Source organism: Oryzias latipes, chromosome 6 (assembly GCF_002234675.1).
Source record: "Oryzias latipes chromosome 6, ASM223467v1".
Classification (NCBI taxonomy): Eukaryota; Metazoa; Chordata; class Actinopteri; order Beloniformes; family Adrianichthyidae; genus Oryzias; species Oryzias latipes.
The window spans coordinates 5,623,745-5,726,447 of NC_019864.2; the positions used below are offsets into that span (position 1 = coordinate 5,623,745).

Sequence of the window (102,703 nt, forward strand, 5' to 3'; positions counted from 1 at the left end):
CTGCCTGGATAAGTAAGATCCTTCAACATCTGGTCTGAAGACTTGAAGGAATAATGGGAGATCCAGAGGAATGTGACCAGAGGACTCTATTGTGACCACAGACTGACCTTTGACCTCTGCGACGCGGACTACAGAAAGCGGGTGATGAGAATTTGCCTGCTGTCACAACACCATACAGTATGATGGTGGTGGATAAAAGTCAGCTTTGCCAAGCTTGGGACCTCATGTGCACCCCCAAGACCTCTTTTGCCCCCCGCAGGGCCTCAATGACTACATGACAATTCTTGCTGGTAAAAGGAAAACAACTCATCACCTCCAACACACAAGTTTCAAATCTGCGAACAATCGGATCACAATTCAAACAGGGAAAAATTTTTTAGAGTATATTAAAAAAAATATAAATAAAATAGGAATGCTTTTATGCAGTATATACATAAATACATACTATAGTTCATTCAAACCGTAGATCACTACAAAAAAATATTTAATAACTTAAACAAGTATTTATTATCGCTTTTTATTTTTTTACACTTTTGTGATTTGCATATCAAAGTCCTCCAATGGATCAGGTGACCTTCTAGTTCTTTATGTCCCCTTAAAGTCCCGTCCTCTGTTGTCCATCTGTCAGCAGAGGACAGGAATACCTCACATCCACTGATGTGAAATCAGGTGATGCAACAGCAAAATCCTGTTTGTGGACACTAAATAGCTGGATGAACATTAACATGATGCTTTGTTATCTTTGCATTTCCCAGTAGTACAGAAAAGCGGTCCTGCCCGTACTTCTATTACTGATATCCATTTAGGTTCATTGCCATCGTTTCTGAAAAAAACTTCCTGTTCCAAAGAGGAGTTGTTTGGTTTGTAGTTTCCTTTTGTATCTTGCCACTCTGTTTTTAAACTAGGGGTAAATGAAATCCAGTGCCCATCTCAACATCTTACCTATAATCTTATTTATCAGACAGCATGTCTAGTTATAACTAAAGGACTCTTTTTAACTTGTTCTTGGAGCATCAACTGTGCTCATTTTTAAAAGTTCTTCAATCTTTGTGTAGTTTTCTCCGCTAAAGCATTAGATGAGAGGTGATATGAAGCTGAGCACACGGATTATAGAATACAGAGTTCTGGCTGACACCACTATCTGGAAATCTACGAGTGCTAAAATTGCATCTCAGTCTCATCTCATCTTAAAGATATACAATGATTGTGATCATTTTCCTCCTTAAATTGCCAGAAATTGCTTCAACTGGTCCCAGACGTGGTCTATGGGGTTCAGGTCTGGGGTCATTGCAGGGGGAACCATTTGAGGCCCTCCCACTTCCTGGAGACCAGTTATGACTAGTTTGGCACAATTCTGTGGTGGAGCATTATAATCAATGAACAGAAAGTTGGGGGTGTTCTGATGGAATTGGGGGAGGACAATGGTTCTATGATGTCTCTGAGGTAAGAATCTGCAGTGACTGAACCATCTACAATAACAAATGGGTTTTGCAATGACTGGTGATGCTTGTCCAGACTGTTGCCCCTCCTCCACCGAAGCCAACCGAGCCGACCATGATGACCTCAGCGTATCGCTCACCTCGTCTTCTCCAGCAACGCTGACGACCATCATTTGTGTGCAAGGTGGCCCAACACTCATCAGTGAACAGGACGGTAGACTGCTGCTGCATTGGCCAGGTCACATGGTCTTGTTCCTTCATTCATCTTCTAATCCATTTTGTCCCTTTCGGGGTGACTGGGCTGCTGGAGCCTATCCCGGCTTCTAGCGGGCGAAGCCTGGGGACATCCTGGACAGGTCGCTAGTCTGTCGCAGGGCCACAATCGCACACTAATGCACCCTCACATTCACACCTAGGGACAACTGAAACCAATGAACTTATGAAGCATGTTTTTGGACAGTGGGGGGAAGCTGGAGAAAACCCACGCATGCCTTCTTGTTGTGAGGCAAGGGCGCTAACCACTGCGCCACCATGCAGCCTAAAGGGTCTGGTGTCCACTGCAAACGTTCATGGTGGTGTCAATGGAGTCACCTGCAACGGTCGCCTCTCATCAAGTCAAATCTGTGGAGTTGGTTGTGAGTGGTTTGTCCCTCACACCTTTGGTTCTGGTCAAGGTTGTGGTTTGTCACTTATGGCACTCCACTGCTGGGTCTGTCCCAAACTCTGCCAGTAGTTCTGGCAATGAGGTGGTCACAGTCTCTGATGTCACAGTGTTGTCTGAATTACAGTTAAATATTGATATAAGCACTGGACAGTTTCGATCTGGTTGAAGATGCAACACTTGGTAGAGTTTTCTCCCAAGTTAATCCAACGACCTGTTTTTTTTATCCCATCCCTACATCACTTTTTATATCCTTTTCCGCGTCTTTTGAGAGTGAGATTTTAAATATCATGAACTCCTCTCTACAGACGGCTATTTTTCCTGCTGCCTTTAAAACGGAAATGGTGAAACTATTACTCATGAAAACTAATTTAGACCCTTTAGTTTTTAATAAATACAGACCTGTGTCCAACTTGCCATTTTTTTTTTTGAACTCTTTATTTTTGTTTTCTCATCACAACACAAAACAAACATAACAACTCCCTGAAACAAGTTTGACCTTAAGTCCACATTCAGTATAGTGTAAAGCAGGTAAAACAAAAATTACAATTAAAAAAAAAAACACTGATGCAAGATGGGACAAGCAGTTCAGTTAAACATATATTCATACAACCACAATCAAAGGTACAAGGAACAGTCACAACCCCAAATAGATTTTAACTGCGTGCCATCGACGTTCAAAGATATCTGATTTTAGTTGTAGCAATGCTGTCATTTTTTCCATCAAATAAACGTGTTTGATTCTTTGTTTCCATTCAGTTACAGAAGGTGATGTTACATTTTTCCAATTACCCGTTATGGTTTTATTTGCGACCAGTAATAAAATGCGCATTAAATATTTTTGATCAGCATCAAAGTCTTTTGGAAATACACCAAGCAGATACGACAGAGTACTTAAAGGAATGTCATGATTTACAATAGTTTCAATCTCCCTCTTAATATCTTTCCAAAATCAACTTGCCATTTTTAAGGAAGATTTTAGAAAAACTTTTTCTTCAGCTGAATGAGTTTCTCTTACAAAAAACATTGTTGAGATAAAGCAGTCTGTCTTTAGAACGAACCACAGTACTGAGACAGCCTTGTTAAAAATAATTAATGATGTCAGGTGTGCCTTGGATTCAGGTCAGATCTCAGTACTAGTTCTGTTAGACCAGTGTTTTTCAACCAGTGTGCCGCGGCACACTAGTGTGCCGTGGGAGATGGTCAAGTGTGCCGTGAGAAATTGCCCTCATTAACTGATCTAAAAGCAATTACCATCTCCAGGAAATCAGCTCTTTGTTCATCCAAACAGGCCCTGATAAAACACTAAGAAGTTAAGAATATGAAATATCATAAAATTATTTTTTCTTTGTGTTTATATGATTCTATTAAAGACATTTTGATAAGAATAACGGGATACCGCGATTTAGCTGAAAAGTCCCGCCCCTTTAACTGTCTCCACCAATCATTCTTGAAGGCTTAATCACATGTCATCAGTCTGACCAATCAGAAGTGCTTAAAGTATTCACTTCCTTGTTTCGATTTAGCGCAAAAAAGTCTCTCTGTTCTAACAAAAATACCAGCTAAAGCTCGTCTTTAGCGGTGTAGCTTTCCACAGAATCTGGTATCAGACTGGAACAAGTGAACAAAACCATGAAGCTCAAAGACGCTGGTCTTTCTGCGGTCGGCGGATTACGGGCACTACTTCTCCCATGATGCAGTAAAGTGACTGTCTTGGCGCACAATGAGTGTCTCCTCTTAACGTCTTAAAACAACGAACACAAATCAAACAGTTTTTGAATCTTTTGAATGAATTTTTCATACATCTTTTAGAAAAAACAGCTGCAGCTTCCAGGGTTTTCTGCAACTATTATCACAAAAATGCATGTGAGATTGCAGAGCGGCTGTAGATCAATACAGACTGAGCTTTTTCTTTTCTTTTTTATTTATCTTTTTTTTTGGATGGTGGTGTGCCGCGGGATTTTTGTCAAGGTTAAAGTGTGCCGTGGCTCAAAAAAGGTTGAAAAACACTGTGTTAGATCTAAGTGCAGCTTTTGATACTGTTGATCACCTGATCCTTGTAAACAGACTTAAAAGTCTTGGCCTTTCAGGGACTGTTCTCAAGTGGTTCGAGTCGTATCTCATGGAGAGAAACTTTATGATTAACATGGACACAAACTTTTCTGGGGTCCATGAAATTAATTGTGGTGTGCCTCAAGGTTCCATCCTTGGCCCCTTGCTTTTTAACATTTACATGCTTCCTCTGGGGAATGTCATCAGAAGCCACAAAATCAGTTTTCATAGCTATGCTGATGATACCCAGCTGTACATAGCTATGTCTCCTGATGACACAAGACCAATAGAAGCACTTTTAACTGTATTTTAGATATGAAATTATGGATGGCAAATAATTTTCTGCGGCTCAACCAGGTAAAAACTGAAATTTTAGTTATCTGTCCTGAAGCCAAGAGAAAGAAACAGTTTCTGAAGTTAAAAGAACAGTCAGAAACCTGGGTGTTATCTTCGACTCTAAGATAACTTTTATCCCACATATAAAACAGGTGGTTGAAACTGTTTTTTATCATCTTAGAAATCTGGCTAGGGTCTGCCCACTGCTCTCTCTTGCTAATATGGAGATGCTAATGCATGTTTTTATCATGAGTAAAATTGATTATTGTATCGCCCTGCTTGCTGATCTTCCAAAAACAAACATTAGGAACCTTCAGCTTCTCCAGAACTCTGCTGCACGAGTTCTCACAAAGACCAGGAGGCGGGCTCACATCACCCCAATTTTAAAATTCCTGCATTGGCTCCCCATATGCTTCAGGATTGATTTTAAGATACTTTTAACCGTTTTTAAATGTCTTTACGGTCCTGCGCCTTCTTATTTATCAGATCTTTTAGTAAAGTATGAACCCTCGCGGACCCTGAGATCCTGTGGCACTGGTCTGGTAACCATTCCGATTAGAAAAACCAAAACCTACGGAGAAGCATCTTTTCAGCAATATGGCCCCCATTTATGGAGAGAGAGGACCTGAGAGCTGCAGAGAGCATTAATGCTTTTAAGAAAAGGCTCAGGACCCATCTTTTTAACCTGGCTTTAAGCTAATTTTTTACTACCATTATTTATTTATTTTATTTATTTATTTATTTATTTTTATTTATCCATTTTATCTTGTTTTATGAACTTACACTAGATTTTAATGTGTTATTTCAATTTACCTCATTTCAGTGTTTTATTGTTTATTGCTTTTATCACTGTTTACTTTTTCATTCTTTTTTATTTATTTTCCGGTGCTTCTTCAGTTGGGACCTCTCCTCTGGGTCAGCTGCTGTTCAGCCACTGTGCCTCTGGATGGGAACCTGCATCACCTCTTTGCTGTGGTGGAGCGGTCCCCGCCTGTGATGCTGCATTTGGCTGGTCATGCAGCTGTTCACATAGGGGGAGGTTCCAATTATCAGCGTTTCTAACATCTTCTTTTTGTGCTCAGGTAATTTCTTATTTCTCTTTTCTCATTGTCTTTCCGCATCAGTAAGGGGGGGGCGGAAGAAGTGGGGGGTTGTTGTGTGTTTTTATTGATTTATTTTTGTGCTTGTTTATTTTAATTTTCATGCTTGTTTTTATATTATTGATTTTGTTTTGTTTTAATGTAAAGCACTTTGTGTTATACTTTTATATGAAAAATGCTTTATAAATAAAATTTGATTGATTGATTGATTCTATAATTGAAAGACATTTTACGTTCCACCCATCATGTTATATATTCCATACACAACATACGTAAACACGTAGGTTCTGACAAAATGTTTTTTGTCTGGAGACCAAATCTACAAAAACTATGACAAAAGAATTCTTGAAAATAGTTTTAAAAATAGACTTGTTAGTTTTTTTATTTTGTGTTTTTCTCTAGAAGTCTTTTTTAAATTAGGCTTAATTTAAAGTAAAATAAAACGTGTTTGAGTTGCGTTATGTCCTTTTTTATTCTGCTTGAATCTTTGTTGTCATATTTAACCGGAAACTGATGTGCTGTTAACCGGAAGCTGATCTGGCGCTGTTGTTTTGGTCCGTATCAGTCACGTGAGCTTCTTCGTCACAGGACAGAGCAGCGACATGGCGGCGGAGTTCGCGCCGAAGGTAACCGTGCTCACAACCGGGCAAGATCGCACCCGAGTCACCGTTTGGCACTACGCGAGTCGGGTTCCGGATCCGCCGTGTGTTGTTAGCTTTCCGCGGCGGAGTCACGTCGTAGGTGGGCGTTCCTGTCAGACCCGATCCAGCTGTCCGCCTCGGTCCTAGACCCGCAAGTGACAGAACCGAGCTTTCAGCGGACACCAGATTCGCCAGACAAAACCCGATCTAAAAAGTTTAAGGTACAAAGAAGTGACTGCTACCAGCTCTGTCGAACCGGAACTCGATGTGAAGTTTTGTTAAAGTTCTACTTTAGTTGTTCTGGTCAGCCGCTCGCTGGGTTTGCGCGTCTAAAACCTGCTTCGTTCCGTTTACGTCACCAGTGACTAACCGTTGTGTCACTGCCATCAGGACCAAAAGTCACGCGGGAGAGCAGAACACGCACGCTCTTCCCTCCACCTGCGCCAAACTGCTCAGATTCTGGTTCTGTTCCAGCCCTGATGAGTCTGCTGTTCCTCAGGTCCAGAACACGTGATCCAGCTGTCAGGATGACAGAACATCTGCAGAACAAACTGTCACACAGCTGTCCACTGTTGTGTAGTTTGAGAGGCGTGTTGTGCACAGGCAGGACATTACAATGAACCGCAAGCACACAAATGTTTAGCATCTGTACAAAAATAGAAGTGCAGAATGCATCAATGGTGACCTTTTGCATAACAATTGCTGTTGTTTTGCAAATGTATCACAAACTTTTGTCTTTCGAAAATTATTTATGGGACCTCACTACAGCCCATCAACACAAAACTCTACACACACAAATGGCAGTCACAAGTATTCTGTCTGATCTCATCAACGACTATAACCTTTCCCCTGTCAGCAGCCAGCAGCTGTTGAACTGAGGAACTGCATTTAATAGCATGTTTTTGTTTAACGTAACTCGTTCACCTTTCGGCATATCCCTTCAGGGGTCGCCACTCGCCACAGCAAATCCGCTTTCACTGATTGGCACATTTGGTGTGGCACGGCACTCAGGGCTAGGGACCTGCACAGGGAAACCCAGAGTAGGCCCCCTTGTGGCAGGGCAAAGGCCCAAGGACCCACACTGGATAAGCTCCTTGACACCCCCCTGATTTCCCTTGTGCCAGTCCTACATGCAGCCGACTGGGTTATTGAGACACCTTATTTAACATCACATGTTGCAAAAATGATTTAAAGTCCTCAAATAAATGTGAAGTATTGCCAGCGATACATGCCCACTTTTAGACCTTCTGTTATTGCAGAAAGAAAGGAAGTTGAGAGCTGACTGTAATTATGCAAAAATGTGAATGTTTTGTTCTTTAGAATTATTCAGCACATTTGGAAGTTTTTCTCTGGAAATGTTTTGATTCCATTGCTGTCGGTTCAGGAGAGAGGAAAGACAGCACGCTCTTTACGTATATTTTTCTTTAAGTATTTTTGAAAAGAGGATTTACACTTCAGTAGTTTCCACAGAGGCGTGTTCCACAGCTTTGTGGTTTTATACACAAGTGTAGGGTTTTCACTCAGATATAATGCTGTGCAGTTTCACGTAGACTGTGCATTATAAAAGGGTAGTTTTCACAAAGAGCTGTTATACTGGTGTGTACTTTTACACAGATGTGGTATACAAGTGTGTAGTTTTTACACAGATGTTACTAGTATGTCGTTTTTAAACAGGTGTGTTGTATTAGTGTGTAGATTTACACTGGTGTGGTATATTGGTATGTATTTTTACACAGGTGCCTTTTAAAGTGTGTATTTTTCACACAGGTGGTTTATACTGGTGTCTAGATTTACACAGGTGTTACTAGTATGTAGTTTTTAAACAGGTGCGTTATTTTAGTGAGTAGATTTACACTGGTGTCTTTTAAAGTGTAGTTTTTACTCAGGTGTGTTATACTGGTGTGTATTTTTACACAGGTGTGGTATACTGGTGTGTAGTTTTACACAGGTGTGGTATACTGGTGTGTAGTTTTACACAGATGTTACTAGTATGTAGTTTTTAAACGGGTTTGTTATATTAGTGTGTAGATTTACACTGGTGTGGTATATTGGTATGTACTTTTACACAGGTGCCTTTTAAAGTGTGTATTTTTCAAACAGGTGTTTTATACTGGTGTCTAGTTTTACACAGGTGTTACTAGTATGTAGTTTTTAAACAGGTGCGTTATTTTAGTGTGTAGATTTACACTGGTGTCTTTTAAAGTGTGTAGTTTTTACACAGGTGTTATACTGGTGTGTAGTTTTACACAGGTGTGGTATACTGGTGTGTGGTTTTCACACAGGTGTGGTATACTGGTGTGTAGTTTTCACACAGGTGTGGTATACTGGTGTGTAGTTTTACACAGGTGTGCTATACTGGTGTGTAGTTTTACACAGGTGTTTTATACTGCTGTGTAGTTTTACACAGGCGTGTACACTTGTTTCTGTACTTTTCACAGGTGATCTTTGAACATGACGGCGTTTTCATCCATCCAAGCGCCGAAGACGGAGAGCAGGATCTTCTGATCTCAGGTTCCCTCAGGATCCTTGACAAGGTCAGTAATGAGATGGTCGGCTGCATCATTGCCATGGAAATGCTGTTTTACTTTGTGTTTTGGAGGGGGGTTCTGGTAACTGTGACGGTATCTCGGTAACAGGAGGCTGACTGCAAAAAGTGTAGAGGCTGGCTCTAAGGGGGACAGACATGATAATGATAAGGATGATAATAAACATGTACAACAACTATCGTTACTTCAGGCTGAAGCTTTTGCGCCTTGTTTGAAAACATTGTCATCATCGTTTTATTTCCTATTTTCGCCCACAGGGGGCGAGGTTCTCTGATAACAGATGACCTCAAAGCCGTGTTCTCTTTCCAGGATGCCGAGATGGTGGTGGAGTTCAGGCCTCTGGAGGACGCCGTTGATCCATCCAACATGCTTTGTGCTGGAAAGGTCTGTTTGATCCATTTGCTGCTCACTGAGCTTAAGTGCTTTGAAGCTTGAATTAGATGTGCAGGCCTTTGTTTTGTTCACAAACAGACAAATATCCAGCAGGTAAGCAGGTAGAATAACACTACGCAGGTCGAAACGCTGGTCCAGTGCTGACCCATGCTGGTTAAAAAAAACCCTCATACCCGACATCATCCATCACGTCCAGCTCCAGCCAAATGAAGTCAATTCATAGGCCATTTTTTCACGATGCTGACACCACCATGTTGGAGCCAGACGACATCAGTGAGCAGTGATTGGTCAGTCTGAGTCAACATTTATAAGGCAACCGCTCTTATTCGTCAGGACTGACGAAGGCCACACCCCTACCACTTGCACTACCACAAAATCTGTCAAACATTTTGGATATTGGACCTGTGGGCCACCAGGCACCACCTCCTTTTTATTGAAGCATCTGATTGGTTAGTTTATAACTTCAATAACTTGCAAAGTTATATAACATAAAAATATATTCAAAAAAAGAGGATTATCAAGATCATGTTAAAAAAGGTATCAGATGAAGAATGTTTATTCTGACCAATAGAATGACTGAGGAACAGCTGTTTATTTTTCTATAGACGTCTATGGGATTTTGGCCTCTTGGAGCCAGCGGGTACTTCCTGTTCAGATCTAGAGAGGGAGGAGCCACTCAGTCCAGTTCTTTAGAACAGTCAATGGTTTGTCGATTTACTCATTTTGCCACCAGTCTCGCAGATATAGTTGTCCTTTGACCACGATGTCCATGAATGCATCAGTGTGACAGAACAATGCTTCAAAACATCACGCCACACTGTGAAGACACACCCCTAAATCACCCCCCACACACACACACACACATACACTGCTCCAACACCCACTCATCCCGGTGCTCAGACGACTTCATGCCCTCAGCGAGGCCGGGGCGTACAAATCTTTTACGGTTTAGGAGTTGGAGAGGTGCTAAAGAATGCAGGCCGGCTATCTAGCTAGACATTTAAATCACCTGACAAAAGATCACTTCTTCAAATAAAAACAAAACTTTAAAAAAACAACATTTAAAATAACTTATAGACCTTATGCTGGAGGCAATGTGGAAAAATTGGTGATCATACACATATTTTCTTTGATTGCCCAGTTATCTGTGAATTTTGGAAAGATATTAATAGGGAGATTGAATCTATTGTAAAACATGACATTCCTTTAAGTACTCTGTTGTATCTGCTTGGTGTATTTCCAAAAGACTTTGATGCTGATCAAACATATATAATGCGCATTTTACCACTGGTCGCAAAAAAAAACACATAACAGGAAATTGGAAAAATGTAACATCACCTTCTGTAACTGAATGGAAACAAAGAATCAAACACGTTTATTTGATGGAAAAAATGACAGCATCCCTTCAACTAAAAACAGAAATCTTTGAACGTTGATGGCACGCGATTACATTTTATTTGTTGTGACTGTTCTTTGTACCTTTGTTTATGGTTGTATTAATATATGGTTAACTGAATTGCTTGTCACGTCTTGCATGAATGCATTTTTTATTTTATTGTTTTGTTTTATCTGCTGTACACTATATTGAATGTGGACTTACGGTCAAACTTGTTTCAGGGAATTGTTATGTTTGTTTTGTGTTGTGATGAGAAAACAAAAACAAAATGTTAAAAAAAAAATATTGATAACCTTTAGAAATAAGTTCAGTTATTACAGATATTTTTAACATTTCTTTTAATAGAGTATCAATCCATAGATTTTTTTCCTGGCATTGCTGTAGACTATGTTAACTAAAAGAACAGCAGTTTTAAAAAAACTTAAAGCTAAGTTTATATTTATTTTAACCCAAACTTTAAGGCAGTAATACCTGAATGTCTGTTAGTGCATTGGAACGCTGGTTGTTTTTCCTCATCGTGGGGGGTATTCCAGGAAGCAGGTAATGCTAGTTACCACAGTAAGTTTCAGGCTAAGGAAGTTGATAACCTCAGCTTTCGGTTCCAGAAATGGAGGTATGTTTTCAGGGTAGGTCAAGTTGCCATAGCAACTCATGCTCTGAACATAACCTGGTCTGGAGCAGGTTTAGTTGAAGCTTAGTTTGTTTTCAGAGAGGTGAAGCAGCATGGCGTGTCCATTTGAAGATGATTTAGTGGATGAAGAAGCTCAGATAATACTTTTTCCACCATGAGAGGGTGATAAGACCACATATGGATGTTGAAAGATAAACTTTTTTACTTTGATCTAAATTAATTATTTGCTTCAGTTAAGATAATTAAATTATTTTGAGTTCAGTCAGCTTAAAAATAACACGTAGTTATCAGAAATTTATTTTACTTTCATTTAAATTAATTCAATTAAGTAGGTGTAACTTTGGTGCTGCTGTTAGAGCGGCACCGCAAGGGATTCTGGGATATCATTCCCTTTGGCTGTTTGGACGGATTTGGGTTTAAGTGTGAGTTTTTGTCCAAATGTGTTTAGTTGTTTAGCTGTTTTACTGTGTTTTATCCAGTTATTTGTCCTGTTATGTTTAATTCTTTCTGCACCATGAGTGAGAGGGAGGGAGAGGAGGATGAGGACATTTAGCGGCCCTGCTGGTGAGTGGTGTAATGATAAAGTCGGAGAAATCTATATTGTTTCTTTTCTTTATCGTTATAAAAATTAGTATATCTGCAGCCTCAAACTTAGAAATATGAGTTCAAGAAGTAAAATAAATCAAGATGGAAAAACATTGACATTTAGATAAATATGTAAATCTGAGGTGTGTGTGGGTGTGTTTGTGGGTGTGTGTGTATTTATATGTGTGTATATATATATATATATATATATATATATATATATATATATATATATATATATACACGTGTCGCAATGAAAATAGAAATAAGATCAGAAACTCTTGCGTTTACTTTGTCCGTTCTTTTTCTCCAAGCAGAAACTCTTTCTTTTACTGATGCAGCCGTATTACTTTTTTGATGGGCATATAATCTTCATACGCCGTCATGAAAATGTCAGACTCCGTCTCACTGAAGTATAGCGCTGTCTTTTTTTCTCCACGTGTTTCCATGGTGACTCTGGAAATCAGCGATCCATTAAGAATGTACTTGCCGTGAACGTGCATTCACCCAGGGTTACCAAGTCGAGCATAATTACGCTAACTCATATCCGGTCTTTTGGAACCGGTAGTTTAAACATGCTTTCTGGAATACCCCCCTGTTTTGACAGTGTTAGATCTTCCATCATAAAACAACACTCATTTCAAGGTGACGGTTGCAGGGCTCTGATGGAGTCTGGTTTTGTTCTCCAGGATTCCAGCTCAGTGGTGGAGTGGGTTCAGAGTCCTCAGGAGCGGAACCAGCACCTGGAGAGCCAGCAGAGTTATGAAACTGAGTGGGACATGGTGAACGCTGTGTCCTTCAAGAAGAAGCCCTGCCCCAACGGAGACGGTGAGACTTGAAACTCTTTCAAAAGATAAAGATAAAGAGAGGCTCATGACCCAGTTCTGCTGAGATGGCTGGGAAAGAGGTATAAATGGAATCATGCAGGTGTCACAAGGTCCACAGCTGCATTACCTTTCCTCTGTCTTAGAATTCAAAATAAAAGTCAATACCCCAAATGGTTTTTATTTTCACAATAAAGCTGCGTTTGCTACACATTTTACGTGGTGCATGTGAAAACGAAAATGCAATCCCCTCTTTGCTTCATCGCTTTAATTACGTCAGAGAACGAGCATTGTTGAAGAAGATGAAAATGAAAAAGCACTTTGGAGGATTAATTTTTAATTTTATTTTTGAGTCATTTGATGCAGTTATTTGTGAAAATGAAAAAGCAATTCTGTTCATCCATTTTAATTGTCAAATTAGACATTTCATATTGAAAATGCTACATATTTACCAGAGAACTTTTTGAAAATGAAATGTCAAATACCATTTTCTTGATCCTTTTAATTAAGTGACAGAATAAGCAGTGTTGAAGAAGAAAAAACGGTTTTGCGGATAGATTTATGTTTTTATTTTTTTGACTCAACCGACGCAGCTTTATTGTGAAAATGAAAAAGCATTTTGGGTATTGACTTTTATTTTGAATTATGAAACGGATATGCTTCCATAGAATCCGGTGTCCGGTTGATGTGACTGTTTTCATTACTATTGAGTTCATAAACCCTGCATCTCGTCTGTCAGGCTCTCTGAACCACAGTCATGAGAGGAGCCGTTGGGCGTTCTCAGTCAGCATCAGTGACCTCAGGTCCATCACCGTGAAGGACGAAGGGTGGACCTTCCTCATCCTCCAGCTGAAGGAGTCCTCCACGCCCCTGCCACCCCTGCACTTCCACCAGGGCGGCAGTAGAGAGTTCCTGGACAACCTCAGGAGGTTTGCCCTGCTCACAGAGTGAGTCCCATCACGGTTCAGCAGCTCTCTAAAGATAAACTCACACATAACTCAAATGGAAGTTCTCCAACTCACGTCTCCAGGACTTACTTTACTTTACTTTACCGTGGTTTACTTTATTTTAGTTTTTAGTTTAGATTAGCTTGGCTTACTTTACTTCCCTCTAGCTACCTTAGTTTACTTTACTTTACTTTGGTGCATTTTCTTTTCTTTATTTTAGTTCACTTTGATTTATTTTACTTTGGTACAGCTTAGTTTACTTTAGTTTTCGTTACTTCACTATAGTGTACTTTATTTTTTTTTTACTCTACTTTATCGTACCTTACTTGATTTTACTTTAGTGTATTATACTAGTTTAGTTTTTTTTTTTTTACTTTGGTTTAATTATTTTACATTAGTTTTTTTAGTTTCTCTCACACTCGTAGTAAAAATACAATTCAATGCTTCAAATATGTATTAAGAAGCAGAATCCAGTCTGAGCAGCGACCAGCAGCTGCTGCTGTTCCCAGACTGCTCAGTCTTTAGTTCTACCTCTTTATAGAAGTACATGTTCATGTCATAGTACATGTGAGAGTATTCAAGTGTCGGATTTTCACGAAATACAGCTCAAGTAGAAGCTCAGTTCTTTGGGAAGCATTATGTCATGGTTGATATTGCTGTGTGTCATAATAGTGTTCAGAGTTGACTAAAGTGCTTCTCACCTTAAAAGTAGAATTCAGAGAATTTCATCAAAATAGAGGAACGCAACAGCTATAGAGATGCAGAAAGCTGCTGCTGCTTGTCCAGCATGCGTTCCAGAGTCTGATGTTAACTCTGGTCCGGATGCAGACCTTCAGGCTGATGCAGATGTCTGCTGCAAAGCAAACCTGAACTCATTAATATGCTCAGGCGCTGAATCTGCAGCACCGACGGATCTTATTAAAGTTCTTATCAGCAGCTGGTGACGCATGCAGGCCTCGCACAGACCCCCCCCACTGATGCTTGAATGGTCTCCCCCCCCCCAGGTCTGCAGATGATGGCTCATGTCTGCTGGTTAGCACCCCAAACAAAGCTTTGTCGCAGTCCTTTGAGAATCTCCTGGAAGACAACCTTGGAGTCATTCATGTAAGAGTCCGGCTGGTTCAGGGGTTGATGGGAATGTTTGGTTTGGGGAACTGGGGGGGTCGTTGTGCATCAGGCTTCCTCCGGTGGTTTAGGTACACCTTTTTCGGCTGAAGCTGCTGCATAACAGAAGCTGAACTCTGCTCTGTCGTCATACTGCAGAAGTTTAGGCAAGATCCATACGTGGCCACGCTTGGCAGCTTCTCCAAAGTTACCAACTACATTTATGATGCTCTGCGAGGTGCGGAAGAGCAGCAACAGCGGCCCCCAGAGGAGGTGGCAGAACTGCTGGGTGAGGTCATCCCTGGCCTGGAGATCAACCAGCAGGAGGAGCCAGGCTTCGAGGTCATCACCAGGGTAAGAGGAGCACACGGCCCCGTCTGCAGAAACACACAAAGGAGGCTCCGAAGAGGGCAACACAACCGCTGATTGAACACCTTTAAATGGAGACTGCAGGTCAGAGGTCGAGACAAATGCAGAAGGGACAGTGACACCCATTTAGATTTTTTCATGACTTTGTGGGCTCAAATACAAATGCACTTAAACTGGTTTCAGTAGTTTAGCTTCAACACGCTCCCTGCTCTGCTCCATTCTGATGCATCCATTCACAGACAGACAGATCCATGGACGTCTTTGTTTTCCTCGTCTGAGCTGGAATCTGGATCAGACCTGTACAGCTGGATAGATCTGATAGTGCGGCCGTTTTTGTTGGACCAGTAATGTTAGGCTGGGATTGTGAGGGGCTGTAAGCTAATGGGAGGGAGTGTAAACAGAGATCTCTCAGCAACAGGAAAGGTAAAGGGGGCGGGGTTGCTCTGAAAGACAACAGGTGTTTTTATTTTGGCTAAAAACAGCATACTCCTAATCAAAAATCCTTTGATCAATTAAAATGGATGAAAAGGTTTTCGGGAAGAGATTAGAACAACGAAAACTGCCATTTTTGACTTTCAGTGCTGTTAAAAAACAGCACTGAAAGTCAAGGAGTCTTAGAAATTCATCTGAGAAAGCACTGATGAACAGAATGACATGACAGCTGAGCAGTCATGAAAGTGTGTGCTTTGTTTTTGTTACCACACTCGGGTGTTAGGCACTCTGGGACGCCGCTGTTTGTTTCCCCTTCATACTGGGGGAGGGACACGTCTCCAAACAGTCAGCAGCAGTGACGTTTGTGTCATTGTCAGACCGATCTAGGACAGCGGCCTCAGGTGAGCCGCTGGGAACCGCTGAGTGCAGAAGACTGGACCAATCAGCTGGACGCAGAGGGGCGGGTCTTGGACGTTGCACATGTCAAACACGCCGTCTTCAAAGGAGTGAGTTTCCCGGCCGATTTCGCTGAAACAAATACAACACAAAGCAAAATACACACCAAACACACAATCCCAGTCCTGCTCGGAGAGCTGAGTCTTAGACTCACAAATGTCTTTGGTTCACAAAGTATGACTGCAATGCAAATGCACAGGTCACTCAGTCTGACCTCTGTGTGACCTGCAGAGTCACTCAGTCTGACCTCTGTGTGACCTGCAGAGTCACTCAGTTTGACCTCTGTGTGACCTGCAGAATCACTCAGTCTGACCTCTGTGTGACCTGCAGAGTCACTCAGTCTGACCTCTGTGTGACCTGCAGAGTCACTCAGTCTGACCTCTGTGTGACCTGCAGAGTCACTCAGTTTGACCTCTGTGTGACCTGCAGAGTCACTCAGTTTGACCTCTGTGTGACCTGCAGAGTCACTCAGTCTGACCTCTGTGTGAACTGCAGGGTCACTCAGTCTGACCTCTGTGTGACCTACAGGGTCACTCAGTCTGACCTCAGGTCACACAGTCTGACCTCTGTGTGACCTGCAGGGTCACTCAGTCTGACCTCTGTGTGACCTGCAGGGTCACTCAGTTTGACCTTTGTGTGACCTGCAGGGTCACTCAGTCTGACCTCTGTGTGACCTACAGGGTCACTCAGTCTGACCTCAGGTCACACAGTCTGACCTCTGTGTGACCTGCAGGGTCACTCAGTCTGACCTCTGTGTGACCTGCAGGGTCACTCAGTTTGACCTTTGTGTGACCTGCAGGGTCACTCAGTCTGACCTCTGTGTGACCTGCAGAGTCACTCAGTCTGACCTCTGTGTGACCTGCAGGGTCACTCAGTTTGACCTTTGTGTGACCTGCAGAGTCACTCAGTCTGACCTCTGTGTGACCTGCAGAGTCACTCAGTCTGACCTCTGTGTGACCTGCAGAGTCACTCAGTCTGACCTCTGTGTGACCTGCAGAGTCACTCAGTCTGACCTCTGTGTGACCTGCAGAGTCACTCAGTTTGACCTCTGTGTGACCTGCAGAGTCACTCAGTCTGACCTCTGTGTGACCTGCAGGGTCACTCAGTCTGACCTCTGTGTGACCTGCAGAGTCACTCAGTTTGACCTCTGTGTGACCTGCAGAGTCACTCAGTCTGACCTCTGTGTGAACTGCAGGGTCACTCAGTCTGACCTCTGTGTGACCTACAGGGTCACTCAGTCTGACCTCAGGTCACACAGTCTGACCTCTGTGTGACCTGCAGGGTCACTCAGTCTGACCTCTGTGTGACCTGCAGGGTCTGTGTCACGCCGTCAGGAAGGAGGTGTGGAAGTGTCTGCTGGGATATTCACCATGGAGCAGCACGCTGGAGGAGAGGAAGCTCCTGCAGAGGAACAAAACGTATACTGGTGACCTTACCACTGTCAGCTGACTGCATCTGCAGCAGATGCTGTTCCCATGGAAACGTGGTTGTTTGTGTCCGCCGCAGAGACGAGTACTTCAGGATGAAGCTGCAGTGGAAGTCCGTGAGTGAGGAGCAGGAGAGGAGAAACTCCAGGTTGAGAGACTACAGGAGTCTGATTGGTGAGGAAGACGCTCTGTGTCTGTGTCCTAATCTTCATCCTCCACCTCTTTTCCAATGTTTCTCCTGCTTTTTGTCGATCTGCTCTATTCACGCTAGCATTCCCCTGGTCTCTTCAGTAATCTTTTCATTGTCGTTCACCTTTTTGTTCTGCTTGCTGTGGAACTCTTCTCCTTATGGAGGAGGAAGCCGGATAAAACCCACGCATGCCTGAGGTGAACATGCAAACGCCACACAGAAAGGTCCTCCATTGGTGTTCTGGTTCAGGTCCCCCAGCCGGGACTTGAACCGGGACTTGAGCCTTCTTGCTGTGTGGCGAGAGCGCTAAACACTGCACATTAAAAAAAAACTGGTAGAAACATAAAAAAGTATTTAGAAAAATTAATTACCTTTTAGAAAGAATGTCATTTTATTTGGTTTTTGTGAGGTTTACGTAAAATTACATAAAATTTCAAACTTGAAGGAAAAACAAAAACCTGGGCACATCTTTAACTAATTTAGTTAAAAATTATTATTGAAAACTATCACAACATCAAGGAAAACAGCTGAATCTTCACATTTTTTGTTTCTCAATCATTACAAGAAATTTTCGTGAGATCGTAGAGAAACTAAACATCAATACCGACGATTGAGTTTCTCTTTTTTTTACATTTTTGGTTTCTGGTGTGCGGCGGGATTTTTGTCGAGGAAAAAGTGTACCTCGGCTTGAAAAAGGTTGAAAAACGCTGTTCTAGAGCACACTGGTCCTGGGGGAGACGCAAAAAAACCAAAACAACCCAAGCTCAGAAATGAACTCCGTTACTTCCTAAAAGGTCTAAAAGTTTGGAGAGGGCAGTCTTTCTGAGACTGAAGCCCCCAACCCAAGCATCAGATGATCTTAAGTCAACATCACAGTACTTTAAGTACTTTTTGATTTAAAGAGGATGGAGAATGTGGAGACTGCTGAGTCTTGTGCCTGTTCTGTTGGCGCTGCAGCTTCTTTATGGTTATCTGTCTCTGTTTCCAGAGAAAGATGTGAATCGGACCGACAGAACCAACCGGTTCTACGAAGGGATCGACAACCCTGGCCTGGCTCTGCTGCACGACATCCTGATGACCTACTGCATGTACGACTTCGACCTGGGTGAGAGCTGGCGGAAGACTGTTGCCCCCACCTCATGTTTTTCAACCTCATTCATTCCCGTTCTGAATGAGGAGACCACTGAGTGACCCCCACGTTATAAACCTTTAGACCAACAGTGGAATTCAGCATGAGGAGGAACTTCTCATGTAAATCTCCACGATCCAATAAAAAGCAGCGTGAACCAGAAGTAAATCTGAATACTGCCGATTGAATCTTCTACCTGTAATCCAGAGGAGCAGCAGTCTAAGCAGAGATCCGAGGACCTCCCTCCCCACAGGAACTTCTTCCAGTTTTTTGGGAGAACCACATGGTCCTCCCAGACCAGCCAATCAACAAAGTCCCTCCAGCGCAAGATCTGGTCTTATTAGTGATGGATCAGCTTCACTGCAGCCGCTACACCTATCGATCCAAAGCTCGATCCTTCACCTGTGAGCAAGATCCCAGATACTAAAACTCTCTGTCTGCCTACCCAAAGAGGGTGCACCCTCATTCTGATCGAGAACCATGGCATCCAACTTTTAAGTGCTAATTCCTGCTTCAGTTGTTTCGAACTTGGCGGTAAACTGTCCCAGAACACACTGAAAGAGCTGGTTTTACAGAAACCACCAGAACAACATCATCACAATATAGATGTCCTGGTCGTGCTCAAACATAGTGTTCATTATGGACTAACTGTGACTGACACAGAAGTCTAATAACAAAGCACCACTCTGGTTCAGATCAGGCAAACCATTCTTCTTGATCACGCCCCTCCAGCTATTGCTGTCATTGCCCATGTGTCTGGTGATGTCTCTCAGTAGAACACTGAAGTCCCCTTCAAAGCACTTTTTGGTACATTTCCTAGAGACTCTGAGAAGCTTGGGTTTGGCCCATAAGCCAACACCACAGTGAGAGACCTGTCTCTGTCCTGGAGACATGGGGACTTCACCCATATGCCCATCAGGGTACATGGCAGCTGAACTGGGGTGCTTCTCAGTACGGACAAGTCCAGACTGGAAAAAGGTCCATCTCCTCTTGAAAGCGTTGTGTCTCCGTTGACGCTTGGGGTCCTTCCCGCTCAATAAGGTGACGTTCCATGTCCCAGTGGTTAGAACCCATTTCTAATGGATTTGGTCTTCAAGGCAGCAGCTTTTGACCACTGCCAGAATCACATGACACCTGGGATGGTGAATGGATGGGGAGGGGAGGTGATCCAACAGGGCTCCAAGTAGGAGCCCTGTTGGAAAGTCTGGGTTGTCACCCGAGACCTGTCAGCCAAAGGAGACCCAGGAGAATTTACCCCAAACATGAAAACCCCGGAGTCACTCAAGCCTCCCCATCATGATATGCTGGCAGTTAATGGAGGAGTCCATTAAAATAATTCAAAGCCTGATCCGCTTTCCAGCCTGAGGACACCCTTCTGGCGTTATACATTTAGCTGGCAGATGGGGTGAGTCACCTGGTGCAGGAGCTTCATTCGTTTCTAACTGTGTGCCCATTCTCCAGGTTATGTCCAGGGCATGAGCGATCTGCTCTCCCCCATCCTCTATGTCATGGAGAATGAGGTGGATGCATTCTGGTGCTTTGTTTCCGTCATGGACCAGATGGTGAGTTCTGTGAGAGTCAGCAGCAGGCCAAGGTAGACTAACCTCGCTGAGGGTTCCTCTTGTGTGTCACAGCACCAGAACTTTGAGGAGCAGATGCAGGGCATGAAGACACAGCTGATCCAGCTCGGCACACTGCTCAGACTACTGGACCCCACCTTCTGGAACTACCTGGGTATTTGGTGTGGATGTTGGAGATTGGAGCTTCTGCTGTTTGGCCGTACTCACTGTTGGTTCTTGTCCCCTCCAGAGGTTCAGGAGTCGGGTTACCTGTACTTCTGCTTTCGCTGGCTGCTTATCCGCTTTAAGAGAGAGTTCAGCTTTCAGGACGTTCTGCGGCTCTGGGAGGTGAGTGTGGTTCTAAAAAGGTTCTAATTGGACGGCTCGTGCAGAATCGTCAAACCATGACCCAAGAGTTCTCCTCAAAGACACGATAAGTCGACCTCAGAGGGCAAAGAACGACCATCCAGACCAACATTTTTACAGACCCACCCCAGTGAAAATTGTGTTTTGAGCATGTTCTTGTAGCATTTTTGTCATGATGGAGGACATAGACACAAAAATCGAGTTTAAAACCTCATTTATGAGTATTACTTTTTTTAAATTGTGAAGTCTTCAGGATTTTCATTATGTCTAAAAACGGCATCATCATAATGACATGACCAGTGGGAATACTTTTACAATAGATACAAATGTAGTTGGAGTGGGTCTTAAACCTATTACAATCAAAGTTACTTAATTATGAGTAAAGTGCCTTTCATTTCTTTACATAGAACATAAATAAATCTTCATAAGTCTTCCCAAATATTCTCTGGATTTCATATTTGAAGTCTCTGTTGAATAAAAAAGAATGTAGCTTAAACAGAGTTTTAGGTTAAGTTATTTTTTACCTTACAGTGAATGCAGTTTTAAATTAAAACCATATGAACAGTATAAATAATACCAAGTATTCATTTATTCAGAGTCATTGTTGTCTATATCTTCAGCTGTGTATCAAACTAAATATCAAACACTCACAGCATCAGTGAGATTGTTGTCCAGGCGAACCTTTGCGGTCTCCAAGCTGTGACTCACTCTGGGTGCTTGTTATTGTTGAGCATGGATTGTTGTGTATAGCTGTGTTTAATGACGGTTTTTAGAAGATACAGAACTTGATGGATCAGGGCTCGGATCCTCCTGAGGTCTGACATGCCGTCTGCTCTCTGCTCTCACTCAGGTGTTGTGGACCGGGCTTCCCTGCCAGAACTTTCACCTGCTGGTGTGCTGTGCCATCCTGGATTCAGAAAAACAGAAGATCATGGAGGAGAACTTTGGCTTCAACGAGATTCTGAAGGTGAGTCCAGCCTGAAGGCCTCCAAGTAGGTCAGAAGGTTAGGAGTCAGGATTAAGAAGCAAGCAAGGAGTGAAAGACACACTCCCATGAAAATGATGTTTTTGTGGCATTTTTCTCATGATGGTGGACACGTATAAAGAAAGCTACGCTTAAAAGTGCACTTCTGAGTATTTCTTTTAAATCATAGTGAATCAGAAGCAGACAAAAAAAGCAGTTAGAAAAAGCTTCTTGCTGTTATGCACAAACTACAACCGGCAGGCCCAAGTCTCCCTGCTCCACTCATTTCTGATGCATCCACCTGCAGACCAAAAGATCCATGAACGTCTGAGCTGAAAAATCTATTGGTCACATCCGGACCACCTGTGACATCCATGCACGAGTCATTAATGTGTGCACGTGTTTGTTTCAGCACATCAATGAGCTCTCCATGAAGCTGGACATTGAGGAGATTCTGCAGAAGGCGGAAGGACTCTTCCTGCAGATGAAGAGCTGCAAGGTGAGCCTGGCACCTGCATGCCTGTGTCTGTGCATGCATACGTGTGCCTGTGCGTGCATGCGTGTGTCTGTGCGTGCATGCGTGTGTCTGTGCGTGCATGCGTGTGTCTGTGTGTACATGCTTGTGTCTGTGCTTACATGCGTGTGTCTGTGCGTGCCTGTGTGTAACTGTGCGTGCATGCATGTGTCTGTGCTTACATGCGTGTGTCTGTGCGTGCATGCGTGTGTCTGTGCGTGCATGCATGTGTCTGTGTGTACATGCTTGTGTCTGTGCGTGCATGCGTGTGTCTGTGCGTGCATGCATGTGTCTGTGTGTACATGCTTGTGTCTGTGCGTGCATGCATGTGTCTGTGTGTACATGCTTGTGTCTGTGCGGGCCTGTGTGTGTGTATGCGTGCCTGTGTGTGTCTGTGCGTGCATGCGTGTGTCTGTGCTTACATGCGTGTGTCTGTGCGTGCATGCATGTGTCTGTGTGTACATGCTTGTGTCTGTGCTTACATGCGTGTGTCTGTGCGTGCATGCGTGTGTCTGTGCGTGCATGCATGTGTCTGTGTGTACATGCTTGTGTCTGTGCTTACATGCGTGTGTCTGTGCTTACATGCGTGTGTCTGTGCGTGCATGCATGTGTCTGTGCGTGCATGCATGTGTCTGTGTGTACATGCTTGTGTCTGTGCTTACATGCGTGTGTCTGTGCGTGCATGCGTGTGTCTGTGCGTGCATGCATGTGTCTGTGCGTGCATGCGTGTGTCTGTGTGTACATGCTTGCGTCTGTGCTTACATGCGTGTGTCTGTGCGTGCATGCGTGTGTCTGTGCGTGCATGCATGTGTCTGTGCGTGCATGCGTGTGTCTGTGTGTACATGCTTGTGTCTGTGCTTACATGCGTGTGTCTGTGCGTGCATGCGTGTGTCTGTGCGTGCATGCGTGTGTCTGTGCGTGCATGCGTGTGTCTGTGCGTGCATGCATGTGTCTGTGCGTGCATGCATGTGTCTGTGCGTGCATGCAAGTGTCTGTGCGTGCATGCATGTGTCTGTGTGTACATGCTTGTGTCTGTGCTTACATGCGTGTGTCTGTGCGTGCATGCATGTGTCTGTGCGTGCATGCATGTGTCTGTGTGTACATGCTTGTGTCTGTGCTTACATGCGTGTGTCTGTGCGTGCATGCGTGTGTCTGTGCGTGCATGCGTGTGTCTGTGCGTGCATGCGTGTGTCTGTGCGTGCCTGTGTGTGTCTGTGCGTGCATGCGTGTGTCTGTGCTTACATGCGTGTGTCTGTGCGTGCATGCGTGTGTCTGTGCGTGCATGCATGTGTCTGTGCGTGCATGCGTGTGTCTGTGTGTACATGCTTGTGTCTGTGCTTACATGCGTGTGTCTGTGCGTGCATGCGTGTGTCTGTGCGTGCATGCGTGTGTCTGTGCGTGCATGCATGTGTCTGTGTGTACATGCTTGTGTCTGTGCTTACATGCGTGTGTCTGTGCGTGCCTGTGTGTGTCTGTGCGTGCATGCGTGTGTCTGTGCTTACATGCGTGTGTCTGTGCGTGCATGCATGTGTCTGTGCGTGCATGCGTGTGTCTGTGTGTACATGCTTGTGTCTGTGCTTACATGCGTGTGTCTGTGCGTGCATGCGTGTGTCTGTGCGTGCCTGTGTGTGTCTGTGCGTGCATGCATGTGTCTGTGCGTGCCTGTGTGTGTCTGTGCGTGCATGCATGCGTCTGTGCTTACATGCGTGTGTCTGTGCGTGCCTGTGTGTGTCTGTGCGTGCATGCATGTGTCTGTGCGTGCCTGTGTGTGTCTGTGCGTGCATGCATGTGTCTGTGTGTACATGCTTGTGTCTGTGCTTACATGCGTGTGTCTGTGCGTGCCTGTGTGTGTCTGTGCGTGCATGCGTGTGTCTGTGCTTACATGCGTGTGTCTGCGCGTGCATGCGTGTGTCTGTGCGTGCATGCATGTGTCTGTGCGTGCATGCGTGTGTCTGTGTGTACATGCTTGTGTCTGTGCTTACATGCGTGTGTCTGTGCGTGCCTGTGTGTGTCTGTGCGTGCATGCATGTGTCTGTGCTTACATGCGTGTGTCTGTGCGTGCATGCGTGTGTCTGTGCGTGCATGCATGTGTCTGTGTGTACATGCTTGTGTCTGTGCTTACATGCGTCTGTCTGTGCGTGCCTGTGTGTGTCTGTGCGTGCATGCATGTGTCTGTGCTTACATGCGTGTGTCTGTGCGTGCATGCGTGTGTCTGTGCGTGCATGCGTGTGTCTGTGCGTGCATGCGTGTGTCTGTGCGTGCATGCGTGTGTCTGTGCGTGCATGCATGTGTCTGTGCGTGCATGCGTGTGTCTGTGTGTACATGCTTGTGTCTGTGCTTACATGCGTGTGTCTGTGCGTGCATGCGCGTGTCTGTGCGTGCATGCGCGTGTCTTTGTGTACCTATGCGTGCATGTGTGTGCGAGTCTGACCTGGTTCTTCTCCTCAGGACCTACCTCGTTCTGTCAACACCATCCTTGGTCTTCAGGAGCAGTGCAGAGAGTCCGACAGCTCAGATTCTGGCTCCGCCGTGGCCCATCGGCCGGCTGACCGGCGGGAAGCCTGTTCCAATGGACACACAGGACACTCGTCACAGTGACGTCCCACGAGCTGGCGTCGTCCTTGGGGGGAGGAGGAGGGGAGCTGAATGAAAATCCTATTTTTGTAAATTGCTGCACATCTGTCCAGCTGCTGGATTTTTTTGGCCATATTTTATAAAAACTCTACAAGTTGGACAGGAACAGGAAGTGCTTTCTGACACGACGTACCTCTGCAGCCAGTCAGAGCCAGAGGGCCCAGTTCAGGAGCTGCCCGACTCACAGGCTGGCAGGCTACCCTGAAGAAAGCCGGCACCGTGTGCAGTCAGCTGGTTCTGGATCAGACCTCCTGCTGGATCGGGTCAACATGTGCTGCCTGATTGGCAGATGAGTTAAACACCAGAAGGAGCCCGGCAGTCTCCACCCTCGGAGTTCTGATTGGAACAGAGTTCTGGTTCTAAACTGATCCAGTGGGTCAGAACAGATCTGTCAAATGTAACTATGTAATAAAAGACCAATGTTTTCTTCAGCTCGAGTTCACTCATTTCAGACGTTTCTCACCTGTCGTGGGGGCGGAGCCTGAGTGGGAACAGGGCAGGATGCACGGGTTTATGGCTGTGTGTTGTCATCAGATGGCAGGAGGTTGTGATCAGAACCTGACCTAGACTCAGTGATTGGCTGCTGCTGTCTGCCCTCTGATGACATCATCAAATCAGCTTGACTGATCTCCTCCTTGGGAAACACTAAACCAGAATCTTCCTCTGGTTCTGAGGGATCCTGGTTGTAGTGGTGCTCACAGACCTTCAGGGTTGATTTGGAGGACGAGGAATGGCCTTGGAGTCTGGTGCTGCAGAACCAGTTCATGCAGCTCTGTATGAGATATATGACCAGAATGATCTCCTTCGTGGGACATCAGATAATAAAGCACCAGAACAGAACAGTGAGTTGTTTGTCCGCTCTGCCTGCAGGACGGTCCAGATCAGTTTGTTCTTCTTTATGCAGAGAAATAAGCCGGCCCCATTCGACCCGGTGATGAAGATGCTGAGGTACGGCAATGGTTCTGACTCCAGGAAGGAGCACCCTCTTTCATTTTTGAAATGTGCCGGCTGCTGCAAATGTCAGCTGCTTTCATGTGAGTGATGGACGTCCCCTCTTCCTCCTCACAGGCGTTAAGCTGAAGACAGAGGAAGAGGAGGGTATCTTCTGCCATCTGCTCATAAAGCTGCATCACATCCACAACAAAGCTCTTGCTTTCATTTCCTGTCTGGCAGGAAATTGGCTGCTGCTTCTTATCAGCTCCTCACCTTCAGAGCAGGCGAGCTGCGCTCCTCATCCTCGCTGAGGAGGAAGAGGCTCAGACAAGGACAAAACTGGAGCTCCAAACATCTGCTGAAAGGTCCTTTTTGGACACGAGAGATCAGAACAGAACTGCTACATGCTCAAGCAGTCCAGCTCGCAGTACTTAGGTTCTGACCCAAACTGTCAGAACTGGAGTCTGGACGGGACCAGAGGCAGAAAGGAGGTGGAAGATGGTCCCATCTATTTCTATGAAACTCAGTCGGGTCAGCACTGACCCGGTTTAGGTCTAAGTACGTAAAACTGCACAAACGTGCAGAACTGATGTAGAGTGGACCTGCTGAGACGCTTCAGTCATGAATGGATCTTCAGGATCTGCTTCTCTCCAATCTCCAGGAAGGTCTTCGGCAGCTTTGGATCACTCAGACGACTCGGGACCAGTCCAGATGGTTCTGTGCTTGGACAGATATTTGGACCTCTTCTGTCCTGGTTTAAGACCGTACCTGAACTTGGGGTTCTGGTTGTTGAATGGTCATCTTAGGCACCAGAAGATCCTACTGATGTTTGGACCTGAGGATTACAGTGAACTTGAACTTTACTGTACCACCGCTCAAGGTCCAGAAGAACCAGAACTCGGTTGGTTTATAGACTGAGACCACAGACAAGTCTGTCTGTCCTGTCCCTTCAGCTCTTCAACCCGGACTCAACCCACATGGACTCCAGATTCTGGTTCCAAGCTGAGTCTGTATCCTGTCTGCCACATCCGACTCTCTACAGAGTGGGCCCCACCCTCCCTAGCTGGCAAAATGAGCACCACAACTCATAGAGAGGAACAAATGGGAGGAGCATCCCCCTCCCTCAGGTATTTATGTGGAGGCGGGTCGGCGCTCACCCGCATCGCAGAAGCAGCAGCAGAACGGCACACTGGAGCCCTGGTACTCCTACACCCACTGGTTCCCCATGGCTTCAGGCCATGTGATGAAGGATGGCGGGCCAGAACCACCGCCCCCCCGAATGCAGCCGGCCATGATGATGTTCTCTAGCAGGTACTGGTCCAGGAGGGGACTTTCACTGGACTCAGCCATGTTTGATCACCGGAACCAGAACCTGCCGCAACAGAAGCACACTGGCGGGCAGATGGTAAGAGAAGGTCGCTCCATCCTCCTCCTCTGGTTCTGTCCTGATCCCACACCTCCTCACGGGGTGTGCTGCTGCCTGTCATCCTTTCATGATGCGGTTCTGTAAAGATGTGGTAGAACCTGCAGCTACGTGTTGAGGATGGGGGCAGATGAAAACGAAGCTTCAGGTTGCTCAGCTTCCTTTCCATCTGTGTCTCCTGTGTTTTTAAGATAAGATAAATCTCTATTGTCATTGCACAGTGTTACTTTGTCCAGAGTACAATGAAATGTGATACAGTCCCACATCAGTGACATTAGAGAAAAACAAATAATTATAATAAATAAAAGGGAGGGGGAGAGAAAAAACTAGTTCAATTTTTTTGAGCTGAGTGATCCACTGAAGTCTATTTAAAGATTTGAACATACAACTTGATTGATTGATTGATTGATTGATTGATTGATTGATTGATTGATTGATTTTTGAGCACTGTAGTCAAAGCAATAATGAAAGTACACAGATTGATCAAACTAATCACAGAAATGATGAAATGCATAGATAAAAAAACAGAAACTAAAACAAAACAAAGACACTTAAATCACATTTGCTTAATTAAATATACTGATCATTAACTAAAGTCAGGTAGAGCTTGATTTATTGCTTGGGAAGAAGCGAGTTTATAGAATTCCACCCCTACTGAGTTAATTCATTTGAAAGTTTTACATAGTTTTTGTAATCCGGTTCTGATCAGAAAAATTGTTTTCAAGTTACTAAATCCAGTTCTTAGTAATGATTGATCATCTTCAGAAAACATTAACTCATGATTTCAGTAAACAGTAACGGTAACCTTTATGTAATGATCATCAATTATCATTAGAACACATGATCACAATAAACCAGTAATTATTGCTACACATTGCAGATCAAGTAAAGAAAATCGATAGCTTATTGATTGTAATTTATGATTGTATTTGTTCATGTATTTGGAATTATTCAAACACCTGTTGATCCTTAACTCCTCTTATCGTCATATCCTGAAATCAGAGTTTATTTCTACATTTTCTTGAATATTTGGATATCTGAACATTGTCTGAGCTCATTACTGAACCCGTTCCAAAGTTTAGTGCCACACACCGACACACAGAATCTTTTCTTTGTGGTTCTTATCAGTTTGATCTTGAAGTTCCTACATCCCCTCAGTCTGTGACCTCCTTCATTTTCTGAAAACTGTTTTTGGATGTTGAATGGTAACGATTTCTCACTGGCTCTGTATAGAAGTTGTTGGTGTAAAAATCAAAAAGTCTGGATTGATAAAATAAATTGCTTGTATGATCAAGATATCCGACTTTATGTAAAATTCTGATGGCTTGTTTTTTAAGTAAAAAGAGAGGATGTAGTGAGCTAAAATTATAGAATTATTCCCCCTAATGTCTATACAGTAGGTAAAATATGGTAATATGAAGGTGCAGTACAATAAATATTTACTGTCGTATTTTAATATATGTTTAGATTTATTTATGATTGAAATACTTTTTGAGACATTAGTTTACTGTATATGTGTCTGATGTGTTGCTTCCAACTTAGTTTGTCATCGATAAAATCCCCTAAGAATTTGATTTTTGCAACACTTTCAATTGAGACATTATTATTTTGTATTGAGAGCTTGGTTTTGGCGTAGTTACAAAAAAACTTCCCTTTGGTTTTATCTAGGTTCAAAGATAATTAGTTTTAATCCATCCCTGATTTTATTTTGTTAACTCTATGTTTACCACATTGATAAGTTCCCCATAATTGTCAGTAGAATATATTTGTGTCATCAGGTAATAATATGAGTTTCATAAGCTTTGAAACATTGAATATATCATTTATGTAAATATTGAATAGCAGCTGGCCCAGAATTGATCCTTGTGGAACACCACAACTTATCTCTTTGGTTTCTGATGTAAATTCATCAATCTTGACTAATTGTTTTCTTCCCGTTAAATAGCTTTTGACCCACATTAGCGCTAGTCCTCTTTTACCAGACCCCTCCACTTTGTCCAGTAGGATGTCGTGATTGAGAGTCAAATGCTTTTTTTTTTAAGTCAATGAAAATTTCAGCTGCATATTTCTTTTTGTTCAGAGCATTTGTGATTTCATCCACAGCATCAATGATGGCTAATGAGGTTGATCTGTTTTCTCTAAAGCCAAACCACTTGAGCAGCAGCTGTTGCTTTTCAGTCCACACTCAGGGCAGGCTGTGCTCACTTTTGCCCCAGATGTGGGCAGCTGTGGGATTGTTAGCCCTCTGCTCTGACTGTTGGGGTTCTGATATCCATGAAGTTGTGTTCTTCATCAAGCTGATGCCCAGGTTTGTCGGTTTCCTTTTCAAAAGCGGTCCTTTTAAAATGAGATGATCCACAAAGGCAGCTGCTGCTTTATCCTGTTTGATCCTGTTCTTCATGGGATGAATGAAGGCAAACTGACTGCTGCTGTCAGGTTCAGCCAGAGCACTGTGCTGCCGTCTGTATGATCCATGCATGTTGCACATGACACAACACTACTACAAACACACAACGTTGCTGTCATGGACACATAAACTCACTGGCCACTTTATTAGGCACACCTGTCCAACTGCTCATTAACGCGAATATCTAATGCATTTCCTAAATGCATTTATTTATGTAGACATGGTCCAGACGATCTGCTGCAGTTCAAACCAGCATCAGAATGGAGAAGAAAGGTGATTGAAGTGACTTTGAAAGTGGCATGGTTGTTGGTGCCAGACAGGCTGGTCTGAGGATTTCAGAAACAGATAATTTACCGGGATTTTAACCCACAACCATCTCTAGGGTTTATAGAGAAGGGTCCAAAAAGAGAAAGTATCCAGTGAGCTGCAGTTCTGAGGGTGGAACTGTCTTGATGATGCCAGAGGTCAGAGGAGAACGGCCAGACTGGTTTCAGCTGGTAGAAAGACACTAGTAACTCTATTGGTTGCACCCATTGTCTGCAGAAGAGCAACTCTGAACGCACAACAAATTTAACCTTGAGGCAGATGGACTACATAACAGGAAACTGAGGGTACAAATCACATAGACTCACCAAAACTGGACAGTAGAAGATTGGAAAAACGTAGTCTGGTCTGATGAGTCTCCATTTCTGCTGCCACACTCGGATGGTAGGGTCAGAATTTAGCATCAACAACATGAAAGCATGGATCCATCCTGCCTTGTATCAACGCTTCAGGCTGGTGGTGGTGGTATAGTGGTGTGGGGGATATTTTCTTGGCACACTTTGGACCCCTTAGTACCAATTGAGCATTGTTCCAGCACCACAGTCTACCTGAGTATTGTTGCTGACCATGTCCATCCCTTTCTGACCACAGTGATGGCTACTTCCAGCAGGATAAGGCGCCATGCCATGAAGCTGGAATCATCTCAGACAGTTTCTAGAACACGACAGTGAGTTTTCTGAACTCGAATGACCTCCACAGTCACCATATCTCAACCCAATAGAGAACCTTTGGGATGTGGTGGAACAGGAGATTGGCATCATGGATGTTCAGCCGACAAATCTACAGCAACTGCATGATGCTGTCATGTCAATCTGGACCAAAGTCTCTGAGGAATGTTTCCAGTTGTTGAATCGATGCCACCAAGGATTAAGGTAGTTCTGAATGTAAAAGGGGGTGTGATATACACACATAGTGGTCAAACATGTTTATTGTAAAGCCTGATAGCAGCAGGAGGGAAAGATCTTTAGAACCTCTCGTTCACACAGTGAGGGTGGATCAGTCTGTCACTAAAGCTGCTGTCCAGAGCAGGCAGGACCTCCAGGAGTGGATGGGTCTTGTGCTCCAGCTCAGATGTCAGTTTAGCCGGGACTCTTCTGCATCTTAGCTCCCTGACTGATTCCAGGGGGTTGGCCCAGGACACAGCCGGACCTCTTGATGACTGTCCAGCTTCTGTCTTTCCCTCTCTTTGATGCTGCTGCTCCACCAGGTGGCGCCATACAGGATGGTGCCATAGAGGGTATTCAGCAACAATTAAATGTTTTCCCCAACTCTTGTACAGATTAACAGCATAAACATCGACGTGGCTCATAAAACTAAAGTTCTAGGAGTAATTATTGACAAAAAAAAATCAGTTGTAAACCTTATATCAAACACATCAGGTCAGAATTTGTCACAGTACTTTAATCATAAACAAAGTCAAATGTGTTCTGGACACATGTACTAATACTACTAGTTGGGGAAACATTTACATCTACTGTCCATCGTCTGTATGTACTACAAAAAAAGAGCTATCAGAACAATTCACAGTGCCAAATGCAGTGCAGTGGTAGGGCGGTCGACCTCTGATCGGGAGATTGCAGGTTCGTTTCCCGCCTTGCCATGTGTCCTTGGGCAAGACACTGAACCCCATCTTGCACTTGGTGGAAAGTTGGCGCCAGTGTTCAGCAACGGAGCTGCCACCACTGTGCGAATGAGTTTGTGAGTGTAAAGCACTTTGGGCCTTCAAGAAAGGTAAAAAGGAGTTTTACAAGTATACGCCATTTACCATCCTCTTTTTGTCCAATCTAAAATACTAAACTTATTTAACTTTAGAGCATTCCAGACAGTTTGATTTTAAAATAAGATAAGGCCTAACTTGCTTCCAATTCATTTATAAATAGGTTCCTTTGAGAGAGAAGTAAAATAAAAGGGGGACAGTAAACCTAGAACAACATTAAAAATATTTAGCATGACAGTAACTGGAGAAAACTGTGGAAATAATTACATTTACAACTAAAAGAATGTCCAAACATTTTTCAATGTACAAATAAATATAAAGAATAGTTTTCACTCCTTACACTAAAACTCAACAGATAATAGTTGTGTGGTGATTGTTCGTTGTTGATGTCTGATGATTGTAATGAATGCCTGGTATTTGTGTGATTGATGGTGATTGATTGATCAATCATCAGCAATTGACTTTTTAGTTTTTGGGTCAAAGCTGAATGGATATTGAGGGGTAAGCTTTTCAAAGATTTTCTTAAGTTCTGTCAAATTAAGACTTTTTTTCCTTAAATAAAAAAGATTGCACGATTGTTATCAATTACAAGTTTTTATTATATGTTTGAAATAAATAAACTAAATTAAACTAACCCTGCGACAGACTGGCGACCTGTCCAGGGTGCCCCCTGCCTTTGCCCACACGTGGCCGGGATAGGCTCCGGCAGCCCCGTGACCCCGAAAGGGAAAAAACGGGAGAAGAAGAAGATAAATGAATGAAATTAAACTAAACCAAGGTCCTCAGGAATGACCCAGATCTCCAAAGAACCCCAGTCTCCTCAGCAGGAACAAGCGGCTTTGGGCCTTCCTGCACAGCAAATCAATCCAGATTATTACTGAGGTGAACACCCAGGTACTTGTAACAGCACATTTCTTCAGTGTACCTATTCTGCGTGATTACCAATGAGGGGGCAGCAGGCGGATGCCTGTGGAAGTCCACCACCATCTCGGTGGTTTCTCGACGTTCATGATGAGGGTCAAACTATGGCAAAGCATTGTCTTCAGGTGGAGAACGGGGTGGAGGGGGGGCCAGCAAAGTGTCTAGAATGAAAAGAGATAAACATCCATAAAATTAAAGACAAAAATGTGAATTGTGATTGGCTGAGAAGAAAAGGCGGGCTATTGGGTCAGAATGGAGGCCTAATTGATGACGGTGTGAATAGTGATATAACGGCCCAGCGTATCTGGAAGTGAGGCAGATCTTTCTTATTGAAATTGCACCAAAGTTTCATGATGATTTCAGTGAGAGAAATGTTACCAGCAATTATTCCTCCTTCCTCTTCCGCCCAAGTCACACTCACATCTGTTCATCTTGTGTCTTTTTACCATCCAGGAATCTCCTTTAAAAAAAAAATTTCTTCCAAAAGTCATCATGACGTTTTTGTAAGAATATTACCGGTATGTAATGAATACAGGGAAAATATTCCATGCTGCTAGCTTCCTCCCCAACCTAGGACTGAGATGAAGGCATGTGCTTGCTCCCAGCAGCAAATGGAGTTTGCAATGGTGCTCTCAGACTCCAACCTAATCATGTATTACTCACCGCTTTTATCTTGTTAAGTGACCCTCAATACAGAATCAGGGGCTCAAACATTAATACAACTTTTTTTTTTTAATTCCTTCAAGAAAATAAGTCATCCTCTCTCTCATCTCATATGCCTTCTATTAAATACCGTTAACGTTCCAAGGACTGCCTAAGTGTTCCTCTGGTAGGAACCAAACTGTCCAGTTTGGTCTTCACAAAGGAAATAAAACAAGTACTTATTTATTTTTGTGTTTGGTGATTTTAAGCGTATACTTATATAGCGCCTTTCTTCCTACAAGGACAAAGCGCTTTACAGTCACAGACCCATTCACCCAGTCACACACACATTCACACACACATTCACACACTGGTGGTCGCTCCGCTGCCAAACACAGGCGCCCGCCTACCACCAGAGGCAAGGTGGGGTTCAGTGTCTTGCCCAAGGACACTTCGACTCATGGGCGTGCAAGGCGGGAATCGAACCTGCAACCTTACGATCATGGGACGACCGCCCTACTGCTGCACCACGGCCGCCACATTTTAACATCGACCTTTTGAATCCTCATAAGATTAAAGCAGTTGAAGAATTTATTACTACCATGTACAGCAGGCGTGGGCAATTCCAGGCCTCGAGGGCCGGTGTGTCTGCATGATTTCCAGATAGCCTTGCCCTACTCATGGCTGATTACCTGGTTCAGGTGTGTCCAGCCAATCAGAACATGCCAGAGCAAGGTATGATGGAATAAATGCAGGAATGCGGCCCCTTAGTGCCCACCTCTGATGTACAGCATTATCTTATTTTTAAGAATTACAAAACCAAGTAGGATAACTGCAAGTGGTGCAACATTAATTGATAATATATAATTTCCAATGACATTGAAAATAAAACAGTTAATGGGTTGCTAATTAAAGACATTAGTGACCATCTTCCTGTTTTCACAGTATATGTCAGTAGTTATGTCAACCACAGGTTGCAGTTTTCAATGGGATACAGATGAATCAAAACAGAAACCTCCATCAATGCATTTAAAGCTAAGCTGCTTGAACAGAATGGGATGTAAGTTATCAAAAATAAAAGGTTGATGAGGCTTATGAGTATTTTTTACTGATATTTGGATTGTTGTATGATAAACATTGTCCAGTAAAAAATTCAAACAAAAAATTAGGGATTTCCATTGTCCATGAATTAGAAAAGGATTGCAAAATCTTCTTTCTCTTTCGGCTTGTCCCATCAGGGGTCGCCACAGCGTACGAGTCACATGGTAAACTTGGCAATGTTTTACGTCAAATCATTCACAAATCATTGAAGAAAAAAGGTTCAGAGCACTGTCTAGTGGGTCTAGATGACCCAGCTCCCAACGTTAAAGCGCCTAGGATAGCACAAGCGTCAAAGTCCCCATCCAATGATCTTTTAATCTATTTTCAAATCAATCTCAGTTTTTTTTTTCATTATGATTGTGTAGTTTTTGGACATAATCAAAAATCCTGAGTGTTTTTTTAGGATATAGTTTCTGTAAGTCCAAAAATGTTAACCAGCATCCAAAATGTCAGGAAGAACTTTTGCTAAAAGACTAATGATTATTGCAACCCCAAACAAAACGGAATCTTTAGCTTTCTTTCAGGCATTATTTCAGAAAATATGAATGTCACAAAATCAGCACTGAGACTCTTTAGTCCCCTTTAGCAATCCACACTCCCTAATACACGAGCACAGACATTCTCCAGATTTCAAACGTCTCTCATGGCTGTAAGTCCAAACCTTTCGGAGTTCCCATCAATCAGCGAAATCAAAAGTACACAAACAGCTTTGTTCCTATTGAAAATATTGTGTCCATCAGTTGTTGCTTTGGGGTTGACCGTAAAACAGACGATAGTAATAATAATGATAATAATAAACTTTTTTTTTAAAAAGCACTTATATTGTCCATGAAGACCCAAAAAAGAAATCAGAATAAAATCAACATGTTTGTAGCTTCCACATCCACCTTGTTAGCTTAGGCAGCAAGTAAACACTGAATTGATCATGTGATTCCTGTTTAATCCCTGGTTGAAGAATGTGATGGTGTCATAACTGGATTCTGACCTCTGCAACAGTCTACTCAGGACTCTCTGTTTTCAGTCAAGGCGAACGTCCTTCTGTCCCATCAACGAGAGGCCAGACCATGAGGCTGCAGAGGATTCTGGGAAAACAGCAGTTGTGTTTTCTCTGAAGAACGAAGTGGGCTTTCTGGTCAAAGCTCTTCAACTATTTCAGGTCAGAACCTCAAACCCACCCACCGCTTAAACTCATGTAAGGCCAGGTCTGCTCCATCACCCTCTGATTGTTCCTCTATTGCAGGAGAAGCGGGTCAACCTGAACCACATCGAGTCCCGGGTTTCAAAGCGGGTTCCTAATGAGGTGGAGATCTTTGCAGACTGCAGCTGCAGTCAGAAAGAGTTTGAGGAGCTGCTGCAGCTTCTCAGAGACAGCGTCAGTGTTGTGTCCACCAACACTCCAGCACACGTGTGGGCAGACGATGCAGGTACACGGCAGCGTTAGAAATTCAGGACTGAATGAGCTGGAAGATGGAGGAACAGTCCAGGACAGTCGATGGAATGTACTGGTCGTGGATGTAGCTCTACAGGACTGGACAGATGAGTCCAGAACACAACTGAACTCTTTTTCTCACATTTTTTACATGCGTTGTGTTTCCTCAGACGATGAAGACGTTCCTTGGTTTCCCATGAAGATCTCAGAGCTGGATCAATGCTCCCACCGAGTGCTGATGTACGGATCTGAGCTGGATGCAGATCACCCTGTGAGTTTATGTACAAAGGCACAACCGAAGAGAAAAAGGCTTTAAAGGTCCACTCCGATCATCTTTTGATCCATTGTCAAAGTTTCCCAGTGGTCTTTTAAAGTATGATGCCGTTTTTAGCTCAATCAAAGAAACTGTGTCTGCAGAGCAGCAGGAATTCATCTCAGAGTTGTGGGAAGAGCTGTTGGCGGGGAGTAAGCCCACCCCTACTTCCCATCATCCATTTGTTTACACTCTCTCCCACTAGCTTACAGCCCCTCACACCCCCATCCCATTAGCAGTACATCAAAAATGGCAAGCAATGTCAGCGCTGTGCAGCCGTCCAGTTTAGATCCAGATTCCAGCTCAGAAGAGAAAAACAAAGACGTTCATGGTCTATTTGGGGATGCATCAGAATGGAGCGGAGCAGGAAGACTGTGGTTTCCTTTTGAAGGTTCAACGTCACAGCTAGGCCTGCACAATATACCGCAAATTTATCGTTATTGCGACATTAAACTGTGCAATATGCATACCGCAGAAGACGGTGAAAATCTCAATAAATGGTTGCCTTAAATTTGCTAAAACAATCTCATGGCAGCTTGAAATATTGAACAAATGAAATAAATCCCTTTATGCATTTAACCAATCGGAAGGACCCGTTTACGTTGTTGATCAATCAGATGAGCCCTTTTATGTTTGATGTTTGCCTCCTACGTCGACGAGGGTCATTTGGAGTCTAATTTTTAAACTGTTGCAGTGAACACGGAAATTATGTTTTTGGTTGTTTTGCTATTTGTTTATATATTGCAAATTATATCGTTATCGCAATATTAATCACCTATATCGCATATCGCGAGTTTTCCTCAGATCGTGCAGCCCTAGTCACAGCTGCAAGATTTGTCATAACATTTTTTTCCTCTGCGACTGAATCGCAACAATTTGAGTAACAAAATACTGAGAAATACAATTTTAATCTTAATTTTCTTTTCATCTGTCCTCCACCATCAAATAAGTGAACGACCCTGGGAGTATTTCAGGCAGGCAACTCTAGCAGTGTGTTTAGCTGGTTACTCCTCCCTGCGGGCGGTTCAGTCTAATTAACTCACCTGTTCAGCATCCTACTTAAGTCCAGGTGTGGTCCAATCCTCTTCTTCCATTTATGCGAGCTCTGCGTTCGTCACCGGTTCTCCATGCTCGCTGTTCTCTTTCCCGCTTCCCCACGTTCTTTTGCGGACTCGATGGTCCCCCCTTTTCTGATGTGGGGGCGTCCGTCTTCCCGGCGTCCGCCCCTCCTTTTGCGGCTGTTCAGCAGGCAGTGTCCCGGCTCCTGGTGCGTCTTTTGGCGCGCTGCAGTCACGTCTCCGGCGTGCATCTGCTGGGGGAACGTCCTGCAGTGTTCGGGTTGTCAGCGGAGCTCGATTGGGAGATATCTGGGCCTTCTTGAATGCCGTGATCACCAGAATCCCTATGGTGAGCGTGCTATTCTGTCCTCTTCCTGTGTGTTTTTTTTCTGTGTTGAGGCTTTTCCGAGGCTCTTCCTGGTTCTCTGCCGACCCGGTCATCGGTGACGTCAGGCCCCTAAGGACCCTGGGAATTGCAGTTCTTTCTCTTGAACGTAAAGATCTGCACCTGGTTTGGTTTCTGCTGTGTGGTTCGGCATCGTCCGGTTATCGTTTTGGGGATTGTGGGGTCTTTTCCATGGTTGTGAGGGCTGGCGGTCCTCGCCTGGACGGGTTATCATACTGGCTAAATTTGTTGTGGCTTTTGGCGTATTTCTCTGTTGCTGTGTGTTATTTAGGAGCCAGATGTGATTCTTGGCCATCATACGAAGCTGGCTTTGTTATGTGGGCTCTCTGTTTTTGTTTCTTTCTGTTAAAGCTGCTGTGTACATTCGATAGTTTAACCAGCGTTTGGATTGGTCTTTCAATGGACCTGTCTCTCATCTGCGGACATTTTACCTATAATTGGTCTTTTTTTTGCAGCATCTGTGGCTCCTTTTCTCATTTTAATTCGCTTGGTCCAGAAATGGCGATCCTTGTGTCTTCACCACCGCATGCTCAGCGTCTGGTTCTGCTCCACCCTTCCTCCCTTTGGGCCGGCTGGTGTGTGGACAGCCGACCCGCTCTGTCGGGGAACTAACATCAGCACCCTTGTATGTGTTAGCTTTGTACGCGGCCTCGTCTTCTCAACCCAACAGATATTTTGTTGTTCTCTCTCTCTTGTTGGTTTAGAGGTTTCTGGCTGGTTAGTGGGGGCTATGTGATGGGCTCTTTCCAGTGCCCCGTTTTCGAGTCAGCCCCTAAGGGTGGCCTCGCTGAAGCATTCAGGTTTGACGCGACTTATATAAGACCTATCTGTGCCTCGCAGTTCATCCATTCTGGGCATCAGCAGCCTTATTCTTCGTGATCCTTCCGGTTTTATTTGTTTTTTGCACCGGACGCAATGCATGGCTGGGGAAGGCGGATATCGCAGATGTTCTCACTGTTCTGCCTTTCCATCCCTCCCAGTGGCATCTTCTTGGTGTTAGGTGACACTCAAAGTGTTCTTTATCAGTTTACCTTTCAGCTGTCGTAACAGTCCTGGTTTTTTCGACTACATTTCTTGGAAGCCCTGTGCAGGACTTTATGTATACCTATAGGCTCCCCTTCGTTTTGCATTTTCTTGATGATTTCTCGGTGGTCGATTTTCCTCCTTTATCCCAGGTCTTTTGCAACTCTGTGGTCGCGACTCCTTTTCGAATCTGGGTTTCCGCTTTATCCAAGTAAGACGTTTGGTCCTCCACCCATCTGGATTTATTTTCTGTCGTGGATCTCTGGTTAATTCAGTGCTTCTCAATTGTTTTTTGCCAGGCCCCCCCTAGGAAAAAGAAAATGTTTCGCACCCCAATAACCCCCCCCAAGCACTGAGCCGCTGTCACCACCGCCCCACACGTAAAATTTGCACATCGGACAATTGCCCCATATTACCTGTGCCTAAAACTGCCACTACCGCGTTCTCCCCCTGGCATTGCATCCCCACTATTTGAGAAGCACTGGGTTAATTGATGCAAGCCTCTCTTCCACTATGAAGTCCCTCGCATCGTTTTTTCAATCTTTGGATGTATGTAGAAGGGGTTTTGTCGCTGTTGGGCCACCTGAATTGTGTTGTGTGTTTTACACGGTTCAGAATGATGGGCCAACTCACTATGGAGAGAAATTAGACTCAGTCGGATTTGTGCGTGCGTAATTCTTGATTTGTGCGTAAATTAGGAATTGTGTATGCATATTCTTGCTTTGTGCGTGCGTAAATTAGGATTACTTACTCGTATTACTCACATAATACGCTTTGTGTATAATTTAAAAAAATATCAAATGAAAAAAATACAAAATGCAATTTACGTATGCACAAATTAAGATTACAACAGCTTGAAACTACTTACACACACACATCTTTAAAAAAAACACGCACAAAGCCAAAGTTACGCATGGATCTAGCGTGAGACTGTTTTCATGTCTCACAAATTCATCCGTAAGTGCTTCGTTTAAATACCAGTGGAATGCTCGCTCATTAGAATTTCCCTATCAGCCTTATGACGTATTATGTGAGTAACAAATCACGCACAAACCCAAATTTATGCACAAATCCTAATTTGCGCACACACAAAGCAAGAATATGCATACACAAATCCTAATTTCTGCACAAATCAAGAATTACGCACGCACAAATCCAACTGAGTCTAATTTCTCTCCATAACTCACTCTCTGTGCAACATATTTAATTTTGGAAAAAAAACTGCAAAGTATACAAAATCACGGTCAAAAAGAGGGCACTTGGTCACATTCTGCTGACTCATTCAACCCGTATTGCCTTGACTTCTTCTGCTGGTCAGCTACTGATCTATTCGCATAACCTTGCACAATTAACACATACAACACAAGTTCTGCACTGTTTTATACAGATTACATAACTTTTAAGAGTAAACAAAAATCACCAAATCCATTTTACTCCAGTAGCGAACACTTAAACTCCTTACATGTGTGAGCTCTAGCTTAGCTTAGCTCTTGACCTAAAAACGTAATATTCTCAACACTTTCATTTTTGTTCAAATGCCTGTTCCATAAACTCAAGCTTCTGCAAAGCTTTTATGCATCTCTCAGCACTTAACTTTTTACATTTTAGCTTACACTGGTTTCAAACATTTCTAATGTGTGTTAAACTGCTCGCCACCGATCCACCTCCGCCATCTTGGAAACAAAACGTGATGTCTGAATCATGTCAACTTCTTTAAACTACACATTTACTTAACTCATGTTCCTCTTTAAAGCACTTAAGACACATCCTTACTGTTTTAAATCATGTGTGTGTTGATTTCAGCCAGCTTACCTGCAAAGTATACAAAATCACGGTCAAAAAGAGCGCACTTGGTCACATTCTGCTGACTCATTCAACCCGGATTGCCTTGACTTCTTCTGCTGGTCAGCTACTGATCTATAGAGCACCGATTAGGTATTGACCCAAACCTTTTTCAACACAAACTGACAGTTTAAGTAGTTCTAACAGTGATGTTACTGATTATTTCCGAGATCAAAATGAAATTAAATGTGGGGCTGTTTTAATGAATTTTTAAATCACACAGTGCCACATGTGCATTATTCCCAGCGGACATCCGTTCATCTTGTTTTCTCGTTTTAGGTAGTTCAGTCCAATGAGTTATATCACTAGAGGAGACACACCCGCTTTATAAGCCTGGCCAACGGTGGCGGAGCGCGACGCCATCTTGGTGAGGTCGACGACGCCCACATGACAAAGATTTCTATTGCTTTTAGTGGTGTCGAAGTAGCTTTTATATACTATATATATTTTTACATTTATATATATTTATACATATATGTAAATATATTATATTTATATATATAGATATATATAGAGATATATATATAGAGAGAGAGAGAGAGAGAGAGAGAGAGAGAGAGAGAGAGAGAGAGAGAGAGAGAGAGAGAGAGAGAGAGAGAGAGAGAGAGAGAGAGAGAGAGAGAGAGAGAGAGAGAGAGAGAGAGGAGAGAGAGAGAGAGAGAGAGAGAGAGAGAGAGAGAGAGAGAGAGAGAGAGAGAGAGAGAGAGAGAGAGAGAGAGAGAGAGAGAGAGAGAGAGAGAGAGAGATCATTTGTTGTTGTTAAAGAAGAGAAACAGTCAGCCTTATAAGCTCAAACTTTAATGAAAATGCATTGTTGCAGGACTTCTTAAAAATAAAAATATTATTACAAAGAATTTTTAAAAATAATTTCATAACATTTAGAAGTTTTAGACCTCTTTAACATGTAATTTAAATTATTTAGAAAAACCCAACAACTAGTCAATAATAATAATAAATCAATAGTAAGTCAATACAAACAATAAATAATAACAATAAAAAATAATGTCAATAAATTATAAAAATGAGTCTATTAATAATAAGTCCAAAAGAAGTTCAAAAGAAGTCCAAAAGTGAACAATAGATTTCCCCCTTTAAAAAAAACAACAACAAAGAAAAACAGTCTGGCCTCTTATCTAAATGGGTTTCCATAAATCTTTCGAAAATATCCAGATTGTATTACTAGTTGGTACCACAGTGATCCATCTGGGTTAACTCTTTTTATTGCTAAGGTCCACTTTTTCCTTAAGTCTGAATCCATTGGAAACCTGCAAGAAAAGTTCAGTCACTGAGTCAGAAATGTAATGTATATTACTATAATAGTCTAGTACGCTGTATACAAGTTTAGCTAAATAAAATGTACATTTATGTCGACAGCAAATTATCCGTACATCATGCAGAATGTTGATAACATCCCTGCAGCATCATACATGTCAACATGTGTATCATTAATGAAGCCCCTGCAGCATTAAAAGAAAAAAATTATAGTACTTACCTGTGAAATGATATACCTTCCTCCTTCATGGACTCAGTTCTCTGATTTTGGCAGTTGAAACCCAAACGATGAACTGGTATTATGCAAAAAATGTTCACATGCATGCACTGCAGTAGTAACTTGACCTCACCAAGATGGCGGTGCTCTCCTCCCATGAGTAACCACGTGATGTCTCCTCTAGTGATATAACTCATTGGTTCAGTCCTGGATCTCCGTGTTCCTGTTGCTCTGGATGTTTCTTTGTCTTGCGTTTCTGGTCTCTCCTTCTCGATGCTTGGAGTGGTTTTTGTAACGGCGATGACTGATTCGGGTCTTTGGTCTCCCTCTACTTGTTTTCTGAGGCTGCGTCCTCCGTTTTTTTTGGGGGGAATTTAATGAAGACTGGTTTATGAATGTCCGGCCGCCGGAAATTTAGGATGTTGAACCCAAATCCACAGCTAATGGTCCACTAACAGATCATGGTGTTCTGAGAGAATTCAGCCGTGGAGATTATACAAAGGTTGTTTCAAGAAGTGCGATGACAAATAGTTTAACTTTTCGGTTGACAGGGTTTAATGTTTAAATAACTTTACACCACGAGCAAATTTTATCCTGGCTGTAGAAACAATATCACTGACACTCTCTAGCTTCAGTTCCAAGAGTTAAAATTTGTGTCGCAAGCCAATCCTCAATCTGCCCTGCTTCAAGCAGATGACACTTGACTACAAGCATCTCCATTTAGAGACTTGTTGTACTCCGTCTCTAAAAGCATGAGGTTGAGCCCAGCTAAAATACTATCAAAACCTACGATCCCTCATGAATTTCAAATTGTTGTTCATTTGCCAGTATCCAGACACCCCTTTGCCAATTGATATTTCAGTAGTCTGTGCTTTTGTTGTCCACCTATTTGAGAACCACTGATTTCAAGTACAAAGCATCAAATCAAATCCAGCCGAGCTGCAGTCCATTGCTACGTGAGATGTCGAACTTCCTCATCTACAAATCTCCTTGGTCCCTGGATACCCTTCCATTCGCCTGCTCCTCAATGGCCTTCTAAAGGTGCGTCCCTCCGGAAATGACAAAGATTACTTCTCTCTTACCATTGCAACCCCTACCCCCCGGTCAGCACTTACATCTGGCGGATGACGTAAAACCCTTGACGGGGTTAGCTGGCTTCCAAATTCCACAGTCTCTGCTCGTCCTGCAGTTTCCCTGCAGATCGTTGCCCCTGCACACCTTGAATTGGTGCTGCTACAATGACTGCACTCCACGTACCTATTTCTGCACTGGAAGTGATGGGGTTGTGGACCTCCTCCACATTCCAAAGAGACTTCAGACTTAAATCAACCAATACGTTAGTAGCAGAAAGGAAAATAATTTGTTGGATTATGGTTGTTTGAAATCTATATTTTGCCAGGTGGAAGCCTCAAAATTAGGATGTCTGAAGCTCGTATTATAGAATGCCTATTGAGCTCGAATTTGGATGTTCCTTAAACTCGTACTATTAGTATGCAGATGGAAGCATCGAATTTATTGCTGTTAAGCTCGTATCTTAGTTCTTCAGATGAAAGCGTCGAATTTATGGATGTTATTTGAGCTCGTATCATGGTATGCCAGTGGAAGCGTCGGATTTTTGGATGTTTAGCTTCGTGTCGTCTTACAGGTTAGTTTCATGGCTGTTTCAATTTATAGTTCCCTACAGCGTCTTTGCAGATATTGGCTCCACGTTCAATTTGCCAAGCTCTTTTTCTCTTTTATCTAGATGGTGTGTTCCCTTCGTGGCACTGTTCTCGAACAGGAGCGGCCCAACAGTCAATGGTGCCGGGTCACACATAGCAGTCAGAATTGTAAGTCTGTTGAATATGGAATGCCTCCAAAACACATTTCTTCTGACTTAAACACATATAATACTGATCTTAACATTCACTTTCTCTTCAAACTCTTGCTGATCTCCATTTAGTTTTCTATGGGGATCTTTGTTTTTATGTATCTGAACGGAGGCTTATGCCAACTAAAAGAAATATGGAAATAAATCTTCTTTACTGCATGAGTTGTCTAACTGAAGTGAACGACCCTGGGAGTATTTCAGGAAGGCAACTCTAGCAGTGCGTTTACCTGGTTACTCCTCCCTGCGGGCGGTTCAGTCTAATCAACTCACCTGTTCAGCCTCCTACTTAAGTCAAGGTACGGTCCAATCCTCTTCTTCCATATCTGCGAGCTCTTTGTTCGTCACCCCACCCTCCTCCCCAGCTTCCACCTGTGAGCTCCGTTAGGGGTAGTTTAATACCCAAATTTTTTTATGGAGATCTTTGTTTTATGTATCTGAACGGAGCCTTGTGCCAAACTAAAAGAAATATGGAATAAAACTTCTGCCAAACTAAAATAAATATGGAATAAATCTTCGTTACTGCATGAGTCGTCTGACTGAAATGTCATAAGAACATGTTAAAAACACCAAAAACACCATTTCCATCTGAGTGGGGGTTTAGGACAAGAAGAAGGGAACTAAGGAGGTCTAGAAGGTAAGCAGACAGGTTGCTCATTAACATGATAATCTTGGGTTTCCAAAAGCCAAAGTTTTGCTCTGCAAACACCTTTCCATTTTGAATTCAGTTTCCTTGCAACGGTCTAATAGAGCAAAGTTAACGTGAACTGAGCTTCATCCCCCTCTCCAGGGTTTCAAGGACGAGGTTTATCGCCGGCGCAGGAAGTACTTTGTGGAGGTGGCCATGAATTATAAGTTGTAAGTATCTTCCTTTCGCCCTCCACTGGTCTTCCTGTTGGACAGAGCGGTTCTGACCCATACTCCCCACAGTGGGCAGCCCATCCCTCGTATTGAGTATACCCCAGAGGAGGTGAGAACCTGGGGTGTGGTGTTCAGAGAGCTGACCAAGCTGTACCCCACTCACGCCTGCAAGGAGCACTTAAAGAACCTGCCGCTTCTCACCAAACACTGTGGCTACCGAGAGGACAACATCCCCCAGCTGGAGGATGTGTCCATGTTTCTCAAAGGTACCACCTTTTTTTTCTGGCCTGTGCCTCCTTACTCCTAAAGATGGTGGAGAAAATAGAAACAGACACAGCTTAAGATAGCTAACCTCCACAATGTGACCTCACTTCAGAGCGTTCGGGCTTCACGGTGCGGCCCGTCGCAGGCTACCTGTCTCCTCGAGACTTCCTGGCGGGTTTGGCGTTTAGAGTATTCAACTGCACCCAATACATTCGTCATGGCACTGACCCGCTCTACACCCCAGAACCGTAAGTCCCTCTGCCTTTGATCCACTTTACAATGCTCCAGGACCTGCTGAAACCAGGGGGGAGGCATGAAATTCCTAGCGCATGCTGAGGTGGTTTTTGTGTTATGTTTTGTTCTCAGGGATACGTGTCATGAGCTACTGGGTCATGTTCCTCTGCTGGCTGATCCAAAGTTTGCTCAGTTCTCCCAGGAAATCGGTTTGGCTTCCTTAGGAGCCTCTGATGAGGACGTTCAGAAACTGGCAACGGTGAGTAAACACTTCACAGCAGAATGTCTGTTCCACTGCAGGTGATCCACACTTTAGCATGAAGATCATGCACTCAGCCAGAATGCTTCAGGACGATGGACTGCCACAAAATGCTGCCTGAAGGTGGCCCTGTTGAGCCACCAGAACCTCCAAGAAGGATATTTCCTGCTTGGTTGAGGAGATCTAATCTCTAATCCCACACACCATCATACACCTTTAAATGTAAACTCCACTCCACAGGCAGGTTTGAATGATGTGCTGCACTCAGCGGTGTTGGATGTTTTCTGACACGACCACAACTGAACTTCTTGTTCTGTGTGCACAGATGCATGGTTGGTTGGGGTGGGGGATTTTCACAAAGAGGAACATGGAGGGGAACACAAGAACTGAATCTGTGTTCATATACAAGGGTGTGCGTGCCTGTGTGTTCGTCTTTCCTTCAAAGAAACACTTCATCTTGACAAATCAAAAGTGATGTTTTTCATTTTAGGGAGCACATCCAATAAAGCTCACAGGTACTGCTGCTGCACTAACACCCCCCCCCACCCCCCCCCCCGTGGCTGACTTGTGTTTGGGAAATAAAGGTTTAGCAACATCCTCCGGAAATAAACTAATGACTGTTATTTTGGGTGGGCTGTTATGAAGTCATGTAGAAAATGCAGTGAACTTGGATGACCTTTCAGCGGCGTTTCAGGTGTTTCACACTCTTTCCAGAATTATGAACTTTTAGATCAAAGGAACTAAACCGTGTCCATCAACAGAGCTGAACAGTCATGACGTGATGGTTGCTCATCTGCACAAATAATAATGTTGTTGTCTCCTCGTACTTTTCAGTGTTACTTTTTCACAATCGAATTTGGACTCTGCAAACAAGACGGTCATCTGAGGGCCTACGGAGCCGGACTGCTCTCCTCTATCGGGGAACTCAGGGTGAAACAAACACACAAATTAAAAGACACACACACAAGAAAATAGCACATGCATGACAACACACATAGACACACACACCCAAAGAAAACACACACACACACAAAAAATACAATACACAAAGATAACACTCAAATAAAGATAACACACACACACACACACAAAAAAGACCGGTATAAAGTCAGAAGACGTGGCGGATAATTAAAATAAAATTAATTCATAGGATATTATATTTTCTAAATATAATAATCGAATTGAATCCACTGTGTTTTAGCAGCGTCTGTGGAGCGTTACAGAGCCAGTGTTCCACCAAAAACTGTGACCTAATCCTTCCCCCATGAGAGCTGCAGCTTTGATGTTGATGATATATAATAACTATAATTGAAAACATTAAACTGTTTTCAGGCTGTTTTTTGTTATGATTTAATATAAAATGTAATCACCTGGAAACAGATCTAGGATTCTATTTTAAAGCTGTTCTTGTTTTCTCTGCATTTCTCGGTTTAAATACCATTCCATGACATTTCTAAAATTTATAAATTACTATTATACTATTAAGTTTATTTTCTCTAAAAAAATTCAGAAGGTGGACTGTATTTCTGAGTGAAATAGTGACATAATTTGGCAGATAAAAATGTGTTTGGCTGGTACATTTTTGGCCAGTTAAAGTTTGACCCGTGTGTGGACTTTTTACAGTTATTTAAAATACAGAAGAAGAAAAAAACAGCGTAACATGAACTGCAAATTATCCAGAAGGCATGTTCCTTCTAAAACAGGAAATACCACCAAGCTTTTTTCTCACCTGAAGCAGAGCCACGGAGCATGTTCAGTCTCAGACTGAAACAAACGACGACTCTCCAGCAAAAATAACAAAGGTCAGACCTGCACAGCAGCAACAGTCCAAACCACCAGAAGAAATTCTGAAATGTTGGATGTTGTCACAGGATGTTGACTAAAATCAATGTCAATTTTAGGTTTGTTCTGTAAAACTTGCAAACATGTGAATGTTTTCTTCATTCAGTCATCTTCTAAACCCGTTTTATCCCCCAGCCGGGACTTGAACCAGGGGCCTCTTTGCTGTGAGGCAAGAGCGCTAACCACTGCCAAATATTAGAATTTCTTTGTAGAATTATTTTTTTGTTTTTAAAGGGGGTTGATTAAGCAATTTGTTGGTCTGTTTTGTCTATTTTTTTCTTTTCTTGTCTTCAAGGTGGTGTGTGCTCGTAATGAACTCAATCTCTTGACATTTTGGATTACACACCTTGGATTTGATCTCGGGGTTTTCCTGCATAAGACGCACCTGTCTCCGTTAATAGTTACACATTGATTAGGATGAGTATGGAGGTGACATTTTTAGATGACCTTAAACAGTTGGAACTGGATCCAAGTTAAACATTAACAGGAAGATGTTATTGATGCTACTTCAGAGAACTCTAAAGGACACAGTGACTTATCTAAGTTCTGGTTCACCAAAAGTTGAAGCTGGGGTTACTGAAAAACCATCTTCTACAGCATTTGCAAACATTTGTCCTGATTTTTCTCTCTGATGGAGCATATTTTATTATGTAAAAAAGCAAAACAACTCATGTATCCTTCAGTTCTGAGTTCTAGAGAAACAAGTGGGTCAACAGAACTGAGAGTCAGTCTGGTTACAGAACTAAAAGGAAACCTGGGCTTGTTCTAGTTTGCATCAATTTATGACAAATAGTTTGACGTTCTAGCATCCTCTTTATCCATATTATCAAAAAATGCACTTGATTGTTCACTAAATGATGCAGCCGATGTTTTTCCCCAGCATGCTCTGTCTGACAAAGCCTGTGTGAGGATGTTTGATCCGAAGACAACGTGCAACCAAGAGTGTCTCATCACCACCTTCCAGGAGGTTTACTTTGTCTCTGAGAGTTTTGAGGAGGCCAAAGAGAAAATGAGGTGAACAGCTCACACATCTCAGCTTCAAGAAAAAAGCACCACAAACCTCAGACTCACCATAGATGGACCAACAGAACTAAAACTAAATAGCACAAACCTGCATAAACACAGGAGATGAAGATGAGATTAATAATCCATATTTTCAGCAAACATCTCACTTTAGTTCAATCTTTATTTAAGAGGATGCCTATAGTGTTTGTTTATTAAATTGTACTTTAAAAACTAGAGTATGTCTTTGGGTTAAATTCTTTAATCTGCGTTATATTTCTTTGAAAGATTCCAGATTGTTCATGTAAATTATAAATCTTCCTTCACTCAGCAGTCAGCCTTGCTGTTCCACAAGGCTCTGTGTTTGCTTCAGTCCTGTTTGGTTCAAACTTGCTTTCAGTCAGCAACAGTAAGGGGCAGCACAGCATTTCCGTTGTCATGCTGATGCCACATCAAATAAACCAGAAGATTATTGTTTTATAGATTGAAAGACTTAAACAACTTTTCATTTTCTTTTCCTAAACTTAGTTAAATCAGATTATTGTTGTTCAATCTGTGTTTTAGGCATTCCTGCCTTACAAAATCATTAATCATTACCATTGTGTTACTGCAATTCAGTACACTAGTCAGTAGGATGAACAACATATTACAGGGATGGATTTTCAATGTTATCCTTTTTCTGAGACAGCAAAAGGTGACGATAGAGAGGAAAACCGTTACAGTTCAAAAGTGATGCCAGTATCTGCATCAATGGAACAAAATGAAAACACAAAAAATGATCACAACTGACAAATCTGTCACTACAAAAAGAGTTTCAATGATACAACTTCAACATTAACAGCTTAACACACACACACACACAAAGTCTTTGACACTTTTGAAGTTTTGTCTTGGTGTCTGCCTCTTGAACTGAAAGAGGAAGTCTGTTTCACAAAAGAGATTAGACTCTTGTAATTTTTTCTTTCTTCTTTAAAAAGTCCAAAATGTTGCAGCCCTAGTTTCCCAATTTGTTTTTTGTTTCTGTTTGTCCAACCATCCATTTTTGGGTCGTCAAAGCAGCAGTCTAAGCAAAGATCCCCAAACTTTCCTCTCCGCCTCCTCCAGCTCCTAACTAAGTGATTCCCAGGCCAGTCTTTCCAGCGTGGCCTGGGTCATCCCCAGGGTCTCCACCTTGTGGGACATGCCCGTAGTACCTCCCCAAAGAGGAAACCAGACCAAATGCCTGTGATCCTTGGAGCTAAGCTGTCTGAGGCTGACGCTTTAGGCAGGACGTCCCGTGGCAGACTGGTTCTAAGTCATGGGCCGGACAAGGAATGATTCAGATCCCCTTTATGAGTAGACAAAATCAAGATCAGATTCTGTCACTGCAATGGCGTCAATGGGGACTCATTGTGTAGCCAGGCTTGGTGTTGGTTCTCCAAGGTGAGTGCATGGTAGCTGAGGTTCTTCCCAGGGGCCTCAGACACCATGCACTAAAGTGATGATATGGGATCACTCTCCCATTGGCCCACTACCTACAGGAGATCTCAAAAGGGGCTAGACCAACGTGGTTCTGGTGGCAGTCAAAGGCAGGTTTTTTTTCTCTCTTCTGCATTATTTTTAGTCCTTCCAAGCCCCCTTAAAATGAATCCTTCATTAGCTTCACTCACTGATGACTTGCCGTAACGGTTACGTGGGATGCGGCTTGGCTTTAATGCAAAAAAGCTGAATTATCTAAAAAGTAGATCTAGTTTTATTCAGGGTGACGCACTTATCTAACTCTCCAGATCATCTGCTCCTCTACACAGTTACTCTTCACACACTCAAGCAGTTATGATTAAAACATAGAGGAGTTAATGCTGATATTAATGAAATATTATATTATATGAGGAAGAGGGTAAATGGGGGACAACTGGTAGGCTGTCCCTGGGTGATGAGACCACCGTCCCCCATTGGGCCCAGGTCTCCTCAGCCCAGGGGCCGCATCCCCCGAAGCGCCAGGCCCCACATCCCTCACCCCACACAAGGAGAGGGGAGCCAAGAAAGCGCCGCCCCCACGGAGCAAGCAGCAGCTTACCTTATGATAAGCTACTCCTATAAGGATCCATCCTTCTTTGGTCTTGAGTTTTTCTGCTTGAGTAACTTCCACATTGGTGACACCAGACCATTGTGTTCTCTGGAAGCTCAATGTTGTCTTCCTCTTCCTAAAACATTTGATCCATTTTGCTTTTTTGCTGTGTACTTTCTTCCTCATTTTATCTAAAAATAGTATCCAGAACTTTGCTCACTGAAAGTCTTTTCCTCATTTTGCATGTTCCTAATTGTGAGATTTACAGACTGCAAGTCACCAATTACACACTAAAGTCACAGGTCTCGACTTGCCGAAATGATTATTATTTTTTTAACTTTTTTTCTTTTAATTTATAATCCTATTTTAAGAAATGGGTCGAAACCAACCCTAATAAAACAAACGCTACAATTTCAGTAGGAGTTAAAATTTAGTAAAAGATTTTTTTACATTCTGCTGCGATAAAGGCTGCCGACACAGTCAAAAAGCCTTGAAGCAACACGCACATGTTGGGAGGTACTTTTATGGTTCTAAAGCTGAAAATGATTTTTTGCTGACCATTGCCGATCTTTATGCAGATAATGTTTTACGTTTCTTTTAGGACTGACAGTCTTCTGTCAATGACAACTGTGGACAAATCCTCATCCATTTCAGAATCTCCATCAACTGGAACAAGTTAGTTTTTTTTCAACTGTAAAATTCAGCAAACATTCCCAATACTAGTTTAACCAGGCAATGTTAAATATTTCAGGCAATCTTAGTGACTTTGAGCTGACTGATCTATCACAACTATTGACAATATATTATAGTATGTCTTTTAAAGGTTTAAGAAAATAATCCAGAAACTCCTTAATGGACAGAGTTTAAAACACCTGTTATGTGAACTGTTCAGTATGTCAGATCTACTTTTTTTAAGCAACAAAATCTAACAATACCCCTTGTACTATCTTAGATGACCCCACCCTTACATTGACGTGTTCTCCCTGCCATGACAAAGGTGGATAAAGGTGGAAAGATTTCATGTAATCCATGGACACCAGTGAAGATCACAAATCATTGAAGAAAAAAGATTCAGCGCACTGTCGAGTGGGTCTAGATGACCCAACTCCCAATGTTAAAGTGCCTAGGATAGCACAAGGGTTACAAGAATCAAAGATGAGCTCCACATCAACTGCATGGGAAAGAAATTCCCAAACTGTCAAAAACGTTGCTGATTCGAAGCAGACTGACACCCATCTGGAACAATTCTGACATAAAGAATAAAAAGCTAAACTTCTGAGTTTGACACGCTGAGGACACAACACACCTGGAGCACTGAGTTATCACTAAACCTTTATGGCATTTCAGGAATTAAATGAGAAGCATAAATAAAATATAAAATTCTATTCACTTTTAGGAATACCAGCGAGTCTGTCATTAGAAAAAAGCTTATGAAGTCAAGTGTATCAAAAGCTTTAGTCCCTACTGCCCTTATGAGTGGATACAGGCTGTCTGCGGAGGCAAATGGGTAAACATGTACCTGCACACGGGTGGGCCACGCTAAAAAAAGGTTATAGAGCAATCCTTTTCTTGAAATTTTTTCAACGGGCATGCTGCAAGCGACAGGTTTTTGTAAACACTTATACAACACGTAAGGTTAGGTAAAGGTTAAGTAGGTGAGACACAGATATTACATCTTTTAAATCCCCCTAAATCTTACGTGCTGCTCAAAGGAGCTAGTACGTACTGTTCACGTGAAAGGTGCACACTCTTCGCAGGCAGCCAAATTGTTAGAAATGAGAAAATTAGATGATTAGATTGTAGTTTGTCCACACAAACATCCTATAGGCCTTCTACAGGCACTGACATATCACCTGCACACCCTATGTGTGTACATTCGTGCATCGTCAGTAAGCAGCCAGTACTTACATTCTATTACTGACTAGTGTGGCGTGAGGGCATCGTGTAACAGCATCCCTCGTACTTCATAGATGCATGCAACTTACATTATCCTTGCAGATATTTCATGATACACTTACCACACCCATGACAATGGTACATTCCATTTTCTTGATGTGCCTTGAGGTGTCCCTATCACTTTATGGCACTCCCTTTAGAATACAACTGCTCCTGTCTATCACCCTCCATGGGCTTGGACATCCCAAAAACCGGAAGCACCCTTACTGTACCGTTCCCTTAATTAGAAAACGACTTCATTCTTTTACAATATAAAGTGAGCCAAAGAAGGATTTAGCCAGATAAGAAAGGCCTGTAATTTTAATCATAAGTATACCTCAACAATGAGAGACAAAATGAGAGAAAAAATCCAGAAAATAACATTGATTTTTAAATAATTTTTTGTAAATTATGGTGGAAAATAGGTATTTGGTCATCTACAAACAAGCAACTGTCTCTCACAGACCTGTAACTTCTTCTACAAGAGGATCCTCTGTCCTCCACTGGTTACCTGTAATGGCTCCTGTTTGAACTGGTTATCTATAGAAAGACACCTGTCCACAACCTCACACCAGTCACACTCCGAACTCCACTATGGAGACCAAAGAGCTGTCTAAGGACACCAGAAACCAAATTGTTGACCTGCACCAAGCTGGAAGACTGAATCTGCAACAGGTAAGCAGCTTGGTGTGAAGAAATCACCTGTGGGAGCAACTATTAGGAAATGGAAGACATATAAGACCACTGAGAATCTCCCTCCATCTGGGGCTCCCCCCAAGATCTCACCCCGTGGGGTCAAAATTATCACAAGAACAGTGAACAAAAACCCCAGAACCACATGGAGGACCTAGTGAATGACCTGCAGAGAGCTGGGACCAAAGTAACAAAGACTACCGTCAGTAACACACTACACCACCAGGGACTCAAACCCTGCATGGCCAGACGTGTCCCCCTGCTAAAGGCCCGTCTACAGTCTGCTAGAGAGGATTTAGATGATCCAAAAGGGGATTGGGAGAATGTCCTATGGTCAGATGAAACCAGAATAGAACTTTTTGGTTAGAACTCTACTTGTTGTGTTTGGAGATGACAGAATGCTGAGCTGCATCCAAAGAACACCATAGCTACTGTAAAGCATGGGGGTGGAAGCATCATGATTTGGGGCTATTTTTCATGTATCGTCAGATTTTGAGGGGAAACCTCCTTCCATCAGTAAGTGCATTGAAGATGAAACCTGGCTGGGTCTTTCAGCATGACAACGATCCCAAACACACTGTTGCCCGGGTAACGAAGTGAGTGGCTTCATAAGAACCATTTCAAGGACCTGGAGTGGCCTAGCCAGTCTCTCCAGATCTCAACCCCATAGAAAAATGGTTTATACAAACATATGGGCGGCAGTTTAGCTTGGGCGGTAGAGCAGGTCGTCCAACAACCAAAAGGTTGGTGGATCAATCCCCGCTCTCCCCAGCCAGCTGTCGCCCCCCAAGCGGCTAGTCTGCAGCTCACTGCTCCCCCCAGAGGGATGGGTCGAATTGCAGAGAAATAAATAAAGTACAACTAACCTGGTTTGCCCATTGACTACTTTAGCATCTCTTCATTGCTGCCAGTTAAAAGCAGAACAGATGTTCAATTACATTCCTAATCTTTAAACGGAAAGCTCCATCTTCTCATCATCTTCTATCCCTCATTGTTTCTGAACAGAACTATTTTAATCTTCTGTGGACTCAAATCCATTTCAGTTCAGGGAGCAGACACAAGTTCTTTCTTTGAGAGTTCATTTTGTTTTGTCTGATAAAGTGTGGAGTTAAAGTTAACCTTGAAGTCCCTCTACAGACTGCTCTGGAGGCAGGATCTCCAGACCCGACCTCCTTCCTCTTGCATTTGAACTGATTTTGTTTTTCCAACAGGGAGTTTGCAAAGACAATTAAGCGTCCATTCTCTGTGTACTACAACCCGTACACTCAGAGCGTGGACCTGCTCAAAGACACGCGGAGCATCGAAAACGTGGTGCAGGACCTGCGCAGCGACCTCACCACTGTCTGCGACGCTCTGGGGAAGATGAACACCTACCTGGGCATCTGAAGCCCCACCCCCTCACTCTTCAGGCTTCCTTCATGTCTGTGTCGCTTCTGCTAAGCATTTCTCTTCATCATTTATTCATGTGTAACCTGATGTTCTGTGAGTCGAAAACAGAACCAAAAGGTCCAGTCAAAACCACCCCCTGCATACTCTTAGAACCGGACTTGGTGTGGATGAAGTCCTCGGTTAAGAGTTCCAAAGTATGCAGGTGGATCCTGAACCTGGTTCCACCTGTGGTTCAGGACCATAGACTTTTAAAACAATGGAACAATGGAATCGAGGTGTGACGTCACCCATAGAGAATGCCTTACCCCAGCTCTCGCGAAATCAGGCAAAATCCTTCACCATTGTTTCCTGATATGGGCACCGCCATGTTGAAAACAGTCAACAGTGATTGGTCGGAGTCGCTCTGAGTCATCATATTAATGGCAATGCCGACAGTAGTTGCCATAGATACATTGACTTAGATCGACTGGTTTCAACATGGCGGAGCCAGTATCAGGAAGCAATGGTACTTCCTATTTGGAAACATGAGAAGGGAAGGGTTGAGCTGTCCATTGTTTTCACAGTCAATGATCACGACACATAGTGGTTTCATCTTATGTGTTTTATTTAGTTCTGAGTGTGTGCTGGGTCGCCTTGCTCTGTTGTGTCACGTTGTGTTCCTGTGACGTGACCCATGAATACTTTCTGCTGTCAATCAGACCTGAGATGTACCAATAAAATGATTCTCTGGAGCTGCTGTCTTTGTTTCTGTCTCTGAAACTTCATAGATTAACCCTTGTGCTATCCTATGACCCCACCCTTACATTGACGTGTTCTCCCTACCATGACAAAGTTGGATAAAGGTGGAAAGATTTCATGTAATCCATGGACACTAGTGAAGATCACAAATCATTGAAGAAAAAAGGTTGAGCGCACTGTCTAGTGGGTCTAGATGACCCAACTCCCAACGTCAAAGTGTCTAGGATAGCACAAGGGTTAACCTGTTTCTGTAATAGTGGCCTATAGAACATCAGGCTGTTGTAGGTTCTGCTCCCTTTGAACTTGAACCTTCTCTGTTGGTCCATCTAGCATCCAGAGCAGGTTGAATTCTTGTCTGACTGAGAAGCATGAACTCACAGGAAAACAGGGTTGTATCAGGAAGGGCATCTGGCCTAAAAAATCTGTTGCTGATTCGCTGTAGTGAGCCCTTAAGGAAATGCCCAAAGTAAACAACTTGATCAGTTTGACTTCAAGAAAGAAGGAAGACTTAAAGTCCAGATGACAAGGCTCATCTTCAAGACACACTTTTTAATGTTCTCAGTGTTCTTTGAAAACTGAAAAAAAGGGACACTAACCCCAGAATCAGGAGTAGTTCAGCACCTTGTCTGAAACAACCAAACCAACATTAGCTAACTCTGTCTTATATAAATACCAAGACCAGGCAGAGCTGGACACAGACAGTCTGAAATCACAGAGGACCTCCCAACCTCTAATCTGAGGCCAGCACATGAAGAACAGAAACTTAAAAAGGTGAAGGGGGGTCAGAGAAGAATCAGCAGTTCAGTTCTGCCTTGAGGTGTCCGATCCTGCCCACAAACACACTTCCAGGGTCAGTCCCTGCCTGGCCCATCCCTCTCAGCCTTGCAGCAATCTCCACCCACCTGCTGCAGCTATAAACACGTTTGTCAGTTTACTGGCATGCTGCTTTCACTTCCCCCTCTGCCTTCTGTCTCAGTGAGTACAATAACTTCCTCCTCCACTCTTCTGTCACATTCTTACTGCTCTGTGGGAACGCTCAATTCATAAACTAGATATAGTCTTGAAACTGGGAGCCCTTCAGTCAGGATGCAGCAGAACGCTTGACTTGTGCGTCCTCTCTGGGTTTGGTCCTGATGGCAGAACCTCCAGGGGGCGTTGGAGACCCGGCCAAGGTCAACTGGCTCGGTCCAGGTACGTCCTTTCATTTCCCTCTGTTCAAGGGAGAGTTTCTGTTTCTTCCTTCTCAGAGATGTAAGCATCTTAGAAACTCCCCGTGAACACGCTGAAGCCTCCAGCTGACATCGCAGACACACAACAGATGCACAAGCCTCCATCTTTGTAGTTCCTAGACCTTAATTTTTGCAGAAGAAGATTTTCAAATTTCAGGATTAGTTTTTACAAGTAAGGTATTATAGCTCAATCATCACACACACACGTGGATGTATGTATGTGCACACACACAAATACATATACACACAAATATGCACACACACATAAACACTTTCACTTTGTCTGTGAGTTGCTCACCTCTTCCATCTAACCGACTCCTCTGTATCCTCCTCCTTCACACCAACCTCCCTCATCTCCTCCTTCTCTGCCTCCATGATCCTCCTCTTTGGTCTTCCTCTCTCCTCCAACCTCAGCATCCTTTTCCCAGCATCATCACTGCTCCTCCTCTCAACGTGTCCAAACCATCTCCATCTGCTTCCCTGCATTTATCTCCAGAACATCTACCATGATCTGTTCCTCTGATGGATTGTCCAAAACTGACTGTCCCAAAGAGAACCTCAACATCTTCATCTCTGCTTCCTCCAGCTCTGCTTCCTGTCTCTGCATCAGAGTGTCTGCCTCTAAATACAGTCCCACCTGCACCTTCAACTACTCTGCTTCACCTCCAGAACATCTCACCTCTGTCTTACAGCCCTCACACATGTCCTGATTGAACCACTCCAACCTTCTTCTCTGTCACTCCAAACTTTCTTCAGCTGAACCACAGCTCCTCTCTCTCTGGATTCTCTAGTAGACTTCCTATATTGGAAGAATATCCAGTTCATCAATATCAGAGGCTCTCTTTTCTCTCGTCCAACCGTGCTTGAAGCATAGCTTGAGCAAAAGTTATAGATGTGAAAATTGACAACTTTCCTCACTGTTACGCATTAATGGACGGGGAGTGGGCAGCTGGTGGACAGACATCATTACTCCCTCCCAAGAGCAGCCTTAACCCTTGTGCTATCCTAGGCACTTTAACATTGGGAGTGGGGTCATCTAGACCCACTAGACAGTGTTCTCCCTACCATGACAAAGGTGGATAAAGGTGGAAAGATTTCATTTAATCCATGGACACCAGTGAAGATCACAAATCATTGAAGAAAAAAGGTTCAGAGCACTGTCTAGTGGGTCTAGATGACCCAACTCCCAATGTTAAAGTGCCTAGGATAGCACAAGGGTTAGAAAAGCCACGAGGTGCATTCTTTTTGCTGCTACTGTTGCATTCACTGACTTAGGAAGTTCTCTTTCGTACAGAGAGATATCAAGAACCGTGTTGTTAAGAGGTGTTGAGGTGGGTTTTTTTTTTTGCTCAGTTTCTTCTGTTCAGTTTCTTCTGTTCAGTTTCTTCTTCTGGTCACGTGACCAGTTAAGGGTAGTGTGATGACAATACCACTTCACTGTTCTTGTGCTGCCCTCTTGTGGCAATCCCTGGTTTTATATGAGAAATTCATTTTTTTCTTTAAGCTTGTCCCCGTCACCCCTACAGAACACCTCACCACTGTCTTACATCCCTCATTCATGTCATGAACAACTCCTAACTTCTTCTCTGTTACTCCAGACTTCCTCATAACATACCGCAGTTCCTCTCTGGGCATCCTGTCATATGCTTTCTCCAGATCTACAAAGACACAGTCAGGCCTTCTCTGTACTTCTCTATCAACATCCTCTAAGCAAACATTGCATCTGTAATGCTCTTTCTTGTCATGAAACCACACTGCTGCTCACAAATATTCACTTCTCCTCTTAGTCTAGCTTCAACCACTCTTTACATGACGTGTTCTTGAATCCCTGCAGTAGTTTCTCCATGTAATATTGTTTCTTTCTAGGATCTTTAGTGCTGTCTGCACGCAGTGTGTGGTACTGCAGTTTTCAGAGCTCTCTGATGATAAAGTAGGCCTAACTTTTTTTTTTGCTCTTAGGGTTTCTAAGATTTAAGAGTTGTTGTGGGCATTAAAACAGCAGAAAACAACAGTTTGTGTTTATATTTATGCGGTAAATATGAAGCGGTCCATCATCCATATCTTCGTGTGTGTGTGTGTTTGTGTGTGTTTGTCAGGTGAATTATCTAGTTTAACCACAAGGGAACTGCAGCAGAACCTGCGACTGGAAAAGCGCCGCGAGCGACCCGCCCAGCTGCTGTTTGAGATCCCGTCTTCTCGTATTGTCCATCAGTCTCTAGGCAAACATGTGGTGAGTCTCCTCGGAACTTCCAGAACTTTTGTCTTTACACTGTGGAACCAAACACGAAAACATGCTAACGGAGGCCTGCAGAATTTGATGTGCAGCTGTTGGGTTCTATCACTTTCTCTCTTGGAGATGATTTTAACTTGCATAGATTGATAATTAGCAGCAGTTCCTCCCCTGAGATCTTTGCTATGTTCCTCCTCTCGTTCCCACACAGCTGAGTTGTTCCCCAGAGGTCTGCTTACCTTTACCTGCCTCGGATTGTCTGCAGGTGCATGACGTCGTGGTGATGCGCTCAGGCAGCTTTGACTCCCGCCGGGTTTCTGTGGAGAGGCGCTACAGTGACTTCCGACAGCTCCACCACAAACTGCAGGAAGAGTTTCAGGAGGAACTGGAGGAGGTCCAGCTCCCCCCTAAGCTTTTGACCGGGAACTTCCGCCCTGACAGCATGTCCGAGAGGCGCCTGGCTCTGCAGGACTACCTGTCGCAGCTCTATGCCATGTGCTGCATCCGACACTCTCCCCTGTTTGCTGAGTTTTTCACCACACAGGAGCAGATGAAAGCACATGTGCTGCTGAGAGCAGGCCAGTTCAAGGCAGCTTTGGAGCTGCTGCAGGCTGTTCTGGAGGTCCAGGAGAAGCTGCTACCGTGGCAGAAGCCCACCCTGCTGGTACCGACCCTGTCTGCACTCGTGGTGTGTTACCGGGACCTGGACCAGCCAGAGGAGGCCATCTGCATTGCCAACAGAGCCCTTCCAATTGTCAGACGCTATGGGCTGCGTGCCTACAGAGCTGCGCTGCTGGAACTGATGGTGGACCTGGGGTACCAACTGGGTCGACCTGTGGCCCAGCTACAGGAAGAGCTGACTGTCTTGAGAGACTCTGAGAGGGGAGAGGTCATGCAGCGCTCTCTGAAGGAAGTGGTGATCAGAAACTTCATCTAAAGGGATTTTTAACCTGGGAGATTTATGTTATCGAGGAACCAGTTAATTCCCAACTAAGATTAGTTTGTGAGGAACAATCACTCTAGTAAAAGTTGGTAGTTTCATCTCTAAAATTTCCTGACTGGTCAACAATGATTTTGTTTTTTTAATCTTCTTACTTTTCCCAGGTTTATTATAATGGATTGGATTTATCTGCACTTTTCCAGAGGCTCAAAGCACTTCTACAGTGTGTCCACTGAGCCTAAGTGTTTTTCTTTAAAATGCTTGTTTGTGGTCATTCATTTCATTTGATTAAAACTTTAATCTTATTATCATCTGGGATGTGTTCCCATGAAAGGGTAGCATTAAGAAGTTTTAGGAGCTTTTATTTTATTTCTATTTTTCCAATTCAGGTAAAACTTCTTTCTTCTTGTGTTTCTTACGTGTTAAATAGGAAATGAATGTCCCCGTGAACACACAGTGAAATGTCTAGGGGGGTAGCTGATGTTTTTTAAGGATTTAATTTAATCTTGGTGTTTAACCCAATAAACCTATATCGTATTTCTGAGAGCTTTATCTCATTAGCACAGTGGCGGTTTTTGATATGGGCGATATGGGCTGTCGCCCAGGGCGGCACTTCATAGGGGGCGGCATTTGCCGTGCCCGATGCTGTGCTACTATATTCAAAGAGGAAGCTTTGCGCTTTAAATTTGAAATTGCTTCAGCTGCCGACACTTAACACTTTTAATTTGACACATCAGACTCTTAAGAATGTCTTCCTCCTGTTTCCTCTTCACACTTATGGTGCAAAAAAAAAAAAAAAAAGATGAAATAACTCAGAGTGAAACAACATAAAACAGGCACATGAAAAGGATTTAGGCAGAACAAACATCCGTGCTCAACCCAATTTCAACAAAAGCAGGCAATGGGGATTATTTCCCATAATTCTTTGCTCCGACACAGCAGACCCGACGCACGCGTGACCACCGCCCTCTGCTGCAAGATGCTTGCGGCCACACCTCTTTGCGGTAGTCTTTGGAACATAAGTCAAAAAACTCGAGAGGGGGGCGCAACTCGCCGGTGGCTGAATCACACTAACAGGTGATTGGGAGAATTTTCTATCTGACAATCAACTCTGGGCCGCAGGTGTGCCTTCCGTCATAGAGACGGAGCCGCGTGTGTGAGAGGGAAGGGGGAGGGATTGTTACAGGGGGAGAAGGGAGGAAGCACCCAGGCGCAGAGAGCGAGAGGAGGCAGGAGGTTGCAGGGGAACGGGGGCTTTAATAAACAAAACTAAGGACACAAAACCACTGCAGACGGGAGGCTAGAAACACTAAACACTCGAAACGGGGAGAGCAGACTAACATACTAACTAACATACTATGGACCAGCCCAGGAGGAAGGGAATGACAAGACTTAAATACATACAGACAACCGAGACACAGGTGAACACAATCAGGAAGGATGGGGAACCAAAGTTAAACTCACAACAAAAACGAAACAGGAAACCCTACAAAATAAAACAGGAAGTTAAACTCAAATCATGCCAGAACAAAAAGGAAACAAACCACAAAGGGCAAAGAAACAGAAACCGTAACAGGGGTGCTGGGTGCAGACCATTTTTTATGGATTGAGTTTTTTTGGAGGATTTCTACTGTTGGTGTTGCACAAATTTAGGGGAAATGCCAAATATTTTTGGAGTAATCCCACTGATGAGTTCTAAGATTTAGTCTTTTATGTTTTATAAGACATAAACATATTAATCACAATACTTTTTTTTTTAGATCTAATCCCTCTGATATGTTTCACAAAGACTCACTCAGGACGTCACACATTAAGAAATTATTGCTAAAAATGAAGCAGGAGTCCAGCTTAAAAAAATGCTCTAAAAAATGATGAAAGAGCAAAAAAAAAACCGGAAATATTTGAATTGTAATTTCTTATTAATATTTCCAGGCTTTCTTTGTTTTATTCTGCAGCATGTTCATATTTGTATAATTTTGACAGAATATATTTCTATGGAGAGCTAAATATTACAAGTTATTTAGGGTTTAAGTTAACTTGTGTTCCTGTTTTTATGCATATTTATGTTAAAAAAGTTCAGTTTAAAAGGTTTAAAAGTTTAGCTTTAGTGTGTTCAGTAAATGTTTATCTTCTTCGGCCAAAAACCTTAAGCGTGTTTGACTGAGTTTGACCCCCCTGTAATACGAGTCTAGAAAATGCATGCATTTTTTATGTAAAATTGCTAAAAAGAAGATAGGTAACACAACAGGATGTTGTCAAATTTTGTATGTGTGCGGGGGGGGGGGGGGCGCCTGTGGGGTTACTCGCCCAGGGAGTAAGTTAGTGTAGAACCGCCACTGCATTAGCATGATACAAACTTTCCATGTCTTTTACCCTGCAGTTCATCATCATTCCACTAGGGGCAGCAGAATGGCTTTTACTGTATTGCTTATTGCAAAATGGCCGCCTCTGTGACATATCCATAACACGTTTGGCAGGGAAGTTTAGCAAATGTTTATGGTGAAAATAACCCATCTATTGTTATTCATTTTCAAACGCTGGCGAGGCTCGCCTCCCTGGAAGCTTTTTCTCCGCCCTTACAGTCATCGCTCTGACCGTACTCTCTGTTACAACTGAGTCCTGCAGTCAGACATGACGCGAAGCGCTCCAGAGCCTCACCCGGAGTTTCTGCTCCCTATGTGAGCGCACAACAGTCAAATTCTGCAAATTTAACCTCAGAAACTGTGGGAAATGTGTCGAGTCAACTGAAAATGTGTCTTTAATACGGATCAGAGGAAAATCATATTTACTTAGTGTACGTTTTTCTATTTTATCACATTGACCAGTGAGGCCGAGCTTCACTTGCCTCATCTGATCACATGTCACTGTTGAAGTTGACATTTTTTGTACCACCTCTATGCTTTATTGTAAACTTAAGATGTTCCAAATAAGTCTGACGAAGGATACAGTTAGCATACTTCCTACACTACTAGGCCTATAGTAGATTTGCTCAATGCATATACAAGTATCTTACTAAAATAAACTTCAAGTGTACTATGGTACTTTTAACTAAAGGTTTTCTAGAGTTCCACGTCTCTCTTTTTAAGTCAAAACAGAAAAAAATAAAAATAAATTATTGACCTGTGTTTTATCTTTCGTCTTATGATATGACATGCTTATCTTTTAAATTAATTTTCAATTATGTTTTTACAAAATGTAGGCTACTTCGGTACAATCAGCGATTGTTGTAAAGCGACTTACAAATAAAGTTTTTGGAATGTTTGCCACGTGACCCGTTGGGTTTTGTTGACTGTCGTGTTTATTACTGTTTATCTATAATGTGTTGTGTTTATTTTGTTGTAAACTACACATCAAACGCATTTCCGTTGATTCACCTGTTCTTTAGCTTGCACTTCACTGTTCTGTGATCAAAAATTACCTGTAGGATAAATACATAACTTAAGGAAAAGCCTCGATTCCTCGGTGCTTGATTAATCAGGCCTGCCTGAATTGCGCATGCTCGACTTTTGACAACATGTCTTTTCCGGCGCGTGGGGCGTTTGTTCTGCTGCAGTAACCAAACCAACGACGTCCTACGGTTAGGTTGAATCAGTTAAGGTTAGTTTAGCGCGGATAGTCTGTTTGTGTTAACCGGAGAAAGATGGCTGCCGACGGAGTGAAACTCTCCAAGAATCTGCTGCGCATGAAGGTACATGCTAGCACCATTAGCTAGCTGCGGCGCGAGCCGCTAGCGTCGATTCATTTTGTTGGCTCCAGAGTGAGAGAAATGGACCAGAACTGATGTTCGTGTCCATAATTCTGCCTCTTGTTCTTCATCCTTCGGCAGGGGCCTGTCTTATCTCCATTCAAGGATCTTTCTGGTTGAATTTGTCAGAGCTGGGCATAGTTTGGGGCTTGACTGTTTTGGTTGGTCTGCTTTCGACTGAAAGGTGGTCATAACTAGTTAATAGGTTAAGAATGACGAACCACAGGTGGGTTAGATTTAGTTTGGTGCTCGGTTTCACATAGTTGCATTGTAAACCTTTAAGACACGTGATCACCTGGGTGGACTGACTCTCGTGAGGTATACTGTACTGCAGATGAGAGCGTGCACGTAGGCGTATGCATGAAAGTGTCATCTGTGGCTGCAGTTCATGCAGAGAGGGCTGGATGCAGAGACGAAGAAGCAGCTGGAGGAAGACGAGAGGAGGATCATCAGCGACGAGCATTGGTATCTGGACCTGCCCGAGCTCTGCACCAAAGAGTACGTGTCTGTGCTCGTGCACGCCTCGCCTGCAGTGGTGTGAACACCTGTAGGTGTGGATGATGGTGACCTCTGCTCCTTCATCAGGACTGTGCTGGTGGAGGAGGAGAGCTTCACTCCCTGTGAGGACTTGCAGTTTGGCCGGATCTCCTTCAGAGGCTTTAACCCAGAGGTTGAGGTGAGGTTCAACCTACAACCGTGTGCGTGCGCACGTGCGTGTGCATGCGCACGTGCGTGTGCATGTGTGCTCTGACCTGTCAGTTGTCCTCACAGAAACTGATGACCTTGTTGAATCCAAAAGATGAAGATGAAGAGGAGAAGGATGTGAGCTGCATGCAGACAGACATCACAGATGAGGAGATGGCTCTGAGGTACACTTCCTCTTCCTCCTGTCCTCCTCAGATGTTATTTGATAGGGTTGCTCTTTGCTCAACAGATCGGTTCCAGTTCTGGATCCAGAGCCTGACTGGTGCCAGGACTGGAACCGGGTCTAAAACGTCGACCCGCTTCATGTCGATCATATAAGCTTTGGGGGCGTGGCTACACAGCCGCAGGAAGAGAATGGAATCTGCTCTGTAGTGGTCTAAACTCTACTCCATCCTCGGGTAGTTAAGCTGATGATAAAGAACTCATTTGGCTCAATCCATCAAACACTTCATTTGTGGAGCGTCTTTCTTCAACGTGCTTAGAACACAAGGTGTTTGACATAAAAAACAAACAGGTTGAAATTATAAAAAGTCATAAAACCAGCAACAATCAAGAGGTGAACATAAGATGGTAGAAAACTGTGGCTACTAGTTATTGTTGAGAAGGCGCTCTATAAAGAGAGTAATAAAAGTACAAACGATTAACAATATAAGCCATGAAATACTTTAGACCCAAATAAATAATTGAATTAAATGAAGACGTTTTTGAGAATTTACATGAACATTTACAGTGAAACTCTCCACAGATGCAGAAACTCTCAGATCTTCAGGTTCCACAGATGAGGACCACGGTACTGAAATGAGGCCTCAATGTGGGTCCTGGTCCTCAGTTTTTCGTTTAGATAAGAGAGCAGAACCTGAGGATCTGAGAGTTGTGGAGGTTTTGGAAGGACCTAGATCTGATAAATAGGAAGGTCCCAATCCAAAAAGACATTTATAAACTAGAAGGAGAATCTTCAAATCATCCAGAGGCTGACAGGAAGCCAGGAGGGATGTGAGCTCTGAATTCTGGACGAGCTGGAATCTATTCATAGATTAAAAGAGCATCACAAAAGTCCCGTCTAGATATGATAAAAGGCAACATTGTTAAAGGAATACAAGCAGTCTTAGTTGTGTTTGATATGTGGATTTTAAAGTTAAGATCTTCCTACATTTATACCAGAGTTTTGAAGTGAGTGTGGCTTCAGGCCCAAGGATCAGTTTCTGTTTGGTCCTTGTTGAGTTTGAGAAAATTAGCTGTCGTCCATTCTATGACATCACTAATATATTTAAGAGGTTTGTCAATGGGATGTAGGCCACACTGGGAGAAGCTGTGGAAGTCTACATCCTAACGTCATGAAGTGTAGCTTAGTGACGTTACCCAGTGGGAGCCTCTACAAGTGAACCCTTTAACACTGGAGATGTTGCCAGTCACATCTAAATAACAGATTCTTTCAACTACCGTTACTCTTCAACCGTTTACGGCTTTTCACTGATATGCCAAACATTTTGCAAAGTGTTGAATATTCTGTTGATTTCTAAAATAGTTATTTTTACATTACAATTAAGTAATTCATCTTTGTCATGTGCTTTACTGATATTTCAAGATTCTTAATTCTGTCTGATAAAAGCTAGAAACCGGATATTGATAAATCATGTAATAAAATGGTTATGGTATAACGGGGTGGGATTATGTAAGTTCGCTTTCTTTCTCTCCCTTTCTAGCAATATTTATTAATATGCCTCATTATCCTAAGTTTGATTAGTTGTTGTATGAATGTATAACTGATTCAATGATTGTATTGCTTTTGTGTGTTATTTCGAATTAATTGCTTGAAATAAACCATTAAAAAAAAAAAAAAATCTAATAGTCAGCTGATTTAACCCTTGTGCTATCTTAGATGACCCCACCCTTACATTGACGTGTTCTCCCTACCATGACAAAGGTGGATAAAGGTGGAAAGATTTCATGTAATCCATGGACACCAGTGAAGATCACAAATCATTGAAGAAAAAAGGTTCAGAGCACTGTCTAGTGGGTCTAGATGACCCAACTCCCAATGCTAAAGTGCCTAGGATAGCACAAGGGTTAAAGTGTTACGAGGCTGCTTTTGTCCTCTCCAGAAAGTGTTGAATAGTCACAGTAGTCAAAAGTCAGCACTGGAGCTAAAGCTCTGACGTGAAAGGGTTAAAAAGAGTGGGACCTAAAATGGATCCTTGTGGTATTCCACAAGTCAATCTGTGGGTTTCTGTGGAAACAAACGGGATCTTTGGAAGAACCCGAACGAAGAACCAAATCAACAGAAAACCCGCTTAGTCTCTGTGAGGGGTTATGATGCAATGAAAATCCACTCTATCATGCAAACGTGCACGGATGGCTGTTTGGGTCACGCCGGGTCATCAGTCAGTGCGAAACAGGAAGCTCTGGTGTGCCCAGGTGAGAACAAGCTTCCTGTCATCTGTCTTTCAGATACGAGACTTTGGTGGGAAGCATGAAGAAGAAATATGCAAAGAAGCGGGAGAGAGCAGCCATGGACCAGAACGACAACCACCATGAGATGGACTCTGAGAAAAAGAGGACTTTTCTGAGGCCTCAGGACTGAACAGGTCCTGCTTTTAGTTCATCTCCAGGAAAAGGTTTGAGGGATTCCCGTCTACAGCTGGATGGTTCTGTGTGCACACAAACGTGCACCTGAAGATGTTCTTTTGTCATGCTCCTGGGTCAGTCCGGAGGTTCTGAGCATGCTCAGTGTAGCTCTGGGGTGTCAGGTGATCTACACTTTGGAATGAACTACCTCGGGTTGTCCTGCTCTCCTCAGGAAGCCCATTTTCATTGGTTCAGCAGCATGTTCTAATGCTGCAGCGCCTCCTGTTGGCTGGACTTTTTTTTTTAAATAAAACTTGTCAGAACAGATCTCTGCTGTTTTTGTTTTGTTTGACATTTGATCTCGGTCCGTATCCTCTAAATTGGTTACAGACTTCTTCTCTGAACCATTTTCCGGTCCAGCATAAAGAACTTCTACAGAATCCACATCAAGCTGGAACTTCCAAAGCTTTAACCCTCAGTCACTGAACAGACAGCTTTGGTGGTCCTCAGCTTTTATTTTGAAAAGTATACGAGGGATGGAGGGAATGGTCACCTACAGTAACGTGCACCAACACTGAAACGACAGAATACAGGCGAGACGACACAATCTCAAAGCAGCGAGACAGGATGGGCCGGGGCTCAGGCAAAGTTCTTCTTCAGGAAGTTGATGAGACCGTTGGTGGACGAGTCGTGAGACGTCACCTCAGCGGCGTCCTGCAGCTCCGGCTCAATCTGTTTAGCCAGCTGCTTTCCGAGTTCCACCCTGGAGGGGAGGATCACATGATCACCCTGAACCCAAACAGCTTTAGGGAGGAAGCAACGGAGACTCACCCCCACTGGTCATAACTGTTGATGTTCCAGATGACGCCCTGCACGAAGATCTTGTGCTCGTACATGGCTGAAGGAGAGACAACAGGAAGTCAGTCTGTCACAATCGCCTGATGACTCCACAGGACGTTCATGGCAGAGCACCATGAGCACGCTGCCTTCATCTCCAAAAACCCTGAATGCCACATTTCAGCATGGAGCTGCAGGTTCCTGACAGAACATCCACTCACCAACCAGAGCTCCCAGCATGAACGGGGTCAGCTTCTTGAAGACGATAGAGTTGCTGGGCTTGTTCCCTTGGAAAACCTATGGGGAGGGTTGTAGGTTGAGTTTCAACCATGGCGTCACACGACAATCACCTGACAATGGTCGTACCTTGTGTGGCAGCAGCTTCTCCAGAGCTTCCCCCTTCAGGCCGGCTGCTTCCAGCTCCCTGCGGGCCTCATCTGCCGTCTTTCCCTTCATCAGAGCCTCAGTCTGAGCCAGGAAGTTCGCCATCAGAATCTACAACAGAGGATCTGTTAGTGAGAGCTTCTCAGTCTCACAAACAAAACTGTGTGAGAACAACTGACAGGAATCTTTCAACAATAAGGTGCAAGAAACAAAAAGCCGAGCTGACGGGTGGTACCTTGTGATGCAGGTTGTTTCTGATAGGATGCTGAGACTGAGCAGGAATGAGGAAGTCTGCAGGAATCATCCGGGTGCCTGCAGATGAAAAGTGTCAGGAGAGCAGAGGAACCAGAGGAACTACACTGTCCAACCCTGGTCCTCCAGATCTCCCACCTGCCAGGTTTCCAGATCTCCCTGCACTTTTTGCTGCAGATTACCTGGATCAGGTGGGCTCCATCAATCGGGATGAGGGGACACCTGAGCCAGCAAATCAGCACAAAGCAAAGAGAACTGGAAAACGGGCTGTGGTAGATCTCCAGGACCAGGGTTGGGCGGTCCTGAACTACAAGAACTACAGCTCAAGCAACCTTGGTGGATGAGCTGGTAGAAGGCATGCTGCCCGTTGGTGCCCGGCTCTCCCCACACGATTGGTCCTGTTTGGTATTTGACACGACTGCCGTCTTTGGAGATGTACTTCCCATTAGACTCCATGTCCCCCTGAAAACCGTGCAGGTGAATAAATCCAGGTTCAAGACCTAAGTTTCCGTGAGAAGAACCTTCTGCTCTGCTGCTTCCTTAGAAACAACATCTTCTAACATAACTAGTTGGTCCCTAAACACCATCTTTCAGAACTTGACAAGAACCTCAACTTCCACATCAGAATGTCCAAACTATCACTTGGGGCCTCTCAAGAACAGAATGACAAATCCAGAACTGGTACCGTGCACAAACTCTCCCGAAAACAGTAAATGACCCAAGAACAGGTTCACACAAAGAGCCGGACCTGAAGCTCCGACACAGTGGGCCTCCCACTGACCTGCTGGAAGTAAGCGGCGAAGCGGTGCATATACTGGTCATAGGGCAGCATGGCGTGGGTCTCCGCCTGGAAGAAGTTAATGTACCAGACCCCGAGAAGAGCCAGAAGAACCGGGACATTCTGGTCCAGAGGGGCATTGCAGAAGTGGTTATCCTAGAGAGAAGAGGAGCAGACATGTTTACACCCCTCCTTCTATGCAGACGTCACAAAGCAACCAGAAATTTGGAAACACAGCTTAACAATCTATGGTTACTATTGCTGTTACCAAATTACAGAAAGTTCCCTCTCCTGAGCTGAAGCGGTTTGATGTGTGTGTGTTTGTGTGTGTCTGAACCCAGCCTCAGAGTCAGAGGCTGGTTGGTTTCAGAGAAGTCCTACCATCCAGTGAGCTCCCGCCAGCAGCTGCTCAAAGTTATTGAAGCCTGAAACAAAAACACAAATGAGTTCTTCTGAGCACCAATTAGTTGGAGTTTGCTACTAAACGTGGATCAGGGACGCACCTATGTGCAGAGCGATGGACAAACCAATGGCTGACCACAGCGAGTACCGACCTCCGACCCACTGAGGATGAGCAAACAACCTATCAGAGCACGGCTGAGTCATCAGAACATCTGCAACTCACAACTAGGGTGGAGCAGAAGAGTATTCAATCACCAGCTCTGTACGGCGTCCCTCTTAAAAAGATCAGAGAGGTCTGTAATGTTCATCATAGGTACACTTTAGCTGTGAGTGGCCTGAGCAGTGGCGTAGTGGTTATCACCATCTCCTCGAGGAGGTCCGGGTTCAAATCCCAGCTGAGTCGTTTCTGTGCATGTTCTCCTAATCATGGGATGCTGGTTTCCTCTCACAGTCCAAAAACATGCTGCATTGGGTAATTGGTGACTCCAAATTGTCCCTTAGGTTTGACTGATGCCAAAAATAAGGATTTATCTCCTAAAAACAATCCAGAACTCGTGTTTGTTCTTTAAAAAGCTCTTTTATCCTCCACTGGTTACCTGTACCAATGTCTCCTGTTTGAAGTGGTTCTCAGTGTGAAGACACCTGTCCACACCCTTAACCCTTGTGCTATCCTATGACCCCACCCTTACATTGACGTGTTCTCCCTACCATGACAAAGGTGGATAAAGGTGGAAAGATTTCATGTAATCCATGGACACCAGTGAAGATCACAAATCATTGAAGAAAAAAGGTTCAGAGCACTGTCTAGTGGGTCTAGATGACCCAACTCCCAGTGTTAAAGTGCCTAGGATAGCACAAGGGTTACACAGTCAACCTCTCTATTATGACCAAGTCCAAAGAGCTGTCAAAGGACACCAGGGACCAGACTGAGATAAACCAATCTACGATCAACAAGCAGTTCAATCAGAGGAGATCAACTGTTGGGGAAATTATTAAATAATTGAAGAGCTACATGACCACTGATGATCTCCCTCCACCTGGAGATCCATGACAGATCTCACCTGCTGGTGAACAAATGATCAAGAACTAGTGAGGAGACGGCCCAGATCCACATGAGGGACCTGCTCAGAGACCTGAATAGAGCTGGGACTACAAAAACAAAAGGTTACTATAGTAACACAATGTTGTTATGGATTTATCTGGGTGATCCAGAGGATTGGGAGAAGGTCATGTGGTCAGTGGAAAGCAAAATGGATCTCTTTGGTATAAACACTCCTCACTGTGTTTGGAGGAAGAAGAATGTTGAAGAACATTGAAGAATGGGGGTGGAAACATGGTTTGTGGCTGTTTTTCTGCAAAGGGGACAAGACGACCGATGGGTATTAAGCAACGGACGAATGGAATCGTGTATGGTGAGAGTGAGGCTTTTCAAGTGTTCTAGCCAGTTTCTGGACCTCAATCCCACAGAGAATCTGTGGAGGACGTTGGATCTGGGAGAGAGCCTCATGGATGAATGGACCAAAATAGCAAATACAGCAAAGCTGCTGAAGAGCTACAGGAAACCTTTGACCTCTGTCATTAACAACCAGTATTGCGTTACAAAGTTTTCAGCTGAACTTTGTTATTGATCAAAAACCTGTGTTGATCTCTGTTGTACAAATAAATGCTTTAAAAAAAACAATGTGATTTCCTGCATTATTTTTTAAACATTCCGTCTCTCACAGTTGAAGTGTTTCTATGATAAACATCACAGACCAAACTCTGCTTTTCCAGTGGGACAAATAGCAGAATCTGTGGCTGAAAAATCCTGTTTAGTTCCACAGTGGAACCAGCAGGATGTCAGCCTGGGATCCTGCCAGAGAAGCACTGATGGGATTCTGCTTCATGTGCCTGCAGGCTCATCACAAACATTCACAGCTGACTCACTTACATCCCAGAACTCGAACATGTTCGCTGTGTCGATGCCAAAGTCTTTCACTTTGACCTGTGGAAAAGAAGGCCATGGTGAGGACCAATGCTGCAGAGAGGACATCTGAACTTTGCTGTCACATCATCTACGCTAGTGGTCCCCAATCCCCGGACCGGCATGCGGGTCAACTGGTGCCCGGCCTTATAGAGAGAATGTATAGTTTTGATGTATTTATTACAGTTGTATAAAATAAATAAATATCCATAGTTATGTAAAAAGTGTGCTTATAACCAAATAGTAGGCCTGGGCGTAAAATCGATTGAATGAATTAAATTTGGGGGGGCGGGGGGTTGACCGACTCCTGCTGCTTCATCACCGCGGTGATCAAAAATCCCACACCGTCACAGCTGTACTTTATATCTTGTGGGACTCACAAAAAATGCGACTTCTCCAGTACCGATAGCAGAACCGTTGAGGTCAGATCTTAACGATACTGCGGTCTTGGAGAATGTTGCCCCGGGACTCGTTCAATACCGGGGCTCGGTGCCCATCCCTTGGAAAGGGGCACGGTGGAGAACAATCACTGAAGCGGTCACTTTGCATATCGCCAAACACATGGTACCCATATATACCATGGAGAAGACGGGGTTTATTGATTGAATTAAAACCTTAGAGCCCAGATATGAGCTGTATTGTTAAACTTTTAAAACAGGGGTGTCAAACTCCAGGCCTCGAGGGCCGGACTCTTGCTGCTTTTCCAGAAATCCTGCCACATCTGCTGCTGAATACCTGGATCAGGTGTCTTTAGCCAACAAGGAGCTAATGGCAGGTTGGTTGGAAAACATCTAGGCCCTTGAGGCCTAGAGTTTGACACCTGTGCTTTAGAAAATGGTGCTACTCTCAAGGTGAATGTTTGTCTCCTTTTAGTCTAGACCAGTGTTTTTCAACCTTTTCTGAGCCACGGCACACTTTAACCTTAAAAAAAATTCCGCGGCACAACAGCATCCAAAAAAAAAAAAAAAAAAGGAGAAACTCATAGTCTGTATTGATCTACAGCCCCTCCACAATCTCACATGCATTTTTGAGATAATTGTTGTAGAAAAGCTGTAAACAGCAGCTGTTTCTTTCTAAAAGATGCAATAAAAGTTAAGTTAGAAGATTTAAAAACAGTTTGAAGTGTGTTCGTTGGTTTCAAGACGTTTAACAACAGATCTCCTTGTGCGCCGTCACTCTCACAACCCAATGCATCATGGGAGATGTAGTGCATAAAACGGCCGGAGATCGGTTTTCAGAGCTTCCTTGTTTTGTTCACTTGTTACACGGTCTGATACCGGATTCTGTGGAAAGCTACACCGCTAAAGACGAGCTTTAGCTGGTATTTTTGTCGGAACTGAGAGACTTTATGAGCAAAATCGGGACAAGGAAGTGAAGACTTTAAGCACTTCTGATTGGTCAGACTGATGACATGTGATTAAGCCCCCCAAGAATGATTGGTGGAGACAGTTAAAGGGGCGGGACGTTTCCAAAATACAGCCGAAGGTGCAGCTGAATCGCGGTACGTCATTCTTATTAAAATGTCTTTAATAAAATAAAATAAACGCAAAGAAAAAGTATTTTACGATCTTTTATATTCCTAACTCCTCAGTGTTTTATCAGGGCCTGTTTGGATGAACACAGAGCTGAAATCCTGGAGATGGAAAATGTTTTTAGATCAGTGAATGAGGGCAATTTCCCACGGCACACTGGTTGAAAAACACTGGTCTAGACTACAAAGTGTGACTCAAAACAAAGCTGGGACTTTGATTCCAAGAGTGTTCATTTATTTATTATTCATCCCAGAAATGGGGGTTTCATTTGTCTTGCGTTTGATTAAATTAAAGCAAAATTTGCTTTAAGTTGTCTGCCGTTTGCACTTATTGCTTTCCTTAAGTGGGGGGGTGGGAATCGGAAATCGAAATAAATAAAATAAAATCAGAGATTTTATTTTTTAGCCCATATCGCCCAGTCCTACCAAATAGGTTTTAGTAACACATCTTAAACCAGTCCAGGCCGCTCTGGATGCTGACTGGAGCAGCAGAACACAAATGGTACTTACTGAATTGGTGGAAAGCGCCACAAAGTGCTTGGCAACAGCAGATTTCTGTGGAAAGTAAAAAAGATTGTCACATTTTAGAACCCTTTGTGGCCCGCGAGTCAAGAAGTTTGCCTGCTATCAATTGCTGACATCTTTTCTTAATGACCCATTCCGATCATCTTGGGCTCTATTGCAAGTGTTATCAATAGTCTTAATTGCAATGATGCCGTTTTAACCAAAAATAAAAAAAGTGCTTTTGTAGAGCATAGTTTCTGCAGAGCACAGGAGTTCATCAGAAATTCACCATCAAGTTGTGTCTGTTGGCACGGAGCAACCCTGCACCCCTTTCCCGTCACCCATAACTGAGAGCTAGCTGTTTGCACTCTCTCCCGCTAGCTTACAGCCTCTCATATTCCCCAACATAACACTAGTGGTGCGACAACAATGGCAGCAATGTCAGATCTATCCAGCCGTCCAGTTTAGATCCAGATTCCAGCTCAGACGAGGAAAACAAAGACGTTCATGATCTATTTGTGGATGCATCAGAATGGAGCGGAGCAGGAAGCCTGTTGTAGTTTCTGCATCACAACTATTACACTGTTTTTGTCTGTTCCTAATTAACAACGATTTGAATAAAGAAATACTCAAATGTCATTTTAATCTTAATATTCCTCTATGGATTTCCTTCATTGTGAGAAAAGTGCCACAAGAACATATTAAAAACTATAAATTTTCATTGGAGCAAGTTTATAAAACACGCCACCAATACCCTTTCAGATCAACACATTAACAAGTGTCCTAATCTGAGGTCTACTCACGTCACCAGCCGTCTGCAGGAACCAGTCTCTGGCTGACTCAGCGTTAGTGATGGTCTCCTGGGTGGTGAAGGTCTGAAACGGGGCCAAAAACAGTCATGTGACACACCTGGTCAGATAAGTAAGACTACAGACACCAGAGCTTTGAAATTTAGGTCCAGAAGAGTTTGCACAGTCTGCAGAGACTCTGTATTATGGAGAAAGCGGGATAGGATAACGCAGAGAAGTTGTTCCTATCAGAACCAGCTGAGATCCAGACCGCACCATCTCTGCAAGTGTTGGAGCACACACCTTTGAGGCAATGATAAAGAGCGTGGTCTCTGGGTTGAGCCGGGCCAGTGTTTTGGCCAGGTGAGTCCCATCGATGTTGGAGACAAACCAGACGTTTGGACCTTCTGCTGAGTATGGCTTCAGAGCTTCGGTCACCATCAGAGGTCCCTGAGTGCGTCACAATGACATCATCATCATCATCACCACCACCACCATTTCCATCAGGTTCAACCTCGTCTTTTAAACGAGTCGCGGTCTGCTTCAAGACTCACCAAGTCTGAGCCTCCGATCCCGATGTTGACCACGTCAGTGATGCTTTTACCGCTGAAACCCTTCCACTCCCCACTGCGCACTTTCTGCGAACCATGCCAGCATCAGGACACGCCCCCATCCCTCTCATTGGTCAGCTTTCCAACACCCCCTCCCTTACCTGGCAAAAGACCTTCATCTTGCCCAACACTTGGTTCACGTCAGGCATCACATCCTTGCCGTCTACCAGAATTGGTGTGTTGGAGCGGTTCCTCAGAGCGACATGAAGCACGGCCCGACCCTGCAGACACAGACACTGGTGTGAGCCATGTCCAGCTCACCCAATGAAGCGTGGCGATGTTTAGCGCTCTACCTCCGTGAAATTGATCTTCTCTCCGCTGAACATCTTGTCCCTGGCCTCCTCCACCCCCCTGGACTTGGCCTAAGCACAGAAACAGCGATCTTCATTCCCCCACAGAGGAACCACGTATGTCGACATGCTTTTTGAAGCAACATGCTTCCTGTGTCAACATCAGCTGTTGTAACCGTGCTGAAGCAACCCTCCTGTCCCGGCTTATCGGCGTCCCCCCTGATAGGGCACGTCTGCCTGTGGGCCAGCAGCGCCGTCATGGACCGTGTGTGTGATGTTCTCACCAGGGCGAGCAGCATCGCCATCACGTCCTGGTTGACGAGGTTCTTTGAGAAGTCCAGCAGGAGGTCTCCATCATCCGTGTCCAAGGTGACGCTGCAGGAAAAGGAAGCGGCTTCAGTTTCTGTCAGCCTGACTGTGAGGTGACTCTCATGAAACAGGAGTCCTCTGCTGGGACCTGAAACCGAGACCAGAACCGATCCTTGGATCTGGTTTTGGAAGATGGATCCAGCAAGTAGGATTCCACGTCTTTATTGCATCGTACCGCGCACGCGCGACCCATTGCGTGGAGCGGTACCCCCATTCGACCCCCCGTCCCCTGCAACAGGTCTCCGCACCTGTCAAAACGACAAACTGTGCGCGTGAGAGAGCTGTGGCAGTCGGACCTTTTTGCGTAGAAATGTTGACAAAATCAGACTAAGCCTCAAGGCGGAAATGTCCGATAATAGACACCGTGACATTAGCACGCAGGCTAACGTTAGCACCGAACCGTGTACGTGATGAGACCGCACGCGCGCGGCTTGTTGAGCCGGGCGCGTCGTGGGGACGTGATGGTGGACAGGTGGGCGTATGCGGCGACGCCACAGCTGTCACGTGTCCTCAGCGAACAGCGCCGGAGAAAACGTGACCTTGTGGCTGACAGGAGAGGACAACAACCGGAACTCACGGAGCGAGCGGGCGAAGCTGGGGCAGAACGCCAACGCTGAGCGTGATGGTGAGGACCCCAGCTGTCCGCCCCCCCGGGACACCCACCTGAACTTGGAGAAACGCTGCTTGTCCTTGTCGAACATCTCCCTCATGTTTAGACTGCCGCTGTTGGCACGGAACCAGTCCTGCAGCTTCTGGAAGTTCGGGTCATCCGTGAGGGCCATGGTGTCTGCGGGAGCGGAGCTGCGGGACGACCTTCTCTGTTCAGCTGATGAAGAGCTGCTGAGAAGACGGCGTCACCCGAGGGCTGTGAGTCCGACCGGAGCGAACCAATCAGAAAACAGGAGATGTGCTGACCCCGCCCACTGCTGCACGGTGAGCGTGCGCTCCCGGCTCTGCTGTGATTTCAACCAATCACAGCCGTTCCAGAACGGAACTCCGATGCTGGGTCCTAAGAAGAGACGGACGTGCGGCCGCTCACGAACCCGGTTCTCCGGCTCCACGCGTTCAATCTGCTCCAGTTTCATTTGTGCTCGGAGTTTCAGAACCGAGTTTGAATTCCCTGACTAACATGTAAACTTTACCCCTCCAGCTCTATCTGACCTTTCATGAGCCCATATCAGGGGTCTTTTAGCAAAAAGGATCAGATTGGTGAGGTGAAAATGTTTGCATGTCAGTCTTTGAACTAATTTAATTCGATCAAATGCAAACGAGCTATTTAATAAACATTTTATGACAGGGGCATACTATTTTTTTCTTCATATAGACAGCAAATGCATCTAAACACGTTCTTACCAATAATTACTGTCATTTCCTTGCCAGTTAGAAAACAGAAACAGCATCTTGGCAAATTAAGGAGACACTCATGTTTCATATTTCACTAAAAAAATAGGCCAATTTCCACTTGTCCTGGAAGGGGTGGCCTTTGTTGTCAACTTTTCGTTTTTTTATTTACAGTTGACAGTTCAGAAATGATCTAGACAGCTTCACAGAAGGGTCGCAAGACTGTGTTGCCACAAGTTTTCGTCTCACAACGTAATTCAGCCAAACGCAATTACAAACTCATACACAGTTATTAGAAAATGCACACTTCTGATTTTATGAAAGGAGTGGCAGGCCGGTCAAAATCTGATCGCCAGCCACATTTGGCCCATAGGCCGTACTTTGGACCTGCCTGGCCTATATCATCCAAAATGAACTCTTCAGTTTGCAGGAATCCGGGTTCTTCCAGCTATGTATCCAGAAGAACATGATCAGTAGTTGGGTCAGTGGAGGCTGAACTGAAGGTTAAACCGCTGAGCCACTGCTGCCCCTGAGCCTCTGCTGCCCCAGAGCCACTGCTGCCCCTGAGCCACGGCTCCCCCAGAGCCACGGGCCATCCCTGAGCCTCTGCTGCCCTTGAGCCACTGCCGCCCCTGAGCCACTGCCGCCCCTGAGCCACTGCCGCCCCTGAGCCACTGCTGCCCCAGAGCCAATGCCGCCCCTGAGCCACTGCTCCCCCAGAGCCAATGCCGCCCCTGAGCCACTGCTCCCCCAGAGCCAATGCCGCCCCTGAGCCACTGCTCCCCCAGAGCCACTGCTGCCCTTGAGCCACTGCCGCCCCTGAGCCACTGCCGCCCTCTGAGCCACTGCTGCCCAAGGAAGGCAAAGGAGACGGGAGTGGACTTCCATAAGCAGCAATCATAGTGCTTCCTCATCAAGGAGAATCCAGAGTAGAGACATTAATTGTGAACTCTTACAAGCATCTGTTCCTTGCAATGAACTGGACCGTCAACAATGACATACTGTACAGGAAGTCCTGGAGCAGGCTTTTTAATCAAATCTAAGTTTTTGTTGAATAAATAAATATGAGCATATTTTTTCAAATAAAGAAAATAATCACGCTAATCAGCCAGAAAGAGCAGATGTTCCTGATCCTTTTTTTTATGCTCTAAAACCAAGCCTTTTCCTGATAAAGTCTAGATGTTGAAGCTTCTCAAATGACATTTGGGATGTAGAAATATCCTGTTCCATCTTATGTTTAAAAATCAATGTTTACACCCCAAATAAATGTATTTACAGTCTGTGGGGGAAAAAACAAAGCTGTTTGATGTTTATCCCTTCATCTTCTCTTAATGACAACTGTTTGTGTTGGTAGCAGGTGGGGGAGACAAACTTTGGTCATTAGTCTCCTCCTTTGTTCAGGCTTCATTTCTGCCGTTCAGAATCCTCTGGATGATACCAGAGATGATCTAACCAGTGTTTCTCCCGATGCTTTTTGCCAATGTAGAAACAGTATAATAGATGACTGTAAGAATGTATGTAAATAAAAGACATTAAAGCATAAGGAGTAATGAAAGAAACTGTTCAGAAACCATGAAGTTGAGAGAGACTAAAATATTTAACAAAAAAACTACTGAGAGCTTCCAGCATCTGATAATCTCTTGTAATGTAAATAGATAAAATACATGTGTTCTGATAAAAAGATGGACTGGAAAAGTGTCTGGGATTATCGAGTATAGTCAGTGACTGTAAAAGAGAACTGGACTGAGTGAATGTGACATCACTCATAGCAAATGGTTTGCTTCCAATTCCAACAAAATGAAGTGAACTCAGTTGCTGTTTTATTTTTATTCTTTTGTGATACTGGCACCTACAATCCTCAGTAAGCACTGACTCAGCCCAGTTTTCTTATACAGTCAATGGGTACAGTCCACAGATGGGTAACATCTTATTTTGAAGGGAAAGGTAATGTTGAAGGAGGATACCTCAGGGATCTCTGCTGTTTAACCTGTTCATGCCTTCTCTGGTTCTTTGGGCTCCAAGTGTTCCTGTCACAGTTATGCATTATAGCTTCTACGTCACTGCTACAAGCCAGATTTTTTTCATCTGCCCCTGATTCACAATGATTTCTATACTTTAAGCCTGATTTTATTTATGAATGTCCTACATCATGAGAAAAATGACGCAGAATGAAATGAGAAATTACAGGATACTTTTCTTTTTTTATGTTCCCTTCTCTGCAAACCACAGTTCACCTTTCCAAATGGCCTTAAACCCTTGTGCTATCTTAGATGACCCCACCCTTACATTGACGTGCTCTCCCTACCGTTCAGCGCACTGTCTAGTGGGTCTAGATGACCCAACTCCCAATGTTAAAGTGCCTAGGATAGCACAAGGGTTACGCAAACTACATACGTGTCACTTTCAAGAACAGATGTCAGAAAAGCAGCCTGAATAATCTGTCATGCTGCAAGGGTCACAGTTCCCTCAGCATACCTGTCAGTTTGACGAAGGTGATGTGGAAAAAATATATTGCCATTGCAATGTTTGTCCTTAAAGTCAAAATATTCTGGATTATGTTAGGGGACGGACAAACTGGTACAAAAACTGCAGAGATCCGGCTACGTCCTAAGAAATCCCCCACAGTCTATGACTGCGATGGTTGAAAGGAGGATGTTGTGGATCCTGGAATCCATCATGGACAATTCTCATCATCCTCAGCATGAGTCCGTGGTGCACAGAAACTCTTTCAGTCAGAGACTGAAACATCCTCGCTACATGAAGAAGTACTTCCACAGATCTGTCCTGCAGTCAGTTATTAGACTCTGCAATGTCTCACAGACACTTTAATGGCCCTTAACTTTTGCATATTGACTGTTTAAATTAAACATGTCAAAAGAAGCTTGGTTGTAAATATGTATGTTTTGTTTGATACTATAATCTAGAAACATATTACGTTTGAAATCTGTGAAATTGGAACCAAAAATCTGTTGGACTAGTTCACCTGCGTTCATATAGACTACAATACAGTCTCTCTTTAGCTCAGCGCGCGGGTCTAACGGCACTTCATTGTCTCGCGAGATCTGACAATACATAGATCCGTTAAGGATAGATCGAAGCTGACGTTCCTCCTGTTTGACTCATTTGTCTATGATATGAGTGTATGTGATTGGGATGGTTTCAAATGGATTCTGTAGCTGCTGCAAAAATGTTTAAAGAGACATTTTACTTCTTTACGTTTTTACCTTGAAGATTATATTTTTCCAGGTTCAAACTCTCAAGACCTATTTAAGCAGTTATCAGCCACATTTTCTTTGGAATTAATAGTAAAATATTCGCTCTGTTTTGATTGTTTCGGAAAAGATACATTTGTCTCTTTTAGTTAGGTTATGATGTTTCTTTTTTTTGAGGTGTATGTGTGTGTGTGTGGGGGGTGGGGGGGTGGGGGGGGGTGCTCTGACGAGAAATCTACTCTTTCTAAGTCTATCTTCGAGAAGGTCCGCGCATGCGTATAGCCTAGACAGCGATTTGCACCCGGAGCAGGATCAAAGATGGCGGGAGCCCGCGACCCGCTGGAGGACATGCTCCTGACGGAGGTGGACGAGGCGGCCGTCAGCGACCTGCTGGGGGACTTGGAGTCCCGGCTGGGTGACGGCTCCGCAGTCTCCTTCTCTGCCAGGAAGCGGGACGCGGCCGCCGCACAACTCTCAGGAAAAGGGCGGGATCAAGCGGGATCCACGGAGCCGCTACAAGGGCGTCCGAACGCGGGCTCGAGCCGGGCGGCGGGCACCGGTGAGCCGCCGCCTTCCCCCTTTTCCGCTCCTATCGCGGGAGGGGGCCTGCGGGCGGAACGAACGACTTCTCCCGATGCTCCGTCCGGACCGGGACCTGTAACGGGGAGCTCGCAGCCCGCCGATAGCTTCCACCGAGCCGCAGCTCCCGGCGCAGTCCCAGCGGATGAGGCGGCACAGACACCCCCCTCCGGGTTGCAGACTTTAAAGGGTTCCGTGAAGTTACCGAACTCAGCCGCAGTGACGGAACCCGCGAGTTCCGGTATCGTCACCCAGACCTCACCGGTACCTCAGACCACGGCGTGCCCCCCCTTAACAACCCCACAGCGTAACCACATCCCGGCGACCAGCTTGGGCCACAACGGAGTGGACCCGAAAGGCGCTCCCGGTCCCGCCGCCTCCAGCTCTGCTTCTCAGGTTGTGAACCACAGCATTCCTCTGATGCAGCCTAAGGTCCCCCCTCCCGCAGCTGCAGTCCAGCCCGAAGTTAGCCAGCCCCCCGGAGTCAAGCCTGCTGTGAATGGACTGGTGCAGCCAGCAGCGGCGACCCCCGCGAGGACCCCTCTTCCCGGGGGCCCCACCTCCATCCAGCAGCAGAAACCTGCACTGATGGCTGGTGTGACCCGGCCCGTTGCCCCCCAGCTGGCTGTTCGGCCCCAGCAGCAGCAGGCCACCATCCAGCTGCCTTCTGGCTTCACCATCCCTCCAGGTGATTATGCAGCTGTCTGGTTCAGGTGGAGTGGATCTCACTGGTTTGTGGATCCTGATTGATCTGCTTTGATGGAAAGTCCCTGATTCTCTGTGAGGACCATCAGACGGTTTGTGGTCTCTAGTTGTCTTCATTAGCTGGTGATGATTATGAGCTGGTCTTTATCAGTGTTTGTCCATCTAAAGATCATCATCAGGCTCAGTCAACCTCAACACCCTGACAAAAAGTTGACCCAAAGTTGCTTTTATTCAATCGACACGTTTTTTCTTGTTTGGAAACGGTGTTGGCGTCTGCCAGTGTTACAGAAGACGCGCCATTGTGCAAAGAAACATTTTCCTGCTTTTTACATTCAAACAAAAATGTCCAGAATTATTCACAACATACTGTCCCAGTTTATGACGGGGTTCTTCAATCACTAATTCCGTTAGACCAGAGCGGTAAAGTATTTCTTATGGAGCCAATCATCCTTTTTGATGGTAAAAATGAGAAACTGAAATCCCTTTGGGCAGAACAGGTAGAGACCATCAACTGTGTCTGAGAACTGGAGCGAGTGACACCACTCATAGAAAAGGGTTTACTATTGCCTGGAACCAAATTATGTCAATTCAGTCGCCATTTTTTTTCGCGAACTGGACACCGTGTTGGAGCCAGACGAGACGTGATTGGTCTGACTTAACATTTCTATGGCAACCACTCTTGCCAATAGGGAGTGAGCTTGTTGGAAGTCCACACCCCTACCTCTGAAAGCGGGCTACACAAAGGCTGTGTCTGAATTCCTTCCCTATTTGCTATATAGTGCGTTTGCCATCTTCTAGTGCTGTCCGAATCTACAATTCCAAAATCCAGTGCCCTAGAAATGTCCCAGAAGTCTCTGCGAAAAACCCTGTGTACATCGATGCTCACTAGATCTGTGAATATAGGCCATAATGCATTGCGTTGGAACATTTTTTGCAAAAAAAAAAATGTTTAAATGTATTTTTTTTTAGTAAACCATCAATGTTTTTATCTTCAGAAGACGGTGGACTCATAAATAATTGTTGGGAAAAAGCTCATATTAATTAGATTTGAACTTTATTTAAATCTGTCAATAAAACGTTGGGGCATCGCCTACTTTTATTGAGGCATCTGATTGGCCAGTTTGTAACAGGAACAACTTGCAGGAAGTCTATGGGACTTTGGCTTCATAGAACAAGTGGAAACTTCCTGCTTGGAACGCCAGGGGGGAGGGGTCACTCAGTCCAGTTCACATATACAGCCAGTGGTAGAGATGAAAGGGTCTTTTGGAGCTGTGGAGTCTGCACTAATGGCTCCAAAATCAGTAATGACCGTTTAGCAAAGTAAGGGGATTATGCCCCTTTCCATAGAAACTGCACTTCTGTGATCACATAATGTTTTCAACAAAGTTTGAATGGTAACCATAAAAGGAAGCATTGAACAGCTGGTCCCTCTGAAATAAGTACGGTGGCCCTGAAGTGCAAATCACATCAACAAATCACTCCACGCAAAAACATTAAAGATGACAAAACGGTTAAAAAGCAAAAGAAAAAAACCATTCCGTTTTAGAAATCAAAACATAATTCCAGAAACCAACACTTAGAAAAATAAATACTTCAGAAAACAAACGTAATTCTCAGGAATCAAAATGAAATATTATAAAATGAAACTAAATAATAAACCGGTAAAGGTAGGTATTATGGGTCATCACTGATTGGATGATGAGGTTTGAGTTCTGAAGAGTGAAAGCAGGAGGATGTTTAGTCTGAACTGTGGGAAAGAGTTGATCGATCAATCACTGAACCTTTGCAGTGGGCGTGGCCACAAGCTTAAAGAAAACTCTCCCGTTGGAAGATGGCCATTAGAGATTGGCGGATATACCGGTAATTTTTTTCGGCCGATAGCCAATATTTGCAGATGCGATACTTAAGTGTCTAGAATATCATAAAGTTTAGATTTCCTTTTTGTCTCTTTATTAGAAATAAACAACTTTTCTTTTACTGGACAATCACACTGTACTTCACCTTCTTATCATACAACAAAGGATCTCATAGGAACAAGTATCATTTTAAAACTTTCATATAAATATATCTGTAAGCATTCAGAACATTTATTGATTATTGGACACAACTGTAAACCATAAATGTCCCATTGCCAGAGATCTGTTATCTGTTAGGATTTAAAAAATACATTTTTTTTTTTTACTATGGCCTTGGTAACCCTCTTTTTTGCATGATATTTAAAAAATCTATATCAGGAAACCCAGCCATCTGATAGGTCAGATTATAACTGAATAAATTGACCTATCAGATGCTTCAATAAAAGTATGTGGTCTCATGTCGAACATTTAAAGCTTTTGATTGACAGATTCTCCCCATCCCGTTTTCGCTGGAAGGGGTGTGGTCTTCTAACATGCTCACTCCTGATTGGAGAGAGTGGTTGCCATAGAAATGTATACTCAGACCAGCTTGGACAAATCATGGGTTACTGACAATGTCTGGTTCCACCGTGCCGACGACCGTATTGTGGAAAAATGGCAACTCAATTGACTTAATTTGCTGGAACTGGAAACAAGTAATTTCCTATGGGTTCTCTTGTACAGTCAATGAGGCTCAATGAACAGACTGTTGGTTCTTGTTAATAAGTACCCCCCACCCCCCGTTTGTAAATCCAACCTCTGGCTATGTTTCCTGATATGTTGAATTCACAGAACTCAACCCATGTTGGAAATTCTCAGCTGAAGTTTAGTTTAAAAAGTACATCTATTAGCTTTTTTTGGAGTGACTGTGCTGAAGGGGACACAGAAGATGTCATTTGCAAAGTCCTGGTCTATGGGACAATCCAAAGTTTTGGTATTCAGAAGCTTTCCAATTTTAGTCGACGCAAAATCCGAAGAAACCGCCAGCACACATCCCATATTGTATCCTAAACAATTCAACGCTGCAGGAACTTTGACGAAACATTGTGCAGTGATGTGTTGTTCCTTTTGTCGTGAATTAGTTTAAGGGAAAAGTTTGTGAAAATGTTTCAATGGAAAAGGAAATACTGGGATGGAATAATGGTAAATTTGTTTCCTAAAATCAGTCTTGGAAAAAGTTATTGCTTAAGAACCAGCATGAAATTTGGGGTGTTGGCATCAAACCTTTTGGAGGGATACCTAGCCGTGCTCACATGTCAGGACTGTCCTGGTTCCAGAGCAGAACTGCATCAGCTGGAAACTCTTATAGTGACTGATGGAAGCCTGCTGTAGACATCAGAGGCTTTTCTATTGTCGAGAAGGACATACATATTTCTGAACAAGTTACTTTTTGTTCAAATGTTAATAGAAGCTGAGAAGTACTTTACATTGATGCTTGTTGGTCATTGTGACCTTCTGAGGAAAATCTGTGTTGTTTCAAATTATAGGTGACTGCTAACTAACGTTTTCCAGAAAGATGAATCATTTATGCCTTGACTGTTAATAATAATAATAATAATAAATGTTATTTCAAGCGCCTTTCAGGTCTCACAAGGTCACTGTTGTCTGAACCGGTCTCTGTTCAGTAACCTGTTGGTTAACACAATAGACCTAGAATCACAAAAAAACAACCTTAGTATGAAATTAAGAGAGACCTTGAATTGGACCGTGTTGAGAACCAGTTTGGTTCAGTTGGCATCACACAGGGTTTTCCAATCGCCTACCATTGGTTGTGTTCTGTTGTTCGTTTAAGTGCTGGTTCATCTCTACAGCCTCTAAAGAACCCAAGTTGTATTTGCACATGTTCATGACCGTGTCAGCGTAATGGGGTCTTGTAATCTAACACGTCGTTAGGTAACTGAACACACGGTACACCAGGGGATTGGAGAGAGTCGGATTTTAAATATGGAGGTTTGGATTCTGGTGGAGTCGGTCATGAAAGTCTTAAGTTTTTTTCCCCCAGTTTGTTTTATAGCTGGTCTACAGTCCATCAGCAGTTGTAACAGAAACAGCCTTTTCTGAGGGCCGCACACCAGCCTTGAGGGGATGCAAAACAGTTCAGTTCTGAAGAACTAAACTGGAGCCAAACTTATGGGTGAAGGGTTTTTGTGGATGCTGACTCTAGAATCTGGATCTGGCTTCATCTGTTCTACAACAATCAGGACAGAATTTCATCATTGCTCATGTCTCTTCTCCCCAGGTATGGTTTTGGTCCGAACGGAAACTGGTCAGCTGGTCTTGGTCCCACAGCAGGTTCTGGCTCAGGCTCAAGTCAAGGCGCAGCAGGGTCAGACGGCGGTTGCTCAGAGACAGATGACTCCCACAGCAACTTCCCCCCTTCGGGTCAACGCCGCCACCACAGTGAGTCTTAATGTGGAGCTACCGTCACTCCCAAGTGCTCTGACCAGATTAGTCTACATCTTGAGCTCTAAACTTATGTCCACACCGCTCTCCACAACACGCGTTCAAACAACCACTTCCAATGAAAAGTCAATGTAAACACGCGTAAGTGCGCTTTTTGGGGTTCTGGGTTCAAAACTTTCACGTTCACGGTTAGTTACGCGCATTTTTTTTTTTTTTTTTTTTTTTAAACATATGTTTATTAAAGATTTTGTCATAAAACAACATACATTTGAACAACCACTGAGATGAAAAAACAAACAGGAAGAAAGCAATCAAAAAAAAAAAAAAACCAGACACACAAAAACCAGGGCAAGAAATGAGAGTCTATAAAGGAAACTTAACATTACACTGCAATTTGAAAAAATCCTTTCCAAGCAATAAAGAAAAAAAAATAAATAAATAAAAAGTGGCACAATTAACTCTGTTGTGGGCAGGTTGTATCTTTTTTATACTTGGTTAAATGATCCAAAAAAGGCTGCCACACATCAAAAAATACATTTAGCTTATTTTCCAGAACATATCGGATCCTTTCCATGTGCAGAACACTGGTGAGTTCAGAAAGCCACATCTTAAATAGAGGCACAGTGTCAGATTTCCATAATGTCAATATAATTTTTTTTGCAATCAACATTCCATAAACAACTGCTTTTTGTTCAGAGGAGTTAAAGCACAGAAGAGATGAACTATTTCCCAACAGAGCTAATTTGGGATCAGGTACCAAGGTGCGTTTGTATAAATCTGAGAACCAGTGAAAAATCTCCTGCCAAAAGTGGTGCAGTTTAGGACAGGTCCAGAACATGTGGGTCAAAGAGCCCTCCGCAGATTTGCAGCGGTCGCATATGGGGGAAATGGTAGGAAAGCATTTGTGTAATTTAACCTTTGAGTAATGGAGCCTGTGCAACACTTTAAATTGAATTAATTGAAGTCTTGTATTTATGGAACAAGAGTGGATACTTTGCAGGCTCTTCTCCCAATGGCTATCCCCAATCTGTAGTCCCAGTTCTTCCTCCCAAGCATTTTTCAAGAACAATGCATTACACCCCAGTTTTTCAGAAAAATTGTTTACATTCCTAGAAATTAGGTTTTTAGAGTCAGGTGGGCTCAAAAGAAGTTTATAAATATCCTCATCTTCTGGGAGTGATTCAAAATTACGAATATTTTGTTGAACATAATTTCTAATCTGTAAATATCGAAAAAAATGTGTTGTAGGGAGAGAAAATTTATCTTTTAGTTGAGTAAATGATGCAAATTTTCGATTGATATACAGATGCTCCAGAGTAACAATTCCCTTCTGCCGCCATATTTCAAACGAGGAATCTAGAAAAGAGGGAGGGAAAGCATGATTCCGGCATATAGGAGAATGAATAGAAGTAATTGGTAAAGCACAGCTCTTTTTAATTTGATTAAAGATTTTAATACTACTTGAAACTATAAAATTCCCACTAGCTTTGGGAGTCGGAGCAGAAAAGAGAAGTGCAGGAAGCGAACTATTGTTAAGACTGCTGCTTTCTATGGCTACCCAGGGTGGAGTTTCAACAGTTAAATTGTTCTTATACCCGTCCAGCCAGTAAGTAAGAGCCCTGACATTCGCAGCCCAATAGTAGTGCTGAAAATTAGGGAGGCTGAGGCCCCCTTTCAACTTGGGCTTGCATAAATGGGTTTTGGAAATTCTGTGGGCTTTAAAACCCCAGATAAAAGTTTGAATTTTGAGAGAGGTATAAAAATTGTGGAAGAGAAACCATTTTAACAGCATTAATGCGACCCATCATGGATATAGGCAGACCTCTCCATTTTTCAATGTCCATTTTTATTTTCTCTGCTAATTGTAAAAAATTCAATTTGAGTATAAGATTGGGTTTTCTTGGCAAAAAAACACCAAGATATTTTAATGTGTCTGTAATTTTAAAAGGTAAATTGTACAAGAAGTCAGGGTTGAGGTCAGCACCCAAAGTTATAAATTCACTTTTCTGAAAATTAATTGTATAGCCAGAGATTTCCCCAAAAGACTTGACTAAATCTAGAAGTGCAGGGACTGATTGCTCAGGGTTGGACAGAAAAAGGACTACATCGTCTGCATATAAGGAGATGTGATGATTCGTGTTTCCCAGTCTGACGGGTTCAATGAGGGGATTTTCTCTAATTGCTATAACAAGGGGTTCCATAGCCAATGCAAAAAGCAATGGGCTTAAGGGACAGCCTTGACGTGTTCCTCTATGTAAACTGAAGGGTGCTGACTTTTCTTGGTTTGTGAGAACTGAAGAGGAGGGGTCTGCATATAATAAAATCACCCAGGATATAAACTGATCGCCCAGCCCAAACCTCTCCAGAACAGCAGCCATGTAAGCCCACTCCACCTGATCAAAAGCTTTTTCCGCATCTAAACAAAGGGCAGCCACCTTAGCACTCCCCCAATGCTTATGGTACATAATGTTCATCAGTCTTCTGACATTAAAAAAGGAAAATCTTTTAGGAATAAACCCAGTTTGGTCTGGGTGAACAATTGAACCAACATGTTTTTTTAATCTGTTTGCCAGTATTTTTGTGAAGATCTTCATATCCACATTAAGCAGAGCTATAGGACGGTAGGAGGAAGTTTCTGTCTCGTCTTTGCCGTCTTTTAATATCAGTGAAATATTGGCTTCATATAATGTTTGTGGTAATTTCCTGTAATCAGTGGAATGTTTAATCATTCTTAGTAGCAGAGGAGCTATCTTAGCTGAATATTTCTTATAAAATTCAATGCCAAAACCATCAGGGCCTGCTGCTTTACCATTAGGGAGTGATTTAATAGCATCCAGAATTTCCTGAATGGTAATTTCGGAATTTAAGAAATTTTGAGCTGAATCATCCAACCTGGGAAGATTCAACTTATTTAGCCACGAAGAGATGTCACCCTTGGATTTTGATAAATAAAGCTCTTCATAGTATTCTTTAAATCTATCATTAATAGCTTTAGGATTAATTAGAATCTCGCCAGATTTTGAACGTATTTTATGTATAGCCCTACTGGCCTGTAAACCACGTAGCTGCCTAGAAAGAAGTTTATGTGGTTTATCGCCAAATTCAAAATGTTTTTGTTTGACCCTAATAAGTTTCTCACTTACTTTATTTGATAGGATAGAACTGTGCTCATATTTTAATTTAAGGATTTCTTGAAATAGGGAGGGACAGGAGCTGGCCTTGTGAGCTTCTTCTAAGCGCGCTAAATCACTTTCAATTTCTGTAAGGCGCTTTCTACGTTCTTTTCTCAAAGACTATTCAAAAGATATAATGTGCCCACGTAATACAGCTTTAAAAGTTTCCCATAGTACTGAATCTGTCACATCCTGTTTGTCGTTAGTTTCTACAAAATCTGAGATTTTAGAAGTCATAAAATGGGAAAAAGAGGAGTCAGATAAAAGGAGTGGAGAAAAACGCCAGAAATATGTTTGTCTAGTGTGGGACAGATCCAAAATGAGAGAGGTTGGAGCGTGGTCTGAGATTAACATGTTATGATAATTTGAGGAGACCACATTGGAAATAAGTTTAGAGTCCAGCAGAAAATAGTCTATTCTGGAATAAGATTTGTGCACCTGTGAAAAGTAGGAATAGTCCCTTCCTGACGGGTTGCATAATCTCCAGATGTCAACAAGATCGGTTGAGCACATCATAGTGTTTATAACATTAGAAGAAGTAGAAACTTGGGATGTATGGGTTGATCTGTCCAAGTGTGCATCAAGTACACAGTTAAAGTCACCACCTGCTATCACATGAGTTTCAGAGAAATTGGGTATTAAATTAAATATTTGTCGAAAAAAGGAGGGGCTGTCAAAATTGGGACCATAAACATTCAGAAGTGAGACATGATATGAGTAAATGTAGCCAGTCACCAGAAGAAAACGACCACCAGGGTCCCTTATGGTGGAAAGATGTTTGAAGGGAATAGTCCTTCTGATCAAAATAGCCACTCCTCTGGCATTACTAGAAAATGTAGATTGGTAAATCTGGTTAGCCCAGCTGCATCTGAGCATTTTTTCTTTTTCTGGTTTGATGTGTGTTTCCTGCAGAAAAACATCAGCAGCTAGAGATTTTAAGTGGGAAAACACTTTGGCTCGTTTGAGCACATGTCCTAATCCACGCACGTTCCAGCTTATGAATTTAATGCCACTTTTATGCGAGGATGAATTAGGGTACATTCCAAGAAAGAAAAATAGCAGTGCGTAGATAGATTGCCCTTGTGTAACATCTAGTAACTGAACAGGTAACACAAAACAGAAAAAATAACAATATTACCCCCCACCCACCATCCCACTTTCCCAAACAAAGTGAGAATATACACCCCACATACTCACGTAGTGCTTGCAGGAACATGCAGAGCGACTAATAACTTTTGAGAGCCCCCCATCCCCTCTAGAATGAGTCTCCAAGTTACATTACAGAGAGAGAAAAAAGAATTTGAACGAAAGATGGAGTTATGCAGAGTCAGCCTTCTTGCAATGAGTCAGCAAACACCTCTGCTTCACGCAGTGAAGCGAACACCTTGATTGCAGACCCATGCCAGACCCGTAGTCTCGCAGGGTAGACAAATCCGCTCCGCGCTCCGTTGTCATGGAGACGTTTACGCACGTCAGCGAAAGCCCGGCGCTGTTTCACCACCTCAGCCGGGTAATCCGGAAAAATGTGGATGGATTTATCCTTATAGCGAAGAGGGAATTGCTGACGGGCAAGTTGTAGAATCTTTTCCTTTATGTGAAGATGGCGAATTTGCACCAGAATCGCGCGCGGGCGGCCATCCGCCGCAGGGGCGCCCACACGGAAAGCATGATCCACTTCCACTGGCCCGCTGAGGTTATCCGCGCCCAGGAGTTCAGGTAGAAATTTGGAAACAAATTCCGCTGCGCGCCCGTTTTCGATCTTCTCCACCAGACCAACGATTCTGATATTATGTCGTCTGGAGCGAGCTTCCAGCTCTTGTATTTTCTGATGGAGAGTCTCATTCTCTGCGCGAAGCACGGCGAGTCCCTTCTCAGCCAGTGAAAGGCGATGGTCATGATCAGAGCTAGCCTCTTCAACCTCTTGTATCCGAGCCCCGAGATTCGCAAGAGATGCTTGGGTTGCAGCAAATGACGCCTCGAGCTTGTTAAATCTTTCATTCATTGTCTTATTCATGCTCCGGACTGCTGAGAGGACGTCTGTAGGCTCTGGGTCCGGGCAGTCCGGTCCGCTAGCTGAGTCAGAGGCTAGCTTGGCGTGGTCGGCTAGCTCAGGTGGATTAGCCTCCACTCCTGGAGGTTTTAATGGCTTCTTCCATTTTTCGTTTTTAGGTTTTGTCATTTTAATAAAAAAAAAGTAAAAAGTTCACTGCTGCAGCTGTAAAAATTTAGTCAAAAAGATCTGTAAATTGCAAGAATGTTCGGAGAGAGTGGAGAGCTCGGTGAAAACACGTCTACTCCATAGGCGTTCCCATTCGCACTCAGTTACGCGCATTTTTAAGACCGTTTTTGGGCTCTGCGTATAAACTGTGTGACCAAGAGGGGCGTTGAAAGTTGAACCAGTTTGAACTATGACCACTTAGGGACCCAGATTTGGTTAGTGACGAATGAATGATGTCCCTTTTCAATTCACGGAAGTGCCAACCGCTTGAAAATTAATCATGGAGGATAAATTAATACTTGTAATTTGTGGCTGGTACTATAGAACATCAAGTCTTTCATATATCTGAATAGAGCTGTGGAAGAAGACGTCTGGCGCAAGATTCCCCAGATTTAAACCACTTTGACATTTTGCACCAAGTTTCTTCCAACTGCAGGTGGCAGACAAGCGCTGGTAAATCGTAGAAAAAGAACAAGTACTCCCTGCTCGTCCAGTGTGAAAACTATAGGCTAAATGTGCTTTCAAGAATGTGCGCTCTTGAGCGAGCGCCACATGCCTGGTGTATCCGTAGCTTTACACAGATTTCTTGGATGGTTGAGTCTCAGTTTCTCCTTTCTGACCCTCAGGTGGTCCCAGAGCAGGAGAGCTGTCCCCGTTTTTAGCTCAAGTCGTTCAGACAACACCTGGTTTCAGACTCTGAAGCACCGTCCTGAAATATCAGACCCTCCTGCAGAGGACACCCTTGTTTTTGCTCTGACAGAAGATTTCTTTGTTCTGACCAGCAAGCACAAGTGTGGGTCAGCAGATCTATCCACAGTCCTTTTTTGGGTTTTCTTTCTTTGGTCCTGCAGGTGCCAGCCCCCCATCAGACCATCCGCCTGGCCTCCCCAGTTCAGACTAGGATGGCTCAGTCTCCGTCTACCACCACTGTTCAGGTGTGTATGTTGTCTGAAGCTCTTCTGAATAACAGGAGGAGGAGCAAACCTCAGCGATCCGAGTTTTTCCTGAAATGAAACCCTCTTTGTTAAAACAAAAACCTCATCAATCCACAAATTGCTAGAGTCATCTTCCTCCTGGTGAGGAAGATCGTGGAAAAACTGCGATCCTCTTTCTCCCTGCAGGGCCTCACGGTGGCGCCGGGCAGTTCTGTGGTGTCTGTGAAGATGCCCACGGCTCAGAAGACCCAGACCGGAATGGTGGCAGGAGGTGTCACTCCAGTCGAGCCCCCTGTGACTGCAGGTGCCCCCCCTGCCTCTGCACCCACCGCCAGCAGAGTCACAGTTCTATCGCAGGTGGGGGCGTGTGGAGTTTGGGTTGTCGTACCTTGTGACGCAAAGCCGGGAATGTCTCACTAGTGTTTTTGTCCCAGCAGGAAATGCAGGAGAATGTAAAGAAGTGCAAGAACTTCCTTGCAACTCTCATCAAGCTGGCATCCCATAATTCCCCCTCCCCTGAGACTGCTAAGAATGTGAAGGCCTTGGTTCAGGATCTGCTTGTAAGACAGCAGCCGGCTGCTCTGCCAGACCGTCACGCCTTCATGTGATCTCACAATGTTTTCACGTCTTCAGGATGCAAAGATTGAGCCAGAAGAGTTTACATCGCGGCTGCAGGCAGATCTGAAGTCCTCCCCGCAGCCCTACCTCATCCCATTCCTCAAGGTAGCGCCGGTATTCCTCTGCAGCACCTTCTATACCTCAGTGAATCATTGCTAATACAAAGTGATGTGTCTGCACAGAAAAGCCTTCCCGCCCTGAGGCAGACGTTGTTCAGCAGTCAACAGTTTCTGACCACGGCTCCACCTGTTACCCCCGCCCCCGCCCCTGCTGCTCCAGGATCTATAGCTGCAACTGCCATCAGACCACGGCTGCCCACTGCTGCTACAGGCGGCGCTGTCCGGCTGAACCCGCCCATGACAAACACCACAGCTCTGGTAAACAGGCAGAAACAATTGCAGAGCTGTCACTCACGTGTTGATTTTGAAGCATTTAAGAGTCAGTGTTTCTAATGTTTCACTTCAGCGCCCTCATTTAAAGTGGGGCAAAAAAGGATTTAGTCAGCCACCAATTATCCAAGTTTTCCCACTTAAAAAGTGAGAGAGGCCTGTAATTTTCATCATAGGAAAACCTCAACTATTGGAGAAAAATGAGAAGAAATCCAGAAAATCACATTGTCTGATTTTTAAAGAATTTATTTGGTATTTGGTCATCTACAAACAAACAAGATTTCTGGCTCTCACAGACCTGTAACTTCTTCTGTAGAGGATCCTCTGTCCTCCACTGGTTACCTGTATTAATGGTTAATGTTTAAACTGGTTATCTATAGAAAGACACCTGTCCACAACCTCAAACAGTCACACTCCAAACTCCACTATGGAGACCAAAGAGCTGTCTAAGGACACCAGAAACCAAATTGTTGACCTGCACCAGGCTGGAAGACTGAATCTGCAACAGGTAAGCAGCTTGGTGTTAAGAAATCAACTGTGGGGGCAACTATTAGGAAATGGAAGACATACAAGACCACTGAGAATCTCCCTCCATCTGGGGCTCCCCCCAAGATCTCACCCCGTGGGTTCAAAATGATCACAAGAACAGTGAGCAAAAATCCCAGAACCCCACGGAGGACCTAGTGAATGACCTGCAGAGAGCTGGGACCAAAGTAACAAACTACCACCAGTAACACACTACACCACCAGGGACTCAAACCCTGCAGGGCCAGACGTGTCCCCCTGCTAAAGCCAGTACATGTGCAGAACCGTCTAAAGTCTGCTAGAAAACATTTGGATGATCCAGAAGAGGATTGGGAGAATGTCCTATGATCAGATGAAACCAAAATAGAAATTTTTGGTTAGAACTCTACTCATTGTGTTTGGAGGAGAAAAAAAGAATGCTGAGCTGCATCCAAAGAACACGATACCTACTGTAAAGCATGGGGGTGGAAGCATCATGATTTGGGGCTGTTTTTCATGGATCTTCAGATTTTGAGTGAAAACCCTTTTGCATCATTGAAGATGAAACATGTATGGGTCTTTCCACATGACAACAATCCCAAACACACTGTTGCCCGGGTAACGAAGGAGTGGCTTCCTAAGAAGCATTTCCAGGTCCTGGAGTGGCCTAATCAGTCTCCAGATCTCAACCCCATAGAACATCTATGGAGGGAGTTGAAACTGTGTTGCCCAGTGGAGGCCCCAAACCATCACTGCTCTAGAGGAGATCTGCATGGATCAGTGGGATCCCTGTAATGAGCAACCAGAACTCTTGAAATGAATCGGATCAGCACAAAGTCCCAGAACATCTGTTCCGATTCAAAACAAAATACGGAACAATCTTTATCAGTGTGACAGAAGACGTGCAGTGAAGACCAGCTGTCCATGCTTAAATGCTGTATAATGAACAGCAATCCTGTTTTTTTTATACATTTCTGAGGTTAAATGAACGGCGGCGTCTGTGTCGCCCTCTGCTGCTGAAAACAAGGCGCTTCACCCATCTGCAGTACTAAAACTCACATTTAGCTGTCCATCAGTTATAATCCAATAAGCTGGACTTTTTCTGCTTCTATTTTTACCGTCTTTCCTAAAGGACCCCCCCCCCCACACACACACACACACACACTCACATGTGACGTTCATAGATCATTTGCGTTTATCTCTTAGTTTTGTTGGTTTCAAACCTTTCAGCTGTGCTTTTCCTTAAAGGTGATTGTTAATGTTTTATGCCGTCTGTCTTCAGGCAGCAGCTCGCCCCGGAGCTCAGGTGCTGCAGACCCGCTCACCTGTGGTCATCGGTCATCAGCTCAGACATCCAGGTGAGCACATTTTAGCAGAGAAGACACGGTTGACTGAAACATGGGTTTCCCGGCACCCTCCTCCTCATCATCGATGCTGAAGGTGTGGTGTCTGAAGGAGCTCGGGAAGGTTCCTTACGGCAGACGCGGCCGTCCTCATCCGTGCCTGCCGCCAGAATGAAAGCTGGTTTCATTTAGATAGGAGTGTGTTCTTGCAGACCAGAACCAACAGCCTCTCGCCGCTGTTTTTGCAGTGACCCTCCTGCGAGGACCTCTGTGCACGGCCGGCAAAAGTCCTGTCAGCCTGGCAGCTTCAGCCAATCAGAAAAAGCAGTGTGATCCTGGGGGTGGGACCTTCAGGTGAGTCTTCTGTTCAGTCTCTTTGACGTCCCGTAAGTCTTCAACCGTTCATCCAGGGGTCTGCCACTGACACTCAAACATCCACTTGAGCCAGTTTCTCACTAACCAACATAGAATAGGTCTTTAATAATCCCTGAGGAAATTTAATTACACTTTAGAAAAAAAAAGTCATGTTTTTGTTGCACATCAGCCATTCATTTATAAAACGCGGCTTAAATATTTACAATAAATTAATACAGGGTTCTATTTTTCAGTATAAACAAATTTAATTTCTTTTACTTTTGACAGCAGCACATCTAAGTCCCTTTGAAAATAAGATACACATGCACTAGATTTACCATTATTTCTGGACTATAAGCCGCTACTTTTGTCCTGCGCTTACAGCCCCGCGGCTTATTAACGGATTTATGTGACGGCCGCCATAAACGTATTTTCAGTTTCAGAGCATGGATTGAATGGTTACTCAACTACCAACAACAAGCCATTTATGTTTGAACATACCTTGAAGCAGCCAAACAGCATGGAGTTGACTCTAGGTCTTAGACACTTCAGTCATGGTTCAACAAAAAGAAACACGCATGCCCAGCCGCATCCCAGAATCCTTTGGTGCCATTAGACCCAACGTGCACGTGATCGCCACTACAATATGACGCAGCTTTCAAGTTAAAAGCAATCGTTAAAAGCAGCGTGAAAAAATCCACCATCACCAACGGGTTTGGAAAAGCCGGTCAGCTGCGTGACGAAAAAGCTGCAATCTGCAGCTTGGTTGCACGTAAATATGTGGGAATAACATCAGCCTTTATTTTGTTGGGACACGACTGGAAACACAAATTGACGTGATCGTTTTTACGGTTTCTAAGGACTGAGCGGAATTTTACTTTGAAAAGCTCACACCGACCCACAGCCGCCGTGTGAGCTGGAGACATGTTCTCCTGCTGCTCGTTCACATAAAGCAGTCTGATGGCTCCCACACGTAACAACGCATCCTCCCCTCATCCACAAAACGTACAGTATTAAGTCCGATTGCTCTGCACAGACACGATTTGCTCCGTCCACCGGCGCAAAGGGGACGCTGAGGCGCGCGCTTTTCAGTCGCCGCTGCTGTATTTTACCGGTGTGTTTTTTTAACCAGCCCTGTTACTCCCATAACGCTGCCGCGACACAAGCGGAAGGAGAGCTGTTTGTGTTCACCCCTCCATGCACTGCTCCTCCTTGCTCATTCTTAAACACGTACAACAGTATGGCGACCCGGGCGTTGGCCCCGCCTTTAGCCCCTAAGACTCATGGGAAATGGGGGATCGCGGATATAAATTTCCTCATCATAACTGAGGGATGTAATGTTGATTATATGGTTACTGTTTGTAATTTTATGTATTGTCAATTAGAAAAAGAAAAAAAAACCCATAACTGAGGAACTTGTGAACAGAAGTGACATCCATGCTGTTTGGCAGATGTGGGTGTATTCAAGATCATGAGCTGACGCAAGGCAGTCACCTCCCACATTTGCACCCAATTTGGAAGTCAGGACTTGCTTTGTCGGGCTGACGGCGTTGCGTAATGGATGGGGCTTGTACACTGGCGCGGCTTATGTATGTAAGAAGCAAGCTTAATACGTGGAAATGAGGGGGTGCGGCTTGTAATCGGGTGCGCTTTATTACCCGATTAAAATGCATGAAAGGCAAATATGACATTTACTGTCAGCTATGACTTTGCTTTCATCTTTTCCTCCCTTTTACTGTGGAATAGAAGAATGACAACATTGGCGTTGAATCCAATTTAAAAAACAAAACAACTATGCATGTAAATGCATTTCTAGAGCTTAGGATCTAACATTTGCTTTATTTTTAATATTGAACAGCTCTGGCAGTAGATGAACAGTTTTACTACCATGTTGGTCAGTTTTCTGAAATTATGAGGAGTGGGAGGAGTGTGTAATGTCAGCAGTGGCACGAAAAAACGTTATTCCACTAATATTACTAAACAATCTGTTATTTATTAAAAACATTCCCATTTTTCTTTAAAGCCAAAGAGCAACGATAGAAGGATAATAGAGCTACATCCAGAGCCTCAAGATGCAGACTCTTGGTTTACACGACAAACGTAAATCACCTGATTCGGACATGAAGAAAAAAAAACACTCTTCATGGAAAAAAGTTACAGTAGTTCACAGACCGGAAACACCAGAGCTTCAACGTTAAAGTCCCACTCCGACCATCTTTGGATCCGTTTTCACATCATTCCCAGCGGCTTTTTAGTCATGATTATGCGTTTTTAGGCAGAAAAAAACAACAAAACGTTTGTGCAGCGCGGCAGTAGCTCATCAGAAATTCGCCTTGTTGCAGGTAGAACTGTAAGCTTCCACTGATATCCTTTTGTTTCCCCGCTCTCCCCCTAGCTTACAGCCCCTCAGAACCCCACACTAACGTTAGCGGTGAGCAAAATCTGAGCTATCCAGCCGTTCAGTTCTGATCCAGATTCCAGCTCAGACAATGAAAACAAAGACGTTCATGGATCTGATAGTCTGACAGTGGATGATCAGAATGGAGCAGAGAGACTTTGGTTCATCCATGTCAGTTGCTGCGTTAAGAGCTTTTTCTGACGGCATTTTTCTCAATTGATGTTTTCATCTGCTCCTGATTCCCAACGATTTGAGTAAGAATTTGAGTAAAGCTTAACTTTCTTGATATATGTCCTCCATCATGAGGAAAATGCTACAAGAGCATGTCAGAAATGCCTAAGAGAGCATTTTCATTGGAGTGGGTCTTCAACCGAGTACAACAGCTGCTTTCAGGTGATGGGGGCTCAAAGTGTGAAGTGACACAAGGGTGGGGTAGACGTGGCAAAACCAGTGGCTGCAGTTGGAAAGTTTCTCCACAGACACACAGCTTTTGAACTCTGGTTTTGCCATTTGCCTCTCTGTCCAGAGATGATGACGACATCAATGACGTGGCATCGATGGCTGGGGTCAACCTGAATGAGGAGAACGCTCGTATCTTAGCAACCAGCTCAGAGATCGTGGGCACAAAGATCCGTTCCTGTAAAGACGAGTTCTTCCTGCCCGCTGACGTGCTGCACCGCCGTATCCTGGACACAGGTGGGTGTCGTAGGGGTTCGGATCGATGGTGGCGGTCGGTGCAATCAGCTGTAGCCCCCTTCAGGCCAGCCGGTGCAGAGATCGCGCTCATGCCAGCAGCAGAGGTCCTCCTGTTCTGACCCGTGGAGTGTTTTGTCCTCAGCGAGGAAGCTGGGCGTCACCGAGGTGCCGGCGGACGTGGTGAACGTGGTCTCCCACGCCACCCAGTTCCGGCTGCGCTCGCTGCTGGAGAAGGTTTCTGTGGTGGCCCAGCACCGCGCCGACGCCGTGAAGGTGAGCCCGCCAGGTGGCTCTGAGAGGTGACCAGAGCTGCTTGAATATGTCGGTGACGTGGTGGGCTTCCTCTCTCAGGATGAGGATCTGTACGAGCAGACGTCCGACGTGCGCGCTCAGCTGCGTTTCTTCGAGCAGCTGGAGCGGATAGAGAAGCAGCGCAAAGACGAGCAGGAGCGCGAGATGCTGCTGAAGGCGGCCAAGGTACCGACACCCCACGTTAAGTCATTATTGTTGGCACACCGCAGCCATCTAAAGCATGCACCTGATCATGTCCGGGTCAGTTTGACCCCAGTGCTTTACTTCAACATACCTGCTGCATCTCTATCAGAACTGATCAGATCTGAACCGGGTTTGACTTCCAGAGCCGTGCCCGTCAGGAGGATCCAGAGCAGGCCCGGCTCAAGCAGAAGGCCAAGGAGGTACTGTTGTTTCACAAGTGTGCTCATATGTCATGTCAAAGAACATTCTGTTACTGGCATGTTGGGTTTTTGTTGACCTGTTGCCATGGTTACCCTTAAATCTGAGCGGATGGATTTATGGACGGATGAATGTTCTAAGAATGTTCCCTTTGGATTATTTGATGTGGAAAAACAACAGTGGTGAACTTTAGGAAACTAACATGTGAATGGATTTGACATTCATTCTAGTTGACTTGTTTGTTTGGACACAGATTTCATTTATACTTGATGATCTGGAAGAAATCCAAGAATCTGGAAAACTTCACTGTTCGGTAGCAGGAATTTCTGTCTGAGTCTCACTGCTGGAAGTTTGGAGAAAGTTAAAGTTTGGATGTTGAACATTGAAAACATTTGACAAATCATTGTGTAGCTGGCTTTCAAAGTGGAAGGGGTGTTGCTTTCCAACATCCTCACTCCTGATTGTTGAAAGTGGTTGCCATAGAAACTCAGATCAATCACTGTCTGCTGAAGTGGTCTGTCTCCGATATTGTGAAGCTAATGGGTGACTTGTCACTCACTCAGTCCAGCTCTCTTCTACAGTCCCTCACGGAGGCATCTTCACGTCTTTGTGCTTCTTGCAGATGCAGCAGCAGGAGCTGGCTCAGATGAGACAGAGAGACGCGAACCTCACAGCTCTCGCCGCCATTGGACCTCGTAAGAAACGCAAGCTGGACAGTGTGGGTGGAGCTAACACTGGTAGTGAGGTAAGCGACAGGGCGGTCCCTGCTGAAGTGCCGCTTACCTTTCACAGTGACTCAGCATTACTACTCGTATTTCCTCGGCTCCCTCTAGTTTTGGTAGAAGCATCCGAGCGTTTTTGGAGCTAAATGGATATAAACGGCCCTCTAACTCTTATCCCCGCCCTCCCCAGGTGTCCTCAGGTTTGGGCTCGTTAGGCAGCCCCTCCCCCCGCCAGCAGCTTCGTCAGCGGATCACTCGGGTAAACCTCAGGGACTTCATCCTGTGTCTGGAGCAGGACCGCAGCACAGCTCGCTCCATGGCGCTCTACAAGGCTCTGTTGAAGTGAAGAGCTCCGCCCCCGTCGCACCACAGTCCTCCTGAAAAACCTCCTCTTGGATCACATAAGGGTGTCGGAAGAGATCTCTGCCTGGTTCTGCTCTCTAAGTCGCTCTGGAGCTCGTGATGCATGTAGACAGGAAGTGAACATGATGTCCCTTCCTGCCTGGGACTCTGACGGGAGCATCTTCATTCAGGTCTGCAACTTCAAACCAGAACGTTGCTTGAAGTGGTTTTCCTGGTGGTCACGGCGTGGAGGGAGGGAACCATCCTTCAAACTCAAACCTCAGACACGTCGTCCGCTCTCCCCGCACGCCGGGGGACGTGGATGGCTCTGGCATTAAGCTGCAACTGCGTCTCACAGGTCAATGGCTCCTCCCCCTTTTCTGGGCACCACGTCAACCCACCCAGGAGGTGCAGACCCTCCCCCCGGGGGGGGTTTGCTTGTTCTTGTGCTCTCCGAAGACCTTCAGCAGGTGAATCTGGTCCATGGGCAACAGTGGATCATCTGAGTAAACAGGAGACAGTCGGGTCATGTGACATTCTCTCCCAGACCCCCCCCCCCAGCAGGAGGTTCCGACATTCCTCTTCGCTGTGGATGCAATGAGCCCATCCTGCTGCTTCACTCTGGTTGGATCAGATCAGATGAGATTTTTAAGGTTTATACCCCTTTAATGTCATGGACTGTAAAGGTCTCCTGGCACGGCTCGGCTCAGACCGGCCTAAAGACTTTATTTATAATTGCTGTCTGGTGGATTTAATGCTCCCCCGGGCGCTTTTTCAGCAGTTTCTATCTTTACAATAAAAGACAGTAAGTGTCTGTGTGGGTTTACTGGTTTTCATCCCTGAGGTTCTTCCATAGTCCAGTCCAGCAGGACTCTGAGGTTCTTCCATAGTCCAGTCCAGCAGAACTCTGAGGTTCTTCCATAGTCCAGTCCAGCAGAACTCTGAGGTTCTTCCAGGCTCCGACCCACATCTGATGGTGGAATCACCTTCATGATCTTCAGGACAGACTAGTTGTCTCATTGCTTCTTCAGGAACTTCCTGATCTGGACTTTAGGAGGCGTTTAAGCAGGTTTCAGATGTCCAGGAAAACTAAAAGATTCTACCTGGATCTTCTTAGTCCAGTTCCTCCTGGACTTCTTCTCAGCTACACCTTTGCCACAGCAAGATAGGAAGGTGGAGCTAAATGAAGTGAATTTCTGGGAAATGTGCCTGTTCCCAAATAAATGCAGTTTATTTACCAGCTTTAAACCTGGGTTGTCTCAGAGTTACAAAACACATCTTAGCTTTATAAATCATGAGGGTTAAAACCCCAATCAGTCCAGATGATTGCAGTTAAGATTGTTTAGGTGTAACCGGTCGCTTTCTGTGTTGTGCTGGTTAATATATGGTGTGACACAGTGTTACCTCTTGGAGAGAAGCCTCCCTTTATTCTGGTAATAAAACAAACAGAAAACAATACACTGTGTGATCCTGCCCACTCCAGTTCCTCTCTGACAGGAGGTCATACAAAAGGGGTATGCCGCACGCGGCATGCTAGCTTAAAACCTTATACAGGCTCTGTAACACATTTTACACTCACATTTTTCTCATACATACCTGGTAATAAAACAAACAGAAAACAATACAGTGTGATCCTGCCCACTCCAGTTCCTATACAAACAAAACAAATCGACATTTAAGCTTTAACAGTGAATCCCCAAAATATCTCTCCTGAACCATCAATCCCTTTTAATCATCACATCACAAGTTAGAAACAAACATTGCTGTAGTTATACAAATAAAAATTAAACCCAAAAGGGCAATAAACAATAGGATGTATTGGGATTATAAAATGATTTTAGGATGATGGCACCCACCTCTCTGACAGGAGGTCATACAAAAGGGGGTGGGGAACAGTAGCCTTTGGAATATATAGGGGAGTCAAAAGAAGTAGAAGAAGAAGAAAGGAAGGAGGGGCTATGACTAGTAGTGTAATGCAGTAGTTTGTTGGAGATCCCTCAGGTATGGTAACCCTTGAACAGATTTTGTGCTATTATAAAATAAGATAAAGGCTGTCCCGGTTACATAGGCATTTAACAGTCTGGGAAGGTGATGAACAGATCACATTCATTATTTTTTTGGAGTAATTCCTGTATTGAGGAAAGCAAAAGGCAGCTGTGGAGGAGAAAAGCACCTCTGAATGGAGGATTTTAGAAGACTGGGTAAGAGCAAACCTCTGCTGAGGTCAGGAAAGAGACGGATGAACACGAAAAAATACTGGAGCTTCTGGTAAGATGAGCATGAAGGTTTGTAGCTGCAGCAGGGATAAACGGAATTCCTGGAGCATCCATCCCAGCTTTGGACATACAGTGGTTGATCTCTTGCTGATTTGGTAGGTTTGCCCACTTAACCCTTGTGCTATCCTAGGTACTTTAGGTTTGGTGGGTCATCTAGACCCACTAGACAGTGCTATGAACCTTTTTTCTTCAATGATTTGTGATCTTCACTGGTGTCCATGGATTACATGAAATCTTTCCACCTTTATCCACCTTTGTCATGGTAGGGAGAACATGTCAATGAAGGGGGGGGGGGTCATCTAAGATAGCACAAGGTTTTTCCTTCCTGCAAATACATTGTTAGAAATTCTTTAAAACTGATTATTTTCTATCTCTCACTGTTCAAATGAAGCTATCTTTAAGATAACAGACTGTCAGCTTCTCTTTATCCCTTGTGCTATCCTATGGGGTCCAGGTGACCCCACCCTTGCATTGACGTGTTCTCCCTACCATGACAAAGGTGGACAAAGGTGGAAAGATTTCATGTAATCCATGGACACCAGTGAAGATCACAAATCACTGAAGAAAAAAGGTTCAGAGCACTGTGTAGTGGGTCTAGATGACCCAACTCCCAATGCTAAAGTGCCTAGGATAGCACAAGGGTTACGAGTTCTGGTTCACACAGACCAGTTACACTCTCCCCACCAACCCGTCACCTGAACTGAAGACGCCTGTTTACAAAAAAAGTACAGGGCGACCGCCCAGGGGCCAAATGCGCAAGGCTTTGACTTGGGGGGGGTCTGGGGCTTCTATGAAAAACAGAGCCTTCACGGAGCCTTCATTTTCCAGAGATGGGGGACAAAATTTCAGCTGATTTGAAGGCAGTAGAATATGGGGGATTGAACTTTGACTCTTTGTTAAAAACTAGGATTACCTCCAACCTGTTTTCCT

The 102,703-nt window shown here is 44.1% G+C and overlaps 6 protein-coding genes and 1 long non-coding RNA gene across 13 annotated transcripts; 5 read left to right on the forward strand and 2 right to left on the reverse strand.

Annotated features, from left to right (window-relative positions):
• Nucleotides 1-6,108: 6,108 nt before the first annotated feature.
• On the forward strand, nt 6,109-25,126 carry tbc1d15 (TBC1 domain family member 15). Its single transcript, XM_004069356.3, has 17 exons — nt 6,109-6,214; nt 8,668-8,763; nt 9,085-9,159; nt 12,470-12,608; nt 13,344-13,551; nt 14,556-14,655; nt 14,815-15,009; nt 15,834-15,962; nt 17,227-17,330; nt 17,419-17,513; nt 18,518-18,634; nt 20,120-20,220; nt 20,293-20,392; nt 20,468-20,565; nt 21,434-21,550; nt 21,960-22,046; nt 24,510-25,126. The coding sequence occupies exons 1-17, from the start codon at nt 6,191-6,193 to the stop codon at nt 24,657-24,659; spliced, it is 1,935 nt and encodes a 644-aa protein (XP_004069404.1). The 5' UTR covers nt 6,109-6,190; the 3' UTR covers nt 24,660-25,126.
• Nucleotides 25,127-26,140: 1,014 nt separating this feature from the next.
• On the forward strand, nt 26,141-54,847 carry tph2 (tryptophan hydroxylase 2). 2 transcript variants are annotated; one of them, XM_020703662.2, is made up of 11 exons: nt 26,141-27,033; nt 35,185-35,319; nt 35,404-35,587; nt 35,700-35,863; nt 44,381-44,448; nt 44,521-44,717; nt 44,828-44,963; nt 45,082-45,208; nt 46,043-46,138; nt 47,931-48,064; nt 53,939-54,847. In XM_020703662.2, the coding sequence occupies exons 1-11, from the start codon at nt 26,854-26,856 to the stop codon at nt 54,111-54,113; spliced, it is 1,596 nt and encodes a 531-aa protein (XP_020559321.1). In that variant the 5' UTR covers nt 26,141-26,853; the 3' UTR covers nt 54,114-54,847.
• LOC105354165 lies at nt 31,163-39,055 on the reverse strand. Of its 3 annotated transcripts, none has more exons than XR_908843.2 (3): nt 36,949-39,055; nt 32,442-32,581; nt 31,163-32,348 (listed from the first exon to the last, which is right to left on the reverse strand). It is a non-coding gene; the product is annotated as an uncharacterized LOC105354165 (long non-coding RNA). The 3 variants fall into 3 exon arrangements; XR_002290345.1 differs by adding an exon at nt 35,735-35,861 and having other exon boundaries at nt 31,163-32,581; XR_002290344.1 differs by having other exon boundaries at nt 31,163-32,581.
• Nucleotides 54,848-55,770: 923 nt separating the features above from the next.
• snx20 (sorting nexin 20) lies at nt 55,771-59,805 on the forward strand. Its single transcript, XM_004069415.4, has 3 exons — nt 55,771-56,045; nt 58,180-58,313; nt 58,579-59,805. The coding sequence occupies exons 1-3, from the start codon at nt 55,988-55,990 to the stop codon at nt 59,248-59,250; spliced, it is 864 nt and encodes a 287-aa protein (XP_004069463.1). The 5' UTR covers nt 55,771-55,987; the 3' UTR covers nt 59,251-59,805.
• A 2,902-nt stretch (nt 59,806-62,707) lies between these two features.
• On the forward strand, nt 62,708-66,595 carry mphosph6 (M-phase phosphoprotein 6). 3 transcript variants are annotated; one of them, XM_020703745.2, is made up of 5 exons: nt 62,708-62,850; nt 63,384-63,496; nt 63,584-63,674; nt 63,770-63,867; nt 66,152-66,595. In XM_020703745.2, exons 2-5 carry the CDS (start codon nt 63,387-63,389, stop codon nt 66,282-66,284), a joined length of 432 nt encoding a protein of 143 aa, XP_020559404.1. In that variant the 5' UTR covers nt 62,708-62,850; nt 63,384-63,386; the 3' UTR covers nt 66,285-66,595. The 3 variants fall into 3 exon arrangements, with proteins under 3 accessions (XP_020559404.1, XP_004069405.1, XP_020559405.1); XM_004069357.4 differs by having other exon boundaries at nt 62,709-62,941; XM_020703746.2 differs by lacking the exon at nt 62,708-62,850 and adding an exon at nt 62,983-63,224 and having other exon boundaries at nt 63,333-63,496.
• A 168-nt stretch (nt 66,596-66,763) lies between these two features.
• Nucleotides 66,764-75,853, reverse strand: LOC101173933 (glucose-6-phosphate isomerase). The gene is made up of 18 exons (XM_004069358.4): nt 75,641-75,853; nt 74,893-74,983; nt 74,612-74,680; nt 74,420-74,539; nt 74,262-74,345; nt 74,011-74,157; nt 73,723-73,794; nt 72,926-72,970; nt 70,852-70,905; nt 69,023-69,083; nt 68,901-68,944; nt 68,523-68,675; nt 68,074-68,203; nt 67,725-67,801; nt 67,472-67,600; nt 67,327-67,402; nt 67,100-67,166; nt 66,764-67,031 (listed from the first exon to the last, which is right to left on the reverse strand). Exons 1-18 carry the CDS (start codon nt 75,757-75,759, stop codon nt 66,908-66,910), a joined length of 1,662 nt encoding a protein of 553 aa, XP_004069406.1. The 5' UTR covers nt 75,760-75,853; the 3' UTR covers nt 66,764-66,907.
• A 3,958-nt stretch (nt 75,854-79,811) lies between these two features.
• On the forward strand, nt 79,812-100,311 carry LOC101167450 (transcription initiation factor TFIID subunit 4). Of its 2 annotated transcripts, none has more exons than XM_011475723.3 (15): nt 79,812-80,797; nt 84,949-85,109; nt 91,346-91,438; nt 91,625-91,795; nt 91,876-91,998; nt 92,072-92,161; nt 92,239-92,433; nt 94,232-94,307; nt 94,541-94,646; nt 97,571-97,740; nt 97,883-98,013; nt 98,092-98,217; nt 98,379-98,435; nt 99,056-99,178; nt 99,346-100,311. In XM_011475723.3, exons 1-15 carry the CDS (start codon nt 79,849-79,851, stop codon nt 99,499-99,501), a joined length of 2,727 nt encoding a protein of 908 aa, XP_011474025.1. In that variant the 5' UTR covers nt 79,812-79,848; the 3' UTR covers nt 99,502-100,311. The 2 variants fall into 2 exon arrangements, with proteins under 2 accessions (XP_011474025.1, XP_011474026.1); XM_011475724.3 differs by having other exon boundaries at nt 91,355-91,438.
• Nucleotides 100,312-102,703: the final 2,392 nt, after the last annotated feature.

Coding starts and splice junctions, on each gene's coding strand:
- mphosph6 (XM_004069357.4), top strand. CDS start 62,894: ATGGCTGCCGACGGAGTGAAACTCTCCAAGAATCTGCTGCGCATGAAG. Junction 62,942..63,383: donor AGAATCTGCTGCGCATGAAG/GTACATGCTAGC, acceptor CTGTGGCTGCAG/TTCATGCAGAGAGGGCTGGA. Junction 63,868..66,151: donor GATGAGGAGATGGCTCTGAG/GTACACTTCCTC, acceptor TCTGTCTTTCAG/ATACGAGACTTTGGTGGGAA.
- LOC101173933 (XM_004069358.4), bottom strand. CDS start 75,759: ATGGCCCTCACGGATGACCCGAACTTCCAGAAGCTGCAGGACTGGTTC. Junction 67,167..67,326: donor CATGCTGGGAGCTCTGGTTG/GTGAGTGGATGT, acceptor TCTCTCCTTCAG/CCATGTACGAGCACAAGATC. Junction 67,032..67,099: donor AACAGTTATGACCAGTGGGG/GTGAGTCTCCGT, acceptor CCTCCCCTCCAG/GGTGGAACTCGGAAAGCAGC.
- snx20 (XM_004069415.4), top strand. CDS start 55,988: ATGGCAGAACCTCCAGGGGGCGTTGGAGACCCGGCCAAGGTCAACTGG. Junction 56,046..58,179: donor GGTCAACTGGCTCGGTCCAG/GTACGTCCTTTC, acceptor TGTGTTTGTCAG/GTGAATTATCTAGTTTAACC. Junction 58,314..58,578: donor AGTCTCTAGGCAAACATGTG/GTGAGTCTCCTC, acceptor GATTGTCTGCAG/GTGCATGACGTCGTGGTGAT.
- tph2 (XM_020703662.2), top strand. CDS start 26,854: ATGGCTTCAGGCCATGTGATGAAGGATGGCGGGCCAGAACCACCGCCC. Junction 27,034..35,184: donor AGCACACTGGCGGGCAGATG/GTAAGAGAAGGT, acceptor CTCTGTTTTCAG/TCAAGGCGAACGTCCTTCTG. Junction 44,964..45,081: donor CCGCTCTACACCCCAGAACC/GTAAGTCCCTCT, acceptor TTTTGTTCTCAG/GGATACGTGTCATGAGCTAC.
- tbc1d15 (XM_004069356.3), top strand. CDS start 6,191: ATGGCGGCGGAGTTCGCGCCGAAG. Junction 20,221..20,292: donor TTTCCGTCATGGACCAGATG/GTGAGTTCTGTG, acceptor TGTGTGTCACAG/CACCAGAACTTTGAGGAGCA. Junction 21,551..21,959: donor GCTTCAACGAGATTCTGAAG/GTGAGTCCAGCC, acceptor TGTTTGTTTCAG/CACATCAATGAGCTCTCCAT.
- LOC101167450 (XM_011475723.3), top strand. CDS start 79,849: ATGGCGGGAGCCCGCGACCCGCTGGAGGACATGCTCCTGACGGAGGTG. Junction 91,999..92,071: donor CCTTGGTTCAGGATCTGCTT/GTAAGACAGCAG, acceptor TCACGTCTTCAG/GATGCAAAGATTGAGCCAGA. Junction 94,308..94,540: donor TCATCAGCTCAGACATCCAG/GTGAGCACATTT, acceptor CTGTTTTTGCAG/TGACCCTCCTGCGAGGACCT.